Source organism: Pocillopora verrucosa, chromosome 4, assembly GCF_036669915.1.
Source record: "Pocillopora verrucosa isolate sample1 chromosome 4, ASM3666991v2, whole genome shotgun sequence".
Taxonomy (NCBI): Eukaryota; Metazoa; Cnidaria; class Anthozoa; order Scleractinia; family Pocilloporidae; genus Pocillopora; species Pocillopora verrucosa.
Window position 1 is genome coordinate 25,292,639 of NC_089315.1, and position 121,896 is coordinate 25,414,534.

General features: G+C 38.8%; 14 protein-coding genes, 1 long non-coding RNA gene and 2 pseudogenes across 19 annotated transcripts in view; 11 read left to right on the plus strand and 6 right to left on the minus strand.

Moving 5' to 3' along the window:
• LOC131774671 (E3 ubiquitin-protein ligase TRIM56) overlaps nucleotides 1–2,876 on the minus strand; it is a 4,333-nt gene extending 1,457 nt beyond the window's left edge. The window contains exon 1 of one of the 2 annotated variants that reach the window (XM_066164909.1): nucleotides 1,650–2,876. In XM_066164909.1, the coding sequence (XP_066021006.1) occupies nucleotides 1,650–2,817 (1,168 nt within the window). In that variant the 5' untranslated portion in view covers nucleotides 2,818–2,876. Of the gene's footprint in view, nucleotides 1–614 lie in introns of those variants that run through there. The other variant, XM_059090729.2, reaches the window with a different exon arrangement.
• An 874-nt stretch (nucleotides 2,877–3,750) lies between these two features.
• Nucleotides 3,751–16,170, plus strand: LOC131774665 (tubulin polyglutamylase ttll6). Its single transcript, XM_059090721.2, is given in 20 exon segments — nucleotides 3,751–4,275; nucleotides 4,390–4,430; nucleotides 4,542–4,660; nucleotides 6,101–6,231; nucleotides 6,880–6,988; nucleotides 7,582–7,773; nucleotides 8,554–8,639; nucleotides 8,845–8,917; nucleotides 9,643–9,652; nucleotides 9,655–9,726; nucleotides 9,729–9,793; nucleotides 9,971–10,152; nucleotides 10,973–11,050; nucleotides 11,148–11,255; nucleotides 11,891–12,068; nucleotides 12,910–13,113; nucleotides 13,536–13,983; nucleotides 13,986–14,352; nucleotides 14,977–15,028; nucleotides 15,432–16,170. Coding segments are annotated over 20 exon segments (2,742 nt in total). The 5' UTR covers nucleotides 3,751–4,090; the 3' UTR covers nucleotides 15,474–16,170.
• A 1,530-nt stretch (nucleotides 16,171–17,700) lies between these two features.
• LOC131774674 (major facilitator superfamily domain-containing protein 12-like) lies at nucleotides 17,701–25,142 on the plus strand. Its single transcript, XM_066164908.1, has 10 exons — nucleotides 17,701–18,326; nucleotides 19,686–19,806; nucleotides 20,492–20,656; nucleotides 21,209–21,301; nucleotides 21,729–21,821; nucleotides 22,331–22,371; nucleotides 22,906–23,035; nucleotides 23,434–23,540; nucleotides 23,940–24,061; nucleotides 24,787–25,142. The coding sequence occupies exons 1-10, from the start codon at nucleotides 17,809–17,811 to the stop codon at nucleotides 24,960–24,962; spliced, it is 1,566 nt and encodes a 521-aa protein (XP_066021005.1). The 5' UTR covers nucleotides 17,701–17,808; the 3' UTR covers nucleotides 24,963–25,142.
• A 1,552-nt stretch (nucleotides 25,143–26,694) lies between these two features.
• Nucleotides 26,695–37,021, plus strand: LOC131774700 (major facilitator superfamily domain-containing protein 12-like). 2 transcript variants are annotated; one of them, XM_059090757.2, is made up of 11 exons: nucleotides 26,695–27,397; nucleotides 29,224–29,338; nucleotides 30,038–30,202; nucleotides 30,621–30,713; nucleotides 31,292–31,384; nucleotides 31,852–31,892; nucleotides 32,285–32,417; nucleotides 32,510–32,616; nucleotides 34,564–34,641; nucleotides 35,228–35,352; nucleotides 35,722–37,021. In XM_059090757.2, the coding sequence occupies exons 1-11, from the start codon at nucleotides 26,916–26,918 to the stop codon at nucleotides 35,955–35,957; spliced, it is 1,668 nt and encodes a 555-aa protein (XP_058946740.2). In that variant the 5' UTR covers nucleotides 26,695–26,915; the 3' UTR covers nucleotides 35,958–37,021. The 2 variants fall into 2 exon arrangements, with proteins under 2 accessions (XP_058946740.2, XP_058946741.2); XM_059090758.2 differs by lacking the exon at nucleotides 34,564–34,641.
• A 968-nt stretch (nucleotides 37,022–37,989) lies between these two features.
• On the plus strand, nucleotides 37,990–46,723 carry LOC131774698 (L-threonine dehydratase catabolic TdcB-like). 3 transcript variants are annotated; one of them, XM_059090754.2, is made up of 9 exons: nucleotides 37,990–38,092; nucleotides 38,642–38,789; nucleotides 40,007–40,143; nucleotides 40,622–40,780; nucleotides 41,607–41,674; nucleotides 43,691–43,805; nucleotides 44,844–44,969; nucleotides 45,681–45,782; nucleotides 46,086–46,723. In XM_059090754.2, exons 2-9 carry the CDS (start codon nucleotides 38,645–38,647, stop codon nucleotides 46,233–46,235), a joined length of 1,002 nt encoding a protein of 333 aa, XP_058946737.2. In that variant the 5' UTR covers nucleotides 37,990–38,092; nucleotides 38,642–38,644; the 3' UTR covers nucleotides 46,236–46,723. The 3 variants fall into 3 exon arrangements, with proteins under 3 accessions (XP_058946737.2, XP_066022224.1, XP_066022225.1); XM_066166127.1 differs by having other exon boundaries at nucleotides 38,027–38,092; nucleotides 38,584–38,789; XM_066166128.1 differs by having other exon boundaries at nucleotides 38,060–38,092; nucleotides 38,589–38,789.
• Nucleotides 40,793–44,133, minus strand: LOC136280596 (uncharacterized). Its single transcript, XR_010717388.1, has 3 exons — nucleotides 43,779–44,133; nucleotides 43,165–43,248; nucleotides 40,793–40,902 (listed from the first exon to the last, which is right to left on the minus strand). It is a non-coding gene; the product is annotated as an uncharacterized lncRNA (long non-coding RNA).
• Nucleotides 46,724–51,811: 5,088 nt separating the features above from the next.
• LOC131774689 (uncharacterized) lies at nucleotides 51,812–59,736 on the plus strand. Its single transcript, XM_059090744.2, has 11 exons — nucleotides 51,812–51,970; nucleotides 52,704–52,940; nucleotides 53,171–53,283; nucleotides 53,628–53,858; nucleotides 54,200–54,312; nucleotides 54,580–55,199; nucleotides 55,438–56,166; nucleotides 56,594–56,951; nucleotides 57,216–57,362; nucleotides 58,362–58,620; nucleotides 59,305–59,736. The coding sequence occupies exons 1-11, from the start codon at nucleotides 51,893–51,895 to the stop codon at nucleotides 59,672–59,674; spliced, it is 3,255 nt and encodes a 1,084-aa protein (XP_058946727.2). The 5' UTR covers nucleotides 51,812–51,892; the 3' UTR covers nucleotides 59,675–59,736.
• Nucleotides 59,702–68,026, minus strand: LOC131774690 (elongation factor-like GTPase 1). Its single transcript, XM_066165464.1, has 10 exons — nucleotides 67,892–68,026; nucleotides 66,764–66,990; nucleotides 66,026–66,226; nucleotides 64,877–65,136; nucleotides 64,473–64,572; nucleotides 63,989–64,327; nucleotides 63,232–63,599; nucleotides 62,138–62,755; nucleotides 60,992–61,692; nucleotides 59,702–60,720 (listed from the first exon to the last, which is right to left on the minus strand). Exons 1-10 carry the CDS (start codon nucleotides 67,973–67,975, stop codon nucleotides 60,538–60,540), a joined length of 3,081 nt encoding a protein of 1,026 aa, XP_066021561.1. The 5' UTR covers nucleotides 67,976–68,026; the 3' UTR covers nucleotides 59,702–60,537.
• A 2,582-nt stretch (nucleotides 68,027–70,608) lies between these two features.
• Nucleotides 70,609–75,054, plus strand: LOC131774692 (proteasome subunit alpha type-4-like). The gene is given in 10 exon segments (XM_066165412.1): nucleotides 70,609–70,620; nucleotides 70,899–70,941; nucleotides 71,303–71,380; nucleotides 71,383–71,438; nucleotides 71,440–71,465; nucleotides 72,010–72,087; nucleotides 72,242–72,330; nucleotides 72,881–73,011; nucleotides 73,417–73,540; nucleotides 73,836–75,054. Coding segments are annotated over 10 exon segments (774 nt in total). The 3' UTR covers nucleotides 73,973–75,054.
• Nucleotides 75,055–75,293: 239 nt separating this feature from the next.
• Nucleotides 75,294–77,620, minus strand: LOC131774693 (coiled-coil domain-containing protein 115-like). The gene has a single exon (XM_059090752.2). The coding sequence runs from the start codon at nucleotides 77,618–77,620 to the stop codon at nucleotides 76,949–76,951; it is 672 nt and encodes a 223-aa protein (XP_058946735.1). The 3' UTR covers nucleotides 75,294–76,948.
• A 3,814-nt stretch (nucleotides 77,621–81,434) lies between these two features.
• On the plus strand, nucleotides 81,435–83,740 carry LOC131774673 (golgin subfamily A member 6-like protein 22). The gene is made up of 2 exons (XM_059090732.2): nucleotides 81,435–83,569; nucleotides 83,698–83,740. The coding sequence occupies exons 1-2, from the start codon at nucleotides 81,435–81,437 to the stop codon at nucleotides 83,738–83,740; spliced, it is 2,178 nt and encodes a 725-aa protein (XP_058946715.2).
• A 37-nt stretch (nucleotides 83,741–83,777) lies between these two features.
• LOC131774672 (ELKS/Rab6-interacting/CAST family member 1-like) lies at nucleotides 83,778–86,866 on the plus strand. The gene is made up of 3 exons (XM_059090731.2): nucleotides 83,778–85,703; nucleotides 85,905–85,984; nucleotides 86,674–86,866. The coding sequence occupies exons 1-3, from the start codon at nucleotides 83,778–83,780 to the stop codon at nucleotides 86,828–86,830; spliced, it is 2,163 nt and encodes a 720-aa protein (XP_058946714.2). The 3' UTR covers nucleotides 86,831–86,866.
• Nucleotides 86,867–92,489: 5,623 nt separating this feature from the next.
• Nucleotides 92,490–93,222, minus strand: LOC131775956 (coiled-coil domain-containing protein 115-like; annotated as a pseudogene).
• A 1,328-nt stretch (nucleotides 93,223–94,550) lies between these two features.
• On the plus strand, nucleotides 94,551–102,529 carry LOC131775951 (trichohyalin-like). Its single transcript, XM_066165413.1, has 8 exons — nucleotides 94,551–94,791; nucleotides 95,439–95,605; nucleotides 95,815–96,009; nucleotides 96,223–96,417; nucleotides 96,627–96,821; nucleotides 97,031–101,311; nucleotides 101,513–101,628; nucleotides 102,308–102,529. Exons 1-8 carry the CDS (start codon nucleotides 94,569–94,571, stop codon nucleotides 102,462–102,464), a joined length of 5,529 nt encoding a protein of 1,842 aa, XP_066021510.1. The 5' UTR covers nucleotides 94,551–94,568; the 3' UTR covers nucleotides 102,465–102,529.
• Nucleotides 102,530–106,935: 4,406 nt separating this feature from the next.
• Nucleotides 106,936–108,841, minus strand: LOC131775987 (uncharacterized; annotated as a pseudogene).
• Nucleotides 108,842–112,777: 3,936 nt separating this feature from the next.
• On the plus strand, nucleotides 112,778–121,579 carry LOC131775955 (early endosome antigen 1-like). The gene is made up of 6 exons (XM_066166090.1): nucleotides 112,778–113,138; nucleotides 113,793–113,959; nucleotides 114,173–114,200; nucleotides 117,673–120,344; nucleotides 120,538–120,653; nucleotides 121,323–121,579. Exons 1-6 carry the CDS (start codon nucleotides 112,832–112,834, stop codon nucleotides 121,477–121,479), a joined length of 3,447 nt encoding a protein of 1,148 aa, XP_066022187.1. The 5' UTR covers nucleotides 112,778–112,831; the 3' UTR covers nucleotides 121,480–121,579.
• Nucleotides 114,258–117,637, plus strand: LOC136280120 (golgin subfamily A member 6-like protein 22). Its single transcript, XM_066164807.1, has 6 exons — nucleotides 114,258–114,281; nucleotides 114,581–114,775; nucleotides 114,989–115,183; nucleotides 115,396–115,643; nucleotides 116,156–117,505; nucleotides 117,568–117,637. Exons 1-6 carry the CDS (start codon nucleotides 114,258–114,260, stop codon nucleotides 117,635–117,637), a joined length of 2,082 nt encoding a protein of 693 aa, XP_066020904.1.
• Nucleotides 121,580–121,896: the final 317 nt, after the last annotated feature.

The window sequence follows — 121,896 nt, forward strand, 5'->3', positions numbered from 1 at the left end:
CTCAATGTATATCGTACCTTCTTGATGTTGGTAAATTTCCCTATAGGATTTTAAGAGGGAGAGCCACAGTACTTCTTCCTGTTTACTTTCACAGGTCTTTAAAGACTATATAGTTACAAGAGAAAATAAGGTCCCTTTGTTTCCTCTTGATAGATATTTTTTCCAAATGTAGCCAGAAAGATTGCCGATACATTCAAGCTTCCACGAGTGGGCTGCAAAAGAACATACTCTCTTGTATGTGTGGAGTGGTCATGTAGCTCTTTAACATGGGCGGCGGAGCAGCGGAAGTAGGTAAAGAAAGATCTACGCTCTTCGATCGAAAATTTTGAAGTGTGGGTACGCGAAATGTCTATTTTCTCCTCTCCTGTTTTTTTAGGGAAATTATCGAAATAGCAGCACAAAACAGAATCGGTAAAATATTGGAAAATTAGGTTTTTATATGTTTAATCGTTTCATCAGGATAACGCCTCGCGAAATGATTTTGCGTACCACTCTTCATTGAAAAGCTGCTTACTCGTGAACTTTCGGTCACAAATCGATCAGAAAGACACTAGACATGGCTAAGATTGCTTAAAAGTTTGCGTGCGCCAATCAACTACTCAAATTTAGGGACATCAACCAAGAGCAAAATTTTATTGTAACATGGCCAAGTTTCTGAGAGCGATAATGAATGCGAGTTATAACACTCGTGGGTTTTTAAAATATTGATTTATAACACTAATCTACGTTTCGTATGTATTTGAGAAACAATTAACACGGTCCGTGGCTCCAAGCTTGTATTCATTAGGAAGAGGCGACGAACGCGGGCTCACGGTTTCCTGAACAGCGGCACGTGGCTCTTGATAAACTGAATACAACACAGTTTCTTTACCTTGTGTCAATTATATTTATGATCGCGTAATAATGGTACGAAGATGATAACAAAATGGAAAGGGAATGATGAAAATTGTACAGATCTCATTTCTCAGGCATTCAAGTGCACAATTTTAGTTCGAAAGTTTTTTGGAAATTTTAAAAAAAAATAGTTGTTCTTTTGAATATTGAAGTTAACGTAAAATCTAAAGCTTTGACGACAGTGACTTCGAAATCGAAATTCAACAAATTTCGTCAATCTCTCTATTTTTCCGATATCTATTTCACACCACGACCATTTTTTTTAAGATTGAGAAGGTCATGTGACCAAGTTGTGTTAATATAGCCAGGTTACAAGGTTACTGATATTAATTGGCAGGCAGTTCAACATCTGAACATAATCACGGTCTCCATGAAAACGAACTTTCTAGCCAATCTTTCTCTACACATAAATTTAATTTTACCAAATTTTAACTTGAGTCGCACCGATGGCACCTTTCAAAAGCTTGAAAGTCGTAACAATCTTTATCCGTGCGCGAATTTTTTTTTCTTAGTTCGCGTCAAAAGTCAACTTGTCTTTCCCGGTTCCATTACCAACACGGTGAGAGGGCATTGAGTAAGGGTTTCGCCGTTTATTATAACGTTGACTTTATAGGTACCCGGAAATTTCGCTACAAATTTAACTTGAAAAGTTCCGTTTTCTTTTTCGCAGATTTTCAGGCTTCCCTCAGCTATCTGCTCAGCGGGTTCTATGTGAGCTTCAGCCTGAGCTTTGTGCTTTTTATTTCTGAATTTACCTTTTTGCAGTTCGGGATAAATCGATATCACCGCTTCTTCACCAGCGTGGAAACTTTGGCTTTCCAACGTTGATTCATTTCCATCTATATTGATTGTTGCGAATCCAAGGCTCAAATCTTCAGGTGACCATGCTGGAACAAATTGAACAAACGGACTGACGGAAACTGTTGGTACTTGGGTTTGACTAAGCTCTTTTAATCGCTCTTCCAGATACTTTTTGCTTTGTTCGACGTCTGAGGTTGGTCTTCTCTGCTGCAAGTCGTTACCGAACTCAACTGTTTGGTTTATTTGCCTGACCAAAGACTGGGCAGATTCCCTTGCTGAAGTCAGTTTCTCCATCCTCGACGCGCGCGTATTCTCGAGGGATGTCATGGCTTCACTCTCGAGTGCTTTAACCCTCGCGATCATTTTTTCCGTTGCTTGCGAAACTCGCTGTTTCGCAGCAGCTATGCTAGTTTCGAAGTCTTGTTTATTCTTCTCCATTTGTTGAAGAATTTCAGTGCAAGCCTCTTTTCCTTTTTTCATCGCCTCAACTTCGGACATGATTTTGGCTTTTTCGGCGTCTGCTGCCTCATCAAGCGGCACGACATCGTGGCTTCTGTGGTCCGTGTCGTTACAAATTTGACAAATACAGCTTTGACAATCAAGACAGTAAAACTTCATTACTTCTCGCTCGTGCTGCTTCTGCGAGCAAAATGACGGCCGTCTTAACAAGGCTTCGTAGTCTTCAGTTTTAAACTGTTTCAAAAGCGTCACTTTGTGCCCTTGAAACGCAGTTGTGCGGAACAATTCGTGAGCTTTAACGCAATCACAGCACATAAATTTCTGGCAATCAAAGCAGTAGCTCGTTTCGGCGCTGTTTTTCCGACATATACTACAATCTACCGCACTTCCTTCACTATTTCGTCGAACAGCAAGAAGATTCAATAAGTTATTGTGTTGAAAACTGCTTGGCAAATCGGTGAAACGATTTCCTTCGGGGATGTCAAGGTCTGCTTGGCACTCGGGGCATCGATAGCGCCCCTGTTTTTGAGTTGCCAGAGCATGTCTTTTCAAGCATTCACAGCAGAAGGTATGAAAACAAGCTATAGTCTTTGGGTCCGTGTAGGTATCCAAGCAAATCGGACATGTAACATGTTTGACGAGGTTTTCCAGAAGTGCCTCCATTGACACAAAGCCGGCCGCCTTAGTGTTTGCATTACAGAGAAACTTGAATGCATTGCGTGCATTCTATTTTTAACTGGCAACTAAAAATTCTCGACCAATAGACGACAGCTATCAGACTAGCGCGTGAACCAATTGGTCACGCGTGGAAAAAAAATACTAAAGACCTCAGAACGTGGTAGAAGAAGAGATTTGACGGTAAGAACATTTTCTAGCCGTCCTCTTCGAATCAGTTATTACGCGAAGTCACCAAAATTGTCGTGATCTGAGAATGGGAACCCCGACGGCGAGTTATTTACCTCAGTCTGCCAGTCTGCGTACATGTATCATGCTGGAGTTGAGATCTGGCGCCGTTTCAAACGGTTAGCACATCCAGCCATCTGCGAAATTGTTTTTAATCGACGTTTCACACGGCTTTCCCTTCCTGACCGTTTATTATTCGACCAGAATCGGACGCTCGTACAGCTGTGGTAAGATGAAGAAAAATATCAGAAAGTGTGATCAGAAACCGGCCATAGTGCAAGGTAAATCATGACTATTTTCTAATTTCAAAAAACATTTATTAACAGTTACGGTATAATTAACCTATAGAACAAAAATATCATTAAAAAAATCCTACACCGTTTTAGCAAATATACTTTATTTATTGTATCTTTTATACATTCAGTCATTTTATTGTTGTTATAGTTTTTTTTCTTTTCGTCGTGATCATCGTGACTGTTTCAACATTTCTGTCGCGTATACTGTTTCAAAAACAATAACAGCTGTTGTTTATGTTTTATTTCAAAGCCGTGATATCCTTCCATGAAGCTTTGACCGAACGGAAGTCAAAGTCTGTAGCGCTAGTCGAAATATTAGCCCATGAAAGTTCCCTTCGCCCCACGTCTTGCAATCTTCAAATTAAAATTGGTTAAAGGCTGAAATTGGTAAACATTCAAGACTTTAACAGCCTGGTCAACTGCGCTAGTTCGATAGGACCTCAGTAGACGAGCTTAATTTTCCCTTTTGAGCATAAAATTAAAGTTCGTTTTGGCATTACAAGATCGAGATTTCTCGGTGTAGGGGGTCTGGATACTAGGAAATTTGAAACCGCTGGTCTATTGAAAGCCCTTAGAGTTTCATAGCAACGGAAAAACCAATCAGAAAGTGCGATAGTTGCTATCCGACATAAACTAAACGACAAAGTATTATGGCTTCCAAAGAGCTGTGGATCTAAAGGCGTTTACATCACTTAGTTAAACTGAATTCGATTTTAAAAGGAGCATAGCAGTTTGTTATGGCTGATAATGAACTTGAGGGTGAAATCAGTGACAACGAGAGTGATTTGAGCCTTCGGGGAGAGAGCGAATGTGAAGGCGAAGATAGCGGTGGGGAAGATGTTCGGGAACCCGTTACTGGAACGACATCAGACGATCGAGCCGCTACTCCTAAGAAATCAAAGGCCAAGAAGAAGAAGAAAAAGTGAGAAACATATTTAAATAAGGATAATACCCAGAGATAAATTCTAAGAGGTTTCTTTGCACGCTCATCGCCAGCGAATATTGTTTTGTTAATAAATGCGTTTATGTTTTTCAGATGGATGAATGTGTGCTTGACTAACTGCAAGTATGAAAGTGGTAAGTATCTTCGTGTTGGAAATACAATCAGCACCTCTTTCCTTTGATTAATCGAGATCTTGTCCACGTTTTCTGTGCCCTAATTGATCATCTTAATTTTCTTTTGAACAGTTCGCAGGGTATCGAAACGATTTGGCATGAAGGAGGTTGGTGAAGATGAAGATTGGGCTTTGTTCTGGACAGATTGCTCTGTTGCTTTGGAACGTTGTATGGACATGAAACGTTACCAGGTACGTATTTAATAAACGGATAATAAAATAAATTATCGATATTTCTATGTCTTAAGCTTCGAAATTTATTGCAAGTAAATTACGGGCAAGCTTCAGCCTCGCGTACCTCTATTGTTCATGGAATGATTAGTTCTTATACTCCATTGTTTATTTGATATTGAACATGAAAATGCAGCTACAGCAATAGGCTTTTTGCAGCGTGAGGCATTGAGGAAACTATACCTCTTACAAACTGGAGTTCCTTGCTAACATGGTACATTTTGGAGGTTGGAATGTCTTTGATGGAAGCAAAGTTTTATCTTGTAAAATGTCGCCCTTAATCATAAAAGATGTTTTAAGTGCGTTTAATGGTACCCTTGTTGTCAGCGACCTTGTGATTTGTTGTTTCACAACATTTGTATCGGAAATTCATGCAAAGAAAGGGAAAAGCAGAGATGTGTATCTATTCTTAATGATCGTCTTGCCGGCAAAATTAATGCTTAATGCTTTAAAACACGTACACTCTTTAGTACATCGCCGTTTGTTGACATGATGTGTAAACAATAGGAAGTTGCTTCTATTAAATATCTTCTATTTGGAATCGAGACCTCGACCCACAAGAAAGTGTTATTTCTGAACTGTTTATTTAGGATTATTACTAGAAAGAAGGGGTAAGTTTCTAAAGAAACTATGGTGCTGCGTCGGTGGGAGAGTATAGCAGGTAATGTAGTGTTAACAACTGAATTGAAAACGTAAATTAGCCACCGTAAAGGGTAGAAAAGCTGATGTTTCGAGCGTTAGCCCTTCGTCAGAGCGTCAGCTTTTTTACCCTTTACGGTGGCTAATTTACGTTTTCAACTCAGTCGTTAACACTAAATTACCTGCTATTACTAGAAAGGTTTGACAAAACAACGATAAAGTATTAATTTTAGTACAATATGATTAGTGTTAAAAGCACTAGTAACGTGATATTTTGCCTAAACCCTGTGAAATCATGAGCTAAAACCAAATACAATCGTGGGAGCTGTAATGGCTTAGGGAAAAGGATGTTGAGCTACAGATGGACACATGTAGGTGTGGGTTTAACCATTTGCCTGGAAAGAAACTAATATAAGTAAACTTTTGTATTGCCCCTCTTCCATTTGAGAGTAATGAAGAAAGGCTAAGAGGTAACTTGTGTGATGAGCTGACATCCCATTCGGGGGTGGAAACTATACTTGCAGTTACTTGATACTGCGGAAATCAATTTACAAGTGGTTTTTAGTATCACTCATGAGGGAAGAGAGTAGATTCAACCTTTACCTGATAAATCTAGTGTCATCAGTATGTAGTTGGAGTAATATATCTATTAGTAATTGCTTTCTCTCCCTTTTCCCTCTTTGCAATTGAGTCACCTTCACCCTGTAAATGATTATCTTAAAAGATTTACTAATTCCCACTCTCTTCTCAACTTTTAAACAGAAAATAAATCATTTTCCTGGTATGAGTGAGATTTGTCGCAAGGATCTTCTGGCAAGAAACATGAACCGTTTATGGAAACAGTTTCCCAAGGAGTATGCTGTGTTTCCTAAAACATGGTGCTTGCCAGCAGAGTAAGTGACTTGTTCTTCCCTTGTTATCTAAAAGGACAAAGTAAATGTAGCTCAGCTGTAAGAGTTTGTGAATTATTAGCAGTTACTTAATTTTCACAAGCATATCATGTTCATTTTAGACTCTGAATCATCAGTATTTCTAGCTGAATTTTCAATCAGCAGAGCATTTTTCTTGGCATATTGTAGTTAAGTTGGCTCACAAGGAACACATTTATTGAAAGAACACACAATAACAAAGAGATATGCAAAATAAATCTCTTTGTGTGACCCTCCATGAAAGCCTTGGTTCATGAAAAAAAACCCTATAAATTCTCCTGAATGCCCCTTTTTACCGCTAATTTTTTTTGTATTTCCATGTGGAGCATAAGGAAAAGTTGAGATAGTTAAGAAGATGAGCCTAATATTCAATATCCTTTTTGGCTGTATCATTTAGCAGTGCCCAACCAGTGTTTGGGAGAGTACATTACATGTACTAATGACCTTTCTATGCCCTCATTTACATGTAAGCCTGAGTTTTTTCACATTACTGGCTTCAATTTGTACATACGCTCAGACTGCAGTCTTGATCACTGACTGTGATGAAATGATGGCTTGAAAATTAATACTCGTTGGCTTAAGTAATGGCATTTTCTTTTCATTGACCTTCAGTTATGGAGAATTGCAAGCCTACTGTAGACAGAAGAAGAATAAAACATTTATTCTCAAACCAGATAGTGGTAGCCAAGGAAAGGGTATTTTCCTGACAAAGAATCCAAAGGTCAGTTCTAACTCAAGCCTGAAAGTTAAAGTCAGTTTGTTTCTAGTAACAATAGGTGGGACCAAACTATTTAAAAAAAAAAAGTTCTCCTTTTTTTAATGATACAATATCTTAAGTTTACTGTGAACTGTGAAGATTCTCTAATTGTCTTATAGTCACAACATGGTTTTGTGCTTTTTTGAAGAGCTTTTTCACTGTACCACCTCAATGAATTTACATTTAGATTTTTTTAATATCATGGATGCATTGATATTTGATAGTTGATCTGAAAATGAAAATATCAGTGTTCTGTATCTTGAACTGAAAAATTACAAAAATCGCTTTCCAGCAGAACTATCAGACATTGCAAGCTGCAATAATTAGTTCCTAACAAAAAAAAATGGCTAATTCCCAAAAGGCTTTTCTGCTGTGTAGTAAATTTTTGGCTTTTGTCATTAAATACAAACTTAAGGTGAAATTTCTCTTGATGCAGCTTAGTCACCAGTTTAGTACATTTGGATGTTAATTGCATGCCAATGCAGTACAAGTGAAAGGTGTCCCATAAATAGTATTAATTTAGCATTTATTAGTTGTTCTTTTATACTGGTCAACAGGATATTAAGCCAGGTGAACACATGGTTTGTCAGCAGTATGTTTCCAAGCCTTTTCTTATCGATGGATTTAAGTTTGATCTGAGGGTGTATGTGCTGGTTACATCTTGTGATCCTCTGAGAATATTTGTTTATGAGGATGGCCTGGGAAGATTTGCTACTTTAAAGTACATGGAACCAAGTAACCACAATGTGGTGAGTGCAGAAAGAAGTGTTCTCAAAATTGGGTGGAACCTATACTGTACAGTATATTACATTTATTTAATATGTATGGTTAAGAATCAAGAGCTTCTTGAATTGGTCACATTTCCTCCATTCTAATGACTTTTATTTGTGATTCAGGGGTGATATAGTGAAGGGAAATTAGAATTGCTAGTAAGTCTTAAGAATCAAAGGTTAATAATTATACATTAAGTTTGACCTAAAGTTTCCATAATAATTGTGAATGCCGGTACACTTGGGATAGTGTGGCCTTGCATGATTCAAAGGTATTCTACAACAAATATCAAATGTTTCCCAGGTGGAATACATGACTGTATAATTGTAACTGAATGGAACCGGATAGCCTAAGGGGCAGACATTGAGTCTATTATAGCAGTGATATTTAAAATGTATATTAAACTCTCGAAAGAGTTGCAAAATAAATTTACAAACTGATTTTCAAGATGTGGAGAATCTTAAAAGATGGGAATAAGGTGGCAGTCTTTTCCAAGCTGCATTGGCTGCTAATAATCGCTGGTTGGTATATCTTTGGTAATTGCAATCAGATAATTTTAATTTTTGGGAGGCATGTCATTGAGAAATAGTTCAAGTGTATTAAATGAAAACCATGTTTGGAGAATGTCTTGAAATATCCAAATTTTCCATAAATCCTGTTATTGATAAAACTAATTGTATTTTACATTGTAAGGAGACTTTATGCTGTTGTTAACATTTTTTTTCTAGTAACGAAGCAATTGTCAATCCTTTTTTTAGGATGACACTTGCATGCACCTTACAAACTATGCTGTAAACAAACACAGCAAAGATTTTATCAGAGATGAAGAAACTGGGAGCAAAAGGTGTGTTTGCACTTTAATTAGTATTTTAATGTGACTGGCAAATGAACCTGAAATTAGTTGTTGAATAATTTTAAAGTTATGTGAAAACAGGTTGTTAAACTGTTGAGGCAAGGTGTGCGTGCATGTGATTTTCAAAACATTGTTCTTTTAATTCCTTTAATGATATTACAAATTATTTAATACTGAATTATTCATTTCATTTCAGACGGATAACAACAGTAAACAGGTGGTTTACGGACAATGGTTATGATGTCAAAGAAATCTGGGCATCAATAGAGGTAAGAAATATTTTGATATCTTGTAGGAGTGGATCATGACTGAAAAATAAGGTCCACCTGTGTACATGTAAGCTCACAAAGGTATCAATGTGTAAACATGGGATTGGATCATATATGTGCTCAAAGGAAAAGTTGCTTTTTAAATGATATATGACATTCGAAAGGAAATGATGAGCATCGGTAACACTGCTAGACACATGGCATAATTTCAGTTAATCTGCTAGCTTTATTTGCAATATGTAATGCCATGAGTACAAGCTTGACATCACAAGAGAGTTTAAGAGCCCAGTTTCTTATTTGTTACCATCACTGCATTCAACTTTGCAAAACAACTTCTCAGTGGGGAATACTGGCGACTGATACAGATTCCCATAATCCACCTACATTGAGAAGGGAAGATTAACTAAAGAAACTTTTTAAAACCTTTAACTGCTATGAGTGACTAAGACAGATATCTCCTTTGAATATTACCTCAACATCAAGGAGACAAGTAAAAAGAAAAAAAACAATTAGGGGATTGTTAGTTGATCCAATACCAAAATCCCAGAACTAACATCATAAGAATTGTACGGCAGACAGTGAGGAGAATTACTAATGAGATCTTGGGATTGAACTTGGATAACAGACCACATGCATTTTACTTTACATACTTTTTTACTTTACTTTCATTTGATTATGAATTTTTTTATCTTAAATTGACTGTTTTTGTTTCAATTTGTTATTAGGATGCTATTATTAAACTTTAATCACAGCCCATCCAATACTGAAACACAACTACAGGACCTGTTTTCCAAACCACAACAAGGGCAGTGCTGTTTTGAAATCCTAGGCTTTGATATTCTGCTTGATAAAAAGTTGAAAGCTTGGGTTTTAGAGGTAAGAATACCAATAAGAAAGATGTTTATGAAGAGAAATGGATGGTACTGAGCATCAGCTCCATCATCATCACAAAGTTAAATCAAAGTAACATTCGTTTAACCAATTTTAACCCAGATGAATTTTTAAACCACAGGACATGTCATAAACATTATTTTGTAATTTATTGATTTTCAGGTAAACCATTCCCCAAGTTTTACCACTGACTCACCCCTTGATAAAGAAATCAAAGAGGGACTGATGTTGGACGCCCTCACTCTTCTTAATTTTGGGGCATGTGATCGCCGCAAGATACTCGAGGAAGACAAAAAGAGAGTACGGGACAGACTTCTACAGAAACAGAGGCCTAAAGAGAACAAGTATGTTGAACAGTTTTTTTTTTTAACACTAATGCAAGTGAACCGTAAATAATTGACTAATCTTTTTTGTAACATCTGCTTATCCCTTTAACTTCCAAGATCTGATTGTTAATCTCCTCCCCCTACGGGCTACATATTTCCTTCTAAAAAGTTACAAAAATATGCTATTACATGTAGATTAAGATAACAACTTTTAACTCTTTAACTCCCAATGATCTGATTGTTAATTCTCCTCTCTAACTGCGGCAGCCATACATTTCCTTTAAAATAGCGGCAAGAATTGGTGTTAAATCAAGATAACAACTTAACCTGATAAGTTTGCGTATTCTTTTCACCTGCATGCTGGATAATGTGTGGATATTAGAGGGAGAAGTCACATGTTAATCACTTCTGTGAGTTAAAGGGTTAATTGATGAGTTTGAGTATTCTCATTACCTGTTTGGTGGGTGTTGTATGAATATTGTAGGGAGAAGTTACATGTCAATCACTTCTGTGAGTTAAAGGGTTAATTGATGAGTTTGAGTATTCTCATTACCGGTTTGGTGGGTGTTGTATGAATATTGTAGTGAGAAGTTACATGTCAATAACTCTAAGAGGGTTTGAAACATTTAAAGGCAGGTTATGGCACCAGATTTTTTCAATAAATACATGTACATCAGGAACTTTCAGACACCAAATTTTCTCAGACAGATTCTTCATTTCAGAGGCAGTTAGTTATAAATGTACAGCATATGATTTGTACAAAATAATTTTCAGCAAGTTTTTACAGTGACCGCCAGCTTCACCATTTATTATTAACTTCTTTTTTTTTTTTTTCAAGGAGAGATGATTTTGAAAACCAATCACAGTATATTGAGTGGTTGAAGAAGTATGAAGACAGTCACATGGGTAAATACAGGTAGGAAGTGTATTGTATTATAATTAAATGTGTTTATAATTATCTACAAAATTAAATTCTAAATGTAAAATTTCATTTTATCCTTTTTCTACTTTAGACGTATTTACCCTGAAGGAAATGAAGAAAAATATGCTGTGTATTTCGAGAACAGTTGTTCTTTGTTTCAAGAGACGGCAGCCTCCAAGGCTCGAATAGAGTGTGCCAGGTAAGATGTTCTGTTACGCTCATCATTTTAATGGTAGGATTCAAGACATAACTGAGTCACTGTCCTGTGATCTTGAATAAGATACTTTACTCTCATCGTCTCACCAGGCCTCTCGACCAGCATAATGCAAAAGACTGGGCCCTAATTTACCTTTTCATTCCATCTGTTTTGCAAACGAAACTTTTGTCTTCTAGCAAACTGGTGCAACTTATGGCATGTAGTTGCTCTCCCATTTTCCCTTTGGAATGACTAAAAATTTCAGATCATATTTCTCCCACAACTTCATTTTGTCCTTAAGATTATTTGTAACCTAGATTGATGATGAAATCTTTCTGTCATTGAAGAACCATTTCCAGAGAAGAGGTGGTCTCTCTGTTCAATCCTGAGTTCAAAGTGTTTGTCTTGAGGTTGACATTGCCGCGGGGCCTTGTCAGGAGTCGAGAGACATCTGAGCTAACTACACGTTAAAAGAAAACATCACAGCATCAACAGTAGTTATAAGCGTAATGATATCATAAGAACTTCAACAAGTTTAAATTCCATCTATATGTCAATAACTTTTATCTTCAAATATTATACAAACTTGTATTTGAAGAAATGTTTTGCTTCATTTTGTGTCATCTCCTGGTTTGTAGGGTTCAACGTGAACAAATCATGGCCAAACAACAAGAAATGGAGAATGCAAGGCTCAAAAACAGTGGGAGGGCTCCCAAGGGATCCAAAGATGGTCTTAGGCCAGAGAGTCCTCATAGTCGAAGGCCAAGAAGGCCTCCGGTTAGGAAGATGGTCCAACCTGGTAAACCAAAATTTGAGGTAAATGACAAGTATAAATGATTATTATTACCCCAGCAAACTTTCCGTCACTACTATGCAGGAAAAGGAAAAGTGTGTTGTTATTGGTTGCTGCTTTTTATCTCGCGTGTTCGAGCTCAATTCAACGAAGCACGCACGAACAGTTACAAGGGTGGTTTGTCGTCGAAGTGCTGATAGTATAGGTAACAAGATGATTTCGAGTGCAATTTGGTGTTAACAAGCACAAGTAAATTTTTCAAGGACAACAAAATTGCACGAGCCCTTAGGGCGCTTGCAATTTGTAGTCTTTGAAAAATTTACAAGTGCTTATTTACACCAAATTGCACGAGAAAGCATGTTGTTACTCGTTAATAAATTACATGAAAAACGCATCGCAGAAAGTCAGACAACAAATTGGTAGCGCGCGATCTTTGTAATTTGCACTCGTGTTACATGAAAAATGCACTCGTTTTCAGCAAAAGAGACGCGCGTAATTTGTTCATTCATATTATTACCTCAGATATACAAGCAGTACTATGTTACAGATCTTGCTGTAAGGAACGCGGTGGCGTGATGGCTAGTGCGCTGGTTAGATACCTGACGGGTGAATAGGCTGTGTTTTGGGGTAAATACTTAACTCATACATTGCCTCTCCCTCAACCCGGAGCACAATTGGGTACTGGCAATTTTTCAGGGAAGCTTGATGAAATGCTGATAATCTTGCGATGGAGTAGCATTCCATCCGACGGGAGTAGTGATACGCTTAGTAGCCCGGTTAAGCTCCGGCTGAGTGCGCCACTTGAGTCTAATACAGACTTCAACAACATCCTGCGTAACACTGACACGTCAAATTTTTATTCAGGTTGGCAGAAGAACTGGCCAGGAGCAAACGGACACCACCAAACCAATGACGATATCAGAGGAAGAAGAATTGGAGAGAATCACTTCCCTTCTTCAGCGGGATAATCTGATAAGAGGGCTGGGTGTGGTCGAGTTGGTGTACAAACTGTTACACTGCACACCCGGAACTGGAGGGCCACAGAAAAACTGCTCTTTACATCACTCGGTGAGTTACAAGCGTGACCATCAGAAGGGAAAAGTAACACCCTTGTTAAAAGAGAGAGGGAAAGACTAAAGGAATGATTTTCGTAGAAAATACTCATTAACTTTTATTCGTGGATCTTTAGAGATAATCCTTAAATATTCTGTTATTCCCTTTTAAGTATATCAATTGCAATTCTCGTCATCCTTATCCATACATGGGCTCTTCAAATTTATAACCCTTTCGGCGGAATGTCCGTGTATATCCTATTATATAGAGGTGCCCTCCCGGGAGGAGTGGGGGCATCAGTTAGATGGACATGTATTTTGCTGTATGCTACTCGGGTGAAAAAAAAACCACAAGGTACATCTGTTATACCAAACAAGACCATCCGGTGTAGACAGATACTATTTTGAAGTACTGAATCACTCTCTTTTTCTTCTCAGAACACCTATAAAGACTCGTCTTCCAAAGGTAGCTCTGTTGGCGGCCGTGAGATAGGAGGCAGCCTGGGTGACAAACATTCGGCCATGTATGGCTCTATGGGATTGCTGTCAGCATCTGGAGCAGTAGCCGCTGTTAACAATACAGTCGCAGCTCAGTTGTCTCGGTTCCAGACCTATCAACCCGCTTCTCTGTCTGCTGTTATGAATTTGAAATCCATCAATCAACAAGCCACTTTATTACGAAACGATCGTCGTGCTCTTGCGTCAGTCGGTATAGTACCATCAGCTCCCACGGGGTTGCCAAAACACAGATACGGCTCAAGAAAACTTTCCACAAGTGGCAGAGCAGTTAACGGCAATCCAGATTACGACTGGAGATCAGGATCAACGACTGGTATCGAGGCCAGTAGCCTTGCTTATAGTTTGATTGATCCTAGACTCGATAACCAACCAACACCTCGCTCAGACGCCGGTCTTTGAGCGCTACAGGGCTTAAAACTTGTGGTGATTCCACTCAAGGAACACGCGTGGTGAATCCGCGCGTTTTGGCAGCGGGTGGCGTGGCAGGGTCACAGACTAATCTCTCCAGTCCAGGAGTAGTGTCGCCTGGTGTTAATGCACAGCAGTATATGTGTTCGATGTACGCGTTTCCCAACGTGCTTAAAGTGGCACCGCAGCCTCAAAATGGAATGAATTTATCTGTGATATCTGGCCCGGCGCCCGTCAATTATCGACCAAGTCCAGCCAGTAGTAGTATATCAGCCGAACAGTCTAGCTCGTCCCAGAAGTTTACAGGATCGCCATCAGCGCTCATGAGGTGAGCTTCGTTACAAACCACCCTTCAGAGCTCTTACCGATGGGATAGCGTGAACCAAAACCAAAGTAATTGTAAGGACTAGTGACAGGGAATGAAAATGTTTCAAAGGGCCCGTAAACAAGCAAACTGCCAGAAGCGCGGGAAGACGCGGGTGATCAGGTTGTGATTGGTTTAATTTTGAGTCTGATTGGTTAAGAGGGCGGCGCGAGTTTTGTGGACCAATCACAGGAAGCAAAACCAAAACAATCCTGGATGACTTTCGGCTTCCTCTATTGCCCAGTCCTAATCAGGCCAAGTCTAGATTGTTTTCGACGTGAAACCCCCAAAGTAATTTCAACCGTCAATCAGGGCAAGGGTAAAGAGAAAAAGATAATATGGTTGTTGAATGATCCTAGGTGCGGGAAAACGTTCGACGTCAAACGTTGTAGTTTCACATCTGATTGACTTAGGGAAGATTCTTCGATCACGGAAGCAAAACCAAAGTAGCCCAGGATTACTCAGTCGAAAATCCGACTGGTCGACACTTTGAAGATTACTATTTATACTTGATTTTTATGCTCGAAGCTTCATGTTTAACAGCCATAGAAATGAATGGTCATTCTAACCGTAATTGATCCCATGCAGGTCAACTAAAGCTCAAAGAGCCCGCGGAGCTACCAACAATATGCGCCTGAAGGTAATTCATTATTCTTTGACTATCTTATTAAAAGTAGTGTTTGATCTGTTGGGCTTCTAACCTGACACGAGCAGGTAATCGATGAAACCTGTACGTCATTGTTGTAAACCGCAAACGGAGAGGACTTACTTAGTGAAGGAATTATTTCCTAATACTCAATTTGCACGGTGTTCGTCCCGGGAAGGAGTAATGAAGCGCGCTTATTTGCCGAACAGCGGCTGGTAATCGTGCAAGTTGTCACCCAGATACTTTTAACCGTCATGCTTGAGTAAGTCGAAATATAATAGTTCGAAGCCAAATTGGCAAGAAAGTTAAATGAAACAGTATTCTACTATCCTCCCAGAGTACTCAGCTGTCCGCGTAAGAAGCTAATTGTTATTTCCGTCTTTCTCTTTAATTACAGCAACTTGAACTCCGTGAGAATCATGCAGTAGCCTTGAGCTAACGCATCGGTGGAGCAGCTTCAGTTGACGTAGCTTGTAACAAAGAGATAAGGGTTTGGATTTGGCGTGTGTGACATGAAAAGAATCCCCGGAACAAAATCATGTCCATAGATCATCAAAATAGTGCTTCGTACTTTATGAGAAATGTGAAAGTGAAATTTTTAAGAACCCCATTTGAGGAACCTGGATTCAGTGTTTTCTATCTATCCATACGTTCATATCGTAGTTAGTGTAGAAAGTATATTATTTATAAAGTAGTTAAGTGTGGAATTTGAGCAATTATTGAAACTTTGTTTGCGAGAATTACGACTGTTTTAATACAATTGTATATAGTTTTGTAATATCAATAGATTTCATATCTGACTGCGTGGTATTTTTGCTGAAAATGAATGACAATTCTCTGTTTATGGCCAAAGACATTTTCAAAAGTACAATGGTTTTAATCTAAATATATTTGTGCAGACTAAAAAGATTTATGGAGGGTTGAAAGAATGATTAAATCTTGATTAAAAGGATGTAAATAATCGTCCTCATCAGAATATGGCAAAAGTTTGTTCATCACGGCGTTATAGTTAATGATTCAAAAGTACAATGGTTTTAATCTAAATATATTTGTGCAGACTAAAAAGATTTATGGAGGGTTGAAAGAATGATTAAATCTTGATTAAAAGGATGTAAATAATCGTCCTCATCAGAATATGTTTATTGTGTAGAGTAGCTCCTTTGCTCCAAGAACCAAGACCCCGTTGGAACGAGGCTGAGCCCGTGGTACACGCAAATTCGGAGATCTACCCGTTCTTTAGCAGTTCAAACATTCTGCCACGTCTGTGTTTGAATTGAATTAAAAAAAACAAAATTTATTTAGAGATTGACGAGAAAATTGATTTACTATGCACAGAAACATTTTTGCACTCGCCACTGCAATATTTTGTGAACACCACGTAAAAAGCTTGTGAATTTACGGCAAAACCTTCAAATAAGTCAATTAATCAACTCAGTTCAACGCCGTATTACCATACAAGAATTCAACTGAGAAACTAGTGACCCTCTTTGTGAGCATAACGGCAAAAGTTTGTTCATCACGGCGTTATAGTTAATGAGCATCACGGCCTCACTCACGATTTGAAAACGCCAAGGCTGAACTAGAATTCTAGGGAGGAAGCGAACAAACCCTTTCTCGTATCTGGCATAAATAAACAATTCAGCGGATGGGTACGTACTTGAAAAAAAGAGAAGGCGATTCGCGATATCTTCAAGAAGGGATGCATTCAAGATGAAATATTTGCGCAAAAGATGTATACCAAGGTATTCGAACGAAGATAGCTACGCTGAAAAGGCGCATTAACCCTTTAACCCTTAAGAGTGTCTAACTTCTAATCTCTCCGTACCATATCACCCCAGAATCAAACATTATGGTTAGGAGAATAAAGGAACTGATCACCAACTAAAGAAGCTCTTGATTGTTAGACAAATTCTCCTTGTCAGCACCCTAGGAAATGTTTAGAGAACAGTATGGAGAATATGTATACTGATATTAGAGTGTAGAGGGGGATACGGTCTGAAAAGAAATCCCTGAAATCTTTGAATGCTGTAAGAGAAAAGACCAGAACCCTCCTGAATAGACCCGTCTGTATGGGAGGGCTTTGACGAATTGTGCACACGCTCAGAATGCACGGTATATGTAAGTGTTCTCTGATCTGTTGTCGAAAGTTTTCTAAGAGAAAAGTAGTCTTGAAGGAGCGAAGAAAGCAGAGCGCACTGGCTACATAAAAGAGCCCATAGGCTTACTGAATTTCACTTCCGCCATGGTGTTTTCAAACGTTTGCTGTAATGGTTATTTACTTCTGGCTTGTTGGTCACCTGCCTTTACCTTGATTATAATGATTTCATATTTCCCGTGATATTCACAAGTTTTTGTAGCGGTGTTCACAAACGTGAACTGGTGAGGAAAAAACTTTTTCTGCGGCTTTGAATCAATTGTCACCAATTTTGAAATGAATCATATCCCCTATTCCCCTTTTTTAGCTCAAACTATAGTTTATTCTAAAATGACTTTATCAATCGTGGGATATTGACTTGAAACTTGAGGGTCACCGTTCACACTTGTGATCTGGCACTCTTTTTTTTTTTTTTTTTTTTTTATGCCGTTACGTTGGTAGGAGAATGCGTGACACAGTTTATTTAGCTGCGCGACCATCCAAAATTCACTCTCCAGTGGGAGTTGAAACAAAATAGAGGAGGTATAGATAAAAGATATTGAATATATTTTAACACATCAAGCAATCTGTAATCTTCTTCCTTAGACAAATCCAACTGGGTTTTGTCGTAATTTGCAAAATGGCGGACGAACAAAGCCATGTGCTATCAGTAAATCGGGCAATTGTGGATCAAAGAAGACAACCACTTACATGGCGAACACGAATTTGTTTTGGAGTGGGACATGTGCTCAATGATTTGTGTGCCTCAATGTGGTTCACCTATCTCCTGATATATCTTCACAAGGTGATAAAATTTTCAAACGCGAGCGCTGGAACACTATTGTTGATCGGACAAGTAGCAGACGCTTTGTGCACTCCTCTCGTCGGAATCGAATCAGACAAAACAGGCCGTTTCAAGTACGGACGACGAAAGATCTGGAATTTGGTAGGAGTTGCTTCAGTTACCCTCAGTTTCCCGTTTGTGTTTAACCCCTGTTTAGGCTGCGAGAACTCTGAACATTGGGCGCAATTTATTTACTACACACCGTTCATAGTAATTTTTCAATTTGGCTGGGCGGCATCGCAGATATCACATTTGAGCCTGATTCCAGAACTCACAGACGATGAGCACGAGAAGTGTGGTTTGAATGCAATAAGGTAGGAAAAAAACACTCGGTTTTAGTTAACAACACAGGTTTATAAATGCAGTTTCAAACAGAAAATTTCGAAAATACCTTGATCACCATCAATAACAATTGATCATCTTTTGCATATCATTATCGAGTGATCTTTAATACAAGCACATCGTTTACACGTGAAAATGGTCGGGCCACCTGCAAGACCTCTCATCACCGTCTGTTCAGCGTGCGTGTAGGATTAGGATTAGGATCACTTCTAAAAGTTTTGTCCCGGCACGTCGCCTAGGTTTCGTCTTACAGTACAGCCGCCTATCACAACACGGAAAAAAATTATGGAAACCCTGAATTTTATTTTTTTTCTTCTTCTTTTAGTTTCCTGTTTCTTTCACTGATCATGGGTTCAGTCGCGCGACGAAATGTATAAGCCATAACAAGCAACTTGATTTTATCAACTGAGTTGATGATATGTTAATGGCCACAGGAAAGAATTCCTAAGCAAACGTTTCGAGCGTTAGCCCTTCGTCAGAGCGTCCTTCGCCCTGACGAAGGCGTCATTCTTCGCTCTGACGAAGTACTGACGCTCGAAACGTCGGCTAAGAAACTCTTTCCGATGGCCGATTCAGCTGATAAAACCAATTATATTATAACACTTCCCACTAACGCAGGACCACAGTTTCTAAAGGCATTTTCCCCGTTCTAGCAATTATCAAAGAATGGTAACGTGCGTCTAATTCCAGTTTCTGAACGCGTAGGGATTTGCAAGAAAACTATTTATTTACCGACTCTCTGACGACTCAGCATATAGTAACCTGCGATAACACGTTTCTGTTTCCTGATGGGGACTAGCAAATAGAAAAAGAGAACGCCATACTACCGAGACATAGAGAATAAATTTGGGACAGGGCGTGCCCGCAGGCTTCTTGACTCTCGACTTCGCTTTCAAACGGTATTCTACAAACAAAAAAACTGCTTTTCTGCAAAGGCTTTTGGATTTTGAAAAGAGTTCCAGTGCGTTGTTCACTCACCCGTTAGTTTACTTTTGTGGCAGTCATTCGGCGAAATGCACAAACAAACACGCTCCTAGATAAACATTTGTCGCTTTCTGATTATCCAGTGACACACGAATGATTCTTTCATTAGCATACAGAAAATAACCAATAAACCTGTCGTTTCCGATAATCAGTGACATCAGATCATCCGAAGGCTGCAGGTTCTTCTAATGAGCCATTGGAAAATATGGGATGAGAGTGGAGAGGATGTTGTGAAAGAATGTGGAGGCTTAAGCCGGTCAAGTTGTAAACCAAATGGCTGTCTTTTAAAGCAATTCTTTTTTCGCAGTGCTCAAGGAATGATAGTTATACGATTATTTCTTCTGCAGATATGCAGCCACCGGCTCATGCAACATATTTGTCTTTGTTATCACCTGGGTTTTCTTGGAGACAATTGACGTCAACAGCGATTCAAACCAGCTGGGGACAGGAGATGCAACTGCTTTCACGGTAAATTATCCTAGAAAACTTTCAAAGCGGTCTTCTTCAATTTATGCTCAGGGGCCTGTAAGACAAAGGGGTTGTGAAAGCATTTATGAACCCTTTCGATTCGTGTGTTTTTTCTTTGTCTTCAGTCTTTTCCCGGAACAGTTTTGTGATGTCCGTAGCAAACTCTTGCTTTGATGTTTTCTTGACAATGAGACGTCTGAACGCCGTTTGTGCCCGTCCCCCCCCCCCCCCCATAATATTTTTTCGGGTGTCCCTGACAACCTTGTGGTACTCATTTACACCCTTGAGGGGAAAGAAGTTCTGCCTGGCCCAAGAACTTATCACAAACGATACCATTCACGCTTCCAGCCCGAGGCTCGCGGCGCTGATCATTAGACCACTGTGCGGTTTCCAAAACTTAAAAAAATGCCATCAATTCCTCAGCTGTCCCACACATTCTATTTGGGCCAGCAATCCCTCAAATTCAGGTTTAGTGTTGTTCGTACTTCTAAGTTAATCTGGCATCGATCTATATCTTGTGACTAATCTGCAAATCGTCGCCGTTGTCGCCATTTTTAAGTATGCATTTGTAAAACTTGTACCAGATAGAGTCCATTTACTTTTGAAGTTTAAAAAAAGGTGCTGACATGCTTTTCACTCAGGCGTTCGTTAAGTATTTTTCTAATATGTTTTATGCCTTTTTCAGTACGTGGTGTTCATAGTTGTCGGCACAGGAGTTTTCTTCACGGTTGTCTTTCATCTCGGAGTGAAAGAACCTTCACGTGACTGTAGCGTTGAATTCGCAACCCAGTCCAGCAAACGGTCGGCTGCTAACTGGAGAGCTTGGTTTCGAGAGCCTCTGTTTTATAAGGTGAGGTAGCCTGTGCTAGAAGGTGGTTAGAAGAGGCGAACGAAACAGCGGGCGCGCAGCAAAAAGTAGCAGGGGGGGGGGGGGAGCAGGCGGTCGTTTCCCACACAACCGCAACCGCCATGTGTTACTGAGAAGGCTGGCCCACTCTTTCGCTCGTCTCCACTGACGGAGAGCCAGGAAGTTACAGATGAGAGTGACAGTTCATCAGGGCATACTGATGCCATAGCCTCACTGATTTATTGACTTTTTACTTGCACCTATCACTCTTTGAACTTAGGGAAATTGGCTCTCAATGCACGACAGAAAAATAATGGAGCTTTCTTAATTGTTCATACAGAAAGCAGTCGATTGCTTTTTCATTCTGTGTAGTTCTCATTGCTCTGTAAAATCTCAGCTCTAGTGCAAAAACTCGTTTTGTTTTGACTTAAGAAGTTTACATGCCTCGTTATATCTCGCACCTTTTGCGTCTCTCCAGCGCGCCTTATTCTCAGTCTTAGTTCCTGCACTGCGTTCCAACACAATGCTTGTGACCAAGGAAATAATTTTTTTTAGGTTGGAGTGTTATACATGTGTGTCCGAGTTATCATCAATGTCACACAGTGCTATATCCCGATGTACACCTTAGAGACACTCGATTTATCCAAGGTGGGTTCGAGTCTTTTTGGTCATCATAAACAGCTAGGCTTATGTGGGTGACCATTGAACCAGCCCCTAATGGTTAACTTTCTGTTGCTAGCACCTCTCTGTTTGGGTCAGCGAGCGAGAATTTTCCACTAGATCGCTTGGTGAGTCACTGAGATTTTCAGCGAAGCTGCCTTCGACGTCTAACTCTAAAAAATAGAGATATCATTCCTCAACATCCAAAAGAACAGCTGCAAATGAGGTTAACCTTTTCCAGGTCTTTTTGTTTAGTAAAGCCAGAGAAGCGAAAGTAAAACGTGCGAAACTTGTAAGTTTGAGGTCGTCTCCTTACTTACAGGAGACCTGGAAACAGAACGTTTCATCCAACTCGTTCAGTCATGTTGTAAACGAATTCAGCTCAGACTTTCATTTGCATTCATTTTTCCACCAGCGAACTATTGCTATCATGCCGTTGGTTGTGTACCTGAGTGGACTGGTATCTACACTTTTTACCAAACCGTTGAACAAGTGCCTCGGTAGAAAGGTCAGTGTATGTTTTGAATTTGTCAGATCTTGGGGAGCTATTCATTTCGGTCCCCGGACGGAATGAAAAAAGCTGCATGGTTCGACATCGTGGTGATGTAAGTGGATAGCGAGACACCACTCTCTGTTTTGTAGCTAAGAGTATGTCAGTTGTTCTCTCTCACGTGTATCCAATGCCAAATGGATTTTAAATGATTCTGCTATCACCTGTCATATTTGGCAAGAAGAACTCATGCGTATGTCGGAAGTCTTTCGCACAGGAGCGGGAAAAGTGACTGGCCATACTCGAAGGATCACGAAACAGTTCTATTAATTTTCCGAACGAGCCCATTCTATTTACAGACCGAACGTTTCCACGAGCTAGACCTGAGAAATGAAAATCAGGCTGAAACTAACACTGGAATCGACTGACAAACATTCTTATTCATCGGCTAGATATCACTTGTTGTAATTTTCTTACATAAAGGCATTTATTACTAGCTATTGGTATTTTTTTACTTTTCCGTATAGACAGTTTTCCTTGGCGGCCTTTTCATGATACTTGGAACAAGGTAAGTTAAGTCGTAAAATAGGGTGTGAGTTATTCATCGTGGTAAATGACACTTCAAAAGAGAAATATGGCTTCTCTTTAGCTTGTTGGCACGAACAAACCTCCCGAAAGTATATAAAGAGCTGGTGATCGAAGACAGTTGTTCACTGTAAAAGTCCTACAGCTTATTGTTTGATTATCTGATCGTTGGTTTTTTCTACAATGTAATGTGGACCTGGGTTACCCTTCCACAAACAACGCAAAAACGAGGGATCTAATTACAGCAGCGCTATCTTGATACTCCTGACACGTTTGGATATCTAAACGTCACCTAACAGTAAACTACTTATGGCTGTTCTACGCACCTAACAAAGGATGCGATTGATTGTCTAAGGGTACAGCGGCGTATTGAAACGCGCTTGTGATAAAAACGTATGCGAGGGTTCTTAACGCATTTTGTGAAGTAGCTGTTAATTCTCGTCGTTGGTAAAGTAATGAGTCCAATTGATTTCCTTTGCTTAAAACTTAAAGCTGTTTCTCATTTTTTTTCTTTCAGTGTTTGGCTTTGGCTTATTCCTCCACACAGCAAACAGATGTACTTTGCTAGTGTGGCGCTAGGCTATGGAGGTTCGACACTGCTGGTGACTGTCTTAACAATGCTGGCGGATCTGATTGGAAACAGCGTTGTAAGAACCAATGATTTAAAGTTTAGTGTTAATAAAGATGCTTTCCATTGTTGGAAATTTGAGGAGTAACGGTAATTATGGAAATTTGTAACCTTTTTCAAGGAATATCCTGGACTCGACCTCCGCCCTAAGCTGAGCGTATGTTTCCGCTTTTTAGAGAGCTTAAATACGGCTGGAGACTTTGACTGTTTATGAAGCAGCTTCCGTCGAGGAATTAATGGGACTTTATTTTTTATTGCTTCTACATTATTGTCATCATACATTACACTTCCATAGTGTAATCTCTTACCGTGATGATACTGTTTACTGCTTTTATCTTCTTCCGTTAACCTCTCCGTCGTTTCTCGGATCACCAATGCGAAATTATAACGATTCCTTTTTTTGTGTGTGTTTTTCAGGAAACTGGAGCTTTTGTATATGGAGCGATGAGCTTTTTAGACAAGATGTCTAATGGCGTCATTATACAGATCATTCAATTGCTTTATCCCAAAAATACTGATAAAGGGTAAGTTGCTCTCTGGAAGGCAAAGCTTGCTCCGGAAATCAAATATTTCTTTTCACCGCCAATAAAAGTGCACATGAAGTTATGACACCGACTGTGTTTTTATATTCTAAAAAGAGGCTAATCTTTTGGGATATGTCCTCAGATATCCAAAACATTGGCTTAGAAAGCTGTTAGGTTATGACTTGCTGATCAACCAGGCCGCCCACCAGTTTCGTAACAAAATTTCACTCCTTTTTTTCCATCCCACGCCGATTTGTTTTAACCGTTAAGAGCGACACAAAAAGGCATTCGTGACTGAGATTAGTGATTATTTATTTTTCTTTTTTTGCAATAACTATAACAGCAACCGTCTAAAATTTGTGCATTATTTTTTAATTCATATTGCTCATTAACTCGCAGGTCCAGTGCTGGCGGTCTGTATTACAGAGAGGTCATGGTATTCGCTTCGGGAGTGGCAGCGGTTATCGCTCTTTTGGCTCTCGCCACGCCGGCAAAAAAGAACTTAGATAAAGCTAACCAAGGTATGAAAAGGATGAAACCTTTTCCACCGTTTTGGGGTAGTCTGCCCACGACTGTTTGAAGCGCAACGGATGTGACCTGTTTGTCAAATCCCTCGAGAATTTTATTTCGCTCGCGCTCTAGAAAAAGATCAAGGGAAAATATACCAACTCAATTTTCTGCAGGCAGGTTAATTTCGGAATTGTATCCCAAGAAAAGTAAACTGTTGTAGATTTTGGCACGCTTAATATACAAATTTTACAGGATCGTTTGCGAAAGAAAATGATAAAAGCACGCGTTACGTAAATGCCAATTGCAACAGCTGAGAGAGAACCTGCGCGGAATTTGGAAAGACAGTTGCACTTCTACTATTTATTAACGACGATTAAAATGTTCTTTGCCTTTTGAAACTGTTGTATCCTAAAAAAAAGATAAGGTTTCACCTGCTGTCGAGCCTTGGAACCGTGCTCCTTAATTGGTTTAAGTTTACAATTGACCCGTTTCTCCGTGCATAGCAACTTTTAACATCAGACGATTTCAGGGCTACAGCTGTAATGCTTATCCTTACTCTGTCTTTTCTCTATGAGGCCTAGAGGTTGATTCTATACAGAATACTTGTTTCATCTCTTCGACAGCTGAGTCGTCGATATGGAGTATGAGTCGAAAGAGGCCTTATCGTTCTCGATAGTGATTTTTGACAGCCGTTTTATTTTCTCGCTAACATGCGTGATTTTCTTTTGCATCCTAGAAGCACATGGAGCCACATCCAATACATGGTTACAATCTGGTTCGTGGTCTTTAGTCTGCTCATCAAAGGGTCCATTTTATGCTTCATATGAATCTCCAGCTCAATTGGTTCTAAGGAGAGAGGCAACTGAGGATGCCTCAGAGTCTCCAGCTTTTTATGGTTCTATGGAGCTATGATGTAATACCGGAAGATCAAGCTTAAGGCAATTTCCGTCTTCACAGAGTTAAAATGTTACAGTTTTCAACTCTATTAACTCTTTGTCTCATAAGAGTGACCAGCATCTAACTTCTCCCTATAATATCGCTCCTGAATCGCACACGAGGGTTACAAGAATAAAGGAAATGATCACCAACTCAGGAAGGTCTTGATCGTTAAACAAATTCTCCTTGTGAACCCCTTAAGAAATGTATAGAAAACACTATGGAGAACACACATACTAGTGTTTCGGTGTAAAGGGTTAAAGTTTGCTCTTTTAATCGAAGTTCTGCTTATTTTCCTTTTTCCCTCACTGTGCTATGTAAAAGGAACCTACAAAGACTCGTGCTATACTTCTGAGAACAATTCCTTCTAGTTACAATCGTTAGTAGAGGAACTAATATACCTTTCCTCGATTTCCTTGTCCCTCCAAATACAGTTTCCATTGTAACCGGCGAGCAAGCACTTGTTGTCGTTGCTTCAGAAGCATCTCGCAAGTTTCTCGCGAAACTCGCGAGGAAAGTGAGGTCAACTTAACCCTCACGAATCTCGCGAGAAGCCCGCGAGATTCTCGTGCGTTAGGGCCAATAAGAGCCTGCTGGCATCATAGCTGTTAGTATGTCACGCAACTCTCTTGCAGAAAGAGGCCTTTTAGTAAGACAGCCCAAAGAACGGCTGAGAGGGAGACTAGATAGCGTGGCATGCTCATGATACGCTAGATGGTCCAGTAGCGCATAAACCTTACTACCATGCGGGACTGTATCATGCGTTCTAACAACTAAAATGCAAGGAACAATAAGCCAGTAATGTTCGACCAGTTCATGTCTTCTGTCTAATTCCCTTTCTAAAAGGTTCGTTAAAAGTTCTATACAATACAGACATCATTATTAAGCAATCTTTTAGTGACGAGATACGTTGATTTCCCAACAGCAACAGGGGACATAGTGTTCTCCGGAAGCCCCAGTGGCCAGCGCTGTCGCCGGCTTCTTGCTTCTGACGCGCTTGCCGCTTTTAAAAAGAGACAAAACAGTTTAATACCTGTATTAATTGAAAAAAAATGCTATCTTTGCTGGCTCCTGCTTTTGATGGCTGGCTTCAAAAAACACTGAAATCTCGGGAGAACACTGAACAAGGTGGCATGATCGTCCTCAAAGTAGGGTTTCAAAATTTAACTTATGTCAGGCGAGTGAGTGACGTCAATTGAAAAATGGGTTGATTTCTGTGCGTGGTGTGATGAGAGATTCTTATTGTTGTTTGCCAAACTTGCATTACCATCAAAGGGAAAAGGATTTATCAGTAGCCTCGTGATTATCGCATGATTGATATTTTAATCATTTTGAGAGTGGAAAACAGGAAAGAACAATAATTTGTCTGTGACCTAATGCACTACGTGGATTGCATGACCTAACGTAATTGTACTTTACAAAAAAAGATAACCACAGGCAGCCAGGTTTTTCTCTTAATTAGCTGTATTTCGTATTTCCTAAAATGCAAATCGACACATAAATAGCAAAGTAGAGTCTGGTCAACTGTTGTACTGGTCAATTTTTTGCAAAACTCGATTATATGGTTGAGAACGCGCACCTCTGTCCACAAAAACTCTTCCCACCCCCCAGCGGGGTAGAGATTTTTTGTTTATCATATGACAAAGCACGTGACTTTCTTATGATGTGTATAAATATTATCAGCCGGTAAAGTAGAGTAGTAAGAAAATCAGTGTTAAGTATCGAACTTAACTTAGCGTGGCTGGCTTAACTTATGTTAACTTATGATCTTAAATCAAGATTGTGTGTTTTAATTGAGTCAGCAGAGAGATAAGTTATCCTTAACCGACGACAAAATTTTCGTGACGGGAAGTCGATTTTTAAAGGATCGCAAGTACAAGTAATCTTCATCGTGTAGTCGTTCCTCATCAACTGAAAAAAGACTTAAGCATGGCCCAATGTGTCGAAGGAAAGATGAAAATGACCTGGAGAACTAGAATTTGCTACGGAGTCGGTCATATTCTTAATGACCTTTGCGCTTCAATGTGGTTTACATATCTTCTGCTTTACCTTCATAAGGTTGCTCAATTTTCAAATTTGGCTTCGGGAACTTTGCTGTTGATCGGTCAAGTCGCTGATGCTCTTTCAACGCCGTTTGTTGGTGTGGAATCCGATAAAACCAGAGATTGTAAATACGGTCGCAGAAAAGTCTGGCATCTCGTTGGAGTTGTGTGCGTTGCTTGTTCCTTTCCATTCATTTTCAACCTCTGCATTGGTTGTGAAGACGCATCAACTTGGGCCTTGTTCGTGTACTATGTTCCCTTTATTGTGATTTTCCAGTTCGGCTGGGCATCAACGCAAATTTCTCATTTAAGCTTGATTCCAGAACTGACGGATTGCGAAAACGAGAAAGTTACCTTAAATGCCATCAGGTAAGTTCAAGTTTACGTAACGTTGCCCGTGGATGCGTGAGAAAACATCCATAATTATACTTTAACTAATGCACAGCGTACTTCTAAATGGTACTTTTAAATGCAAAGCAGCCTTTTCTGTTTTTGCCTCTTTTCTTTTTTATTTTTTACTATCTCAACTCTCAGTCACTTTTGTATCGTGGAACGTGACGTGATTTCACAACATAGAGGTCTACTTGTAACAACAGTAGTAAGGCCGCCTATTTTATAACAGCCACTAGTCGACCAGGAAATCACCAGGTACATTGTAGGCTAGAAGTAGGATACAAGTATACACACACACTCACACAGTGTTCTGGCAAAAGTTGTTTTGCCTTAAGTCTAACAGTAAGTCAGCATCAACTGGAACCAAGAAATTTAGAAGGAGACATGGTTTGATGCTACTCTGGTTTACAGATTTAATGAATGTAACAGAAGAAGTTATAATTCATAGACCCAACGTTTCAACACTCCTGTCTAGTGCCTTCATCAGGGGTGATCTAAATGCTGCAACAAGAGATCCTTTTAAAGGATCACTAATTAGCTGCCTTTTTCCTGACGAGGTGTAAATAGGTGTCAGGAAGCAAGCCGCCATTGTCACAATTTAAAGGAATGTGGGCAGAGTTAATATGCCATGTCAGATTGTCCACCTAGTTGCTGTGTGAACTTTAATATATTTTAAGTTTAGAAGAAATTTTTACCCTCATTGGTATGGATGAAATTTCAAGAAAAGTACTTGTCCTTTCAATAGATCAGGAAGTGATTATAAAGCATAACTACTGAGGTCTGTGGAAGGAAGCACATATATAGACTTATTCAGAGAATTTGCCTGGAAAAGTAGTTTGGCCTTTAGCCGTACTTGTAGTTCGAGTCAAACGCAACTATGCAGGTACAGCATTGATCTAAAGAAGGGAGCACATGCATGCTTACACAGAAATTTCTAAGCACATCTTTGGATTTAGTCTCAAAAAGATGAATAAGTGTAAGAAATGGTGTGGAAGTGGGGAATGCCACTGGAGGCATGAATCAAGGACCCTGATCTGATCTGATTGTTAATTCTTGCCTGTTTCCTTTCATTTCCTTGTAAATTAGTTATGAGAACTTGGTTCTAGATCAAGATAGCAGCTTCTACCTGATAAGTTTGAATATTCTCATTACCTATTTTCTGAAGAATGTATGGATATTGTAGGGAGAAGTTTTGTGTTAATCACTTCTGGGAGTTAAAGGGTTAAAGGTTAACTCTACGCATGGAGGCCTCTACAATCAAAACATAAAAAAATTGTTATTAATCAAAACATACTAGATGTGAGAATTTTAAGTGAATTTAAATTCAGGATGAGTTTTAGATGCCACTTGATAAATACCAGATTGAATCCATCTTGGAAATGTGACATGTGAATTAGAATGTGCTTTTTCTAAGACACAAATGTTTGTTTGGTCTGTTTTATTTTTTTCTGTTGCATATCAAATTTCAATATTAAGGGAACTGATTTATCTAGAATTCATGTAGAATATTACCATAGATTTTGCATTCCAGTTAATATATTAGGCTTATGCAAATATATGAACACGGAATTTTGTAACAGTTTATGCAAGTCCTATGATTAGTCTTAGCCTTAGTTATCTTTTGAAAACTGAACAATCTTTTTTTATCCCAATTGATTTAACAATCAATGTCCTAGCCAGAGTTTGAATTTTATATTTTTTCAAGTAAAGATAGGATTTCATTACCTTTTCAGATGTTACATGTAAAGGATTAGCAATTTAATTAGTTGGTTCAAACCTTCTTGTTTTTTTTTCTTCCCCAGATATGCTTGTACAGTTTCATCAAACATTTTTGTCTTTTTGGTGACATGGGTTCTTATAAGTACAGAAGGAAATGGCACAGTCAAACTTTCTCCTTCTGACTCAACAGCTTTTATGGTCAGTGAATAATTTTTGTAATTCTAAAGTCTTTGCAGCCAACAATAAGTTTTGGTGTATAGTGGTTGTGTTTAGTGAATAAGTATCCACCAAAGTGTAAATATACTGAAATATGGTCAGAAATTAAACTCTTCACGTGATCTTTTCTCTTCTGCTTCTTGAAGGTGAGCAATACTTGCTAATCACTTCTGAATTAGCCAATCAAAGAAAAGCACCTTTCATCCGTGTGGTACATACTATACCCAGATATCTGAGGTGATAGCAAGCCCAGCCCTAGATCTCATAGATGAGATTAAAATTACAAATAACTTCTCTTTGCAATTGAAGTATATCATGCAGCAAACAACATATGAAAACAGAAGCACTGATTGGCTGCTCATTGGTGATATTTTCCCTTTATAATAACATAATTCTAAACTAATCTCACCATTATTTAACTAACTAATTTTGATAATAGAAAAAGGGTTACCAGCTAGCAAGGATGAGAATCATTAATTGATTAGGTGTTGACAGTTGAGAAACAGCTGATTCTCAATTCTTATTTGTGTGTCAAGGATCAAGAATTGATTGTTCAAGATTAAGAATGCATTTTTTTTTTGTCATCAGTGAAAGAGTTGGGTACCTTAAGTTAGTGATGAATTTAATCTTTTGATTGTAAAGGACTTGTAAGTCTTCAATTTATGACATATTCTGTTCCAGTATGTTGCATTTATTGTGGTTGGCACTGGTCTCCTGTTCATGTTGATATTTCATATCGGACTAAAAGAGCCTCCAAGAAGTTGTACATATGTGTTTGCAAATGAAAGAAGTAAAAGAAGTGCTGCAAACTGGATGCATTGGTTTAAAGAAATCCAGTTCTATCAGGTTTGTTTGAAAATTAGGAAAAAAAAACTCTTTTAGTTCACAACAGATATACCATTGGACAAAAAAGGGGCACTTGACTCAGTACTAACAATTAACTATTACTTATGATAATTATTTCCTCTTATAACAGCAGGCACACAATTTACTATTTTTATTTACTATTATCATTTAATATTTATCTTTTTTATTATTATTGCTGCAGCAGCTTTTATATGATGGTAAGATCTTTCAAATGGACAGAGAGCTGCAAAACATATAATATTGTTGTTTGCAACCTGAGAATTTTTTTCACTCAGTTAATTTTCATTTTGCCTTGATGAATGTGCAATATCTAATCATGGAATTGGAGAATAACTTGAGTTTGTTTGAATACTAGTTGTGAGGATGATGATGTAACTTATTTTCATTGATTTGGCAGGTGGCTGCTCTCTATATGTGCACTCGACTGATTGTTAACATCACCCAAGTTTATATCCCCATGTACGCTCTTGAAACACTGTCGTTAAGAAAGGTGGGGTGAACATTCACTGTTTTAAAATACAGTACTGTAATAGATCCTCAAGACTTATAAGTACCCTTTAAATAATTTAAGCACCCCTCTTATGGGGCAGTATTTGAATGAGCACTCTTCCTACAAAAAAATTAAAGCAGCATTTGTATCTTGGCACTATCTACAAAGGATTAAAGCACAGGGCATGCAGATTGAAGTGTTTAAGGTAGTAGAAGATGTCCTTTTTCATCAGTTACATCAGGGGTGTGATATTTGTGCAAATAAGCGCTGAGCCACTTATTTAATTTTTTTCACCTCATGTGGGATAAGATGTACGTCACCCTGAAGTAAGCATCCAGTGTCTTTAAGTAACATTTATGGGGGGAGAGAGGGGGGAGAGAGGGGGGGTTGAGTAAGAGCCTTGGTGTATGTGAGTACCCCCAGAGGAGGTGTGCCTTTACGAGTTAGGTCTTTTAATGCTCTGTAAACTTTGATGTTCAAAGTCCTTCCTTTAACACTGCATTGATTCTGTCTTTGTAACTTGGCTCACTTTTTTTAAAACAATCTACACCCTAAGATAACTTTTCTTTCTGTTTCAGGACACCATTGCTATAATTCCCTTAGTCATTTATGTATGTGGATTCTTGTCCACATTCCTTTCAAAACCATTGAACAAGTGCTATGGTAGAAAGGTAGGGGTATTTTTTGTGATATTTAGTTGATTTATCACTGATTACCACTGACTGTGATGCTCTGACCTGGTTGATTTTAGACTAATAACACCCTCATATGTTAACAAGTGTTTCTGCGTACTTCGTATTGTTGGGTGATGATGATAAACAGATATGCTTGTTCAAATGATTACACACAGTTGATTCTAGAGATCTATTAATTAACTGATCTCATTGGTTGATTTTATGTCAATCTAAGTTGCGTTCATTAGCCTATGCAAGATGATTTTAACAATCTACAGTGTTCTCATCAACTCTTTTGAGTAAAGGGGTTGAGGGTTTTGTCTTTCAGTGAGTCTCCAAGATTTTGCTTTCCTATGTTTAGAATTTTTTGGAGTATATTCCAAGGGTGTTTCCTCTGGGATAATCTATATCCAAATTATTTGAAAAGAATGCTTTGTAAGTCTTTTGCAAAATTTGTCTTCTAGGGTACATTTTTCCTTGGACTCCTTATGATAGGAGGTGTGAGGCAAGTTGTTGAACCAAATTTTTTCTTCGTGAGATCAGTATTTTTGTGTTTCAATGTTTAAACAAATTACAGTACATGAAATTGTTGTTTTTGTTTACATTTTCCAAAGGCTAACTTATAAAATATGTGTTAAGATTCTAAAGGATGGAGATTTATTACAATAAAGCAGCAAAACACCAGATGAAACAGCAAATAAGATATCAAAGGGGAAAAAAAGTAATGCAATGATGTAGTCTGAATTATTGAGTTATTGGTGAGATTTTTCCAGTGTGTATAAGAATGAGGGCTTGATGAGCAGATGTGAGGCAATATTCTTGAAAGTTGTTTTGTTCTTGCATGTATATGTTTTGGAGAATTGATCTGTTTTGTTGGTTGTTTTTGTTTTTCCCCAGTGCATGGATGCGTTGGATAGGAGAGAAAGACTACATATCAGCATATGGAGCCTCTGCTTTATTAGGAGTTGGTGGATCAACTTTACTTGTCACTGCTTTGACTATGCTTGCAGATCTGATTGGGGAGAATGTGGTAAATGTTGTCTTGTTTGGCCTGATTAAGATTTTGGTGTTGCATTTTTTCCCTATTTATCTGATATGATAAATTGTTTGTGTTTATTCCAGGAAACAGGTGCATTTGTGTATGGAGCAATGAGTTTCACAGACAAACTATCCAATGGACTTGCAGTACAACTCATACAGATATTTCATCCATGTAACAAAGTAGGAGAGTAAGTATTATTAACTAATGGATTATAGTATTTTCAATGACCAACTTTGTATACATCATATTTTGTGAATTCACAACTGACTGGTACCTGAGAATTCTCACATGAAACTTGCAATGCTTTGATTTATCAAAACAATGTCAATTGTGCTGCACAGTGATATTGTTTTGAGGAAGCATTATTGATCTACCTTGTCATCTTGGTCAGATGGCATCAGACACAAACTAACTAGAAAAAGGCTTGTGTTAGTCCGCACATGTACTTCTTACAGTTGTTCTTGTAATAACTGTTTTGCAAGAAGACATATGCCCAAATAGTCAAATGTTGAAGTACTGTACATTTGATTAACAGAGGAATAGTGTGCTGATGGAACTCAGTAGACTTTGCCAAGAGAAGTATCTCTTAAATCCATAGTCAAGGTGAAAATGTGCCATTTTTTCTATTACTGGCACTATGTGCAATTTTTTCCTTTTACATGCACAGTGTGCCATTTTTTCTATTACTCGCTTAGTGCTTTGGACATAAGTGACATTTGTGATCCCTGCAGTATACAGGCCGCTTGTCACATCTAAACCTGGCATATACAACCCATGTATTCTACAAATGTAGTTCACTAGTGAGTGAGTCCTCTACATCTCTGGTAAAGCAATGAAGTGTGAAATCCAAATTCTGTGGTTGGATTCCTCATGGGGTACTCAGATTGGTTTCTTTGTTCCACGCTCATGACAAAACAGATGACATCCTTCTATGTAGGACTGAAGACTAACGTGAGGGGTTTTATTTCTTTGGAAGATCTTACCTTAAAATAGCAGTAGTCTTTAAAGGTATATGGACTATTCACACGCCTAATTTCATGACACCAAGCATCTTTTTTTCGAGTCTCTAGCTGTAATGAGCTTTCAATGTCAACTCCATCAAGATGGTAATTTGTTACACAAAAGGATATCCTTCTGTTTTATCTTTGAATGATAGTCGGTGCTTGACGTCTCTGTATAACCATAATATGACGAGTTTGATGTCCAGGGAGAAAAACTGGCCTTAGATCCAGGTGGCTGAGAGCTCACGAGTCTTTCTTCTCTTGAGAGCAACGTCCTTGTTATTAATCTTTGTTGTTACTGCTGCAAATGCTTTGGATAACCTGTGCTTCTTATCAGTGCACCCTCTGCCATGAAAGAGTCGCGTTTGGTGTTCTCTGCTTCCTAACTGGTATTTTATTATTAAAGTAATGTGACTCTGTAGATTGTTTCGCTTTTCACCACAGACTTCTTTATTTTCTGGCCACTTTTTCTCTCCAAGCCGATTCTTTGTTACTCTAACTTCTTACGAGTACTCTGACTCGCTCTTATTTTCTCGGTAGCTTATTAGAGAACTCCTTTGGTGTCACGGTGTTGTCTACTTTAATAGGAAATTTGTGAAAATAAGATTTGACCTCGCGTGAAATTATCACAGTTGAGACAAAAACTTTGGTAACTTTGGTAACTGTGTTGTGTTGTAAGGTGCGCCATTTACCCTGATGTGGTATGTTTATGGTAGACCTCCTAGTGAGTATCTTCCTTGGAAAGGCGTTTAATTCAGTGCGGTATTGTTACTGTGCTTTCAGAATTTTCTCGCCTTTCCATTCTACTAAGAGGTTATGACGTCACGCCAAAGTAATATTCTCTCACCGATTGGTAAATCTTCGTTTTCTTACACGAAGATTTGCCATGAACATTATTTATTTCATCTAGAATAAGAACGTGTTTATTGTATTACGTTATTTTTCGTTTTGATTAGAATTCTCATCAGAATATCATAACCTGGCTCCGCTTTAACTTGTAGCTAATGAATGCCATGTAACAGCCTTTAACCAGCTCCTGCTTGCTTGCTTGTACGCCAGCGTGCGCCTTATCAGACTACTGGTAGTTACTTTATTTTCAATTTCTTGTTTCTATACTTTTGTTTGCTCGAAAGTCATGTTGCAGTACATAGTCCTTGGAATGGAAACTCTACAGCTTCCCCTCATGGAATAGGACTCAGTCATTCTCACATGTACGAGTTTCAATCAACCAACTTCATGGTCAAATAATTACAATTACGCTATAATAAATCGTTGTTTAAATGCAAATCTTTAGTTGCACTGTGAGCAGCAAGAACACCTTCTATAACTTTCTGCAGTATTCACGTCTACCCGTTGAAAATAAGCTATTTCCGTGATTTCCATTGCCTCTCCTTGAAAACGGGAGTAAATGAGAAGCCATTTCACGACAAAGTTTAGCAATGTTGCCTCATTTTGAAAGTGAGGGTCTTGTAGAATCGTTCAATAAAATTAGTGTACTGCGTTAAAGAGTAGTTGATCGTGAACGTGAGCGTAGACATTTTTGAAAGGTGGACGGCCTTATCAAAGGTAATGCAATACTCCTAATGCGCTTTGGCTTCAAACTATCAACTGCAAAGCCTTCGCTTGAGCGCGTGAAACTGAAAGGTACGGCAGAAGCACTGTAGTGCGTGTGGCATACAGATGGTAAAGAGCCTTCACCTTTCGGCTGCTGAAGCCTCGCTTACCATACGTTAAACCTGAACCATTGGCGTTAACTGAACTTATTAATTTGCTGATCGGTTATTTTTATTTCCTTAGGACCTGCTGCGCAGGCTGTGGTCCATACTACAGAGAGGTTATGGTGTATGTTGCTGGTGGGGCAACCATAATATCAATGCTGGTTCTAATCAGCATGTTAAAGACGAAAATAGGAGACTTCGAAGGTAAATTTTTTTAGTTGTGAGGAAAAGCCTCAATTGTATTTTAAAATAATTTTTATTTGTTTTTTTAATTTATTTTCGTTGGAATAGACTCTTAGACTCATATAATTTTTATGTATCTTTACCCTATTCTTCTGAACTGACTATGCAGTGCATGAAGCGACCAGTTTTCATTATGCAGCATCAGACTAAATCCCGAAAGTACTTTCGAAATTGGTAGATTCTTAGAAACGAGTTTTCTTAAGGTTGAGTTCGAATCCGCAGCATTGCATGCATAAAATAAACAATATCCTTAAAAAAAGCGGTAATGTAAAAAGGCGCTTGAGCGAAGACGTGTCTGAAGTTTTTACCTTTTTGTGGTTCTTCTTACAGAATCTGGGAAAGTAGAGGCGAACGTACAAGATAAACTGCTTGGTCAGAACGTTTCAGTGAGTACCAGCGTATCAAGGTCTATAGGATCGCCGCCCAATCAATCGTGCCTTATGTACGAACCTACGACCTCGCCCAAGTATGGATCAATACAAGGGTCACCTCACGATGTGCCATGCTCCATACAAGAGGATGTCGGTAGTTCACAGGAGAGGGCAAGAAGGAACTGTGAGCGGTGATCATACGCTGAAACATCTGAAATGTGATTATTGATAAGAATATCACTGTTGAAAGGAATATACATGAGAGGCAATACGTTCCTAAATGTGAAGCTAATGTGTTGCCCATCTCATAGGAAGTCGAGAGATATGGCTGAAATTTGGAAGGCACTAACTCAAGGTGTTCAAGCGATCGATCACCTGAGAATTTTGTATCAAATCACAATTCCGGTAACAAAAATTCAGCTGGCACTAGCTTAAGGTATTGAAGCGATTTTAAAGGAATTATTCTAAATCTTAACTTTAAAGAAAGAAATTTTCAAACGGTTTCGTGTTTTAGAGAACATGGAATGTGTTATTGGCTTTTCTTTTTTCTGTATTTGAGTAAATAATTTTTAATACAAATGGAAACTACATGAAGAAATATCTACAGCCGGTCTTTTTCGGAATCATATTGCCGGTAAATATAAATGAATGATAAAACGGTATATTTAAATGAGAATTGAGAAGAGAAGAACTCTTTCATTCTGAATTGAATTAAGTTGAACTTCATACAGAAGAATACAAATATCCCAAGACAGGAAACGATAAAAGAATTCGTGTCGCATCTTTTGATACAAAGAGCTGGTTTATATTTCCACCAAATTTTAATGGTTTTCTCCCTTTCACGGAGAAAAGCTTACCAAATGCATGGAACTTGATTAACCCTTAAACTCCCAAAATCTCATTAGTAATTCTCCTTACTGTCATTCATACAATTCTTGTGATGATAGTTTTGAGAATTTGGTATTGGATCAACTCAATCCTTTAAGCGATATTTTTATTTATTCTTATCACTTGTCTGCTTGATATTGTATTGATATCGTAAAGAAGAATTATGTCATGGTCATTTATGGGTGTTAAAGGGTTAAAAGTTTAATCAGTCTTTATAATGAAGCTTCGCCATTTATGGTTAATCATCACTTCTTGATACCTTTTCATACAACTTGAAAAAAGCGATAATTTTCAGAAAGTAGTGCAGTATTTTAGGAAACAAAGAAATGAGATAAATACAATTACATAAATAAATTATGCATATGTTAATATATTGGTCTCTGTCGTGTAGTTTTTCGATAAATTTGAAATTCAACTTTTCTTGGATGATGTTCATAATTCGAACATAGCGCGGGTAAGCGCGAGTAACCAAGGCGTGATTGATTGTAGTGTTTCTCCTCGTTGGATGGAAGGACAGCACAAGTTTTCACCTCTTTTTGAACAACCGGGGAACAATGTTCACTTAATTACTACCCCCTTCCGTACTTTTGCCACGGAAAAAATTTAACAGACACCTAACGCGATCGCCCGTATTTACGGTCAATCAAGTTGGAGTCGCATTGTGATGTAGATCCATTTTACTGAAAATACGGTCGGCAACGACTGCTTTCCTCCCTGCGTTACATAAATTAGGGGGGTGAACTCCCGGATATAAGGAATATAGCAACGTGTCGCCCCAAAAGATGTTATTTTTACCTTCTTTAGTCTGATAGTCTGAAAACGGGTACAGATTTTAAGCACTTTCGTCGTTAAATCAGGTATATTTCTCCTAATTGCTATGCGATAAAGCCGACTGAGAATTTCTTTTATTTTTCGCAAATTTTTTATGCTATAAATTGGAGGATTTTTCAATAGATCAGAAATGGAACGGTCTAACTAAAAAATGGGTCTGAAAGCATGTGTAGTTAAGGGCCACGGCTCCGTTTCTCCATCGCCATGATAATTACTAGCAAGGGCAGAAAAACACTTTTTTTCCCTCAAACATCAAAATTTGAATATTGAAGATCCAATACTATGAAGCTGAAATGATAGAATATCAAGAAACGAAGTTGAATAGACCAGCCTTTGAGCTACGGCCCGCACTGCCATCTAAGATTTGTCTTCAGCCCCATTTAGTCATCGGAATTCTTAGAGAAGCGTGTAGAAAATGGCATGCCTCGGTTCGAGCTGGGGTCTGGGCTACGAGAACCCAAAAAGAAATACAAGGAGCATGTTCGTCACTTTATTGTTTGCTAGTAGCCTCGTTTCAGCGTCTGATATTTGCATAACGAGGCAGTTTTGATGTCTAAAGGGGTAAGTTTCGAAAGAAACTGTGGTGCTGCATCGGTGGGAGAGTATAGCAGGTAATTTAGTGTTAACAACTGAGTTGAAAACGTAAATTGGCCATCCTTAAGAGTGAAAAGGCTGACGTTTCGAGCGCTAGCACTTCGTCAGAGCTAATTTTGGTTAATTTTGATGTTACACATGGTGACAGATTTCTTGAAACGTGTGATTTCTTTGTAACTTAACAATCCCCTTGTTCGCCCCTCTCCCTCTCTCAGTCCCAGTCTGCTATTTCCATGCTAGCGGAGAGGTGTATTCACGCCTGTTGCTTTGTGAGCTTACGCTATTGTGCACACTATTTTGTACTTTATGGCTAAATGCTACATAGACGACAAAATGGTATTATGATAAGAGCAATCACATAATACGGGGCCTCTTGGCTCCACCCTGTCGGCATGCTTTGGAGAACGAACGAGGCAGAACATAAAAGGATCAATCGTGATTCAATGAGGTGTGAAGAAGTGCCCTGTATTCTGCAGCTTTCCAAATATATATTTTTTTAAACTTTCAGCGCAGGCGTCTTATTAAGGTCGATTGGCGTTGCAAAATCTCGATCATTTATTCGCCAGACCATGATTGCAAAACCTCACCTGCTCAGCCTATGTGAGGATATTTCGAAGGCTGCTGATCGGATAAAGCTGCACGTCAGAAAAACTCCTCTGGAATACTCTCCTTGGTTAAGTGACGTTGGCAAGTCGAAGGTCTATATTAAACTGGGTAAGTATAGTAACCAACCTTTACTGCTCATCCACGGTAACGAATTTCGTCTTGACCAATCGGCAATAAACAGTGTTGGAGTTTGATAAATAACAAGATCGTCACTTGCTCAAAGGGTTCATACGTGACGCGAAAATAATTTAGTCCAAGACGCGTGAATTTTATAGAAAGGCAACGTAAGGTGCCAAACGTTCACGCGTGAAATGGGATCAGGCCCCTTCACTCCCCTCCCCCCTGACCTTTGTTACCCTCTTCATTCTTCAAAGATTTTGGTATTAAGAGTTCCACACCCAATCAACTCATACTCCAACCGTTCCCCCTTTGATTCATTTTGTTAGTGGTAGTCTATAATAGGGTTGAATATTGAGCGATAGGGATTTGATAAGAGGGTTCTACAACTTCGTCATGCAGTCATAAATTTGTAGAATTTCTTGTCAAGTGAATTGATCTTTCAGGCATGATTAAACATATTGCAATTGAACGTTGTTGGGTTTCATTAAAAAACGGTTACCACCAGTCCAGTGCCACTTATAGGTGCTCTTCTTGCCTTCTGTCAAGATTTTATTTATAGGATTTGTACACCTTTTTTGAGCGATCATGGCTGTATGTTTCACCATTGGCAGTCGCTTAATAATTATGAAAAAGGCTGTCAAAAACCCTGAAAGTGTTTGGAGAAGATAACTCCTCTCTCCTTTAGAGAATGTTATATAGGTCTTGAAAAGGTTTTGTACCCCACCTTTGCAGGGGACCAAAAATGGTTTGCAAAAATTTGCCAGGCTATATTTTTGCTGGCAGGAAACCTCAAACAAATTACATGTTTCTCCAAAGACTAGAGATGAGCGTTGGTATGGTGATATCTTAAGTTGTGTGGCAATTCATAACAACCATTCACATCACAGTTTGGGGAAAGCTCAATTACCAGCTGCTGTTTTGGAAATGAGCTGACACTCACCCTTCTTCTTCTTGGGAGGATCAAGGACTAGACCCAAAAAAAATGGCAGAAATCAAGCCCAAGTCTGGGGCTAATATATTTTTAAATATATCATGATGAATTTGGACTTAAACTAAATTCCATATTGTATGTTTATTCTCTGACACATGCAAATAACCTCGCTTAGTCCTAAATGTTGATTTTGACTTAAGTGTTGTTTGTTCTCCTTTGGGGACAGTAAAATGTTTTTGTTGTAAATAACAGTTATCTATTTTCATTAATATAGAGAGTGAACAGATTACAGGATCTTTTAAACTGAGAGGAGCCTTCAACAAACTCCTCACCCTTAAAGAATCAAACGATGAGGTTTTTCTGACTAATGGAGTGATTACAGCTTCTACTGGAAATCATGGAGCAGCTACTGTAAGATGAAGTTTTTCAATATGGTTGATCGCAATATTTAACAAGCCATTGTTATTTGATGGAGCAAATTTTTACCTGTATGAGGAATGACTAGCTTTACTTCAAGAAAGTGGCTTCATGCTTCATGCATGTGGAGAATTTAAAGCTTTGGAAATCATGGGCCAATTAACAGACTTAAGCCTTTTAATTTCTATATTTTTTTTTATTTATCTGGTTATATCTATGATAAAATGTCAGTAAGAGTCTGCATGATTAAAGGAGTGAACATTTGTGGCCATTACCCAGATTAAAGTATTTTAAAAGTGGTTGTGAGGTCAAAGATGCCCTTTGAAGTCAGCCCCAGTCCTTTCAAGTAGTTATAGTGGAGCCAAGAATGAAGGTAGTTGGCAGTTGTCCATGTAAATTAACTCTGATATTATGAAGTGACAAGTTATTTTTTAATTTAAAAGGTTTCTTTATTTGTTTGTTTTTTATGTAGGCATATGCATCAAGTAAAGTTGGCACTCCAGTTACTATTTATGTACCAGAGACCACTTCTTATGCCAAGCTGAAAGTAGTGAAACAGTTTGGTGGGTCTGTGAAGTTCCATGGAGAAGACTGTGTTGAAGCAGAGGTGACAGCCAGGAATGCTGCTAAGGTTCAACAACATTGCTGCACTCCTTATGTTAATGAAGCTTCTCTCTCTCATTACTAACAATAGAAGCACAAAATGATCTGTGTTTGGCTGACCACAACAGTGTGGGAAGAGGGTTGAGAAAGCTGTAATATAAAGATAAGTTTGGTTCTAGCTTGTAAGTAAACTATGTCCAATTGTGTAAAAATTTACCAACAGGATTGCCTTGGATTCCAGGAGAGTAGTAGTATTTCTAACAATTTTGTGCTGCTGAAATCATTTCCAGGGCTGGATGAAAGCAATGCAACTGGTCATTCAGGCTAGCAAAATCCCTCTCTGAGAATAAGCAACTTTTTGTGTTAATTTCCAAGTACCCTAATTTTTTTCAACATTAAGAAAACAAGCTAAAGGAAAGAAGCATGATAACAAGACAAACAGGCTACAAGTTAGTGCTATAGCTGTTAACCCTTTAACTCCCAAGATCTTCTCCACTCTGCCTACTACACATTTCCTTCTAAATAAGTCACAAGAATTTGGTGTTAGATCAAGACTACTAACTTCTACCTGATGAGTTTGAGTATTCTCATTACATGTTGGTTGGATAATGTGTGGATGTTACAAGGAGAAGTTACATGTTAATCTCTTATGGGAGTTAAAGGGTTAAGACAAGTGCGCCGCAAACTCAGTGAGTAGCAACTGCATTTAATGACCAAATGAGGGAATACAAATAATGATGGGAATGCGTGACAAGTAACGCAAGATCTACATATCGCAACAAGAGCCCTCATAAAATGTTACAGGAAATCCCTCCTTGTCCCATTTGTTTGACAGTGTATGCTTATCCCTTTAGGAAAGTGGCATGCATTTTGTTTCGCCATATAATGACCTTGTAGTTGTTGCTGGGCAAGGAACCATTGGGTAAATATCTATTTTGTTATTTATGTTGGTGGTGTTTAGTTCATATTTGTTTATTTATTATTTTCATTTAATTATTATTTCTTCAGTCTTGGCATGTGGAGAAAAATAGAAACCTTTCCTTGTTACAGAGTCTTTCACGCTGACAGCTCAGCTTTTTTAATTGTAATACTTAAACTCGACTTTTTCAATGACGAAAAACTTTGTTTAAAATATAATTACAGAGTCGTAACGAGGTATGTAGGATCAGAGAAAAAAAGGGGTGGGATCTGGGATCAGAAGCCTGGGATCTGGGATCAGAAGCCTGGGATCGGGCATCAAAGGCATAGGATCAGAGGCAAAATCCGGGATCAGTACCACAATGAACATTTCGAAAGAGGACCTCAAATTTCTAGATCGCGTAAACGGTACAGGTTGATTTCTGGAGTGGCCGTGCAGCACAATGTAGCTCCAAAGAACTGGGAAGACCGGAAGCTAACTGTCATGTTGAATATTGAATATCTATCTGACGCGGCATTTCTACCAATCTTACGATTGTGTATAACACATATGTGAGGTTTCTTAGGTGTCATCGCATCTCTCATGAGTTGAAATCGCTAGTGATTTCGGTTTGCGCCCATATCGCGCCATCTGTGCAGTCTCCTGCCTTCTTCTCTTTTCGCCTTGTGGCTTTGCCTCTGTTCAAGGGGAAAACTTGAAACGAAAGAACAGTGATCGCCGGTACGTGAAGTTCCTTTTGACCTTCAGTGAATCAATTTGTGTCAATTGCTGCTTTGCTGGACAATCACGGAAAATTACAGTAAATAAACTTTCCTTATGGACTCATAACACAGTTACTATGGTTACTGCCTCATGTGTCAGGCATATTTTCTTACCGAAACAAACAACTGTATTGAAAATTGCTTTTCATGACATGTAATGAGGAATTTTCCTCATGAGCTCTCTTGGTTGCGTGATGGTTGCGTGATGGTTGCGTGATGGTAGCGTGAAGTGTAACGAGTTCGCTCCTGCCATTATTTCATGTTATTGAAAAGTCCTTGTGAAGCGATCTCGTTCATGTATGTGGTCGTTTAATCCTTTTTTTTTGGGGGGGGGGGGAGGGGAGGGAGAGGGAGAGGGAGAGGGGGGTCCTCTTTTTAGTCAAAGATTACGTTTATGGTCTCCAGAGCCACGTAGAGACAGAGGGAGAAACGTAAAGAAAAACAAAATAGTGTTTTTTAAAAATATTTTTCATGTGAATGGCCATGGCCAAGACATCGCATAAGCCTCTCTGACATGGCCAGCAAACAGGGATCGCTACGTCAAGGATAGGATCAATTTTTTTCAGTTTTTAGATGGGATCAATTTAGTTTTTCGGGATCAAGGATCGAAATTATCCGAAATTTTGGGATCATGGATCACAAAATATGGATAAAAGTTAGGATCATATGTATTCCACATACCTCGTTACGACCCTGATAATTACTTTAAAGAAAAATGGAACTTAAACTCACCTCTTCCTTCCATCCAATGAATCTTTCACGATGATTTTTTTTGTGTATCCTCCACAAGTGGAACCTTTTAATATGACTGTTTTCCTATAAATATTTACCATTGAAATTTTTAACTTGAATGAAATGCAAACACAAAATGAACTATTAGGTAGTTTTGAGGAATTTAAAGTGAAAGGGCAGATGAAATCGTTGAGAGCATGAGAGTATGATGACTTATCAGAAACCCGACAACTGGCCAAAATTTACATCAAAATCAAAAATGTGACGGGGAAAAATGACAGAGGTGACATTTTGAGGTCCAAAAGGATTTACGAAAAAACGAGAAAAGAAACATTTTTACCGAAACCAAATGTTACAAAAGAGAAATAACAAACCCAGAGTAGATACGAAAAGTTGTAAGTGAAACTGAAAAACAGATCTCAAAAATCGCCAAGCCAGAAAACGAAGAAGTTGTTGCCTCTTTCAGTTAATGTTTTTGTAATTACTTTGCTAAAACGTACAGCGACTTTCTCTGTAATCTACACAGGGTGGAAATCTTCGAAGACTTGGCCGATGTTGATGCAGTATTCGTTTCTGTTGGAGGAGGGGGACTTATAGGAGGGATTGCAGCCTACCTGAAAAGTGTGAAACCCGAAATAAAGGTAACAGGTCTCAATGAAGAAGGAAAATGAATCTTCCTTTTGAATGTGCATCGGATGATACGTGAATCGCATGCAACTCTCCTGGTAGGGTTTTCAATAACAGCTGGCTATCGACGTCTTGTAAGAACTCTTACCACCGTCTGTTGAGCCTGAAATCAGGCTCTAGTGTTTTGATTTTGCCTTGCGGCTTTTTTTCCGGGCACAGACACCTATCACACCATCGGCCGCCTGTGGAAAAAGTTATTGAAACCAAAACTTCTGCATTGGATGAAAAAATATGAAAGTGGCGTGAGAATATTTAGCAGAAACTTGCCTTCATGTAGAATGTTCTTTTGCCTTGCCACATCAACGTTTGTGCAGAAAATACGAAACGTAAAATCACTGCGTAGTGCCGCGGTTGCCGCTAGTTTTCCCGCCAAAATGATCCACCAAAATAACACTCACTCTAGTGCGCGCCCGCGTTTTGCCTTGGTCAACGGTCAAACGACCACGGATTTTTTTTTTTGCGCGCATGTTTCCTTGTATGAACATAACAGTCAAACCCTGAGTAAGCATGCGCGAGGGGATCAATTATGACCGGCTCCATGCCAACAACTGCTGTCTTACAAAGTAAACGAAAGAAAATTGAAAAGTTCATAGAAAGGTAGAGAAAACTCGAAACTTTTCGAACAGGAAGCTTATTCAAACACAGATATCTTGTTGATTTACCATTCCGTTTTGAGCTTTATCATGTGACTTACTGGCTTGTGTAGCTTGTGTTTGTAACTCGTGTGATATAACTTGGTTCTGAAAGCATGAAAATACACCACCTAGTCATTGCATGCGCATTCGTTTGAGCGCTTTGTTGTGTGTGTGTGTGTGTGTGTGTGTGTGTGTGTGTGTGTGTGTGTGTGTGTGTGTGGTGTGTGTGTGTGTGTGTGTGTGTGTCTTTTGTTGTTGTTCGTTGCTCGGAGCGGGAAAATGTGGGACTGAGAAGGAGATCTAAAATACCTAAAATAGACTCTGCTCATGCTGACTCAACTGTTGATTTTAATGCAGATGATTGGATGTCAGCCCTCACAGTCTGCAGTGATGTCAGAGTCAGTGAAGGCAGGGAAAATTTTAGATCTTCCATCAGGTGACACGCTGTCTGACGGTACAGGCGGTGGTGTCGAGGAAAACTCAGTGAGTATTAACAAGTAAGGTGATCTTACGTAAATTCTGATGAGGTGTGGCATGAGCGCAGGCTTGTAAAACTCTTTACATGTTGCTTCCGTGTTTAGTTAACTATTTCACAGATGAGGTTCACGTTTTATCTTTTGTTCAAATTTTAATTTCCCTTATTTTTCTGGGTAAGGTCATGAAGGAAATTTTTATACACGCTCGTTATACCCCGGCTTCCTCGGCCGGGGGAATCAGTTTCTTCAATCACGTTGTCTTGCATTGATGTAAATGTCATGAGTACATTTTGTCATGTGTTTTCCTTGCGGAATGAATGTAGCTGAGTGATAAAAGTTTAGAAAAAGCATACTATTAAGACATGGCTGAAGGTTTAGGTGTGGAACCTAAGCAGCTCGCCTTGACAAGACCTGACAAAGTCGGCCGATTGAAAGAACCCTTACCGTTCTGACGTTAAAAAGATGCATACGCTTTTTTCTTTGTTAAGAGAAAAAGGACAAACACAAACCTTTCGAGGACAATGATTCAGGAATTTCATAGAAGCCGTTGGATTAATTCTAGTTTTTCAAATTTTGCTTTACGCTTTATTTTTGGGACATTTGCTGAAAGAAAGAGAGTTGTGTTTTTTCATTTCCTTCGGGAGAAAAATTATGTGTGTGCTTTCATACATTATAAAGTAGAGTTATATTTCCACATTTTTTTGTTACTGGTGATAAGGTGACGTTTGATCTTTGTAAATATCTTGTCGACGAGTGGATCCTTGTGTCAGAGGAAGAAATTAGTAGAGCAGTTTACCAATTTATGGAAAATCACCATAAAGTGAGTCAGTTACATTTTTTTTATTGCCTAAAAATTTTTCAGTTACATTTTTTTTCTATGTTTATTAAATCGACAAGCTGCTGCAGCAGGCGGGTGTGGACCACTAGCATGTTTATCAAAGACTATTATTTCCCACTCCCTGTTCTCCCTTCCCCTTCGCGAGACCTGATTGATTGTTCTATTCCAGGGCAGGAAAAAATGCGATTTATTCATGAGTCACAATGTTGAGGGCTAGTCAGATTGCAAAGGTAACCACTAATTTCGAAAGGTATTAACTTAGTCATCTGTTGGATTGATTTTTAGATCGTAGAAGGTGCGGCTGGTGTTGCCATTGCTGCTTATTTAAAGGACCATAATAGATTCCAAGGACAAAACGTGGTAATAATTTCTTGTGGAGCTAATATAACCATGAAAAAGTTGAAAGAAGTAATTCTTCAATGGGACCAGATATAATCTGAGCTTGAATTTTTATAACCAATGTTTCCTAGATGTAGAATGCACTTTAATTTTGTGTCGTGAAAAGTTACAATAGCTACTTAGAGGTGAAAAGGAACTAAGCAAAGGGCCTGAAGCGCGGGGAAATTCGAGCGTCATCTTTTGGTTTTGTTTCTGATTGGTTAAGAGCGTGGTGCGAGTTTTCTTAACCAATCACAGAGCCAAACAAAGCAAAACGAATGCAATCCAAGATAACTTTCGACGCTCATCTGAACACTGCATGGTGGAGAGCCTGAGCCAATTTCAGGCGGATGAAAAATCCATTGTGCTCGCATCTCGAGCACACTGCAAACTTCAGTGAATTACTTTTGGCCAAAGAACCACTCAGCAGTATTAAAAGAGATGCCTAGAGAAAAATTGTTAACTTGCACGTGTGTGTTTAAAAACCTCATTCGTTGAGACAAAAGGGAAAGTTAATAAAATTACATGATTTGTGGAACTAACAAGAGTGAGTTTATAATTGCAGTTTCTCACTGTTGAGTAGATTGTCCTTGTTTACTAAGGTCCCCTCTAAAACCTACTCTTACACTGAAAAATGCCCCTCCAGCTAGAAATGAAAACCATTGCTTGATGGTAGGTGAGGCTCTGGAAGAAAAGGAAAAATCATCGCGTGGCTGCTCCTTACCAGTAACTGAGAAGCCCTTGCTTGAAAGGATGACTCTCCTGTTAAATAACAATGTTTTCCAATTCGATAGTAGTAGGAACGTCTTTATGTTTTTCTATAGTCACTAGGATGTGTCTTTTCAGATCGATCATTTACAAAACACCAGGTTGTCGCACGGTAGTCTCGTTTGTTTCGAACACATGAATGACATTGGATACTATGGGAAATGGTTCATTGTCTATCTAATAACTGTATGTGTGATTAATCTAGGATAAAAACTTGTCGAATAGAAAGTAAGGTAGACTTCTGCGTGTGGTCACAGACATCTGCATCCCCAAGAAAAAGGAGACGAAGTAAAATTTCAGAGACAAATCAAGTCATTACCAGACCGTTAATTTTAAGGACTCTTGTGTAAATCGTCTTCTTTTTAGATACAAGCTGAGGTAGCGTTGAATTTTTCACCTTTTTGATACTTTTCAAAGTTTTTTTTTATAACACATAAATTTTTTTCTTGAGCAGAAATAAAGACTACTACTACAACAACCCGAACGTACGAAACTGCCTCCATTTTAGCTTCTAGAAAAAACAACTGGACTGAGAGATCTAACCTGAGGTCGAGGCAGGATACGTGCTCTCCTTTATATCGTCTTTTGAAGAGAATTAATACAACCCTTTAACACCTATGAATGATCAAGACAAAATTTCTCCTCAAAGTGATGGTAAATATCAAGCAGACAAGTGATGAGAATAAAGTAAAATATAAATTAGGGTATTATTGGTTGATCTAAAACCAAATTTTCCAAACTAATATCATAAAAAATGTATGACAGACAGTAAAGAGATCACAGAAGTGAAAGAGTTAAGGGTATGGCAGAACCCATAAGTCTTTTGTATTCAAATGAAAACAAGATTGTAAGCAGTGGGATCAGGGCATGACTCTCGAAGATTGAGGAAGTGTCATTCCGTGCTCTGCTCTTAGTACTTTTAAAACCCTGAAGAGCATGAGCAAAAATCAACGGTCACGTAAAGGAACACCGAACTTACGAGAAGAAATACCTAGAGATAAAAATTTTGACGAATTAATCCGACTGGTCAAAAGTTTGGTGGTAAAAATCGATAAGCAAGACATGATGTCTTGTGTGTTAAACTTCAACAACTCAAGTCCAAAACTGCTAACCTGTCGGGTGAGATTCACGACTTACAGCAAGGTTTTGATTTTACTAATGAGGAAGTTGAGACGCTAAAAGATACCTTGAGTAATAAACTCGGGTTACCATTTAAAAAAGAAAAAACTCGAGGACCTCGAGCACCGATCAAAAAAAGACAACATTGTCATGTGGAACATTCCTGTTGGCGCCGAGAAAGATTCTTTCTGTCAAGACATCGTGAGTAACATACTGAGACAGCACATAAATTTGGAAGGCGACCTGGAAGCAATGCGCGCTCAATCATCGAACAAACATAAGGCAAAGTACAACTGAAAATAATATTTCACTGCTAACGAGTATTTATCACGTTACACAGACAAGCAATATATTCTCCGAAGGGCTGCGTCAGCATTAAAAGATAACTCTCTCTTGGAGGCAAATCGGTACATCTCGGACGACGTAAAGAAGGAAGTGAGAGACGACCGAAAGAAGCTGAGGGACAGGCACTGTTTTACGTAAGTTAAAAGTTAATAAAGACAATTGCTAAAAAAAAGAAAAAAAAAAAAGTTAGTGAGCGGTGAACAATGCGTTAAATTTTTAATGCGGAAAAATATTTTTGGGAACCAGTTATTGTTCTCTCGAAGTCTTTCTTCGCATTTAAATTGTGCTTAAATTGGTGCGACAAGACGATGTGCGAATTGCACCTTTCCAATTAAAAGCCATTGTGGGAACTGGTTTTCAATCCGATCATGTCTCCATGCTTAGAGTCTCAAACTGTCATGTGTATAGGTACACTGATAACATAAAAACGCTTGTTTTCACATGTTGTATTCTGTGAGTCTTTGAAACATAGAAGCTGTTTTCATTTTTTAAAACCATGTTAACGCCGGATTCAGTACGAAATTGGAGTGGACCTCACTTCGATTGAAGTTAGAGTTAACAAACAGTTTTGGTCTTCAGGATCAAATCAGGAGTTTACATGAACCAGTGAAAGGGAGGAAAAAACATAGATTTAATACTTTGCACTAATAAAACAAACAAACAAACTGGAGAATTGTCTTTGGCTCTCGCTTGCGGCTCTGTGAATACTTATTTGTACGAACAACAATAAAAAGCTTTTTTTAGTTACAAATTTATGACTCAAGAAAAGAACCCCATGAGATCGCAAACGGCAGCCTGGTATTAAATTGTCCATGCAGGAACCAGTTCTTGGTAATTTATTGTCGTGCAGAAATAACCCGTTCAACCATTCATCGAGGGGATAAAATCTTGATAAACGTGGCAAAGTATAGTTGTCTTACACTTTGGACAGTGAACGTCCACACTTTTAAAAATACAGTTATGGACGATTGACCGTAACCTCAAACAGCCTGAAAAACAACTTAGTGAATATTTTAAACCAAACAACTAATATAAGGTAGGTAAAGTAGCCAAACTTAATTTGACGTCGAAAATGGGAACTAATTCAGGAAATTCCTTTTTAATCCGTATTTCTCTAAATCTTAGGTTAGACAGTAGATAGTTTTACTTTTTAGCAAGGTATTAGGCTCATCCAGCTTTACAAAGCTGTTGTATCAATCTGTGTACAATTCACCAACATGACTGAGTCGGCGTATTACTGAAATGCGTATTTAAACGTAATTAAATTGCGGACGAATCTCACTTTGATTTCGAAATGTCCCCCATTTTAACTGTGCTTAACGAACGCATTTAGGTGACGCTTTTCCTTCTATTCCTAGAGATAGCAGCGATGAAATACTTTCATATCCTCCTCCTGATGATTTCAGGTAAAGCGTTGGGTGTTTTAAATGCCAAAAGAAAATGGCTCTAACACAGCAAGTTTCATTGAGCAATCAGGATTCTTTTATTATTTGAGGTTTTTTAAGTGATCTCGTTTAGCTAGCTTCAAGGCTTTTTTAGTTTCGCTTCATTGAAACACCGTATTAACTGAGCTCGTGGTTGCCTCTGGTAATGCCTGGCCATTGATATCCATCAGATGATTTCCAAAGATAAAGATACTTTATCCATAATAATTGCATCTTGTCAACTACGAAATGAGTGCCGGAGAAACCTTTTTCAGTTTATCAAGAACAACAATAATCATGGATGGAAATACAGAATTATTACGTTTTAAATATTTTAAACTTGTTCATTTAGTTTGTAATTTAGAAATGCATTTGAACTTGAGAGATTTGCCCTTAACTCTTCCAGGTACAATATCTAAGAAAGAAAGATCCAGCAAAGTCCATATCTCAGGACAAGTTTCACCAACCGCAACTAAACAAATCCAGCTAAAAAGGTACTTTCTTTATGGGCAGCAACCCTTGGCCGGCCCACTTCCTGTGTACGTTCCGCCTGTAACGAGATGGAACAGTGAAATTATGCGGCAGGAAAGAGGTGACAACCGCGGATTTGTGGCGCAACGAACAGCAAGGCCTTCCGCTCAATCCATTCCATCTCTTCCTGGCGTGAGCTCTAAAGTGACTCAGTTCCACTACAGGGGTGCTGAAAAAACGCAACCAAGGGAAACAAATAAATCTGTTTTGCCTGATATTATTCATTCAACAAACGGTAATGAAAGCTGGTATGTTACATGACTTGTATAATGGTGTGGTCTATAGAGTTTAATCAGTTCCTTACCACTCGTTTAATTGTACCCTTCTAAATCCTTCGAAGGAAATTGGAGCGGAGAAAAGAGAGGGCACTATATTAAATGAAAACTGACCATAAATTTTCAGTTTTAAATGCGACTTTGTTTAGAGTAGAATTGAGACTGAAAAAAATATGATGAAACCTGGTTTGAGCCGTCACTAACGGAACTCAAGCAAGTGTTTGACTTTATACAGGATGTCCGCTGAAACAGATTTAGTCAATCAGTTGCGCAACAGTGGCTAATCCCCAAATAATACAGAATATGTAATCACCAGCATCGCAAATTTGGTCCTGAATAAATGAAAAAAGCCCTTTATTGAAAAAAAAATGTTTTGAATGTAAAAAATGTAGTCTTGAGCACTTATCGCTTCAAAGAAATGCTATCATTTTATGTCCACTTTAATATAGGTTTTATGTAACAATGGGGGTTAATTTTGGCGTGCGCATGTGCGTAATAGAGGAGTTTACTGTTTATAGGTTTATTTTACGCCAAGTATGAGGAAAACAGTTAAGAACTTTTGCCAGTGTTCGCTTTAGACAGTGTGTCTGCTTAATATTGGGTCCACTACAGGTTTAACAGAAAAGTGAATCAAGTAATGAAGACCTTGAGCAAACCACGACGGCGACGGCAACGAGGACATGGAAAAACAAAAGATCTGATTGGCAGAACAATAGCTCAGCACGCGCGTTTTAAAAATTTGTACATTTCTTAGTCGTCCTATGCAAAACAACAACGTGAAATCACCACAATTTGCGTCGTCTGCGAACTAAAACCGCGACGGCAAATTATTTTAATTTCCATTTGGAACTCAACGCTTCTTTTCGCCGCCGTATGAGACGTTAGACAGAAAGGCAGAAATTCATTTTTCAATCGAAGTTTTCCTTGGCGTTGCCGTCCTGACTGCTCAAGGTCGCTAATGTGGAGTTATTCGAAAGGATGAAACCAAATTTTCGTAGGCAGAAAGGCAGAGAGGCCTTCCAAACTTCGCCTTTTTTCCCTAAAAGTCATTTTTTAACCTTTAGGGGAAAGCCACGAAGGGCAGGCTAATAATTTCCAGAAGAAAAGTTCAACTACCAAACAAAGACAAAATCGTCACCAATCAACGTCTGCGAGTGACCAAAGCTCGGCTGGGAATGGAGGTGGAGGTCTTGGTTCTATATTGAAAGGAGCAAACGTTCAAGGTGCTGTTGTAGAGAAGGGAATTGAAGTGATGGGGAAGCTAGTGGATAAACAGTTACAGATCATCGATGAAGCACAAGAGAAGGCTGAAAATTTCTTAAAAAAGGAGGTTTGACACCTTTATCTGATTTCATCACATTTCTCTACCAACTGGAGGTGGATTTAATGGATTGGGGGGAAGGCTTAATCGAAGATAGTGGGAAGGGGGAGTTTCCTCATTTTTCCATTATTTACTTCGAAGAGCTTTTTAACCTAACCGTCCTTCTAAGATATTATGCAATCTGGGTTTCATTTTACTTCATTTTCAGAGTTTTCGTTGTCTCAAATATATCTTGTGTTAACAGATGTAAGAAGCTCACTGCTATTCAAATCAGAGAGCCCTTTGGGCCAGTCATTAGTAAAAACAAGAAAAAGAAAAATGCTATTCATATAACTCGCCGAAAAAACCTAATTCCATTCCTTTCAGGCTTCGTAGTTAGGCAGGTCGTATCAAAACATTTTGAGTACCTCCGAACTTGTACTTTCGTCACTTTTAGTCGGCGTTCTCTCGGAATTTTGCAGGATCACCTCTGAGTTCTTTTCAATAAAAATTCTGTTTTAGCAGCTTTAAAAGTTGAGCAAGGGAGACTACTTAAATGATAATTTAGGTCGTTTAGCAACATTGTTGGGGAAATCCTAGCGAGGATATGGGCTGGTTGGCAGCCAAAGGTGGTGTCGTTTTTTGTCAGTTCTCCCTAAGATAAGACAACATATGATGAACTAAGACACTTATTTCAACACAGTATTGATAAATTAAGCAGTAACCGTGGAATATTACTAACTTGCTATCCCAACTTTGGCAGATAAAGTTAGACATCGTACCCGATAAATCCTGGCAAACTGATGATATGTTCATCCCAGCCGGTTACCACATGAACTCACACATCTCCAGTGAAGAGAGCGCTCCTAAGGAAGTCGGTGAGCCACCCTATACCTACCCAGCAGGCGTTGGGAACGTGTTAATGAATGGCTGTTGGGGCACTGGGTACCAAGAGGGAGATCCTTGCTACGCTGCTCGGTGGAAATTAGAAGCATGCTTGGTATGGTAGTAGTTCTGTTTTCTTCATAGCAACAGTTAGTTCTGACTTTGCAAAAGCCAGGAACTCTATCTATACCAAAGTCATCAACGCCTGTAGATGAAATAGAAATTTAGTTGTGCTATTTAGAAGCAATCTTATGATTCAGGTGTGGACATATCTCCCATAATTTCGCTCTCACTCGATTGATTAAGGGGCCAACATGTCGTTGCTTTCGTGTCTCACTTCTGCAGAACTTGATTGACGGCGCGGCATTTATGGGTGTTGGATTTGACGGGCGTGGTGAGTACAGCCCCGAATCAAGAAAAATGAGCATCGTGCAGCGAAACTGCGCTGGGAAAGCAACGTAAGTATGATATTGCTCTCTTTGTAAGTGCTCTGCCTCTATTATCCAGATTGTTATGAGTTTTTTGTTTGAACATGTAGTGGTACTAAGCACGTTTGATAACAATGCTACTATTCGGACTTAAAAACTCTGCTTACTTTCATGACAGTCTGCTCCCAGTTGGCTTTATAGCTCAGTCTAGTGCTACAACAGTATTGCAGAGTAGTCATGGGTTCGCACCCCGTTGAGTCCGATTGTTTTAGGTTATGTATTCACGATTACTGTACAGGCGTGTTTAAATGCGGTGACTTCTGTTAAAATCTCAAAAGTCACTCTAACTGATTTTGTTGGTTTTATTTTTTAAGATACGATGATTACGATGTCCCTGACACAATGAACGTTCATGGCATCTACGACACCAAAGCGTCCATGGTGACCTTTGAGAGCCGCAGTGAGTTTCAGAAATACTTACAGGAAGAGGCTGGGGTGTCTGGGTCGTACTTTGGCTTCTACGCGGGTGTCAAGGTGGGTTGGGGCGAGTCGGAGACTCAAGCCAGCCAGAAGTATATGGCTCTCCTACACGTTGACATCAACAGGTACATAAAAACGTTGTTCGATTGTTATTTCCCTTTACTTTTGTGGTTTCAGGTTGTTCCATCATTATTATATAAGTATAGCACTGGTGGCGGATCCAGAGAGAGGGTTCGGTGGGTTCGGATTTTCGCGCGTTTGAGGCAATTTACTTGTTTTTCATTTCTTCCCCTCAGCATCTCGTGATTATGTCTTATTTTGTATTCTGATTGGCCGTTGTTGTTGCATTTCGTTTATGACGAGAGGAAATCCGACCTGCGATCGTAAGTTGTTTGGGGAGCGACTCCTATCTTCCGGCCCCCGACTTCGTTTCTTTAACAGGTACTCTTTTATTTTCGACTCTCAGGTATGAGATTTTTATAGACGAAGTAAAGCCAAAGGACTTAAGTGCGTCGTTTCTGAAAGAATTTATGGCCCTACCGACCTCTTACTTTGCGGCAGGAGCGCCCATGAAGTATTGTAAGTGTGTTTTTCATGTTTGCTTTTGTATTTAATTAAAACATGACATTTGGTTGTCATTAACTTTCCCTAGGAGATAAACTATAGTTTTAACTTTTAAGTTAAAACTCAATTGAGCATTTTTGTGGTTAAGTCACAGTAAAGAATGTAAGAGCGTATGCGCGCAATGTATGTATGTATGTATGATGTTCTTAGCAAACTACCCACATGTACGCTTTTCGTGCCTGTTTTTGTAAATTTTTTTTGCGTTTTGATCAACTTTTGTAGTGGATTTCATACAGAGATGGGGCACTCACTACATCAAGTCTGCTAAGTTTGGAGGCCAGCTCCAGATTCGTAAATTCATGGACGCAAGTGACGTTTTCAGTAAGAAAGAGTTCGCACGAGAAATGGAAGTGGAATACAAATCCTTGTTCGCTAGTGTTGGAGCTAAGGAAAGTAGAAGAGAGGGAGAATCGTCCAGGCAACAGGCAAAAACAACATCGACGACGATTCTTGCCATGGGAGGAAGTCAACAAATTGCTTCTATTTTATCCGACGCATATTCACCAGCTTTTAAGAACGAGTTTAAGGATTGGCTTGCATCAATTCCTCAATATCCAAAGCCCTTTGAGTTTCAGATGGCTTTAGTTACAACTCTTCTCAACTTCCGGCTTCACGATTTGTTTCCCGAAGAGAGAAGTAACTGGGGATGCGAAGGAAATGCTGCAAAACTCAAAGAAGAGATCTCAGCAAATGAAGACAGGGTAAAGTTTTATGAAACGGTGGACTCCAACGGGACAGTTCAGAAGTACTATTGTAAGTTTGATAGCCGAAAGTCTCTGGAGGAGGCAATTACAAGGAGAAGAATCAGCTTGACCAGAGCCATTGAAGTCTACATGAAGGAGGTCAGTGATACACAAATCTCCAACATTTTATGAGGATTGCATGCTTTATAGGATTTAATGGACACACAGTGCTGTGTGAAAGTTTTTATCACAACGACTACCATTTTTCTCAGTTTCTTCACGAATTAATCACTTCCACCCCATATTAGAGTAGTATCAAGACAACTCGAGGAAACATCATTGCATGTTGATTTTTCAATTGCTGTTTATTTATTCATTTATTTATTTATTTGGTAAGGGCCCGAATTCGATTACGGACATTCAGTTACCACCATGCAATAAAGACAGTCAAACAAAACCCGGAGCTGCACAACCGGAAACAACAGACCAAGCCGATGAAGCAGTAAAACACAAAAAAGTGGTCGGCCTTAGCTGGCAGCGTATCACAAAAGACAAAGCCTTATTTCGAGTTATCTTTGACATGAGAAACGATTTGAAAGGTACCAAGGACTTCAGTGACATTCCGAAAAATATGAGTCGTTTGGTTCGCTACAAAGATGGCAAATGGTTCACGGCTGAAAAAGATGGCTCTTTTCACCTCTACAATGCCTTCAGAAATGGAAAAAGCGGCGATTCTCAACAGCATAAAATATCTATTCTTGGTCTCGTGCTTTCCTTCAATCCAAACACCGGCGGGCTGACCCTTTTGTCACGTGATTTTGAAGCGTCAAGAGTGTTTTTCCCAAACCTTCACGATACACTGGCAGGAAAAGAGCTGGGGCGAGCCGTTTTAGATTCGAGTATCTCCGAGTCTGGTGCTTCAAAGCGTGAAACCTTAGCTGACCCTCCCTGCAATGTCAAGTGGTCAAATGCTCTCCGGTTTGATCCTACTGAAGCCAAAGGGAAGTGTCTCCATTTCACAGCCTCTAGTGAGGGAAACATTTTTGTCGTGTTTGCAACTTTACCGATCGATAAGACCTCTTGGTATTACATTGAAATTACACCTCAGAAAGTGGCTATTTACAAGGTAATGATCAATGAATCTACGCAAATATGTCTCCTTTGAGAGTCATTCTAAGCGAGATAAATGTAAAAACAGCATTTTAGTCAGAAAACATGACAAATGTCCTCCGAAAAAATGACGCCAAATTAAGTTGAAAATGAAACTACCTTTGGCAATTGAAACCCTTGACGTAATCCATGGGCATGTACACACTACAGGGTTAATCAGTAATTGTACCATTAAAATACACAAGTATTTTAAGAAAATACTATCTTCAACTCGTTTTCTGCCCATACCAAAACTCAAAAGTAGCGTTTGCACATTCATCCAGTTTAAAGAGCGTTTTCAAAAATTTCTTTTTTTTCTGTAAACATATTATCCACAAATAAGGCGCGCGGAGAACATGGGGTGAGATCGAGTCAGAAAAATAACGCACACTTTCTGCTATCAGGGACTCGTACTTAAGACCTCCACGACAAACATCAATGCGAGAGGTCTGGGCGATCCAAACCTGCTTCAGTCATACTTTGTGTGCGTCACCGAGTCCGAGTCAAGCACACTTATTGAATATGGTAAAACACTGGGAACCACTCAAAGTGGTGACGTGTACCTCAACATGCTTGACTTGGAAAAGCCGCTGAATGCTCGCTTTTACGCGTTTGGGAATGGAGACAAGAAAGCTGACGTCATTGATGCCCACATAGTAGCACGTGATCAAACAAAAGCCGAGTGTAAAGGCGACACGTTTATCGACCTGACCACAAGGCTGTGCACGCAAGAATGTCACGAAGACTGCGATCCCTTATACGGTAATTTATCTCGTACCTATTTTCGGCTGAATTTACCTTTGAAACTATGACGCTATGTCATACAGATTCCGTTTTAGTAAGACAAATAAATGAGATCTTAAATAAAATGTAAGTACCTGTGAGGTGTAGTAACCAACATGAAGTTAAGGAGGATATTTTTACTTTACTCATCACTCTTCTCAAAACTGATAAAGAGACATATTTTATTACATGGGCTTTAAGTTGGTTCTTCTTCTTTTCAATTTTTGATTATTTTATTTTCAGGTTGCAACACATTGTCGTCGGGGGATCCTTTACCGACTGAGTGCAATGTTTGTCGAGTAGCCAAAGATAAGAATACCGGCAGTTGTCTTCCAGAGTGTCCCCCTGAAAAATTCCTCACAGCTGATAAGCTGTGTGTCGACCTCAGTTGTAAGTAAAGAGGCCGATGCCATTTAAAAGAGTTATTTTCAACTGAGGGTAAAGTATTCTAGGATTGCACGAAATTTACTTTTTTTCGTACCTAAAATAGCTACGGTTCGTGTGAGACGACTCCTTGAGGAAACAACCAGACAGTAGCGTTACTGACACAAGCCTCACTTGAAGGCTTAGCAAGGCTTTGCCTTAGGCAAGCCAGGACAAACAGGTAAAACGGCGCCAAAGAAACACCGGTAGCGTGATTTCCAGGCTGAGATGAAGAAATGGGACCGTGCCTGGACTACACTCAAAGGGTAGGCCAGTAAAGAACGAGGTGGGAAAGTGAGATCGTCGATGGCCTTTGCTCCAGGAGGAGCTGGGGCGTACTTCTCTCTAGAATAGAGATGCGCGCGCTCTGATTGGTCGAGTATTGCGTCATATCTCGCTAAAATCAACTCGCCCGAGGTGATCACAACAGGGGTGCTAAATTCTCAAATGGATGCCTCGCGTTTTCTCAATGTTACCGAGGAAGTAATAGACGCAATTGAAGAAAATTCAATTCCGAAGAGCACAAAGATGCTACTAAGTTTGACGCAACACTCTTTAAAAGAAAGATATGACGTTTATGCTGATTGAATGAACTAAAACTGTTTCAAAATTCTAGTGGAAACAGGCTGCTCATCTCGATACAAACCTATAAATCAAAACATTTGTAACAGAATGGTTTCAACAACAAAACAAATTTACAACAGAATTCGAAAGCACCTGAGCAATAATACTAATACAATTATTCGCCTCAGGCTCGGTGAATATTTTTTAATAACCCCCCCTCGACTTCATCTTAGGGATCGTTCACCAATATTCAATTCGCCTTTGGCGAATGATAATTATACAACTGACTATGTGAGGCGATATTATAATTTTAAAACAACCTAATCAATGACAAAACTGTTTCCTAGATAATTCTCCGCCGTTACCGGAGTTAATGAGTGTTCTTTTGTATTCGCATTATAGCAACTTATGACATGGAGTTCCAAACCGAGGACAACGCCCTAAGGGCGAGTGTCAGGGAGATACCTGAGTTACAAGCTTTAACCCTGTGCTTTTGGATTCGTCTTCCTCAAGGCTACAAGACAACACGTTTTCCCTACCCCATAATCGATTACAGAACTGGAAGCAATAGACTTGAAACAGTCACGGTGTACTTGTCTGAAAACCATGAGACAAAAGATATCAAACTGGAACTGACCTTTATAGTAGGAGGAGGGGAAACGTAAGTGGAAAGATTTCTTTTCGATGCACAAACTTGCTTGCATTGAATACTTTATGTACCCAAAGTAGCAGTCGAAAATCCCATATTTGAAGAAGAATGCAGAGCAGAACGGTGCGATCCTCAGTCCGCAAATCTTAGGTCTTTTTTACAGCACAGTACAGGAGTGACCTATTTTAGCTCAGCAGAAAGCATTATTGGTTCAGGTACTACTATTCTCGAGCGGAAAACTGGGGTTCAGTATAATAGCGAGCTCAATAAGGAAGAGTTTCCAGAGGCAGATAGCAATCTGGGATTCAGAGTTCTTTGAATTCCCTGGCGCATAATTTTTTTTGTAACGTTTTTCTTAAAAAAGAGCACTTTACAACTGATTGCTAGCGATCAACATTTATCAAGAGCGGCCGCATCCGCCACACAATCGAAGTCCGAGGCGAAACTCGAAGCCTCGTGAGGGATGGTAAGCTCTTGTCAAAAAACGAATGCATTCGTTCTTTAGATGTCGATCGAGCTCGAAATTGAATTTTCTCATCAATCCTAGAAATTTGCAGGAAGCCACACATGAACCTTATATACTAGCCTTTCTCGCGCAAAGGCTGGAGATCTTCATACTTTTTATTTACCGTCTCTCTTCTTTTCTCTTCCCTTGCTGCGTTACCAATTATTAATTTATGTAATGTATTAATCCAGGTTATCAGCAGGCGTCTTATCAGATCAAAACTGGCACCAGATCTGCATTTCGTGGGCAGGCCACAGTGGGGTGACCATACAGTACTTAGATGGTGTACGCAAGGTGGCCGACACTCGACACATAGGAACCTTGGAGGGTGGTGGAAGGCTGACAGTCGGTCATCACACAGAGTATGTTTATCAAATAACCGGCTTGCATCTCTGGGACAAGGTAATTCCTCCCGAAGAGATCGCCGAGTTTGCCACAGCGTGTGAAAAAGGAAATGGAAACGTAAAAACCTGGGCAGATTTTTACGATCTTGCGGTGGAAGAAAAAATCAAAATTAACACGCCTTCAAATTGTCGGGTGAGCCCAAGTGATGCTCAGTAAATAGTATGGAAAATCTTGGCTTATATTTTCCCAGGTCACATTCAGAATAAAAGTCATTTGACGTCACGGTATGTTTGAGTCTGCGTTATCTTACTTGGGTGATTATTTTGATACGATGGAGAAAAGCTGGGACCCAGTTTAAGGATGGCTTAGGCGCTGAATCAAAAGAGAGTCAAAATAGTACGATAGTGAACTCAAGGACATACTGTGTGGATTATATTTAGAACAACAGTGATTGCACTTAAAGCTCATCCTGTGATTCCAAGAAACAGAATTGAGCCGTCATCCCCACAAAAGTCCTCCCAAATAAATCTGCCAAATTTAGTGAGATGCACGCTCTTCCCAGACTCCTAAGGCCGCGCTAACCCCACGAAATTTTCATATCCAGTCCCAGCATTACTCGTTCCATGTTAAACATATCCACGAATAAAAAGCAAAGAGCCCTTAATTACAGTAAGGACCTCGAATTCGTTAAGTAAGACTGGTAAATTTGCAGGTCTTCTGTACTTATCAGCTCGCTAAACGTCTTAAAAGCTTCGATTGAAGTTATCAAGTTCACTATTCGTTTTCAGTGCCTGAGAGCCCGAACCCGTGCTTTTGCGTTTGCATGCAATCCTCATTAATTTAACTCATATTACTTTACGTTTACAATATCCTGTGTGACAAATAAACGTAGAGATGCTCGATTCTCTGGTTTAAATCATAAATTCTCGATCTTTAAACATTACATCGACGCGTAATTTGCGAGTTTCGATAACAGTTTTCGATTTGACGAAAGTGAACGCTCGGGGAAAATTCGCGATGTGTGACATGAATAACTTCTCCCTCGACTAATCATTCTGAAGAATTTCTTCCACAAGTGATCATTTCTTCAGCGTCCGTTGTTTCTCTGCATGCTCGACAGTTTTCTCTTCCACATAGAGTCCTTTCCTTCGCCGAACGCTGTTCATATATTTTCGGGCTTGATTTTCTGAATCAGCTTTCTCGCCGAAATGTGTGTATTCCTCCTCTGTTGTGGGAACCCAAAACGGGTCAATATCAACAACCTGCGATGAAAGAAGCAACAAGGATCAACAAAATTACTTCATTAAAATCAGGATGATGACTTTTTCTGACCCTTAAGCTTTCTCCAACCCCCCATTACCCCCATGACGGTAATGGTCTTGTCCAAGAACACAACACATTGGGCGGGCCGGGGCTCGAGCCAGACCTCTCGAGTGAGTGGCCTTTCGTAGAGGTTTGACTGTATCAAATAAAGCCTTCAATATACTGTGAGGTTCTACGATACCACCAGAAACAAAGTACTGAAATTCTAACCTCCCAATGGCTAAATACAAGCTGTGGATTCGCCAGTCCGCTTGTTCGCTTTCTTATTTCTTCCGCAAATCCAAAACTTTCCGCTACCGGAAGTACGGCTGTGACGTCAAACACGTCTGAACCTTCCTTCATTTCCTCCTTCAGTACCCGTCCCTCCCGTTTGGCTAAAACCGCGTACATTCGTCCCAGGACTTCCGCTGTCGTTTGAATGTCACATGTGTACATAGCTGCCATGAGGCGAACTGGCTGAAGCAAAAAAGCGCGCCTGCAGCCTTCCTTGACGGCGGACATCAGCTGTCCAGAAAATGGTCCGAACCTATCAAGTCTTTGTGATGGAGCATTTTTCGAGCTGCTATTTTCAGATTCTGTGGAAAAATTATTCGGATACTCGATCTTTTCACCGCTCATTTCGTTAATTTTTTCATTGTCTTTGCATGCTTCATTTTCGTCAGTATTCCCGTCAACATTATAATCTTCCTTGTTCGATACACGTTCCTGCCCTAAAGTCTTTCCTCTGCTCATTCCAGTGATACCAAGGGTGTTTGAACCAGCCTCCAATGAAATCCAATTTTCTACGACAAAGCATACTCCCATCAAGGGTTCCTCGCAGAGTGGACCAGCTAGAGTTGCCAGCTGAAACCCACTGACGATACTGTTATCATATTCGCGGTAACTGCTTTCTGATGATGAACAAGTGCTTCCTGTTGCGACCAAAAATATATATAAAAGTCACTGCAGTCGCCTTTTCAACATTGCAAAAGAGTGTTGTAATTTAGCCGTGTTTTACTACTTTTCTTCGCCGTTACACCAGAACTTCAACTTACTTTCCGATTGTGAAAATCATCAACAAAAGAACTGTAAGACAAGCAATATAAGAACGCTTTTAAAAAGGTGTGACAATTTTTTTTTAACCAATTATCTCCCTTGAACAAGCAAAATACAAGCACACGGCTATTTGCCAGCGGACCCTTGGACCATCGGAGAATAACAATTTCTTATAATGATGATCAAAGTTGAAAGCATTCAACTTGCTTTATTTAGATCGCAAAGGAAATCAACGTCAACAAGGAAATATGTCAAACACTGAGCTCATAAAGTAGAGAAAGGAAAGGAACTCAAAACAATCAGTCAAAAAGTCCAACTTACCAAATAGACCTGAACTTTGCCACATGGAAGGCCGTTTGTAGCCTGGTATTCTATTCAGCAAAACATTGCTACCAATTCTACGTGGACCAAAAGCCCAGATATCATCCGCAGCTCCATCCCACATAGTTCCCGCTTCTTTGAAAGCACTGCAGAGCTCTTCATAGAAGCCTTTCAATGCTTCTCTAGTAGGAAGTTTAACTTGATCTACCAATTGCTTCCGTTCTGCTAAGCTCGTGGCTGATGACAGTGTCACTAAGATTTTTATCAAATCACTTTCCTTCTCAAGTAATTGCGTAACATCGTCAGGTAAAGGCAAAGCCCTCACTTGGACACTACAGAGTTTGTTGGCCGTCTTGATTTCAATGATTCCTCTGTCTTTATCCAAGACGTTTTTATCACTTTCCTCTCCTTCGATGTCGATTTCTTTCGGCTGGGTCGAATTCGTTTCGCTGATAATAGCTTCGTTGACCCTATCTACAGTGGGAGGAACAACGATGGTTTCTCTGAACGGAACGATAGGCGCTGATACATTAAGTTTAATGCCAGCAAAGAGCTTCTCTAGGTCATCAATACACCGCTGAAGATGAACTTCCCCAGCGCCCACGATCACATGCTCACCTTAAACGAAATAACAAAAGATTTGTTTTGTGCTTAATATATGATGTATGGAGCTGATAATAATAATAGCAGCCTTACAATATCAATAGTAATGGTAATAATCAAAATCGTAAAATATTAATCATAATTCTAATAATGATATTAATTAATTAAAAAGTGGTAATAACAACAGACAGACTTCAGCATCACGACTTCTCCGTTCCGTACGGTTTGGTCGTTTTTTATAGCTTTTCCCTGCCGTTGAGGCGTTCCACTACCAAAAAAAAAAAACACCCTTAAACAGCAAAATCAAACTAAAGTGATGCTAGGAGATCACACAAAGCTGGTCGTAATAATAAGGGAGGTCTGGTATGTCTTTTAATGGTTGCGACGCGTAATTGGCTCCTGTGTGGGAGACTCGTAATCCTATCGCTTAGTGTGCTTGGCTGCCGATCGATGTAATGGGCCTCTAGGATCCTGACACCAAGAAAACTTACCAGTTTCCTGCACTAAAGTTTCAACACAAGGATCCGCCTGGTTAAGTAGTCTCATTCCCCTTGCGAGCGCAGGCATGTCAGCCGGGTGAACTGGCTCTACTGCGACGCGAACAATGGGACGAGCCTCGATTGGAAGAGCAGTGAATGGCGGACAGGTAGCAGTGCTGGAAATTGTAGCAGACTTGAGCACGTGACTCTCAAGGCCACCAATCCCCAGAACATTCCCGGCCGGAACAGAGTCCAGAGCTTCGAGCTCTCGTCCCATGAGTAAATAGAGGTCTTGCACGGCAAAGGAAGCCATATGTTGATTTGTACCTCGATCAACAGACTTCGCCACTGAAAGGCCCTCCTTTGCCTCTTCTTTATTACTAATTAAAAAACGAGAGATGAAAAAAGAGAGCAAAAAAATACGTAAGAAATCTAATAAAAGGTAAGTGACAGACGACTTTCTACAAAGACAACAGAATAACTACTTAGATTCTAACGTAAAGTATAAAACGCATTTGACTGGCATCGCATCCAAGGCCAAAGTAGCATGGACATTCTATATCTTTGAATACTTCACACAAGCGTGGTTATAAGAATTGACCTATTTTTAAATAAGCAAACCGGAATATTTCTTCTGACTCAATTGCCAAAGCTAGTAGCGCTAGCCTTGACTTATTAGTACTCTTGACGTTTCCGAGGACCAAAGAACTTGTCAAAATAAGTTGCATAAAATAAAAAAAACCAGTCCATACAACGTGAAACCCTGTACCTGGAAGCGTCAGATTGACCTTGGTCCTCGAGCGGCACCAATTGTTTATCCAGGCCCTCTCGTGGATCATGTTTAGGGCCCAGCACGTACAGCCGCTGACCCTTCTTGATGGTCCCGCTGTATACCCGTGCGAATGCTAGCACGTGACTTTTCGGAGTCTTTTCATCTTCGGTGAGCTTTAAAACCTCGGTGCTTTCGTTCTCTTTGTTTTCTTTACCTGCTGCTGGTTCCAAATTAAGAGGAGTGCCATTTTCTAACCCAGCATTATTTGCCATCATCTCAGCATGTCTTTTTCGCGCTTGCTCGCGTCGAGCAGCAATTTCTTCTTGAGTCAGTGGCCTTAAAAGTGAATATAAAGTTGTGCAATTTGTGGCAGAACACCTCAAAAGCGTTCGTCAGGTAAATAGCTGGACATTTCAGTAAATCTTGGAGATTTCATGGAAAAAAAATGTAACAAACGTCAAATAATAAAGTATTAGTTCACCTCTTACGATGCTTGGGCAGAGCACTATCTTCGACAGCAAACATTTTAGAAACAAAGACTATAACTGGAGCATCGTCTGAAGACCTGCAGGTCAGAAAATCTGAAGGAAAAAAGAAAACGTATGCCATGGAGCATTTCAGAAAACAGCAAAACAGTTCTTGGCTGACTATCAGAACTGGCGCCGTGTTGTCAAGGAATGAATAACCACAACAGGGCCAGCAGAGTAGAAATTCTAGACGCATAGACGCTCAGAAACGAGAAAGACAACACCAAGAAAGCCGTATGGCTGTGGACTACAGAGGGAAGGTAAAATGCATCAATTACAGCTACTGCAAACCAGCCAATCACAACGGGGAATAACCATTATCTAAAAAGAGAGAGAGAGAGGTAAAGAAAACACTCACCATTTTTCAAGCGTTGTGTCTCCTCAGGTAAGGAATCAAAAGTCCTGAGCCCACTACACATCAGCTTTTCCACTCTCTCATCGTTAATCTCCTGCGGATTGGGAAGCTTCTCCACCACCACAGTCAGCATGGAGCGGGACAGAGGCAGCCACTGATCAAACAGAGCCTTGAGATGTACACGGCCGTCTGTGTGCCGACTGTCTCGGGCCGATATTTTCAGATTCAGCGATTTGACTATCTGTTCCGTTTTAATTTTGTCCCTGTGAAGGAAGTCCAACAGAATTTCACCTGCTCGATTCGCGCTATAAACTTAACGCTATTTCTCTCAAGGGCAGCCTTACCAGAGAGAGTGAAAAATGCATATCTGAACGATAATTTTCGGTCATTTTCAAGTTCAGCATAGTTGAACTTATTGCTCCTCCCCCTGGAGGGGAAGGGAGACTAAGTGGCCTTGTGATTAGTATGCTGGACTCCAAGAGGTCTGGGTTCGAAACCTGGGCAGGTCATTGTGTGTTCTTGGGCAATACGCTAACTGGTAACTCCCACAATGCCTCTCTCCACCAAGTCGTACAAATGAGTACCAGCAAATTGTCAGGGAAGCCTGATGAAATGCTGGAGACGCAACTTTGCAATTGACCACCATCCCATCCAAGGGGAAGTAGTAATACTTCTACTCGCTTTGCACCATGGAAACTGAAATAAACTCCAGCTGGGTGTGTTAATTGGCTTGAGTACAGACTTTACCTGCCTACCCACCTAACTGAACGAGACAGTAATCCATCAGAAGTTATCCCGCAGCATTTTGTCAGGTTTTCCTGACAATTTTTCTGTACCCATTTAGACCGCTGGGTGGAGGGAGAAACTGTGACAGTGAAGCATTTTATTCAATTCAATGAACAAATTACCAAGACCCAGCAAGGTCTTGAACCTGGAGTTCATTGCATATAATGTGTTAGGCCATCACGACACCTGCTACCAGGGTCTCGCTAACAAGAACGTACACAATCATCATCTGAGGAAAAATGCCTTAATTAATATAAAACCAAATTATGGTGAATACTAAAAAAAAAAGGAAATTTACTGACAAAAGTGAAGAGAACTACTGGTACATGTATCTTGAATGTGTGAGGATTACAAGATTAAACCTACTTTTTCAGCACAGCATCATAGACAGCCCAAATGTTCTCCAGTATAAACTGAACAAACAGTGGCTTCTTCGCTTTAGCTTGGGCACCTTTTAAAATCCTTTTCGATTTGTTATGAAGATAGAAGTCACCCCACAGGGTGTTGGAGAGAATGTGTTTGCTGATACCAAGTTTATTAGCATACATTTCCGCAAAGTCATCGATGCTAGGAAACAAATGTATCATGAATCAAAAACATGACCAAACGTGGACAGGCAAGTGTTCAAATGTCAAGGCATTTATGTTCTTCAAAAAAATTCATACAAAGTTAGAGTTTAAACTTATTTTGTTTTTCATAAAGGAGAAGAAATAAATAGCTATACAAAATGAATCACAAAGAAGGATTAATATTTTGAAAATCAAAGCCTGCTTCTTAACCTAAAGATATAATTATCATTTATTCCCAAAAATATAGAAACAAAATTAGAGTACGAAATAATCATTAATTTTGAGAAAAAAAATGTTGTGATACATTAGAAGGCAAGAGAAATGATTAGTTAATTATCAAATACAAGTTGGTATGAGTAGGTAAACCAGTTTTAAAAAGCTAACCTTTTTAAGCCATAGCCCTTCTCAAAATGTCAGTTTCTCAATATTTTTTGGTGGTTTACCTGTCTTTATCAAAAAATAATTGATAACCGACCTCCTTATCGCACAACAGGTTTTACTGTCATGCTACTGCACCACCTGTCATCAACCTTACCTGAAACCCCACCCATCAATTGCACTTGTAAAGAGAACATTTCCTAAGTCAGGTGAGAAGTATAAAGATGAATCATCTGTTTCCTCAAGACCTGAACTCCAGTCATCAATGGACACAGCTGCATCATCTGTAAATTTCTTTTCATTCTGGGTCTTTCCTTGTGCCTGTTTAGCAGAACTTTTCTCTAAAACCTCAGTTGTGAAGAGAGCAGCTGTTATGGCATTGACCTGTACACAAGATGACAAATTTGAAAGAGGTTAGTCATGATTAACTAGATCTTTCACTCCCTGGAATGACATAGTTTTAATTTCTCCTTACAATATCACTACTAACAATGTCAAGCAATTTGGTGATTCAGAGTAAAGACACATATCAACTAGGGGGTATCTGATTCAACACCAAATTCTCCAAACTAACATCATAAGACATGGGTGGCAAACAATAAGGGGAATGATGACTGATATCTTGAAAGTGAGAGCCTTACGGATAAAATTTTCCATACATTGTATGCCTGTACAATATTTAACAAAATTAACACTTAATCTTCACATTATTCAATGTGATACATTTAATATTAACAGCAAACAGGGGAGAGGTGCTAAAAAGACTTTTCCTTCTAAGTAATTTCCTCCAAAAATGTTTCCTAATTAATGTGGTTCAAATGTACTCAACATCAACTTTCTCAAATTCTAGGAAATGCATTGGCAAAACCAAAGGTTATTTGACATCAGCATGTTCCTTAAGACACCAATCCTTAAGAGTTACTTGCATCTAATTTATCTGCACAATATCACCCCTGAATCAAATGTTTAGGTCACAAGAAAAGACAAAATGATAACCAACAAAAGCAGGTCTCGATTGTATTACAAATTCTCCTTGCCAGCACCTTGGGAAATGTATAGAGAACTGTATGGAGAATATGAATGTTGATGTAAGGGTGCATGGTGCTGTAAAATTAAGTAAAAAAATTTGTCCATGTCAAATACATAGCATTATCATCTTCAAAAGCTTCTTCACCATTCAAAAATAGTTACCCTCTGTGATTACAAGCAGCTATATAAGTTGAATGTTCTAACTCCAAAGTAAGTTGCAGAATAATGTTATCAACTCAATAATCATTGTTTTCACCTTTTCTAGAATCTGCTGTAAATGAAAGTAAGCCTCTGTTGGAGAGTACTTCAGTTCAGTAATCAACCTGTCAATCTTGTTCATAACCAAACAAGGGCGAATATTCTCCAGCCAAGCTTGACGCAACACTACATGAGTCTGTGAAAGTCAGGGTCAGAGATCGTCAAATATAGTAAGGCTTGACTGACTAAAATTTATATTTCAAGAATTTAATGAACTAGTGAGCTTGAGACTTCTATCACATGATACAAGTTGGTTGGAAAATTAAGCCATAGAAACATGGCAACAGTGTAGCCTACAAGCCAAGTATGTAATTTACAAGTAGTGTATTGAAAAAGAAATACTAATTCAATTGATAAGTAAACAAACATAAAAAAACTTTTTCTAAACCTGAGGGTAACTCCTTCAACAATCTACTACACGTTTGCACATCACAAAGGCTTACCGCTGTTGACCCCACCTGTAAATATTTCATAATGATATACAAACTAACAGACATCCAGCAAACAGTTTTCAACGAGGCTGAAAAGTAATCAGGGTTTTGGTTTGGTTTGGTTTGTTTTCACTTAACTTTGCTCTGTGACTGGTCCAGAAAACTCACCCCAGCTGGCTCAGTAAATCAGATGCAAAACTAAACAATCCAAATTGGGTCCTGTTGTCCTTTGGCTTATTTTCACCTTAAATTACTGATTGGCTAACAATGATGTAACTTTGCTCAGATTGGTTGCTGGGACTACTTACGGTTAAGGGTTTTTCTTTTATACCCTCAACTGATAATTGATGCAATTGTCACTTTGATAACTAATTAATGAACTCTCAGTATTCAGATGTAGCAAAGTAAAGTTAATACAGACAAAGTTTCTTGTTGATCTTAACTAAAATTAAATCACTTAATGAACTTACCTCACTGAAAAGTCCACATGTCCTGGTTAATCAATAAGGTTTTATTAGATATTCTTCCTCACCTGGAAATCCAATTAAAGAACATAACAACATAGAAAAAATAAGAAAACTTATCATAACAATTATTTACATTGTACAACATGTAATGACTATCTGATGACAAAATCAAGCTATTTTTGATTTATCATCTGATGACACAATCAATAGAATAGGATAAAAGACATCTGTGAGCTTGTAATCACAATGCATTTCTTTTGCATTCTATCAACCCTGATAATTAACCGGCACCTAAACATCAATAAAATATCAAGAAACCAAGTGCTGAGAAAAAAGACAAATGTAACCAAGGGGATTTATTAGTTGATCCAATGACCACATTCTCCAGACTAACATCATACGAACTGGTTTTGTAAGCAGTAAGGATAACCACTGCTGATATCTTGGAAGTGCAGGGTAATAACATAGATGAAGGTTAGGGAACCCACTCCCTATCTCAAACATTCACATGAGGCGATACAAAATGTGTGAATTTGCGACATGATACTCTTGCACAAAACCAAAATTTGGGGGGTTGTTGCCTTCATTGCCCACTTTGTCAGCACCCCATTTATTTTTCACACAGCACAAAGTGAGCCTTTAGCAATGAATAGCATTGCTCTGCACATAAGTTTGATGCTCATTTGTAAGTCAGATAGAGGTACTGACAACCTATTAAGCATACTTGACATGATTGTAGTGCCACTGTCATAGTATGTAAATACACATTACCTTTGGTAAAGAGTAAGGATATAGCACTTGATTTCATAGTTATTATTCCTCTAAGTTGCTCATTTCACGTCTATCCATATCTCAACTAAAAAAATCAAAATGAGTTAGTCAAAAAAATCTCCCCACTTAAAGCCCCAATTCCTTTGTTCAATTCTACAGTAATACCTTGAATTACTGCATCAGGGTTATCTCTGTTGTAGATGGTACACTTAATCCCGTGAAGAAAATCTTAGGAAGGGGGCTCACTGACACCTCACTCTTGATAAGGGAGAGGGGGGGGGGGAAATAGAGCACATGAAACAGTGGGGGGGGGGGGGGTGGGTGGGTATGCTACTACTCTTCTATGTGATTGCTCATTTTACCCAACAATCAGAATATTTACGGGCAGAATATTCATTCTCAGCTCAGCATTGAACCTTATCCCACCCTAACATCAGTATCCATATTCTCCATATTTTTTCAACATTTCCTTTGGCACTGACGAGGATAATTTTTTTTTAACAATCAAAGCATCTTAGGTTGGCGATCATTTCATTAATTCTCATGATCCTAATGAATGTTCCGATGTATAAATATAAGGAGAAATTAGACGCTGATCATCATTAGGTTTCAAATGGTTATTAATAGATAAAAGGTACTTTGTGTTTTATCTTACTTTGCCTGCCAAACGTTGTGAAATGATCCCATACTGGCCACCAGTGCATCGCGCAATCGTTGTCTTCCCTAGAAGCAGATCGATGGACGACATGAACAACTGAAATATCCAGGACCGGCACATGTTCGTAACATGTTTATTGCCGTAATAAATACTTAACTGAACTCACTCACCATGATCCACATGGGCCAAAATACATATATTTCTGATATTTTTCGGATTTTTTTTGAAGTTCAGAAAGACGCTGTGGGTGTCGTGGTCCTCATGATTTCAGCTGTTGTGATATACAACGAAAATTATCACTGTGTTTTTCACAGTCTAATCGCTTCTCTGTAACATGTTGTGGTGCAATTTTGAGTCCGCAAATTACCAGAGGCTTTGCGCCAAGAGTATGAGTAGTACGGTTTAGGTGTCCAATCCTACGACCGCGCAACGTGCACTGTCATTCTTTATCAGTTTTCTCAAAATGGTGGGTAAAATTTACAAGTTCCTTTTCTCTTTAGTTTTTTTTCAGCTACGTGAAAACGAATAATTCTTAAATATTTTAATTCATTTGTGGCTTCTTTCCGGTGTCATTCATGTCGATCTTAGAAGGCGTTCATTTAGCTTCGCTTTGCAACTTGCATTGTAGTGTGGGAAGAGTGGTTGAAGCATCTCAAATTTTATTAAATTCTATTTCAGTCTCGGCGTTATGATACCAGGACGACGATATTTTCGCCCGAAGGTAAGAACTGAGAAGATTTGATTTTTAATTTGTTTTTCAGTACATGTCCAATTGTTTTACACCCTTTCCATGTTTGCAGAATTCTAATTTAACTGCAAGGTAGTGACAAGAAATTTGCGTCTTTGTTTCACCTCTAGTTCGACTTCATTAGACCTGACACGGATTTGTTTATAAATTTGTATCTACATGCATTTTACATTTAGAGAATGGCAAGATTTCCTTAAAATCCCATACCTCATTATGCGTGCGGTTTGTTGATGAACGGAAAGAATGTAGACTGTACGTCCTCTGTGATCTGTTACTGTGCAGACCCACGGCAACATAGAATCTAAAGTTCAGTATTTCATTTCATTTCAAACAGGCCGACTATATCAGGTGGAATATGCTATGGAAGCTGTAGGTCATGCTGGTATATGCCTTGGAATTTTGGCAAATGATGGATTGTTTTAGCAGCTGAGAGGCGAAACACTAATAAACTTCTTGATGAAGTGTTTTCTTTCCGAAAAGATTTACAAGCTTCATGAGTAAGTTCAGGAAAAGAGATTGATGAAAGTGACCAATGCATTTGAAAATAATGTTTTTTTGCAACATGCAAGAAATACAGATAAAATAGGTAGAGTTGCTGTCTGCAGGAAGGCTTTGGTTTTTGGTATGGGAACAAGTGAAATTTATCTGGGTCCAATTAATGTAATTATTAATGGTTTCATGAAGCATATGATCAATAAGCAGAACTTCAAAAGGATAAAGAAGACATTTAATGTTACAGCTCAGTGTCCCTCAACTTAAGCTTCCTCAATTCCATATCAAAACTCTAACAAAGCCATGAGACTTGAGGACAAAGGAAAAAAAATGTGGACATCTGTTTGATCATACCTAGCTACCTGCTGTATATACCTTTTATCCTTCACACCCATTAGTACAGATTGTAACTGTAACAAGTTGCAAAGGGAAATATCAGAAAAAAAAAGCATGTTAGTCACATTGGGGAGATAAAGGTTGAAGTCATAAAAATTGTTTTTCACAGTCTATGTGATAAGAGAAATTTTGATGAATTTTTTGCCATTTCAGTGACTTGGCATGCAGTGTTGCAGGTATAACATCTGATGCTAATGTGCTGACAAATCAACTTAGACTCATAGCTCAGAGGTAAATTTTATTGTATGTAAGTAGTTCAATAGATATTTTCTAAATTTTTTTTCACTCTGATCTTGAGTGTTCAATTGTACAAATTACATTTACATTTGTTCAGAAGGTAGGGGTCATTATGTGTCCTTTGATTTATCATACTTTTTTTTCTTAGATATTTATTACAATACCAAGAACCAATACCATGCGAGCAGGTTGTCAGCTCACTCTGTGATGTAAAACAAGCTTATACACAATTTGGAGGTTAGTTTTAATTGGTATTAAAGGACTTAGTTAATAGTATTGGAGGGTAGGCTCCACAAAGGTTTCAAAGGACATCAAAGGGTAGTATTCTTATCAGCAGCAGGGAGATGACCATGGCAGCTGGCCTACACCATCCTGCAAGCACCTGGCATTACAACACAGACAAACCAGGGTGTGGAACAAGTGCTTACCAAGATTTTAAGGGGCAGGACAGGGAAAGAAATGAAGCCAGCCAAGTACTCAAGCAAATTGAGGAAGTCAATGGCACTGCTCTTGCAAACCTCCAACCTCCAAGTTGTGTTTATAGAACTGTTCCTTTTTTCACAAAACTGGGTTGGAATTTCTTGATATTTACTGTCTAAATAGCTTGTTTGTGACTCTTGTGGGAAAAACTGCTTGAAATTCGTTAAAAAAGAACATGAAAAGCTGCCTTCAAAGCTGATAGAGTTCATCATGCCTGCTTGAGGAGCCAGTCAGAAAATAGTATTCACTAAAACACTTACCAACTTGTGGACCCTGCCATGTAATTAATTTTTGTCCATGCCTGCAGGTTTGCGACCATTTGGTGTATCCATTTTGTACATGGGCTGGGACAAACACTATGGCTATCAGTTGTATCAGAGTGATCCCAGTGGCAACTACAGTGGGTGGAAGGCAACATGCATAGGAAATAACAGTGTGGTAAGTCATAATTCTTTTCTGTGAGGAATTGTGTATCATTACAAGTTGTTCACTGCCAAGATTTGAAAGTCAAATCTTCTGATTGGTGGCCTTACATTTCTTTGGTAACTACTGTAGACCTATGCTGTATGAATTTGGGGTCAAATGCAAACAATTTCCCTTAGTTAATCATGATCTTAGAATTTCTCACTTCCTGCCTAATTTACAATTTACAAACTGTTCACTTGGGTGTGTAAGGGTTATTACAGGATGCACTTGTAGGTGAGTGGTATTTCAGAAAGAAGTATAATCTATCATCAGTCTGTAAATTTTCTTTAGCTCTCAAGAAAGGGGTGGCTTTTAAATCAATTAGATTCAAATATTTCAAAAACAACATAAAACAATGCTTTCCTATGATTCTATCAGGCTGCAGTCTCCATGCTGAAACAAGAATACAAGGAAGAGGAAATGACATTAAAAGATGCTCTGAAACTGGCAGTCAAAGTGCTAGACAAGACATTAGATATTACAAAACTTACCCCAGACAAAGGTTAGTGTACAGACTTAACAAAAAAAACTCAACAACTTACTATAACTGAAATAGAGTTGAACGTGTAAAATGTAACTTCCATCATTTTGTACTGGTTAGATATTTAGTAAGTTTACATTTCAAGTATGTTTTAATGTTAAGTTTGCTAGATCATTTTTTACCACTGCAACTTTCAACTTAAATATACTGCTATAAGTTTTTTTAGAAAGTAAGTCTTGCACTTTTCTGTGTTGATAGCTACAATACCTCACCAATGAGGATTTTTTACTCATTTTAACATCTTCTTGTTTTGTAGTGGAAATGTCCACTTTGACTAGGGAAAATGGCATTACAAGTATCAAGATTCTAAAAGCAGGGGAAGTGGAAGAACTTATCAAGGAACATGAACAAGTGAAAGCAGAAGAAGCAAAGCAAGCTGCTGCCAAGAAATAACTTGAGCTTTAATTTATGAAATCCACACTTCAGAATAAACGTTATTCATTGTAAGCAAATTCTTGTAGACAACTTGAGCTTTAGACAGATCAAGAACATCATACAGATATCAAGGTCAAAACCTTGCCAAAGTAGCAAATCCCAGTTGTGACTTTTTTTCAACCTTTTGACCTTTTGCCACAGAAGGTATATTCAGGTAAATTCAGATATCAAGCGTGATGATGGAAAACATTTAACCCTTAAAATCCTTGTAGTGACCAGCATCTAATTTCTCTCTACAGTGATACTGCTCAAACATTCATTAAAATCATGAGAATAAAGGAAATGATCACCAAGTTAAGAAGCTTTGATTGTTGAACTAATTCTCCTTGTCATTACCAAAGGAAATGTATAGAGAACAGTATGGAGAATATGGATACTGATGTTAGGGTTTTGAGAGTTAACAGTATAACATTGTAAAGCAAAGAGAAGAAAGAAAAGAAATCATGGTTCAAGATTGCTAACTCATCACACTTTTCTCCTCTTTGGGAAGTGAAAACGATTGTATGAAGGGCCAGAAAATATACTTCTGATTGAGGGCTCTTATTTTCTTTAAGGAATTTTGCTATTTGCTAAAATAGGTACTGTAGAGGAAGACTTGTATAATGTGAGATTGCAACTTTTGAGGATTTCATTACTGAGGTTTATTAGGCTGTAAAAAAGGTTATTTGCATCTTTACCCAAGTGTGTTACATGTACTTCATCTGAGTATTTGTCATGTTTTAAAAAGTGCACTATTTCAACAGATTAACTCTTCACTATTTTGAAATATCAATAATGCAGCTTCTTTTGTTCACTAAGAGATTTGGGTAAGCCCTGTTTCCATAGTTACTGATTGGTTTTGAGGTGTCAAGAGAAATAAGAAAATAATGCTCATGCAAAACTTTAGGGGAGAAACAGAATGACATTTGAATGAAGGAAAATAATGAATGGTGGACTGTTTAGATTTTGAGTTCTGCTTGTGATGTGTAAGGTTCATTTGTACATAAATGTGTACTTTGTTACCTTTTTATTCATTAAAATGATATTTTTGTTTGTGCATATTTCATCCAAAATGTTCAATAGATAGAAACCATTCTCTGGAAAATACGAGGCAAGGTAGAGAGAGAGGAAGTTATTAACATGCATCCAACTATCATCAACTTACACCAGAATGTCTATGGGTTGGCCAAATCAGAAGGGGGCTCAGAATGTTTTCCTTGCCCCACACTCACAAAGAGAACATCTCTAAGACTTGTCTTGTTGGATTGGTATGAGGGAGGAACACCCTTTTTTTCTTGTCAAAATTTTCAACCTGAATGGAGTAACCTCTTTACAGTGAAACTGAGGAAACTGTGAACCCTAGAAATATTTATGGGATGTTATGTGTTCCAGGGAGAAGGCCAATTGGGCATGAGAGAACTGAACTGTAAATGGCAATAGGTTCATGGTTTTTTAAGTCTTGCAGCAATGACATATACGGTAGAGTTTGAATCTTTAGCAATGGTCAACATTTTGGAATAATTTGTGGTTCTCCCACAAAGAAGACTTGACTCAATGAATTTTGATTGCTTTTTCTCATTGCTTTATGGGCAACCCCTTTGGCTCTTCTGAAATATTTAAGTAATGTTTTTGCCATTAATTGAGACAGTGTTCAGTGTTTCTTACTGGCCATCTAATCAGGATTAGAGTAACTTTGGAGAATAATTCTTGTACTAGCCCAGGTTTACCAACTTATTATCAGATTTTTCCTAAAAATCCACACAAAATTTGTTCCTTGGACAAATACTTCCAGGTACAACTGAGTGCATTATTCTGCATGATTCACCACATAGTTTGAAATACCTACAGTTTCCAAACATGTACTTTGGGATCAATATTGATTGGCTTTCATCAACATTAAGGAATCAAGAGTGATCTTTTTAGGGATTAAAAGTTTATCACCATAAGCTGTTTTCCATTCATTTCCCACAATACCCACAAGGAGAACTTGTTAAACAGTCAGGTTGATGATAATTTCCTTATTTTCAAGAACTTTATGTTTGATTACCAGGTGATGATGTGAGGTAGGAATAAAATGCCAGTCACTCCTAAGAGGTAATCAAGTTAACCATAATTTTATAAAAAAACAAGGAGATAAACTTTTTCCAAGTTTACTAACTCATTTGAAGTCAGCCAACAAACACATATTTGTGAAGAACTGCATAATCATAATTACCAGCACTTTTATGCTCTTTGTTTAACCCTTTAACCTCTAAGACTGACTAACATCTAATTTCTCCTTACAACATCACCCCTAAGTCAAACATTAAGGTTAGGAGAATGAAGGAGATGATCACCAATTAAAGAAGCTCTTGATTGTTGAACAAATTCTCCTTGTCAGAACCCTTGGAAATGTCTGAGGAGTAATATGGAGAATATGCATACTGATGTTAGGGAGTAAATGGTTAAATTCCACTAAATATCCCAGATCTTCAGCTTGGAAGGAAATTATCCTGATTTGGTTGATGAAGTTAATTGAAACCTGATATTTGTTCTGACAAAGGGCTAACATTTGAAACTCTCTTAAGTGGCATATTTGCATGATCAACTCAGTTGATAAAACAATAGCATCTGGTAAAACCCCCACTGATGCAGCACCACAGCTTTTTTAGAAATTTACCCTCTTCATTAATTTATAAAGTTTAGTTTGTTCTCTAAGATCATTTAAGATCCCATATTGTCTGAACAATTGGCTCCTCCTTGATCAACCTCAAAATCAAATAAGTTCATTCCTGATGTAACTGCGATACTTCTCCACTAAACAATTGAAGACCCCTCATTGTGTTGGTACATGTACCTGATCTCTTACTCATGAATATTTTAATACAGAAAATATCCTACATTTGATATCCTACAAAGAAAAGAGCTAATATATCGCCCAAGATATCACAACCTTTTTTTTTTGTAAGGTAACAATCAGTCTTCGATTTCTTGCAATTTGTTCCTCTCTTCTAACAATTCTTTCTTCCGAATTTTTAAAACGTTCAACTTCTCTATGATCTCTTTCACCTTCATTTCAAGGTTGACAATGTCACAGCTTAGTTCAACGGCGCTCTGAAAATTCTTTTGACCCGTTTTTAAACAACCAGGAACCAAGATTCCAAACCATTTAAGGGGATCTTGAACACAACCATCAACATTTTCATCTTCTACAGGCAAGTTTTCCTCTTTAGAGATATACAATTCCTGGATACGCGACGTTGCTTCATCGCTCGAAGCACCTGATCTTTGAGGTTTCCTTCTTCTGACTACGTTTTCCTCTTCTTCTTTTTCATTATAACCAGTTTTTGAAGTACCCTTTGCTCTTCTTGGCAGTGCTTTCTCCATTTCGAACGTTACAACAGCGTTTTCGGACTCCTCTTTAGAAATGTCTCCAAATAAACTTACATGATACAGCGCGCAGTCCATTTTATGACTATATTGCAAAGCACCCACGGATTTGTTTCCCATCGAATAACGAGCCTTTGACAGGTTTAGATATCCATCTCTTATTGAAGCATTTAGGTATTCCCTTTTCTCCTGAAGACATTCGAGAGTGTCAAAAAATTCAACGGTGAACCGATCAAGTTCCTCACATATGTCCTCCATCTTGAAAAAAATTATCGAGGGAGACTGAGTACGAGGAGATAGGACACCACAAACTGCACTACATAAAACAATGCATTCCAGTGCATTTCCACTTGTCAGTAACTCTCTTCATTGATCGAACGCCTTTCTGACGGCTTTCGCAATCGTAATGTGACAGACACTGAACGGTTGAAGAAAGTCGGTCTGAAAGTTAGTGTTAATGATTTTACTGATCATTTCACTACCCGTCAACAGCCGCTGTCTACCTTTCAAGACAATTTAGATTGACACAAACTGAGGCCCACCGAAAGAGAAGATAGAAATCTGCGAAAGTCGATCACTTTGAAATTTTACAGTATCCTTCTGCATACAGCCCTCCTCGTAAAGTTATATGGTTTTTTGATGCATCTTTACACCTTTTTTTGATGATGAAACGGTAATGCAATGCCAAAAAAGGTGCTACTGAGCGGCGTGTTTACGTCATATCGATGGACTCAGAACACGTTTGTGGGTCAAAGATGAACATCGGTCCCGTATGGTGGGATTATTTTTCGAACATAAATGAATCTTTTTTGATCCAAGATGGGACGGGGCTTTGTCTAGTTAATATAAAGGTTCATATTTTTCGCACACTTGTTTGCCGTCTTTCATCGCCAGTCGATGTTGTGAAAAACGACCGAGTTCCTTTTTGCTTGAAAATTTCTTACTTTTGCTCTATATTTTTGGATTGACTACTTTTCGAGGAGAAACAATTTTAAATATTTTACTGTTGTGAAGATTGGAAACAAAATTGTGATATTTATAAGACTAAATATCAGATTCCGGCGCGCGAGCTATCGAAGGTTTCCTCGGTCTTCATGACGAAAAACTCGTAAGAGATGGTTTCCATGGATTTTCGCTCAAAACAAAATCATTTGCTTCAGCTATCAGTGCGGTCAGTATCGAGGTTCGGAGCTTTGGAAATTTGGATCGTTCACAGTCTTATTTGAGAAAAGAAACACTTAACACAAACCAAAAAAATCAAATACTATAAAAACTAAACTGCAAAAACAAAACAAACTCTATTTGAGTTTTCTTCGAGCGGGAGAAAACCGCGGGTGAGACGCGATGGCTTCGTGGCTTCGCCCCGAAAAGAAAGGCAACCAAAAGCATATTCTTCCTCCGCAACTGAAATCAAGAATACCAGTCAGAATGACTCGCCCATGCGGTGAAAATGTCAGAAGTTCATCGTCAAAGGACAAAGCAGATAAAACAGCGCGTCTGCAAAAAGATTTAGACAGCAAAGTTCAAAGCAAGCAATCATCGCGAATTCCGATTGCGGTAAATGGGAGGAAGACCAAAGTTGATTCTAAAGATAATCTACCCATGAATTTCAAAACTACTCGAAGAGGAAAACTTTTTGGAGGAGATTCGGGTATGTTTATTTCCCAGCAGGTAGCCAGCATCAGTATTTTCACTGAAGTAATATATCGGAAATTGAAGAGATTTTATAAAACGGTTTCAGGCGAACGGCTGGAATCACCATGTTGTCTGTATCATAACATACGCCGTAGGTAAAAAAAAACAGCAACTGAGGTAAATTGGCGGAAACCACGTTGTACAGGGCTGAAAATAGGTTATTTCAATGTTCTTCGATTTATAAAATTCGATATGTAAGACTTGGTTTTAACTTTAAATTCCTATTTAATGTAGAAAAAGATTACTACCATATTAATTGTTTCTCGTTTGTCATCACATTTCTATTCGTTTATTAGTTTATTAGCTCTTTGTTCAGTTTTCCATTTTTATTTTTATGTATTTATCTATTTTTTTATTTACATATTTTAACTTCACCTGAATAAAGGTTATCCTCCAGTTGTTGAGATTTTGATCCAAAATTAAAAAAGCCTCTTTTGGCTGCTAAATTCATCAGCCATCTTGTTTATTTCAAGCCACTTAGTCGATGCTCGTTTGCACAAACTAGAGGCAAATTTCTGCTGTTACAGCTTCATGACATTTGCTAAAGAAACGAAAAGTTTGGACCTATCTTTTCTGAGAGGGAGCTAATTGGTAATCTTGATTTGATCACAGGTATTAAACTACGAGGAACTCATAGTAAACAAGACAAGGAGACGGAAAGTACCACTCCTTCAACCACAGCTAAACAAAGTAGTTATAGGCGCGCTCAGAAAACGACGCCAATTGTCAGGCGACGTGTACCACGACAGCTTACACCAACAGAGACACAGTCGAAACAGGTAAATCTGGGAAGAAAATGTCATTTCAGTAAATACCAGAGGTGAAGTATTTCACAGTGACAACTGTCTCTTTTGGAGGGTCTGGAACTTATTACCATGATCAACCTTTGTTTCACATCTTCGCGAATTAAGAATGTTAGGTTTATAAGGGATATCCAGAAATACAACAGCTGCAACAAAAGCAACGCATTTTGCGCTTAAATAATCAGGTTTGCGAGGATGAGAAAGCATCGCGAGAAGAAAGCTCAGCAAGAGAGAAATCATCTGCAGCCAAGGCGGAAGAGGTCACGCCTGAGGTCGCCACAGCTAAACAAAGCAGTTACAGGCGCTCTCAAAAAACGACCCCAATTGTCAGGCGACGTGTACCACGACAGCTTCCACCAACAGAGACAGAGTCGAAACAGGTAAATCTAGGAGGAAAATATTACTTCAGGAAATACCAGAGGTGAAGTATATCACAGTGACAACTGTCTCTTTGGAGGGTCTGGAACTTAATATCGTGATAAGCCATTGTTTCACATCTTCGCGAACTGAATTAGGAATGTTGGGTTTATGAGGAATATCCAGAAATATAACAACTGCAACATAAACAACGCATTTTGTGCTTAAATAATCAGGTATGCAAGGATGAGAAAGAATCACGAGAAAAAAGCTCAGCTGGGGAGATATCATCTGCACCCAAGGCGGAAGAGGTCACGCCAGATTTTGAATGTAATGTTGCACCTGTGCATGAGGAAAAGTTTCGTATGGGGGCCAAATCAGATTTCAGTGGTAACAAGATTGGCGACGACTTTGTATGTTACTCCAAATCTAGCGACGAGAAAGCAATGCCCGATGTGCCCCAATGGCTAACAGAGGAGTACAAGTTAGTGTTCATATCTGCTCTTTTTTTTTCTTTTACAGTCCGTGAACTTTTGTTTCTGAATTTCATTTCTGAGGCCAGTAGGGTAAAGAATTCACATGATACAACATGTAGCTGTGCACACTTTCTGGTAATCAAAACTTACTCCACTCGGTGAAACATCACGGTTGTTATGTCTAATGCGTCTCAAAGTTTATTTGTGTACTGGCCGCACTGCAATATACTTGTGAGGTCAATTTGTCACAATTGATTCAATAGAGAACACAGTTTCAGAACCTCCGGAAACAAGCAAAAGGATATATACTATTTAGGTAGAAAAAGCGAATTGGGGATTGTCTGGTTTTATAATTCAAAGTTTCAGTAAACATGGAAGTGACGAGCTTCACGGTAGCAGAGTTTTCAAAGCCTAAAGGTTTTGATAAGTTTTAAATTTCTTAAAAAGGTCATTTTTGAAGTTCCCGAATTTGTGATGAGGCATATAATATAAACTGAGAAGCAATTTGTCTGCAGAGACTTAAGTATAGTTGACCACTATGAATAAATTTTGTGCAGGGAGAGAGAAGAAGAACAGGAAAACATAAAACTCATTAAAGGTGACACCACTGTTACTAGCTCGGCACAAAATATCAGACTGGAAACAGAGTTTGGTACAAAGAACAAGATGGAAGAAAATGTTTTGAGCGAAGAAGAGTTGGACTGTGACTCTTTCACTGAGTCCAGCGGATACCAACGGAAAATGGCTGAGCTGAACGAAAAATTCAGACGGCTCAAGGCACAGTTTGCGAAGGAAAACAGACAGGCTGTCGAATCTACGAACAAGACAATGGAGGAGATCAAACAGAGCCAGGCAAGGGAAGATTGCATCACAAATGAGATTGAGGAGATACGACGGAGACGGGATGAAATAAAAGAAGACTTGAAACGCCTTGATGAGATCGGCCAAAGACGAGATCTCGAGGATAAAAAATGGAGAGAAAAAATGGACATGAAAAACAAGAAACTCACAAATATACTGGAGAAGATAAGAGCCAAACGACGCAAATATCAAGAAGAGACGGGTGCTGAAAATGACTCAACAGAGGGGCATGATCAACAGGATAAGAATTCAAGTGAAAGTCCGGAGAGTGAGAAAAGCAAAGATGTCACCATAGGAAACGAAACCGTTATAAACGAAGACGTTGGTAACGAAGTGTTACGTGAGCCTCACCAGATCATCGAGTACAAAAGTGTAAAAGAGCTGGAAGAGAAGCGGAAAGAACTAAAGCAGTTGAAGAGACTGGAAAAGAAGGCGATCAAAAGAGAGAAGTTAGAACAAAGAGAACGTAAGAAGATCGAAAAACACAAACTTGAGAAACTCTCAGCTAAGAGTTCAAAGGTCTCGGAAGAAACTGCAGGAGTTGCTCAGTGTATAAATCAGGACATGGAGGCTACGAATACAACGGCAAAAGAGAAAAGTGCTGAAACCCCGAAAGTAACTAGAATTAAACCACACGTCGACACCTCTTCACATATCGCAGAGTCCAAGCAAGTCCAGGCACCTTACTATTCTGGATTAATTACGAATGGTACAAAGAACAAGGTGGAAGAAAATGTTTTCAGCGAGGAAGAGTTGGACTGTAGCTCTTTCACTAAGTCCAGCGGATACCAACGGAAAATGGCTGAGCTGGACGAAAAATCCAGAAGGCTCAAGGCACAGTTTGCGAAGGAAAACAGACAAGCTGTCGAATCTACGAACAAGACAATGAAAGAGATCAAACAGAGCCAAGCAAGGGAAGATTGCATCACAAATGAGATTGAGGAGATACAAAGGAGACGGGATGAAATAAAGGAAAACTTGAAACGCCTTGATGAGAAATTAGGAGAGACGTTTGCTGAGGTTGATAGGCTTATATTGGGAGATACAGACTCTATGGTCGACGAAACAGCGGACAGCCAACAAAGTAACCCAAAATATAGCAAGGAGGAGGTGCCTCGAGAGGATAACTTTGACTGTTTTCCTGATGAAGTTGAGGGAGACATGCACACAGAGGAAAGCAGGTCTCAAGTTTCACAGAGTGCTGAGAATGAGGACAACGAGAAAAATGTCCATGAATGCGATGCCTTACCGAGATATGAGCAATCGGTAGTAGCAGTCGTCAACATAACTGAGTATTTAATCCAAAAAGAGTTGTCCAAGGCTTTGGAAACAATTATCCCTGTCAGTAAAAAAGAGTATACATCGCGATCGGAAGAAAAGATCTCAGAGGAAGAACCAAAGCTCCACAAACAAAATGTGGAAATGGAATTTGGGAAACTTAGGAGAGAAAATACCGAGCTCGAGATGCAGATTTGGGTCATAAACGAGGAACTTGAAACTTACCGAAAGAGGATAGAAACTTTACAGGCTGACCTGGATGGGAGCAAAGTTGAGGTAAAGCAACTACAGTCTAAGAAAGAGTTCAAAGAAAGAGAGCTGGCAAATTTAAAAAGTGATTTCCAGAGAAAGGAGCAAAAATGGGAAGATGTAAATGAACTCTTGGAAAAGGTTATGGTGGAAAGAGAAGAGTTATGGGATGATGTTGATTACTTGGAAGAAAGCTTGAAAGACAGTCAAGAAAGCAATGAAACTCTGACATTTGAGGTCGATGAGCTGACGATAATGATACAGGAGATGAAGAGAGAGTACAGAGTGGAGCACAGTCGCTGGGGATATGGACACCTACGTGAGGAAGTAGAGTTACTTAATGGATCTCTGGAGTTGAATGAACAGCGAACAGTTTTATTAGAGAGCCAATTTGAAGCGCTTGAGGCAGAAAGAAAACAGTTATGGGGTCATGTTGATTTCTTGGAGGGAAGCTTAAGGAACAGTCCAGAAAGCAATGAAGATCTGACGTTTGAGGTTGATGAGCTAAAGATAATGATGCAGGAATTGAAAAGGGAGAATACGGAGCTCAGTCGCCATGGATGCAGACATCTACGCGAAGAAGTAGAATTACTAAATGGATCCCTGGAATTAAAAGAACAGAGAGTAACTCTGTTGGAGAGCCAAGTGGACGCGTTTAAAGAAGAAAGCTGTAGCCTTCAAAATGCTGCACAGAACATGAAAAGAGAAACAGAGATTCTTAAGAACGAAAATGCCACGAAGACGACGGAGTTGCATAAGCTAAAATGCGAAACATCAAAGACTATTAGTGATCTTAAAGATGACATCGCAAAGTTACAACAAGAAAAGTCTACTTTGTCATCGGAACTATCAAAGGAATCAGAAAAAGATCACCATTTGTATGAGTTAAGATGTGAAAAATCGAGTGTAACAAAAACACTTGAAGATCATCTAACAAGGTTGAGGAGAGAGAACTGTACTTTGACTGCAAGACTGTCAAAGGCTTACGAAAAGGATGACCAGTTGACTGAACTAAGAGAAAAAGTCCAACTTTTACAGAATCAGTTGAAAAATGTAACTGAGGCGGCAACGGCGTCTGTGGACAGCAAAGAGAAGGAAATGGAGGAAGATTACCGCATCATAAAGGAGCAAGATGAAACGATCAAAAATTTAATCGAAGAGATAACGCAGGAAAGATGTGACAAGGACCGCCTCGAACAGCAGTCTAGAAGAATAAGAGAACTTGAGACTCAATTACAAAAAATGGAAGACATAAAAAGAAACACGAATCGCTCAGAGGATGCCTTGCTGCTTGAGGCGAAACAGGAAAGCTCAGAAAAAGAGCGTCTGAAAAAAAGGGCCATGCAAGCAGAAAAAGTTTGTTCTTGTAGAGAGAAAGAGCTTGAAAAGAGAATTGAACTTCTTGAGGATCAGTTACGTGCAGAAGATGAGCTAACAAACGCCACTCTTATGTCTCTAAAGAACAAGGAAAGTTCGTTACAGGAAGCTACTGCCACTATCGATATGCTCACAAAAGAACTGGAACGGGAAAAGTCGGAAAAAAAATATCTGAGAAAGGCTGTCGAAGCGTCTGAGTGTAACTCTCATAACGACAAAAGATTGACTGAGGACATTGAAACACTTCTGGAGCGATTACAAGAGATGAGTGACCTACGAAAAAAGACTCTTATATCTCTTAAAGAGAAAGAATGGTCATTGCAGGAGGCTCATAATGAGATCAGTGATTTAACTCAACAAATAGCACATAAAAAGTCGCACAAAAAGTTTTTCAAGAGGAAGGCTGAGGCTAAAACGGGTGAAGCTTATCGACTGAATCTCATTCAAAAAGGAACAAAAAGATATACACAGGAGAGGGGTTCGTTAATAACAGGCGCGGGAAAACGGCTGAAGAATCTGGTACAAAGACCAAGAGGAGTGTCCGCATCGAGCCTGGTAATGAAAAAGAAGGAAGCCCATGCAGAGCGTGTGTTACACAGATTGAGGGAAGATTTGAATGAAAGAGGAGAGGTCATTCAAGACTTAAGGAGTAATTTCAAAGACCGTGCTAAGGAATTGTCGTCCATGCAACGTCAGCTTAAAGATATTCAATGCCAAAATACCGAGCTCATACAGTGTCTTGGACACAAGGAGGAGGATCTTCAAAAGACGCAAAGATACTTAAAAGAAAAGGAAGCCAGCCTTGATGTCACAAATGAAACCCTGCGTTTGAAATGCTCGCTTCTCAAAGCCATGGAGGCCAAATTATGTCTGACGAAGAAAGAGATTGAAGAACTGATACAAGTGAACAAAGAGAAAGGCTTAGAGATAACTCGCATTGAGACAACCCTTACAGAAGTGAGAAAAAAGTTGGTTATTGCTGCATCCTTCATCGAGAGGCAAAATGAACAATGTGCTAACCTTAGGACTTGTGCTATGAGGAAGACCCAAGATGCGGAGAAGATGCAAGACGAATTGAAACGTTTCTCAACTCAACTTGAAAATAGCAGGAACGAGAACGCAAACCTACAAAGAGCATTGTTAGCTGCTACAGAGCATCTTACAAGGGAGAAGCATAGGCAGTTCAGCAGGACTGAGTTATTGAAAGATGGGCACGAAAGGAAGTCCTTTGAGTCATCACGTGAGGTGAGATATTTCCCTCCCTAAGCGCGAGACGCAAGAGCGACGAGAGGGATCTTGAAGCACGAGACGATGTACACGAAGTCTACACCCTAAAATTCCATTGTCAGCTTTCACTTTTTGCTCTTTTTGGAATTAATTGATGTGCTGTAATTTTGACATGCATATTTTCAAGCGTGTAATTCATTTATTTTGTATCTTCTACAGGAAAGCACCTCTAACACCCTGAAAGCCAGGAGACAAATGGATGCGTACAAAATAACATTTTTGGACACTGAAAACAAATGGTCAGTAATATATATTTTTTGTTACCAGGATATGTAACAATCATACCATTAGTGCATTTTGGATATGAGATGGTAAATAGCCAACAAAATGCATAGCGTCGAGCGGAGTATCACCAGTCTCGTATCGAACAAGCGTCTGATGAGATAATTGTTAATTATTCAATTACATTAAATCTCGAACATTTGGATATTTGGAGCTTTTTTCAGCTCCGTGCAATATATTTCCATGTAAAGTGACTAGGAATATGAGCTGATAACCGGAGTTGAATAAACCAATCAGAACATTAGAAATGCAACATTCGGGGTTGAAAATTTAATAACATGATATGGCTTTAAGTAAAGCTGCAACCCTCGTCACAACTGTTGCAGAATGAATCTTTTTCGCCGCATTTGAAAGGCTAAGTATTTGAAAGGGGTTAGTGATAAATCAAAACTAGACGAAGATTTTTGCCAGTGAATGGAAACCCTTCTAGCCCAATATTTTTAAACAAGGTTATTCCTGGAATGAAAAAAAATTTCAAAAAGAGCCAAGATCCATTCATTGGGACTTACGCAATATTAAAGGTCACATTTTCACCACTCATAGCGTATCGTCTTCAGTGGTATTTTTTATACTTTCTTCAAACTTCTCCCTGTCATCTTTCAACGGGTAATTTAGAAATAAAAGTGTCTCTCACTTTTAATTGCAGGTTCAATACTTTTAGATTGAACGAACATCAGTTTGAGACACGGAGAGATCGACATTTTAACTGCGCTGGTACTATCGCTAAGGTTGACCATACTATGCAGAACTTCTCAACACAAGGATCACCTTATTCAGTTTCGATACTGCTGTGCAATGGTTAATGTTTTGCGGGAGAAGTACCAATGCAACGAATTGACAAACCGAAGCCAAGTGTGATTACATAAGATTAATTTTTATCATTGAAAATTTTGGATGCAATCGAGATAATCTTTTTTTTTTTATTTTGGAGAGAGCGAACGGTATACTTATTAACTTCAAATAAGCATTCATGCCTTAAGTGTAAATATATTAAAATACTCTAAAAAGATGTTCATTTTTGTTCTGTGTTAGGGAAGGGGACAGTACATAATAAGAAAAGGAGCAACCTTCTTATTGTAACTCACAAACCCTTATACACAAGCAGGGGATTGGAAGGCAAAGTTTCTCACCTTAATCACTCTGTTTACGAACATGACAATCTCGACATTGCTGATTGTAACAGTGTACACTTGCAAAACACGAACCTAGCATGTGCTTGGCTTATCCTGAAGTCTGTGCTGTAGCTTAGTTTTGTAGCATTGGAGCGGAATTTAAAAACGTCCGGTTCTATGGAGGGTGGGGGCTCAGATTCTTCTTTGTCCCATGATCTTACAAAACGAACAGCACTGCTCGAGTTCATGATGTTGAAGTTAAATCGAGAAGTCCTGGGTCAAGTTCCTTCCATCTGCCATCTTGTCAATTTCGGGGCTATGACAAACAGTGACGCATTTGTTCATTGGCGCTGATAATGGTAGAAAACTTAACCATGATACTTTGATTTTATTAGAAGTTTTACCAAGTAATAAATTGGTTGACTTTTGTTGAAGTTGAGTGTGACCTGGGCACTGCTAATTAATATTTACCGATAAACATCCGGTTTCTTGTATTTTTATGTCATAAGGTTTTCCATGGGTGTCACAGGAAAAAAAGTTTCTTTTTGTTCGTGGGAACGGATGAAAAAGTTGATAATGTTGCATTTACCAAAATGGAAAGAGCTGTAATATTTGAAACGAAACGCGTTGAAACGATCATCTTCCATGATCTTGGAAATTTAAAGATGAAACTTTACGAGTGTAGTTCTTCGTTTCTTTGTAAGGGATAGATTTCCTTGTAAACCCATAATATACTACAACAAGGCCTCTGCCACGTTAGTGTGCCTCTGCCATGTCAGCATTCTTCGCCTCATGTGGTGGAGGGAGGGGTGGGGGGAGGATTTGGTGGGATCGCACAGTTTTCAAGGGGGAACGGAAGGGAGATCAGTAGTCGCCAACAGATCGTCCAACACCCTCAGCCGAAAAGAAAAACAGAACAAAACAAAAAAGTTCAAATAGTCAAAGGAAAAAAAACCCTTATAATCAGTTTTAAAGTTACGGATAGCTACTTTCAAAGTATAAGAAGTGTATTCGTCAGTTTTTTTTTCTGAAAATTGGCCAGCACCCACCCTGGATGGAAAGGACGCTGTGAGATTAATGTATGTTGCCAAAGAACAGAACTCAATGGACTGGTTACAGCTGAACCTAGACCTTTCTTCCTGAACGACGGACTGTTTATTAGCGGTATGAAATGTCCACTCTCATCGGGTGATTATTGAGCTGAATTATTTGCTCGGCCAACAACGGATTTGCAATCGCGTGCACAGGGGAAGATCCTGGATAGTAAGATGAAATCTTAACATCACTCCATACCAGGACAACATTAGCAAATAGTCAAAAAGAAAGTCATCTTCAAAAAAATACGGAAAAACCTTTAATGAAAAAAGGGAGGGAAGACGAAGGTTATTTCTCGGGAAAGGTGGCTGTAGAGAAAATTGCTTAGTCATATGGCTCGAAGCTTTTACTGCGTCAGTGTTAAAGGAGAGTTTATAAGTATTGCTTTTTGATACGTAACTTACGTAATTTCGTCTCAAAAGGGCAGGCTCGATGAATGGATTTTTTTTCCTTAAGCAAAGCGAAGAGTTCGCACCTCCACACACCCCCCCCCCCCCTTTTTACTGAAACAGAAATGGACAGGCAACGGATGGTGGCGTTATAATGACGAATTTCGAATTTTTTTCATCTAACAAGACATTAACCTTGGTGATGGAACTGAATTTGAGAACTTTAAACAATTGATTCAGCACTTATTCTTCATAATCAAAGAGCTCACGAAACAGAATAATTCACTAGGTATAGGTTGAAATATCTATGGTTTTCAAACATGTACTATAGCCTTCATCAACATTAAGGAATCAAGATAGATCTTTTTAGGGACATGTAAAATTTTAACAGCATATAGTGGTTTTCATTCATTTCCTATGGTACTGACCAGGAGAACTTATTAAATAGCCAAGTAGAAGATCATTTCCTTGATTTTCAAGAACTTTATGTTTGATTACCGGGTGATAATGTCAGGAAAGAATAAAATTTCAGTCACTCCTAAAAGGTAAGCAAGTTAACCATCATTTTATTAAAACATTGAAGGAGGTCAATTTTTCCCATATTCACTACCCTATTTGAAGTTTGCTAACAAACAATTATTTGTGAAGAACTGCATTATTATAATTACCAGTGCTTCTATGATCTTTGTGTAAATTCCACTAAATATCAAAGATCTTCAGCATGGAAGGAAGTTATCTTGATTCAGTAGATGAAGTTAATTGAAACCTGATATTTCTTCTGACAAAGGGCTAACACTTGAAACATCAGCTTTAGGAACTCTTAACAACAGCTATTTTACATGATCAACTCAGTTGATAGAACAAAATCATTTTGTAATACCCCCAGTGATGCAGCACCACAGTTCTTTTTTTCGAAATTCACCCCTTTTATTCATTTATTTAGAAAGGTTAATTTGTTCTCCTAGTCCAGTTAATGATCCCATATTTTCTGAACATGGTTCCTATTGAATCAACCTCAAAATCAAATAAATTCATTCCTATCTTACACTGAAGTAACTGCAATACTTTTGCATAAAACAATTGAAGACCCCTCACTGTGTTGGTAACTGATCTCTTACTCATCAATATTTCAGTACAGAAAATATCCTACATTTGACTCAAAGAAAAGAGCTAATATCCCTTGCAAACTGAATTCCCAGTTTTCTGGGAATTCCTAGGAATTCTCAGCTCTGATTTGAAAAGCTTGGAATTACTGGGAGCTTTTGGGAAAGGAAGACTCCAGTTTAATGAAGACTTGGAATTCTTTGGAATTCCTAGGAATTCTCAGCTATACAAACTACCCACACTTTAAGAAAGGTGGAATTCTTGGGAAATTCTGGGAATTTAAAATTTGAGACAGTTTAAATGCCCTGAAGTTCACATAAATTCCAAGAAATTCTCAATACCTTGAATGCAAAGGTTTTAAGAAAAGGACTAATTTTAGAGGCTTAAAACTTAGGCTCAGTAAAACGTATGCTATACAAAATTTACCAAGAGATATAGATACATGTATATGTTTATAACTAAAAGATCACAAAATTTATTATTCAAACTAAGTTTTAGTAAATCTTTACATTAATATGGATTTTCTCATGAAGCAGTAGTAACTTATGTTAAATGCAAGTTGCCAATGTACAGAACCTTGGAACAGTCAAGCTCATGCAGTTGCCTCAAACTCTGTCAGAGACCTTTTGTTCAGATTATTTTTAGTAGAAACTTCATGCCTTGGACAAATTCAACACCTATTTAATCTTTCTTTTTTCATGATTATTGTTGCTGTTTTTTCTTTTTTTTCCTCTTTTTATTCTTACAAAACATTTTTTGTAAGAGTTCCAATACTCAAGGATTATCCACACACTCCACAAACATTTGGCATGCAGACAAGACAGAGGTGGTCACTGTTACCTTCAAGAAATAACACCTTTTCCTTGATTTCTTTGATTTGTTTTACTTGAAGCTCAGGTCTGAAAATATTTTAAAGACTTGTTACTAGAGAGAAGTACAAACCGAGTTTCTTTTCATAACTTAGTTTCTTAAATGTCCAGGTCACTGGACGTCCTCAAAAATATTACTTCTTTTCATTTTTGGTGCAAAATACAAGTCGTTCTTTATATACAAATGAAACTTGCAAGTCACACTTCAATAGTCACAGCTCTAAGGTTACCTATTGTTCTTCTCTGAGTCAGCTATCAAGAAAATTGTTTAATATTTTTTAGGTATGGTATAAAATTTAGTTTAAAATGAGAACCTAAGTTTAAAAAAGTCAGTTCTGATGGCGAATTCAACTGCTTTCATTACAATTTCTAATGCTAAAATTTATTTGTACCATTCTTATTTCACTTAATATGTGATGACCAGCCTCACTAAAGAGAGGTACATGGCTGTACTTCTCTAAAGACTGCCAATGTGATCCCAGACTGCCTATCCCACACAAAACACTCAACCTCTCCAACCTTGCCACAGGCAAACAAGAGAACATAGCCATTCTGCTCTACCATTCTGGTGTACTCCTTCAAGAAAAACACTTATCCATTCTAACTTGAGAATTCGTTGCACTTAAACTTTGTTGCCTCCAATAACTTCCATATCAGTCTTCTCCATTAACTCTTGTGGTAGCCCTACCAGTTTCTTAGCCCTTCCAGCAATAAAGCAATTCTCTGCCTTCTTTAGATTTTTAATTAACTCTAAAACATGAATGGAAAAAAGTAGATTAATATCTTTAATAACAGTGTGTTTTTCAAGCAAAAAAGAAGTTGTCAGTACTGTAAAGAAGCTACTGATGATGATGATGACAATTGCTATCAATATTACTAAAACTACTGTAAATTATTTAACAAATACCTGGAATGCAACAAGTTTAACATATGCATACAATAGTAACCAAGGGTACTTCATTGAACATAACTGAATTCTACAATTAAAACAACAACAGACTTGGCCATACACACATCATGTTACTTTAAGTTAAATATTGTTAAATATTGTTTTTCAAGTACTTTATTTGTTTGTTTGGAAAACAAAATTGACCATAATAACAAGGTCACCAAATTAATGAGGTGACCATGCAGTGGGGTGGTGTAAAGGTGTTAGGTGTAAATTAACTGTCTGTTAAAAGTACCTGTCTACAGACATTTCCTGTGCCATGTGTCAAGTCCATGATGGTTCCATTCATGTCCTCAAACCCAAAGGTGGACTATGCCCACAGGGGACCCCATCCTTCAACATAGTCTGCTAGATGGGCACCAGGATTGTGAACAGTGAGACCAAAATTGCCATTTCCTTTAAATGTGAGGGAAACACACTGTTTAGGGAAGAAGATACTTTACAATAGCTTAGCTTTTTCTATTAACACATATGGACAGAGGCATAACTGTCAACCCATTAAGATAAACATCAGCAATGCTACAAAAGTTATTGATTTTTTGTTATTTCTTTTAAAAACATTTTACATGTAAACCTTAATTAAGCTTGTAAATAAATTTCATTGAATCCTAGAATTTTAACAGGGATTTTTGAATTTTTAGTATTTATTTTATATTAATAGCCTCAAGAATTTGACTTAAAACTCCCAGTAATTCCAAAACATTCCTAGAAATTCCTGAAAATTCCTAGAAATTCCTAGGAAATGTTTTACATTTACAGCTTTTCAGGGAAAGTCATTGGTGCTTTGAGTTGGAATTCCTAGGAATTCCTAGGAACTTTAAGTCCTGTTGGCTATAAACTTAGAATTTCTGGGTATTTCTCCAAGGAATTCCGAGGAATTCCAAATCCATTCCGCAAGGGATATCGGCCAAGATATCGAACCCATCTTTTTCGTGGGATAACAATCAGTCTTCGATTTCTTGCAATTTCTTCCTCTCTTCTAACAATTCTCTCTTTCTAATTTTAAAACCCTTCAACTTCTTTATAATCTCTTTCACCTTCATTTCAAACCTTGAAATGAAACAAATGAAACAACGTGAAAGCTTAGTTCAATGGCGCTCTGAAAATTCTTTTGACCAGTTTTTAAACAAGTCAAGGAACCAAGATTTCAAACCATTTAAGGGGATCTTCAACACAACCATTAATAATTTGCATCTTCTACAAGCAAGTTTTTCTCTTTAGAGATATGTAACTTATATATCTCTAAAGAGGAAAACTTGCGTCGCAAATCCTCGATACGCGAAGTTGCTTCATAGATTGCTCGAAGCACCTGAATTTTGAGGTTTCCTTCTTCTGACTATGTTTTCCTCCTCTTCTTTTCAGAATAATCAGCTTTCGAAGCACCCTTTTCTCTTCTTGGTAGTGTTTTCTCCATTTCGAACGTTACAACAGCGTTTTTGAACTGCTCTGTAGAAATGTCTCCAAATAAACGCCTACATGATGCAGCGCGCAGTCCATTTTATGACTGTATTGCAAAGCACCCACGGATTTGTTTCCCATCGAATGACGAGCCTTTGATAGGTTTAGATGTCCATCTCTTATTGAAGCATTCAGGTATTCCCTTTTCCCCTGAAGACATTCGAAAGACTCCAAAAATTCAACGATGAGGTGATCTAGTTCCTCACACGCGTCCTCCATTTTGAAAAAAGAAACGTGGGAGATTGAGTACGAGGCAATGTCTTGTACACTTAGTCAACATTTCGTCAACTTTAGGTTGCATTCCAGTGCATTGCGGTTTGTTAGTAAACGTAAAGGAAAATCTCTCCTCATTGATCGAATGCCTTTTTGACGACTTTCGCAATCGTGATGTGACAGACTCTGAACTGTTGAACTATGTCAATCCGAAAGTTAGTGTTAATGATTTTACTGATCATTTCACTACCCGTTAACAGCCGCCGTCAAGACAATTTAGATTGAGACAAACTAAGGCCGGCAGAGATGGAAGATAGAAATCTGCGAAGGTCGATCAGTTTGAAATTTTACAATATCCTTTTGGATACAGGCCTCCTCGCAAAGTTATATGGACTTTTGATGCAACTTTACGCCTTTTTCTGATGATCAAACGGAAATAGTGGATTCTTTCGCGAAAAAAGCGTGCTACTAAGCGGCGTGTTCATATCGATGGACTCAGCTCACAGATGTACATTAGTCCCGTATAGTACACTGCCATTCCTAGCGTGGAGTCTATTTTCTTTAAATTTGATCTGATCAGGAAGAAAGAAGCCCATGTTTATTCATTGGAAGCGTCAAACCCATTTTTGTTGGATGAATGAATGGAGGAGCACTTTCCCACTCACTTCAATTGATCTATATGTAGCTGAGAAAGAAAACTATAAGAATTCTGCAAAGGTACGATGAGATTATTTTTCGAACATAAATGAATCTTTTTTGATCCAAGAAGGGATGGAGTTTTCTCTAGTTATTACAAAGATTAACAATTTTCGCTGGCGCTGTTCTTTGCCGTCTTTCAACGCCAGTCGATGTTGTGGTAAACGGCTGAGTTCCTCTTTGCTTGAAAATATCCTACTTTTGCTCTATATTTGCGTGTTGGCTACCATTCGAAGACAAACAATTTCAAAGATTTCACAGTCATGAAGTTTGGACACAAAATTGTGATATTTATAAGACTGAATATCAGATTCCAGTGCGTGAGCTATCGAAGGTTTCCTTGACTTATGTGACGAAAAACTCGTAAGAGATGGTTTCCATGGATTTTCGCTCAAAACAAAATCATTTGCTTCAGCTATCGGTGCGGTCGGTATCGAGGTTCGGAGCTTTGGAAATTTGGATTGTTCACAGTCTTATTTGAGAAAAAAACACTTAACGCAAACCAAAAAAATCAAATACTATAAAAACTAAACTGCAAAAACAAAACAAAAGAAAACCGCGGGTGAGACGCGATGGCTTCGTGGCTTCGCCCCGAAAAAAAAGACGACCAAAAACATCTTCCTTCTCCGCAACTGAAATCAAGAATACCAGTCAGAATGAATCGCTTATGCAGCGACAATGTCAGAAGTTCCTCGTCAAAGGACAAAGCAGATAAAACAGCGGGTCTGCAAAAAGATTTAGGGAACAAAGTTCAAAGTAAGCGGTCATCACGGATTCCGATTGTAGTGAATGGGAGGAAGACCAAAGTTGGTTCTAAAGATAATCTACCCATGAATTTCAAAACTATTCAAGGAGGAAAACCTCTAGGAAGAGATTCAGGTATGTTTATTTCTCAGCAGTTAGCCAGCGTCAGTTTTTTCACTGAAGTAATATATCGAAAATTGAAGACATTTTATAAAACGGTTTCAGGCGAACAGCTGGAATCACCATATTGTCTTTATCATAACATACGCTGTAGGTAAGAAAAAGTAGCAACTGAGATAAATTGGTGGAAACCACGTTGTACAGGGTTGAAAAGACACTAATTGAATGTTCCTCGATTTAAAAAAGTCGATGAGTAAGACTTGTTTTTAACTTTAAATTCCTATTTAATGTAGAAAAAAATTACTACCATTAATTGTTTCTTGTTTGTCATCACATTTCTATTCATTTATTTGTTTATTAACTCTTTTTTCAGTTTTCTATTTCATTTATTTATCTATTTATTTATTAACATATTTTAACTTCACCTGAGTAAAGATTTTCCTCAAGTTTTTAAGATTTTGATCCAGAATTAAACAAGCCTCTTTCGGTTGCTAATTTCATCAGCCATCTTGTTTATTTCAAGCCACTTAGTCGATGCTTGTTTGCACAAACTGGAGGCAAATTTCTGCAGTTACAGCTTCATGACATTTGCTAAAGAAATGAAAAGCTTGCACCTAATTTTTCCTAAGGGGAGCTAATTGGTAATCTCGAATTGATCACAGGTATTAAACTGCGAGAAACTCAAGGCAAACAAGACAAGAAAACGGAAAGTGCCATTCCTTCAATCACAGTTAAACAAAGCAGTTACAGGCGCGCTCCGAAAACCACGCCAATTGTCAGGCGACGTGTACCACGACAGCTTACACCAACAGAGACAGAGTCGAAACAGGTAAATCTGGGAGGAAAATGTCATTTCAGCAAATACCAGAGGTGAAGTATTTCACAGTGACAACTGTCTCTTTTGGAGGATCTGGAACTTAATATCGTGACTAGCCTTCGTTTTACATCTTCGCGAATAAGGAATGTTAGCTTTATAAGGGATATCCAGACATATAACAGCTGCTACAAAAACAACGCATTTTGTGCTTAAATAATCAGGTTTGCAAGGATGAGAAAGAGTCACGAGAAGAAAGCTCAGCAAGAGAGAAATCATCTGCAGCCAAGGCAAAAGAGGTCACGTCAGAGGTCACCACAGCTAAACGAAGCAGTTATAGGCGCGCTCAGAAAACCACACCAATTGTCAGGCGGCGTGTACCCCGACAGCTTACACCAAGAGAGACAGAGTCGAAACAGGTAAATCTGGGAGGAAAATGTCATTTCAGAAAAAACCTGAGGTGAAGTATTTCACAGTGACAACTGTCTCTTTTGGAGGGTCTTGAACTTAATTAATATCGTGATTAGCCTTTGTTTCACATTTTCGCGAATTAGGAATGTTAGGTTTATAAGGGATATCCAGAAATATAACAGCTGCAACAAAAACAACGCATTTTGTGCTTAAATAATCAGGTTTGCAAGGATGAGAAAGAGTCACGAGAAGAAAGCTCAGCCAGAGAGAAATCATCTGCAGCAAGGGCGGAAGAGGTCACGCCAGAGGTCACCAAAGCTAAACGGAGCAGTTATAGGCACGCTCACAAAAAGACGCCAATTGTCAGGCGACGTGTACCAAGACAGCTTACACCAACAGAGACAGGATCGAAACAGGTAAATCTGGGAGGAAAATGTCATTTCAGCAAATACAAGAGGTGAAGTATTTCACAGTGACAACTGTCTCTTTTGGAGGATCTGGAACTTAATATCGTGATTAGCCTTTGTTTCACATCTTCGCGAATTAGGAATGTTAGCTCTATAAGGGATATCCAAAAATATAACAGCTGCAACAAAAACAACGTATTTTGTGCTTAAATAATCAGGTTTGCAAGGATGCAAAAGAATCACGAGAAGAAAGCTCAGCAAGAGAGAAATCATCTGCAGCAAGGGCGGAAGAGGTCACGCCAGAGGTCACCAAAGCTAAACAGAGCAGTTATAGGCGCGCTCAGAAAACCACGCCAATTGTCAGGCGACGTGTACCACGACAGCTTACACCAACAGAGACAGAGTCGAAACAGGTAAATCTGGGAAGAAAATGTCATTTCAGCAAATACAAGAGGTGAAGTATTTCACAGTGACAACTGTCTCTTTTGGAGGATCTGGAACTTAATATCGTGATTAGCCTTTGTTTCACATCTTCGCGAATTAGGAATGTTAGCTTTATAAGGGATATCCAGACATATAACAGCTGCAACTAAAACAACGCATTTTGTGCTTAAATAATCAGGTTTGCAAGGATGCAAAAGAATCACGAGAAGAAAGCTCAGCAAGAGAGAAATCATCTGCAGCAAGGGCGGAAGAGGTCAAGCCAGAGGTAACCAAAGCTAACCAGAGTAGTAATCAGGTTTGCAAGGATGAGAGAGAATCACGAGAAGAAAGCCCAGCACAAAATATCAGACTGGAAACAGAGTTTGGTACAAAGAACAAGATGGAAGAAAATGTTTTCAGCGAGGAAGAGTTGGACTGTAGCTCTTTCACTGAGTCCAGCGGATACCAACGGAAAATGGCTGAGCTGAACGAAAAATCCAGACGGCTCAAGGCACAGTTTGCGGAGGAAAACAGACAGGCTGTCGAATCTATGAACAAGACAATGGAGAAGATCAAACAGAGCCAGGCAAGGGAAGATTGCATCACAAATGAGATTGAGGAGATACGACGGAGACGGGATGAAATAAAAGAAGACTTGAAACGCCTTGATGAGATCGGCCGAAGACGAGAGCTCGAGGATAAAAAATGGAGAGAAAAAATGGACGAGAAAAAGAAGAGAGTCGCAAATAGATTGGAGAAGATAAGAGTCGAACGACGTAAATATCAGGAAGGGACAGCTGATGAAAATGACTCAACAGAAGGGTATGATCAACCGGATAAGAATTCCGGTGAAAGTCCAGAGAGTGAGAAAAGCAAAAATGTCACCATAGGAAACGAAACTGTTATAAACGAAGACGTTGGTAACGAAGTGTTACGTGAACCTCATCAGATCATAGAGTACAAAAGTGTAAAAGAGCTGGAAAAGAAGCGGAAAGAAGTAAAGCAGTTGAAGAGACTGGAGAAGAAGGCGATTAAAAGAGAGAAGTTAGAACAAAGAGAACGTAAGAAGATCGAAAAACAGAAGGGAAAAGTTGCTCGCAAACTTGAGAAACTCTCAGCTAAGAGTTCAAAGGTTTCGGAAGAAACTGCAGTAGTTGCTAAGTGTATAAATGAGGCCATGGAGGCTGTGAATACAACGGCGAAAGAGAAAAATGATGAAACCCCTAGAGCAAATGGAATTAAACCATCCGTCGACACCTCTTCAGATATCGCAGAGTCTAAGCAAGTTCAAGCACCTCACTCTTCTGGATTAATTACGAATGGAGCGGAGGTTGAGAAATTAGGAGAGACGTTGCCTAAGGTTGATAGGCTAATATTGGGACATACAGACTCTATGGTCGACGAAACAGCGGACAGCCAACAAAGTAACCCAGAGGAGGAGATGCCTCGACAGGATAACTTTGACTGTTTCCCTGATGAAGTTGAGGGAGACATGCACACAGAGGAAAGCAGGTCTCAAGTTTCACAGAGTGCTGAGAATGAGGACAACGAGAAAAATTTCCATGAATGCGACGCCTTACCGAAATATGAGCAATCAGTGGCAGCAGTCGTAAACATAACGGAATATTTAATCCAACAAGGGTTGTCCGAGGCTTTGGAAACAATTATCCCTGTCAGTAAAAAAGAGTATACATTGCGATCGGAAGAAAAGATTTCAGAGGAAGAACCAAAGCTCCACAAAGAAAATGTGGAAATGGAATTTGGGAAACTTAAAAGGAAAAATACCGAGCTCGAGATGCAGATTTGCATCATAAACGAGGAACTTGAAACGTACCGAAAGAGGATAGAAACTTTACAGGCTGACCTGGATGGGAGCAAAGTTGAGGTTGAGCAACTGCAGTCTAAAGAAGAATACAAAGAAAGAGAGCTGGCAAATTTAAAAAGTGATTTCCAGAGAAAGGAGCAAAAATGGGAAGATGCAAATGAACTCTTGGAAAAGGTTATGGTGGAAAGAGAAGAGTTATGGGATGATGTTGATTACTTGGAGGAAAGCTTGAAAGACAGTCAAGAAAGTAATGAAACTCTTACATTTGAGGTCGATGAACTGACGATAATGATACAGGAGATGAAGAGAGAGTACAGAGTGGAGCACAGTCGCTGGGAATGTGGACACCTACGTGAGGAAGTAGAGTTACTTAATGGATCTCTGGAGTTGAATGAACAGAGAACAGTTTTATTAGAGAGCCAAGTGCACGCATTTGAAGCAGAAAGAAAACAGTTAAGAGGTGATGTTGATTTCTTGGAGGAAAGCTTGAGAAACAGTCAAGAAAGCAATGAAGATCTGACGTTTGAGGTTGATGAGCTGAATATAATGATTCAGGAAATGAAAAGGGAGAATACGCAGCTTAGTCTCCATGGATGCAGACATCTACGCGAAGAAGTAGAATTACTAAACGGATCCGTGGAATTGAAAGAACAGAGAGTAACTCTGTTGGAGAGACAAGTGGACGCGTTTAAAGAAGAAAGCTGTAGTTTTCAAAATGTTACGCAGAGCATGAAAAGAGAAATAGAGATTGTTAAGAAGGAAAATGTGACAAAGACGACGCAGTTCCATAAGCTAAAATGCGAAACATCGCAGACTATCAGTGATCTTAAAGATGACATTGCAAAGTTACAACAAGAAAAGTCTGCATTGTCATCGGAACTATCAAAGGAATCAGGAAGAGATCACCATTTGTATGAGTTAAGATGTGAAAAATCGAGTATGACAGGAACACTTGAAGATCATATAACAAGGTTGAGGAGAGAGAACTGCACTTTGACTGCAAGACTATCAAAGGCTTACGAAAAGGATGACCAGTTGATTGAACTAAGAGAAAAAGTCCAACTTTTACAGAATCAGTTGAAAAATGTAACTGAGGCGGCAACAGCGTCTGTGAACAGCAAAGAGAAGGAAATGCAGGAAGATTACCGCATCATAAAGAAGCAAGATGAAACGATCAAAAATTTAATCGAAGAGATCACACAGGAAAGATGTGACAAGGACCGCCTCGAACAGCAGTCTAGAAGAATACGAGAACTTGAGACTCAATTACAAAAAATGGAAGACATGAAAAGAAACACAAATCACTCAGTGGATGCCTTGGTGCTTGAGGTGAAACAGGAAAGGTCAGAAAAAGAGCGTCTGAAGAAAAGGGCCATGCAAGCAAAAAAGGTTGGCTCTTGTAGAGAGAAAGAGCTTGAAGAGAGAATTGAACTTCTTGAGAATCAGTTACGCGCAGAAGATGAGCTGACAAACGCCACTCTTATGTCTCTAAAAAACAAGGAAAGTTCGTTACAGGAAGCTACTGCCACTATCGATATGCTCACAGAGGAACTGGAACGGGAGAAGTCGGAAAAAGAAACTCTGAGAAAGGCTGTCGAAGTGTCTGAGTGTAACTCTCATAACGACAAAAGATTGACTGAGAACATTGAAACACTTGAGAAGCGATTACTAGAGATGAGTGATCTACGAGAAAAGACTCTTATATCTCTTAAAGAGAAAGAATGGTCATTGCAGGAGGCTCATGATGAGATCAATGAGTTAACTCAACAAATAGCACACAACAAGTCGCACAAAAAGTTTTTCAAGAGGAAGGCTAAGGCTAAAACGGGTAAAGCTCATCGATTGAATCTCATTCAAAAAGGAACAAAAAGATATACACAGGAGAGGGGTTCGTTTATAGCAGGCGTGGGAAAACGGCTGAAGAACCTGGTACAAAGACCAAGAGGAGTGTCCGCATCGAGCCTGGTAATGAAAAAGAAGGAAGCCCATGCACAGCGTGTGTTAGACAAATTGAGGGAAGATTTGAATGAAAGAGGAAAAGTCATTCAAGACTTAAGGAGTAATTTCAAAGACAGTGCTAAGGAATTGTCGTCCATGCGACGTCAGCTTGAAGATATTCAATGCCAAAATACCGAGCTCATACAGTGTCTTGGACACAAGGAGGAGGATCTTCAAAAGACGCAAAGATACTTAAAAGAAAAGGAAGCCAGCCTTGATGTCACAAATGAAACCCTGCGTTTGAAATGCTCGCTTCTCAGAGCCATGGAGGCCAAATTGTGTCTGACGAAGAAAGAGATTGAAGAATTGACACAAGTGAACAAAGAGAAAGGCTTAGAGATAACTCGCATTGAGACAACCCTTACAGAAGTGAGAAAAAAGTTGGTTATTGCTGCATCCTTCATCGAGAAGCAAAATGAACAATGTGCTAACCTTAGGACTTGTGCTATGAAGAAGACCAGAGATGCGGATAAGATGCAAGGCGAATTGAAACGCTTCTCAACTCAACTTGAAAATAGCAGGAACGAGAACGCAAACCTACACAGAGCATTTTTAGCTGCTACAGAGCGTCTTACAAGGGAGAAGCAAAGGCAGTTCAGCGGGACTGAGTTACTGAAAGATGGGCACGAAAGGAAGTCCTCTGAGTCATCATGTGAGGTGAGATATTTTCCTCCCTAAGCGCGAGACGCAAGAGCGATGAGAGCGATCTTGAAGCGCGAGACGATGTACACGAAGACTACACCCTAAAATCCCATTGTCAACTTTCACGTTCTGCTCTTTTTGGAATTAATTGATGTGCTGTAATTTTGACATGCATATTTTCAAGCGAGTAATTCATTTATTTCGTATCTTCTACAGGAAAGCACCTCTAACACCCTGAAAGACAGGAGACAAATGGATGCGTACAAAATAACATTTTTGGAAGACGAGAGTAATGTGGCAGGCAGTAGTCAGGGAGACACTGAAAATAAATGGTCAGTAATATATATTTTTTGTTACCAGAATATGTAACAATCATACCATTAGTGCATTTTGGATATGATTTGGTAAATAGCCAACAAAATGCGTAGCGCCGAGCGGAGTATCACCAGTCTCTATCCAACAAGCATCTGATGAGATAATTATTAATTATTCAACTACATTAAATCCCGAACGTTTGGATATTTGGAGCTTTTTTCAGCTCCGTGCAATGTATTTCCATGTGAAGTGACTAGGAATATGGGCTGATAATCGGAGTTGAATAAATCAATCAGAACATGAGAAATGCAATATTCGGGGTTTAAAATTTAGTGATATAGCTTTAGGTAAAGCTGCAACCCTCGTCACAACTGTTGCAGAATTAATCTTTTTCGCCGCGTTTAAAAGGCCTAGTATTGAAAGAGGTTAGTGATAAATCAAAACTAGACGAAGATTTTTGCCAGTGAATAGAAACCCTTTAAGCCCAAAATTTTACACAAGGTTATTCCTGGAAATAAAAAAATTTCAAAAAGAGCCAGGATACATTGATTGGAACTTACGCAATATTAAAGGTCACATTTTCACCACTCATAGCGTATCGTCTTCAATGGTATTTTTATATTTTCTTCAAACTTCTCCCTGTCATCTTTCAACGGGTAATTTAGAAATAAAAGTGTCTCCCACTTTTAATTGCAGGTTCAATACTTTTAGATTGGACGAACATCACTTTGAAACACGGGGAGATCGACATTTTAACTGCGCTGATACTATCGCTAAAGTTGACCATACTATGCAGAACTTCTCAACACACGCATCATCTAATTCAGTTTCGATACTGCTGTGCAATGGTTAATGTTTTGCGGGAGAAGTACCAATGCAACGAATTGGCAAACCGGAGCCAAGTGATGACATAAGACTAATTTTTATCATTGAAAATTTTGGATGCAGTCGAGATAATCTTTTTTTTTTGGAGAGGGTATACTTCTTACCTTCAAATAAACATTCGTGCCTTGACATTAAGTGTAAATATATTAAAATACTCTAAAAAGATGTTTACTTTTGTTCTGTGTTAGGGAAGGGGACAGTACATAATAAGAAAAGGAGCAATCTTCTTCTCGCATCTTACAGGCACTTATACACAAGCAGGGGACTGGAAGGCAAAATTTCACACCTTAATCACTCTGTTTACGAACATGACAATTTCGATATTGCTGATTGTAACAGTGTGCGGTTGTAAAACACGAACCTAGTATGTGCTTGGCTTCTCCCGAAGTCCCTGCTGTAGCTCAGTTTTGTAGCATTGGAGCGGAATTTATAAACGTCCGGGTTCTATGGAGGGCGGGGGCTCAGATTCTTCTTTGTCTCATGATAGCACTACTCAAGTTCATGATATTGAAGCTTAATCGAAAAGTCCTGGGTCAGGTTCCTTCTATCTGTCATCTTGTAAATTTCGGGCTCTGACAAACAGTGACGCCACGGTAAACTGACTCCTCCCTAATGATTCCTTACCGATCCCTCACTGACCCTCTCTTAGATTCACTGGCGCTGATAATGATAGAAAACTTAACCATGATTCTTTGATTCTATTAGAAGTTTTACCAAGTAATAAATTGGTTGACCCTTGTTGAAGTTGAATGTGACCTGGGCACTATTAACTTACCGATAAACATTCGGTTTCTTGTATTTCTATGTCATAAGGTTTTCCATAGGTTTCACAGGAAAAAAAATTCTCTTTGTTCGTGGGAACGGACGACAAAGTTGATACTGTTCCATTTACCACTCATTTATCGGGAAAGAGCTGTAATATTTGAAACGAAACGCGTCGAAACGATCATCTTCCACCATATTGGAAATTTAAACATTAACCTTTACGAGTATAGTACTTAATTTCTTCGTAAGGGAAAGATTTCCTCGTCAACCCATAATATACTAAAACAAGGCCTCTGCCATGTTAGTGACCAGTCAGCATTCTTCGCCTCGGGTGGTGGAGGGAGGGGTGGGGGGAGGATTTGGTGGAATCGCACGGTTTTCAAGGGGGAACGGAAGGGAGATCAGTAGTCGCCAACAGATAGTCCAACACTCCCAGCCGAAACGAAAAACAGAACTAAAAAAAAAAAAGGTGAAAGAGTCAAAGGAAAAAAAACCATAATAAGCAGTTTTAAAGTTTCGGATAGCTTTTCTTTCTTTTCTGAAAATTCGCCAGCACCCACCCTGGATGGAAAGGACGCTGTGACAGTAACGTATGTTGCCGAAGAACAGAACTAAATGGACCGGCCACGGCTGAACCCAGACCTTTCTTCCTGAGCGGCAGACGGTTTATTACTGGTAATAAAATGTCCACTCTCAGCGGGTGATTATTGAGCTGAATTATTCGCTCGGCCAACAACGGATTTGCAATCGCGTGCACATGGACAGATCCTAGATAGTAAGATAAAAAACATCACTCCATACCAGAAGAACATTAACAAATAGTCAAAAAGAAATTCATCTTCAAAAAAATACAGAAAAACCCTTTAATAAAAAAAAGGAGGGAAGACGAAGGTTATTTCTTGGGAAAGGTGGCTGTAGAGGAATTCCTTAGTCATATGGGTCGAAGCTTTTACTGCGTCAGTGTTAAAGAAGAATTAATAAGTATTAATTTTTGATACATAACTCACCTAACTTTGTCTCCAAAGGGCAGGCTTCATGAATGGATTTTTTTCTTAAACAAAGCCAAGAGTTGAGGGCCATTGCGTCACACTCCCACCTATAATTCAGTCTCACCTTACCCTCCCCCTCACTGAAACAGAAATGGACAGGCAAAGGATGGTGGCGTTATAATTACGAATTTCCAAAAGTTTCATCTAACAGGATATTAACCTTGGTGATGGAACTGAATTTGAGAACTTTCAACAATTAATTTGAAACTTTTGAAGTTTTCTGGCTTGAATATTGGGCTATAAAAACGTTTTATCTTGCACCTTTACCAGTCTAACACCTAGTCATTTTGATGTAATATAAAAATAATGCACCACTTCAACAGATCAACTCTTCACTATTAATAAAAATTTTGAAATGTCAGGAATACAGTTTCTTTTAATCCCCAAAAGATTTGGTTAAGCCCTGTTTCGACAGCACTTGGGAGGTTCTGAGGTGTCAAGGGAAATAAAAAACAACGCTTATGCAAAAATTTAGGGGAGAAAAATAATGTTACTAGAATTAAGGAAAATTGGTGAATTGTTTAGATTTTGAGTGGCAGCTTGTGGTGTGTAGGGTTCATTTGTACATAAGTGTACATGGTTGCCTTTTATTCATGAAAATAAAAGATTTTTGTCTTCTATAATTAGAAACTATTGCCTGGAAAACATGAGGCAAGGTGAAGTGAAGACGTTATTTACATGCACCAAGCTATCATCAATTTGCACCAGAATGCCTATAATGGGATGGCCACTTCAGAAGGTCTGAGGAGGTTTGACTCCTCTTGGGGTCTCAGAATGATTCCCTTGCCCCACACTCACAAATAAAACATCTCACATCTCTCTCTAAGACCTGTCTTGCTGGTTTGGTATGAGAGAGGAAAACCGTCTGTTTCTTGTCAAAATTTTCAGCATGAATAGAGTGGCCTCTTTACAGTGAAACGGAGAACTCTAGAAATATTTATGGGACGTTATGTGTTCCAAGGAGAAGGCCTATTAGCCACAAGAGCAGCAATTGTTTTAAAGCTGTGGTTTTGTGGCTAACTACCTATTATAACTTGTAATGAGCTTGGACAGTACACAACCGACCTGTCAGAATCAATTTAAAGTGCTCATGGTTTTCTAAGTCTTGCAGTATTTACATGTAGTTTGAATCTTTAGCAATGATAGACATTTGGATTAATTTTGGCTCTCTGACACTATCAAGACTTGACTCAATGAATTTCAATAGCATTTTCTCATTGCTTTATGGGCAATCCTTTTGGCTCTTCTGAAATATTTTGGTAATATTTTTGCCATTAAGTGAGATGCACAATGTGGAGAAAATTTCAGTCTTCCTTACTGGCCAACTAATCTGGATTAGATCAAATTTGAAGATTAGCTCTTGTACTAGCCCAGGTTTACGAATACATTATCAGATTTTTCTGAATAATCCACACAAAATTTATCCCTTGAACAATTATGGCCAGGCATTGTAACTGAGGGAATTATTATTCATAATTCATTAGGTATAGGTTGAAATATCTATGGTTTTCAAACATGTACTATAGCCTTCATCAACATTAAGGAATCATGATAGATCTTTTTTTAGATCTTTTTCTATCAACTCAGTTGATAGAACAAAGTCATTTTGTAATATGTGACCCTCCATGGGAAAACGGACACTAACGCTTTTCCGTTAAACGGTCTCCAAAAACGGTTGTAAACGGATAGTAAACGGCTAACTCGAGCGTTTAAACGGATGCCATAACCGCTTAAACGGATGGCAAAAAATTTAAACGGTTGACCGAAGTCCAAAAACGGATAGCTTAGTCCTTCAAACGGTTGACCAAAAATAAAAACGGATAGCACGAAACGTTAAACGGTTGACCAAAGTTCAAAAACGGATAGCTCACACTGTTAAACGGTTGACCAAAAATAAAAACGGTCAGCCCAAAACGTTAAACAGTTGACCAAAGTCCAAAAACGGATAGCTTAAACCGAGAAACGGTTGACCAAAATCGACAAACGATGAGCTAAAAATTAATGTTTAACGGCTGTGGTTGGGCCGGCGAGATCTTCTGCGGAAAAACTTTCAGAGTGAAAACGGATAATTATCCTTTAAAGCGAAAACATTGAGCATGATAATTTGAAAAATAATAACTAGCATATACTTACGCATTTTATTTCTGGGTTAATTACTGCCGCTTTCGTGTGACATTCATGAAATAAGCGCAATTTACTGAGAACAGTTTCGCTGCCGAATATCCTGAACGGCTACCGCGAGAAACTCATAATCTTCTCCTTTGTTTATTCTTATTATTATTGAAAATGAACTTCATTTTTTCCTGTTCGGAAGTTTCGCGAAACAAATTCGCATATGCAATGCCGCCACCTTGTCTGAAGCCGAGACATTTCAAGATCAAATAACGCAATGAAGTTCCATTGCAAATAAAAGGTCGAATCGGTGTCACGCACCAAGCGGGGCCGTTAAAATGATTGTCAATAAAACCAAGAACGATGAATCAAGATGATATAAACAGAAAGAGAGTAGCCGATTTAGCATTCCATCGACTGGGGGTCTGCGAAATATACCAACCCAGCTCACTGCGGCTGAAACACACCCCGATAGATGCTAGACAACATAAGGTCAGTTCAACTTTATTTATATTACGAGGAACGAGCAAGCTTATGTACATGTTTGCTAAGGTGACACTTCGAGTTAATTTTACTTTTGATGGACTTCCACACTTTTTCTTTCTCCGTGGCAGATTCAATTGGAAAACGGCTAAACACTAGCACCTTCAACGCCTGAAGTTTCGTAAGCTGTTGCTCAGCTCTTCCGAGGTATAGAAGAAAGGCAAAAGTTTCAGAGCGCACCGGTGCCTCTCTTTTTCCTTTTCCAAGACGTCTCGTACCCCTTTCGATTTGCTGGGCGTCACCAACGATCGTATGACGTCTTCACCGACTATGTCGTCCTCGAGGGTTGATGGCTGGAGTGCCGGTGTTTGCGTGGTAGTTGGTGCTGGTGGAGTTGAAGGCACTGGTTCGAACACTTCTATCGGATCATCGCTGAGGAATGCCAAAGCCTATTGGTCGATGGTTTGCAAGTTACCGGTCTGAGGAAATGGACCACAATTTACTCCTGGATCACTGAACTAGAAAGTAGGGATATTCACTCGTTAGTTTCGGACCAACGACACCAAACAGGGTCTATTTCCAGTTCCGGTTCAAAGATACTCAGTATCCTAGTGCAGTTTTCCTAACAAGTCTATTTTACGAAAAGCTTACGCAAATTATATAAAAAAAAGCAACTACTTACCACTTTCTCTAACGAATCCAGACGTTGCTCAATCTTGTTTAGTCGAATAGAGACCTGTTATCCTCCATTGCAGACAGTGTGTCCTGTAATGTCTCCATCATCTGTAGAAATGTAATTTGCGTTAGTTCCATAGGTACTTATAAGATACTAACACTTAAGCCTGCTTACTCGCCACCAGTTAAAAATAATTCTAAAATTTTGGTGTGATAAGGGAAATTGGAAGAACCTATCAAAATAACACTTACATGCTATTCGCAATCATAACCTCAGTTAGATTGACATCTTTGAAGTAGAAAATGAGACAATGGTATTCTTGCAATGTTTCTTCATCCATTTTTGAAAATTCAGATTAACATTGATCAATGTGCTTACCTTGCAGACGCTTTCCTGTACTTTGTTATGCACAGCTTCCACAACAGAGACATTGGCAAGCTGAATGTTGTCGAGTTGTCCCTTCAGGGTTTTACATTCAGCCTCCTTGGCGGCTAACTGCTGTTTTACGGCCTCCAAATCTTTTTCTGTGGTCGCCGTGCATTTCGCTTTCTTGTTGGCTCGATTAGTAGCCCATTCAACCTCTCTCTTTTTCTGCTCAGCCAGAAACGCACTATATGGATTCCCGAAAGTCACTGAACTTTCCTAGGAATAAAAGCATCTTCATAAACACAACGAAATACCAAATGTAAGACCACCGAAAAAGAAAACATCGTAGGCGTTTTATGACGACTCAGATTGATACAATTGACTCAGACTACAATCAACCTCGGAAGGAGTAATTTCAACTATCATGAATGCCTCACAAAAGTAACCGGTATAATGTTAAATTTCAATTCAGTACAAATTTCTGCATGCACTTGTTACGTTCTGAATCTTCTGTTGAGAATGTAACCGTCTCGCACTCAAGTTTTATTACGTACCACCTTAAGTTTACGTAACAGTTCAAAGTACGTGTAATGTAGTCTGCGAACTGAACGTTGATGAAACGACTATAACTCCTTACACAGCTCAAATCAATTCTATGCGTGAAATATAATTCGATTTGATTCAGTCCAAGTTCTCTATTACTTAATGGACAATTATATGATGTCGTTAACAAGTGGAATTTTTTTTTTCCGAAATCAACACGACCAACCTTATGAATACTTGAATTGATTTGAGTTTTCCGTGGCTGCTGGCTTTCTTCCTATTTTCGACGGGTAGTTTGGACTGATTGGAAATTGGATCGGGTTTAGTTTGCACTATGCAAAGATGCAGCATCAGTAGTTCTTTTTTTTTTAAATCTACCCCTTTAATCTTTTATTTAAAAAGGTTAATTTGTTCTCCTAGTCTATTTATGTAATGATCCCATATTGTCTGAACATGGTTCCTATTGAATCAACCTCAAATTCAAATACATTCATTCCTGTCATAGACTGAAGTAAATGCGATACTTTGCATAAAACAATTGAAGACCCCTCACTGTGTTGGTAACTGATCACTTACTCGTCAATATTTCAGTACAGAAAATATCCTACATTTGACTCAAAGAAAAGAGCTTAGCAAACTGAATTCCCAGTTTTTTAGGAATTCCTAGGAATTCTCAAAAATTCCCAACTATGCAAATGAGCTCTGATTTGAAAAGCTTGGAATTACTGGGAATTTTTGGGAAAGGAAGACTCCAGTTTAATGAGGACTTGGAATTCTTTGGAATTCCTAGGAATTCTCAGCTATACAAACTACCCACAATTTGAGAAAGATGGAATTATTGGGAATTTCTGGGAATTTAAAATTTGAGACAGTTTAAATGACCTGAAGTTCACATAAATTCCAAGAAATTCTCAATACCTTGAATGTGAAGGTTTTAAGAAAAGGACTAATTTTAGAACCTTAAAACTTTGGCTCAGTAAAAGGTATGCTATACAAAATTTACCAAGAGATATAAATACCTGTATGTTTATAGCTTAAAGATCAAAAAATTTATTATTCAAACTAAATTTTAGTAAATCTTTACATTAATATGGATTTTCTCATGATTAGCAGTAGTAAATTATGTTAAATGCAAGTTACCAATGTACAAAACCTGTCAGAGACCTTTTTTTCAGATTATTTTTAGTAGAAACTTCATGCCTTAGACAAAAAAATTCAACACCTATTTAATCTTTCTTTTTTCACGATTATTGTTGCTGTTTTTTTTTTTTTTTTTTTTGCTCTTTTTATTCTTACAAAACATTTTTTGTAAGAGTTCCAATATTCAAAGATTATCCACACACTCCACAAACATTTGGCATGCAGACTAGACAGAGGTGGTCACTGTTACCTTCAAGAAATAACACCTTTTCCTTGATTTCTTCGATTCTTTTTACTTGAAACTCAAGTCTGAAAATATTTAAAAATAAGACTTGTTACTAGAGTGAAGAACAAACCGAGTTTCTTTTCATAATTAAATTTCTTAAATGTCCAGGTCACTGGACCTCCTAAAAAATATTACTTCCTTTCATTTTTGGTGCAAAATACTAGTCCTTCTTCATATACAAATGAAAATTGCAAGTCACACTTCAATAATAACAGCTCTAAGGTTACCTATTGTTCTTCACTGAGTCAGCTATCAACAAAATTGTTTTATATTTTTCAGGTATGGTATAAAATTTAGTTTGTAATTTAAAATGAAAACCTCAGTTTTCCTTACCCATTCCTGTTTCATCCTTAATATGTGATGACCAGCCTCACTAAAGAAGAACGGATTCTGGAGATCTGGCTGTACTTCTCTAAAGACTGCCAATGTGATCCCAGACTGCCTATCCCAAACAAAACACTCAACCTCTCCAACCTTGCCACATGCAAACAAGACAACATAGCCATTCTGCTCTACCATTCTGGTGTACTCCTTAAAGTAAAACACTTCTCCATTCTTGAGAATTCGTTGCACTTAAACTTTGCTGCCTCCAATAACTTCCATATCAATCTTCTCCATTAACTCTTGTGGTAGACCTACAGTTTCTTAGTCTCTCCAGCAATGAAGCAATTCTATGCCTTCTTTAGATTTTTAATTAACTCTAAAACATGAATGGAAAAAAGTAGATTAATATCTTTAATAACAGTGTGTTTTTCAAGCAAACTTGGCCATACATACATCATGTTACTTTAAGTTAAATATTGTTTTCAATATTGTTAAATATTGTTTTTCAAGTACTGTATTTGTTTTGTTTCGAAAACAAAATTGACCATAATAACAAGGTTACCAAATTAATGAGGTGACCATGCAGTGGGGTGGTGTAAAGGTGTTAGGTGTAAATTAACTGTCTGTTAAAAGTACCTGTCTACAGACATTTCCTGTGCCATGTGTCAAGTCCATGATGGTTCCATTCATGTCCTCAAACCCAAAGGTGGACTATGCCCACAGGGGACCCCATCCTTCAACATAGTCTGCTAGATGGGCACCAGGATTGTGAACAGTGAGACCACAATTGCCATTTCCTTTAAATGTGAGGGAAACACGCTGTTTAGGGAAGAAGATACTTTACAATAGCTTAGCTTTTTCTATTAACACATATGGACAGAGGCATAACTGTCAACCCATTAAGATAAACATCAGCAATGCTACAAAAGTAATTGATTTTTTTGTTATTTCTTTTAAAAATATTTTACATGTAAACCTTGATTAAGCTTGTAAATAAATTTCATTGAATCCTAGAATTTTAACAGGGATTTTTGAATTTTTAGTATTTATTTTATATTAATAGCCTCAAGAATTTGTCTTAAAACTCCCAGTAATTCCAAAACATTCCTAGAAATTCCTGAAAATTCCTAGAAATTCCTGGGAAATTTTTTAAATTTACAGCTTTTCAGGGAAAGTCATTGGTGCTTTGAGTTGGAATTCCTAGGAATTTCGTGGGATAACAATCAGTCTTAGATTTCTTGCAATTTCTTCCTCTCTTCTGACAACTCTCTCTTTCTAATTTAAAAACCCTTCAACTTCATTATAATCTCTTTCACCTTCATTTCAAGCCTTGAAATGAAACAAATGAAACAACGTTGAAGCTTAGTTCAATGGCGCTCTGAAAATTCTTTTGACCAGTTTTTAAACAAGTCAAGGAACCAAGATTTCAAACCATTTAAGGGGATCTTCAACACAACCATTAATATTTGCATCTTCTACAAGCAGGTTTTCCTCTTTAGAGATATGTAACTTATATATCTCTAAAGAGGAAAACTTGCGTCGCAAATCCTCGATACGCGACGTTGCTCCATAGATTGCTCGAAGCACCTGAATTTTGAGGTTTCCTTCTTCTGACTATCTGGTCGATCAGTTTGAATTTTTACAGTGTTCTTCTGGATACAGCCCTCCTCGCAAAGTTATATGGACTTTTGATGCAACTTTACGCCTTTTCCTGATGATCAAAGGGAAATAGTGGATTCTTTCGCGAAAAAAACGTGCTACTAAGCGGCGTGTTCATATCGATGGACTCAGCTCACAGATGTACATTAGTCCCGTATAGTACACTGCCATTCCTAGCGTGGAGTCTATTTGCTTTAAATTTGATCTGATTAGATAGAAAGAAGCCCATGTTTATTCATTGGAAGAGTCAAACCCATTTTCGTTGGATGAATGAATGGGGGAACACTTTCCCACTCACTTCAATTGATCTATATGTAGCTGAGAAAGACACTATAAGAATTCTGCAAGGGTACGATGAGATTATTTTTCGAACATAAAGGAATCTTTTTTGATCCAAGAAGGGATGGAGCTTTCTCTAGTTATTACAAAGACTCACAATTTTCCCTGGCGCTGTTCTTTGGCGTCTTTGAACGTCAGTCGATATTGTGGAAAACGGCTGAGTTCCTCTTTACTTGAAAATATCTTACTTTTGATCTATATTTGCGTGTTGGCTACTATTCAAAGACAAACAATTTCAAAGTTTTCACTGTCATGAAGTTTGGACACAAAATTGTGATATTTATAAGACTGAATATCGGATTCCAGTGCGTGAGCTATCGAAGGTTTCCTCGATCTATGTGACGAAAAACTCGTAAGAGATGGTTTCCATGGATTTTCGCTCAAAACAAAATCATTTGCTTAAGCTATCGGTGCGGTCAGTATCGAGGTTCGGAGCATTGGAAATTTGGATTGTTCACAGTCTTATTTGAGAAAAAAACACTTAACACAAACCAAAAAAATCAAATACTATAGAAACTAAACTGCAAAAACAAAACAAAACAAACTCTATTTGAGTTTTCTTCGAGCGGGAGAAAAACCGCGGGTGAGACGCGATGGCTTCTTGGTTTCGCCCCGAAAAAAAAGACGACCAAAAACATCTTCCTCCTCCACAACTGAAATCAAGAATACCAGTCAGAATGACTCGCCTATGCAGTGAGAATGTCAGAAGTTCATCTTCAAGGGACAAAGCAGATAAAAAAGTGCGTCTGCAAAAAGATTTAGAGAGCAAAGTTCAAAGTAAGCGGTTATCGCGGATTCCGATTGCGGTGAATGGGAGGAAGACCAAAGTTGAATCAAAAGATAATCTACCCATCAATTTCAAAACTATTCAAGGAGGAAAACCTCTTGAAAGAGATTCAGGTATGTTTGTTTCTCAGCAGTTAGCCAGCATCAATTTTTTCACCGAACTAATATATCGAAAATTGAAGAGATTTTATAAAACGGTTTCAGGCGAACGGCTAGAATCACCATATTGTCTGTATCATAACATACGCCGTAGGTAAAAGAAGCAGCAACTGAGATAAATTGACGGAAACCACGTTGTACCGGGCTGAAAAGAAATTATTTCAATGTTCCTCGATTTATAAAATTCAATGACTAAGACTTGTTTTTAACTTTAAATTCCTATTTATTGTAGAAAACGATTAATACTATTAATTGTTTCTCGTTTGTCATCACATTTCTGTTCATTTATTTGTTTATTAGCTCTTTGTTCAGTATTCCATTTTTAATTTTTATTCATTTATCTATTTATTTATTTACATATTTTAACTTCACCTAAATAAAGGTTTTCCTCAAGTTGTTGAGATTTTGATCCAGAATTAAAAAAGTCTCTTTTAGCTGCTAAATTCATCAACCATCTTGTTTATTTCAAGCCACTTAGTCGATGCTCGTTTGCTCAAACTGGGGGCAATTTTCTGTAGAGACAGCCTCATAACATTTGCTAAAGAAATGAAAAGCTTGCACCTAATTTTTCGTAGGGGAAGCTAATTGGTAATCTTGATTTGATCACAGGTATTAAATTGCGAGAAACTCAAGGCAAACAAGACAAGAAAACGGAAAGTGCCATTCCTTCAATCACAGTTAAACAAAGCAGTTACAGGCGCGCTCCGAAAACCACACCAATTGTCAGGCGACGTGTACCCCGACAGCTTACACCAACAGAGACAGAGTCGGAACAGGTAAATCTGGGAGGAAAATGTCATTTCAGTAAATACCAGAGGTGAAGTATTTCACAGTGACAACTGTCTCTTTTAGAGGGTCTGGAACTTAATTAATATCGTGATTAGCCTATGTTTCACATCTACGTGAATTAGGAATGTTAGGTTTATAAGGGATATCCAGAAATATAACAGCTGCAACAAAAACAACGCATTTTGTGCTTAAATAATCAGGTATGCAAGGATGAGAAAGAATCACGAGAAGAAAGCTCAGCTAGAGAGAAATCATCTGCAGCCAGGGCGGAAGAGGGCACGCCAAATGTCACCACAGCTAAGCGAAGCAGTTACAGGCGCGCTCAGAAAACGACGCCAATTGTCAGGCGACGTGTACCAAGACAGCTTACACCAACAGAGACAGAGTCGAAACAGGTAAATCTGGGAAGAAAACGTCATTTCCGCAAATACCTGAGGTGAAATATTTCACAGTGACAACTGTCTCTTTTGGAGAGTCTGGAACTTAATTAATATCGTGATTAGCCTTTGTTTCACATCTTCGCGAATTAGGAATGTTAGGTTTATGAGGGATATCCAGACATATAACAAGTGCTACAAAAACAACGCATTTTGTGCTTAAATAATCAGGTTTGCAAGGATGAGAAAGAATCACGAGAAGAAAGCTCAGCCAGAGAGAAATCATCTGCAGCCAAGGCAAAAGAGGTCACGTCAGAGCTCACCACAGCTAAACAAAGCAGTTATAGGCGCGCTCAGAAAACCACACCAATTGTCAGGCGACGTGTACCCCGACAGCTTACACCAACAGAGACAGAGTCGAAACAGGTAAATCTGGGAAGAAAATGTCATTTCAGAAAATACCTGAGGTGAAGTATTTCACAGTGACAACTGTCTCTTTTGGAGGGTCTGGAACTTAATTAATATCGTGATTAGCCTTTGTTTCACATCTTCGTGAATTAGGAATGTTAGGTTTATGAGGGATATCCAGACATATATCAGCTGCTACGAAAACAACGCATTTTGTGCTTAAATATTCAGGTATGCAAGGATGAGAAAGAATCACGAGAAGAAAGCTCAGCTAGAGAGAAATCATCTGCAGCCAAGGCAAAAGAGGTCACGTCAGAGCTTACCACAGCTAAACAAAGCAGTTATAGGCGCGCTCAGAAAACCACGCCCGTTGTCAGGCGACGTGTACCACGACAGTTTACACCAACAGAGACAGAGTCGAAACAGGTAAATCTGGGAGGAAAATGTCATTTCGGCAAGTGTCACAGGTGAAGTATTTCACGGTGACAACTGTCTCTTTTGGAGGGCCTGGAACTTAATATCGTGATAAGCCATTGTTTTACATCTTTGCGAATTAGGAATGTTAGGTTTATGAGGAGGTATATCCATAAATATAGCAACTGCAGCAAAAACAACGCATTTTGTGCTTAAATAAGCAGGTATGCAAGGATGAGAAAGAATCACGAGAAAAATGCACAGCCAGAGAGAAATCATCTGCAGCGAAGGCGGAAGAGGTCACGCCAGATTTTGAATGTAATGTTGCGCCTGTGCATGAGGAAAAGCTTCGTATGGGAGCCAAATCAGATTTCAGTGGTAGCAAGATTGGCGACGACTTTGAATGTTACTCAAAATCTTGCGACGAGAAAGCAATGCCCGATGTCCCCCAATGGCTAACAGAGGAGTACAAGTTAGTATTCATATCTGCTCTTTTTATTTTCTTTTACAGTCCGTGAACTTTTGTTTCTGAATTTCATTTCTGAGGCCAGTAGGGTAAAGAATTCACATGATACAACATGTAGCTGTGCACGCTTTCTAGTAATAAAAACTTACTCCATTAAGTGAGACATCATGATTATTATATCTAATGCGTCTCAACGTATATTTGTGTGCTGGCCGCACTGCAATATACTTGTGAGGTCAATTTGTCACAATTGATTCAATATAGAAAACAGTCTCAGAACTTCCGGAGATTGAAGCAAAATAATATGCGAATTGGGGATTGTCTGGTTTTATAATTTAAGGTTTCAGCAAACATGGAAGTGGCTAGCTTTACGGTAGCAGAGTTTTCAAAGCCTAAAGGTTTTGCTAAGTTTTAAATTTCTTAAAGAGGTGATTTTTGATGAGGCGTATAACATAAAATTACGAGCAATTTATCTAAGACCTCAGTGTAGTTGACCATTATGAATTAATTTTGTGCAGGGAGACAGAAGAAAAAGAGGAAAACATAAAAATCATTAAAGGTGACACCACTGTTACAAGCTCGGCACAAAATATCAGACTGGAAACAGAGTTTGGTACAAAGAACAAGATGGAAGAAAATGTTTTGAGCGAGGAAGAGTTGGACTGTGACTCTTTCACTGAGTCCAGCGGATACGAACGGAAAATGGCTGAGCTGAACGAAAAATCCAGACGGCTCAAGGCACAGTTTGCAGAGGAAAACAGAAAGGCTGTCGAATCTATGAACAAGACAATGGAGAAGATCAAACAGAGCCAGGCAAGGGAAGATTGCATCACAAATGAGATTGAAGAGATACGACGGAGACGGGATGAAATAAAAGAAGACTTGAAACGCCTTGATGAGATCGGCCAAAGACGAGAGCTCAAGGATAAAAAATGGAGAGAAAAAATGGACAAGAAGAAGAAGAGAGTCGCAAATAGACTGCAGAAGATAAGAACCGAACGACGTAAATATCAAGAAGGGACGGCTGATGAAAATGACTCAACAGAAGGGTATGATCAACCGGATAAGAATTCCGGTGAAAGTTCAGAGAGTGAGAAAAACAAAGATTTCACCATAGGAAACGAAACCGTTATAAACAAAGACGCTGGTAACCAAGTGTTACGTGAGCTGTATCAGATCATAGAGTACAAAAGTGTAAAAGAGCTGGAAAAGAAGCGGAAAGAAGTAAAGCAGTTGAAGAGACTGGAGAAGAAGGCGATTAAAAGAGAGAAGTTAGAACAAAGAGAGCGTAAGAAGATCGAAAAACAGAAGCGAAAAGTTGCTCGCAAACTTGAGAAACTCTCAGCTAAGAGTTCAAAGGTTTCGGAAGAAACTAAAGTAGTTGCTAAGTGTATAAATGAGGCCATAGAGGATACGAATACAACGGCGACAGAGAAAAATGATGATACCCCGAGAGTAAATGGAATTAAACCATACGTCGACACCTCTTCAGATATCGCAGAGTCTAAGCAAGTTCAAGCACCTCACTCTTCTGGATTAATTACGAATGGAGCGGAGGTTGAGAAATTAGGAGAGACGTTGGCTGAAGTTGATAGGCTAATATTGGGACATACAGACTCTGTGGTCGACGAAACAGCTGACAGCCAACAAAGTAACCCAGAGGAGGAGATGCCTCGACAGGATAACTTTGACTGTTTCCCTGATGAAGTTGAGGGAGACATGCACACAGAGGAAAGCAGGTCTCAAGTTTCACAGAGTGCTGAGAATGAGGACAATGAGAAAAATGTCCATGAATGTGACGCCTTACCGAGATATGAGCAATCGGTGGCAGCAGTCGTCAACATAACTGAATATTTCATTCAACAAGAGTTGTCCAAGGCTTTGGAAACAATTATCCCTGTCAGTAAAAAAGAGTATACATCGCGATCAGAAGAAAAGATCTCAGAGGAAGAACCAAAGCTCCACAAACAAAATGTGGAAATGGAATTTGGGAAACTTAAAAGGGAAAATACCGAGCTCGAGATGCAGATTTGCATCATAAACGAGGAACTTGAAACGTACCGAAAGAGGATAGAAACTTTACAGGCTGACCTGGATGGGAGCAAAGCTGAGGTAAAGCGACTGCAGTCTAAGGAAGAGTACAAAGAAAGAGAGCTGGAAAATTTACAAAGTTATTTCCAGAGAAAGGAGCAAAAATGGGAAGATGCAAATGAACTCTTGGAAAAGGTTATGGTGGAAAGAGAAGAGTTATGGGATGATGTTGATTACTTGGAGGAAAGCTTGAAAGACAGTCAAGAAAGTAATGAAACTCTGACATTTGAGGTCGATGAGCTGACGATAATGATACAGGAGATGAAGAGAGAGTACAGGGTGGATCACAGTCGCTGGGGATGTGGACACCTACGTGAGGAAGTAGAGTTACTAAATGGATCTCTAGAGTTGAATGAAAAGCGAACAGTTTTATTAGAGAGCCAAGTGGACGCATTTGAAGCAGAAAGAAAACAGTTAAGGGGTCATGTTGATTTCTTGGAGGAAAGCTTAAAAAACACTCAAGAACGCAATGAAGATCTGACGTTTGAGGTTGATGAGCTGAAGATAAAGATGCAGGAAATGAAAAAGGAGAATACGCAGCTTAGTCGCCATGGATGCGGACATTTACGCGAAGAAGTAGAATTACTAAACGGATCCCTGGCATTGAAGGAGCAGCGAGTAACTCAGTTGGAGAGCCAAGTGGACGCGTTTAAAGAAGAAAGCTGTAGCTTTCAAAATATTGCGCAGAGCATGGAAAGAGAAATAGAGATTCTTAAGAAGGAAAATGTGACAAAGACGACGCAGTTGCATAAGCTAAAATGCGAAACATCAAAGACTATTAGTGATCTTAAAGATGACATTGTAAAGTTACAACAAGAAAAGTCTGCATTGTCATCGGAACTATCAAAGGAATCAGAAAAAGGTTACCAGTTGTCTGAGTTAAGATGTGAAAAATCGAAAATTACAGGAGCACTTGAAGATCACATAACAAGGTTGAGGAGAGAGAACCGCACTTTGACTGCAAGAATATCAAAGGCATACGAAAAGGATGACCAGTTGACTGAACTAAGAGAAAAAGTCCAACTTTTAGAGAATCAGTTAAAAAATGTAACTGAGGCGGCAACGGTGTCTGTGAACAGCAAAGAGAAGGAAATGGAGGAAGATTACCGCATCATAAAGAAGCAAGATGAAACGATAAAAAGTTTAATCGAAGAGATAAGGCAGGAAAGATGTGACAAGTACCGCCTCGAACTACAGTCTGAAAGAATAAGAGAACTTGAGACTCAATTACAAAGAATGGAAGACATGAAAAGAAACACAATTCACTCAGTGGATGCCTTAGTGCTTGAGGTGAAACAGGAAAGGTCAGAAAAAGAGCTTCTGAGAAAAAGAGCCATGGAAGCAGAAGAGGTTGGTTCTTATAGAGAGAAAGAGCTTGAAAAGAGAATTGAACTTCTTGAGAATCATTTACATGAAAAAGATGAGATGACAAACGTCACTCTTGCGTCTATAAAAAACAACGAAAGTTCACTACAGGAAGCTAAAGCCACTATCGATATGCTCACAGAACAACTGGAACGCGAAAAGTCGGAAAAAGAGGCTCTGAAAAGGGCTGTCGAGGTGTTTGAGTGCAACTCTCAAAACGAAAAAAGATTGACCGAGGACATCGAAAAACTTGAGAAGCAATTGAAAGAGATGAATGACCTACGAGAGGAGACTCTTATATCTCTTAAAGAGAAAGAAGGTTCATTGCAGGAGGCTCATGACGAGATCAATGAGTTAACTCAACAAATTGCACGCAAAAAGTCGAACAAAAAGTTTTTCAAGAGGAAGGCTAAGGCTAGAAAGGGTAAAGCTAATGGACTGAATCTCATTCAAAAAGGAACAAAACGATATACACAGGAGAGGGGTTGGTTTATAGCAGGCGTGGGAAAACGGCTGAAGAACCTGGTACAAAGACCGAGAGGAGTGTCCGCATCGAGCTTGGTAATGAAAAAGAAGGAAGCCTATGCAGAGCGAGTGTTAGACAAATTAAGGGATGATTTGAATGAAAAAGGAGAAGTCATTCAAGACTTAAGGAGTAATTTCAAAGACAGTGCTAAGGAATTGTCGTCCATGCGACGTCAGCTTGAAGATATTCAATGCCAAAATGCCGAGCTCATACAGTGTCTTGGAAACAAGGAAGAGGATCTTCAAAAGACGCAAAGATACTTAAAAGAAAACGAAGCCAGCCTTAATGACGCAAATGAAACCCTGCGTTTGAAATGCACGCTTCTCAAAACAATGGAGGCCAAATTATGTCTGACGGAGAAAGAGATTGAAGAATTGACACAAGTCAACAAAGAGAAAGGCTTAGAGATAACTCGCATTGAGACAACCCTTACAGAAGTGAAAAAAGAGTTAGATATTGCCGTATCCATTATCGAGAAGCAAAATGAACGTTGTGCTAACCTTAGGACTTATGCTATGAGAAAGACCCGAGATGCGGGTAAGATGCAAGACGAATTGAAACGCTTCTCAACTCAACTTGAAAATAGCAGGGACGAGAACGCAAACCTACACAGAGCACTGTTAGCTCCTACAGCGCGTCTTACAAGGGAGAAGCATAGGCAGTTCAGCGGGACTGAGTTACCGAAAGATGGGCACGAAAGGAAGTCCTCTGAGTCATCATGTGAGGTGAGATATTTCCCTCCCTAAGCGCAGACGCAAGAGCGATCTTGAAGCACGAGACGATGTACACGAAGAGTACACCATAAGATCCAATTGTCAGCTTTCACTTTCTGCTCTTTTTGGAATTAATTAATGTGCCGTAATTTTGACATGCATATTTTTAAACGTTTAATTCATTTTGTTTTCGTATCATCCATAGGAAAGCACCTCTAGCATCCTTAAAGCCAGGAGACACATAGATGCGTACAAAATAACATTTTTGGAAGACGAGAGTAATGTGGCAGCCACTAGTCAGGGAGACGCTGAAAATAAATGGTCAGTAATATACATTTTTTTTGTTACTAGGATATGTAACAATCATACCATTAGTGGATTTTGGATATGAGATGGTAAATAGCCAACGAAATTCGTAGCGCCGAGTTGAGTATCACTAGTCTCATATCCAACAAGCGTCTGATGAGATTATTGTTAATTATTAAATTACATTAAATCCCGAACGTTTGGATATTTGGAGCTTTATTCAGCTCTGCTCAATGTATTTCCATGTAAAGTGACTCGGAATATGAGCTGATAACCGGAGTTGAACGAACCAATCAAAACGTTAGAAATGCAATATTCGAGGTTGAAAATTTAATGATATGATATGGCTTTAGTTAAAGCTGCAACCCTCGTCACAACTGTTGTAGAATGTATAATTTTTGCCGCATAAAAGAGGCTGAGTAGTGATAGGAGGGTTGGTGGTGAATCAAATCTAGACGAAGGTTTTTTGCCAGTGAAAACAAACCCTTTTGGCCCAAAATTTTTATACTAGGTTATTCTATGGAACTTATAAAATTTGAAAGATAGATCTAGGATCCAATGATTACCGGCCGCGTAGTTACCTCTCATAGCGCATAATCTTCTGTGGTATTTCTATACTTTCTCGAACTTCCCTCTGTCATCGGATAATTTAGAAATGAAATTGTCTACTACCTTTAATTGCAGGTTGTATACTTCTAGATTGGACGAACTTCAGTTTGAAACACGGGGAGATCAACATTTTAACGGCGCCAGTACTATCGCTGAGGTTGACCATACTATGCAGAACTTCTCAACACACGGAGCACCTAATTCAGTTTCGACACTTCTGTGTAATGGTTAATGTTTTGCAGGAGAAGTTCCGATGCAACAAATTGGCAAACTGAGCCAAGTGCGATGACATAAGACATATTTTTATCATTGAAAATTTTGGATGCAGTTGAGTTAATCTTGAATTTTATTTTAGAGAGGGTATCCTTCTTACCTTCAAGAAAGCATTCGTGCCCTGACGTTATATTAAGTGTAAATACATTAAAATACTCTAAAAAGATGTTCATTTTTGTTCTGTGTTAGGGAAGGGGACAGTACATAATAAGAAAAGGACCAATCTTCTTATTACAGCTCACAGGCCCTTAGAAACAAGCCACCCTAATCATTCTGTTTATGAACATGACAATTTCGACATTGCTGATCGTAACAGTGTGCGCTTGCAAAACATGAACCTAGCATCTGCTTGGCTTATCCCGAAGTCTCTGCTGTA

Coding starts and splice junctions, on each gene's coding strand:
- LOC131774673 (XM_059090732.2), top strand. CDS start 81,435: ATGGCTGAGCTGAACGAAAAATTCAGACGGCTCAAGGCACAGTTTGCG. Junction 83,570..83,697: donor GAAAGCAATGAAGATCTGAC/GTTTGAGGTTGA, acceptor TGGAATTAAAAG/AACAGAGAGTAACTCTGTTG.
- LOC131775951 (XM_066165413.1), top strand. CDS start 94,569: ATGAATCGCTTATGCAGCGACAATGTCAGAAGTTCCTCGTCAAAGGAC. Junction 96,010..96,222: donor GAGAGACAGAGTCGAAACAG/GTAAATCTGGGA, acceptor TTAAATAATCAG/GTTTGCAAGGATGAGAAAGA. Junction 101,312..101,512: donor CCTCTGAGTCATCATGTGAG/GTGAGATATTTT, acceptor TATCTTCTACAG/GAAAGCACCTCTAACACCCT.
- LOC131774698 (XM_066166127.1), top strand. CDS start 38,031: ATGTCTAAAGGGGTAAGTTTCGAAAGAAACTGTGGTGCTGCATCGGTG. Junction 38,093..38,583: donor TCGGTGGGAGAGTATAGCAG/GTAATTTAGTGT, acceptor TTAAACTTTCAG/CGCAGGCGTCTTATTAAGGT. Junction 41,675..43,690: donor GCTGGGCAAGGAACCATTGG/GTAAATATCTAT, acceptor TAATCTACACAG/GGTGGAAATCTTCGAAGACT.
- LOC131774674 (XM_066164908.1), top strand. CDS start 17,809: ATGGCGGACGAACAAAGCCATGTGCTATCAGTAAATCGGGCAATTGTG. Junction 22,372..22,905: donor TTCATGATACTTGGAACAAG/GTAAGTTAAGTC, acceptor TTTTTCTTTCAG/TGTTTGGCTTTGGCTTATTC. Junction 23,036..23,433: donor ATCTGATTGGAAACAGCGTT/GTAAGAACCAAT, acceptor TGTGTTTTTCAG/GAAACTGGAGCTTTTGTATA.
- LOC131775955 (XM_066166090.1), top strand. CDS start 112,832: ATGGCTTCTTGGTTTCGCCCCGAAAAAAAAGACGACCAAAAACATCTT. Junction 113,960..114,172: donor CAGAGACAGAGTCGGAACAG/GTAAATCTGGGA, acceptor TTAAATAATCAG/GTATGCAAGGATGAGAAAGA. Junction 120,345..120,537: donor CCTCTGAGTCATCATGTGAG/GTGAGATATTTC, acceptor TATCATCCATAG/GAAAGCACCTCTAGCATCCT.
- LOC136280120 (XM_066164807.1), top strand. CDS start 114,258: ATGTCACCACAGCTAAGCGAAGCA. Junction 115,644..116,155: donor TGGCTAACAGAGGAGTACAA/GTTAGTATTCAT, acceptor AATTTTGTGCAG/GGAGACAGAAGAAAAAGAGG. Junction 117,506..117,567: donor GAATATTTCATTCAACAAGA/GTTGTCCAAGGC, acceptor CATCGCGATCAG/AAGAAAAGATCTCAGAGGAA.
- LOC131774689 (XM_059090744.2), top strand. CDS start 51,893: ATGGGGAAGCTAGTGGATAAACAGTTACAGATCATCGATGAAGCACAA. Junction 55,200..55,437: donor TTGAAGTCTACATGAAGGAG/GTCAGTGATACA, acceptor TTATTTGGTAAG/GGCCCGAATTCGATTACGGA. Junction 57,363..58,361: donor GCTGTGTGTCGACCTCAGTT/GTAAGTAAAGAG, acceptor TTCGCATTATAG/CAACTTATGACATGGAGTTC.
- LOC131774693 (XM_059090752.2), bottom strand. CDS start 77,620: ATGGAGGACATATGTGAGGAACTTGATCGGTTCACCGTTGAATTTTTT.
- LOC131774700 (XM_059090757.2), top strand. CDS start 26,916: ATGGCCCAATGTGTCGAAGGAAAGATGAAAATGACCTGGAGAACTAGA. Junction 27,398..29,223: donor GTTACCTTAAATGCCATCAG/GTAAGTTCAAGT, acceptor TTTCTTCCCCAG/ATATGCTTGTACAGTTTCAT. Junction 29,339..30,037: donor CTGACTCAACAGCTTTTATG/GTCAGTGAATAA, acceptor ATTCTGTTCCAG/TATGTTGCATTTATTGTGGT.
- LOC131774690 (XM_066165464.1), bottom strand. CDS start 67,975: ATGAACAAGATTGACAGGTTGATTACTGAACTGAAGTACTCTCCAACA. Junction 66,991..67,891: donor TACAGCAGATTCTAGAAAAG/GTGAAAACAATG, acceptor TCTTGTGTACAG/GTCAATGCCATAACAGCTGC. Junction 65,137..66,025: donor TATGATGCTGTGCTGAAAAA/GTAGGTTTAATC, acceptor CTTCCTTCACAG/GGACAAAATTAAAACGGAAC.
- LOC131774672 (XM_059090731.2), top strand. CDS start 83,778: ATGAAAAGAGAAACAGAGATTCTTAAGAACGAAAATGCCACGAAGACG. Junction 85,704..85,904: donor CCTTTGAGTCATCACGTGAG/GTGAGATATTTC, acceptor TATCTTCTACAG/GAAAGCACCTCTAACACCCT. Junction 85,985..86,673: donor TTGGACACTGAAAACAAATG/GTCAGTAATATA, acceptor TTTTAATTGCAG/GTTCAATACTTTTAGATTGA.